Source organism: Phocoena phocoena, chromosome 3 (assembly GCF_963924675.1).
Source record: "Phocoena phocoena chromosome 3, mPhoPho1.1, whole genome shotgun sequence".
NCBI classification, from domain to species: domain Eukaryota; kingdom Metazoa; phylum Chordata; class Mammalia; order Artiodactyla; family Phocoenidae; genus Phocoena; species Phocoena phocoena.
In genome coordinates this window covers 101,814,653-101,936,548 of record NC_089221.1, presented here as the reverse complement: position 1 = coordinate 101,936,548, position 121,896 = coordinate 101,814,653, and the positions used below count along the sequence as shown (strand labels likewise).

Sequence of the window (121,896 nt, the reverse complement as noted above, 5' to 3'; positions counted from 1 at the left end):
AATCCAAGAAGCTATAACAACTGTAAATATATACGCACCCAACATAGGAGCACCTCAATACATAAGGCAAATGCTAACAGCCATAAAAGGGGAAACTGACAGTAACACAATCATAGTAGAGGACTTTAACACCCCACTTTCACCAATGGACATATCAACCAATATGAAAATAAAAAAGGAAACATAAGAATTAAATGATACATTAAACAAGATGGACTTAATTGATATTTATAGGATATTCCATCCATAAACAACAGAATACACTTTCTTCTCAAGTGCTCATGGAACATTCTCCAGGATAGATCATATCTTGATTCACAAATCAAGCCTTGGTAAATTTAAGAAAATTGAAATTATATCAAGTAGCTTTTACAACCACAACACTATGAGACTAGATATCAATTACTGTAAAAACTACAAACACATGAAGGCTAAATAATACACTACTAAATAACCAAGAGATCACTGAGGAAATCAAAGAGGAAATCGAAAAATACCTAGAAACAATTACAAAGAAAACACGAAGACCCAAAACCTATGGAATGCAACAAAAGCAGTTCTAAAAGGGAAGTTTATAGCAATACAATACTACCAGAATAAACAAGAAATATCTCAAATAAACAACCTAACCTTACACCTAAAGCCATTAGAGAAAGAAGAACAGAAAATACCCAATGTTAGCAGAAGGAAAGAAATCATAAAGGTCAGATCAGAAATAAATGAAAAAGAAATGAAGGAAACAATAGCAAAGATCAATAAAACTAAAAGCTGGTTATTTGAGAAGATAAACAAAATTGATAAACCATTAGCCAGACTCATCAAGAAAAAAAGGGAGAAAACTCAAATCAATAGAATTAGAAATGAAAAAGGAGAAGTAAAAACTGACACTGCAGAAATACGAAAGATCTTGAGAGATTACTACAAGCAACTCTATGCCAATAAAATGGACAATCTGGAAGAAATGGACAAATTCTTAGAAAAGCACAACCTTCTGAGACTGAACCAGGAAGAAATAGAAAATATAAACAGACCAATCACAAGAACTGAAAATGAGACTGTGATTAAAAATCTTCCAAAAACAAAAGCCCAGGACCAGATGGCTTCACAGGCAAATTCTTTCAGACATTTAGAGAAGAGCTAACACCTATCCTTCTCAAAATCTTCCAAATTATAGCAGAGGGAGGAATACTCTCAAACTCATACTATGAGGCCACCATCACCCTGATACCACAACCAAAGATGTCACAAAAAAGGAAACTACAGGCCAATATCACTGATGACCATAGATGCAAAAATCCTCAACAAAATACTACCAAACAGAATCCAACAGCACATTAAAAGGATCATACACCATGATCACGTGGGGTGTCTCCCAGGAATGCAAGGATTCTTCAATACATGCAAATCAATCAATGTGATACACCATATTAACAAACTGAAGGAGAAAAACCATATGATCATCTCAATAGATGCAGAAAAAGCTTTTGACAAAATTCAACACCCATTTATGATAAAAACCCTCCAGAAAGTAGGCATAGAGGGAACTTACCTCAACATAATAAAGGACATATATGACAAACCCACAACCAACATCATTCTCAATGGTGAAAAACAAACCATTTCTTTAAAATCAGGAACAAGGTAAGGTTGTCCACTCTCACCACTATTATTCAACATAGTTTTGGAAGTTTTAGCCACAGCAATAAGAGCAGAAAAAGAAATAAAAGGAATCCAAATCGGAAAAGAAGAATTAAAGCTGTCACTGTTTGCAGATGACATGATACTATACATAGAGAGAATCTTAAAGACGCTACCAGAAAACTACTAGAGCTAATCAATGCATCTGGTAAAGTAGCAGGATACAAAATTAATGCACAGAAATGTCTTGCATTCCTATACACTAATGATGAAAAACCTGAAAAAGAAATTAAGGGAACACTCCTATTTACCATTGCAACAAAAAGAATAAAATACCTACCTAAGGAGACAAAAGACCTGTATGCAGAAAACTATAAAACACTGATGAAAGTAATTAAAGATGATACAAACAGATGGAGAGATATCCCATGTTCTTGGATTGGAAGAATCAACATTGTGAAAATGAGTACACCACCCACAGCAATCTACAGATTCAGTACACTCCCTATCAAACTATCAATGGCATTTTTCACAGAACTAGAACAAAAAATTTTACAATTTGTATGGAAACACAAATGACCCTGAATAGCCAAAGCAATCTTGAGAAAGAAAACGGAGCTGGAGGACTCAGGCTCCTGGACTTCAGACTCTACTACAAAGCTACAGTAATCAAGACAGTATGGTACTGGCACTAAAACAGAAATATAGATCAATGGAACAGGATAGAAAGCTGATATAAACCCATGTACCTATGGTCACCTTATCTTTGATAAAGGAGGCAAGAATATAGAATGGAGAAAAGACAGCCTCTTCAATAAGTGGTGCTGGGAAACCTGGACAGCTACATGTAAAAGAATGAAATTAGAACACTCTCTAACACCACACACAAAAATAAAATCAAAATAGATTAAAGACCTAAATGTAAGATGAGACACTATAAAAGTCTCAGAGGAAAACAGGCAGAACTCTCTATGACATACATCACTGCAAGATCCTTTCTGACCCAACTCCTAGAGAAATGGAAATAAAAACAAACAAATGGGCCCCAATGAAACTTAAAAGCTTTTGCACAGCAAAGGAAACCATAAACAAGACCAAAAGACAACCCTCAGAATGGGAGAAAATATTTGCAAATGAAGCAACTGACAAAAGATTAATCTCCAAGATATACAAGCAGCTCATGCAGCTCAATATCAAAAAAACAAACAACCCAATCCAAAAATGGGCAGACGACCTAAATAGACATTTCTCCAGAGAAGATATACAGATTGCCAACAAACACATGAAAGGATGCTCAGCATCACTAATCATTAGAGAAATGCAAATCAAAACTACAATGAGGTATCACCTCACACGGGTCAGAATGGCCATCATCAAAATATCTACAAACAATAAATGCTGGAGAGGGTGTGGAGAAAAGGGAACCCTCTTGCACTGTTGGTGGGAATGTAAATTGATACAGCCACTATGCAGAACAGTATGGAGCTTCCTTATAAAACTAAAAATACAACTACCATATGACCCAGCAATCCCACTACTGGGCATATATCCTGAGAAAACCATAATTCAAAAAGAGTCATGTACCACAATGTTCATTGCACCTCTATTTACAATAGCCAGGACATGGAAGCAACCTAAGTGTCCATCAACAGATGAATGGATAAAGAAGATGTGGCACATATATACAATGGAATATTACTCAGCCATAAAAAGAAACGAAATTGAGCTATTTGTAATGAGGTGGATAGACCTAGAGTCTGTCATACAGAGTGAAGTAAGTCAGAAAGAGAAAGACAAATACCGTATGCTAACACACATATATGAAATTTAAGAAAAAAAAATGTCATGAAGAACCTAGGGGTAAGACAGGAATAAAGACACAGACCTACTAGAGAATGGACTTGAGGATATGGGGAGGGGGAAGGGTAAGCTGTGACAAAGCGAGAGAGAGGCATGGACATATATACACTACCAAACGTAAGGTATATAGCTAGTGGGAAGCAGCCGCATAGCACAGGGAGATCAGCTCGGTGCTTTGTGACTTCCTGGATGGGTGGAATAGGGAGGGGGGGAGGGAGGGAGACGCAAGAGGGAAGAGATATGGGAACATATGTATATGTATAACTGATTCACTTTGTTATAAAGCAGAAACTAACACACCACTGTAAAGCAATTATATTCCAATAAAGATGTAAAAAAAAAAAAGAATGAAATCTTGTCAAGTGAGACAACATGGATGGACCTCGAGGGCATTATGAAATAAGTCAGACAGAGAAAGACAAATACCATATAATCTCACTTATATGTGGAATCTAAAGCAAACAAACAAACAAAAACCAAGCTCACAGATACAGAAAACAGATTAGCGGTTGCTGGACATGGGGGCAAAATGGGTTAGGAAAGTCAAAAGGTACAAACTTCCAGTTACAAAATAAATGTTATGCAGACGTATAATTGTTAACAATATAGTTAATAATACTGTATTGCAAATGTGAAAGTTGCTTAGAGAATAGATCTTAAAAGTTCTCATCGGAAGAAAAAAAAGTTTTGTAACTATATATGGTGACTGATGGTGATAATCATTTCACAATATATACAAATGTAGAATCATTATATTGTAGATGTGAAACTAATACAATCTTATATGTCAATTATACCTCAATAAAAAAAATTTTTTTAAATGAAAAATAGAACTGCCATATGACCCAGCAATCCCACATCTGGGTATATATCTGAATAAAAATTTTTAAAAACCCATTAATTTGAAAAGATACATGCATTCCTATGTTCATTGTAGCATTAATACAATAGTCAAGATATGGAAGCAACCTATGTGTCTATCAATAGATTAATGAATAAAGATATCATATATGTATATATATGTGTGTATATATATGTATACATATACATACATACGATGCAATACTCAGCCATAAAAAGGAATGAAATCTTGACATTTGTGACAACATGTATGACCCTGGTGGGCATTATGCTAAGTGAAAATAAAGTAAGACAGAGAAAGACACTGTATGATATCACTTATATGTGGAATCTAAAAAAGAAAACAAATGAACAAATATAACAATACAATAAAAGACTCACAGGTACAGAGAACAAACTCATGGTTACCAGAGGGGATGGGGATGCGGAGATGAAAAAAAAAAGGTAACTATGTGAGGTAATAAATGCCAATTAGTTTGATTGTGGTGATCATTTCACAATGTATATTTATATGAAACCATCACATTTACCTTTAATGTATATAATTTTTGTCAATTAGACCTCAGTAAAGCTGGACAAACATTTTTTTTTAGTTTGACAGAGCTTCCAATCAGCTTTCAGTTCCCACTGCTAATGTTGAGAAGATATCCAAGGAGTAACAAATAGCTGAGCAAAGCATCTAACATGGGAGAGAAATAAAAATAGAAAAATAATTTTGAGATAACAGAAACAAGGAGTAAAAAACTTTAAAAAAGTAAACTATCACTAATATCCTCAGAGAGATACAGGAAGACATTGCATCTATGAAACAAGAATAGAAAGCTACTTAATAATAGGATCAGAAAATAAGAGTACATTCAGAGAGTAGAACAAAGTTCAGAGAGTAGGACAAAATAACAGATGCAAAATAAGAAAGAACAATAACATCATCAGTCGAGGACATCCAATATTCAAATAATGAGTCTTCCAGAATGAGAAGAGAGAATATAGAAGGGAGGAAATCATGAGTGAAATAACTCAAGAAAACGTCCAGAACTGAATATCGTGTTTGCAGACTGAAAGCACCCACACACGATGAAAACAGATATATACTATAGCAAATCCGTATGAGATTTAGAACACTGGAGATAAAAGAGATCCTATATTCTGGAAAGGGGTGATGGTGAGGGGACAATTCATATACAAAAGATCAGAAAACAGAATGGCTTTGGAATTCTGAACAGCAACACTGGAAGGTACAAGACAATGGAGCAATGTCTTCAAAATTCTAGAGAAAATGATTTCAAACATATAATGAGTTAATTTTCCTTAATCCTTGATAATTTAAGTCTTGAGTATAGTCTCTATGCATCATTTTCAGGAACCTACTCTGTATATCTACCAAAATGAAAGAATAAATCAAGAAGGAGGAAACTGTGGGGTATACAGAACAGCAAATACAACCCTGGGGAGAAGCAAAGGGAATCTTCAGGATTGTCTGTGCAACAGGCATAAAAAAGTAACCAGTCCAGACTGGAGCAAACTGACTCAAGAGGCAGACATTCTGAGGGCTACTTTCACAATGCTTTCTGCCATATCTTCTTTTCAACCTAAGAAACTACTGGAGAATATACTATTCCAACACAAGAGAATAAACCAAGAAGGAGGAAGGCATGAAACCCAGGATATAGGGAATGGATCCCAGGAGAAATGTAAGGTCAATTCCACAGCTGAGAGCAAGGCAAATCCAGAGACACAACAGACCCAGAGCACCAGTTCAGAGAAAGCAGAAGTCCTCAGTAGAGAGAGTCCTAAGGAAAGCAATTGGAATTGTTAAATTACCTGATCTGAGTGATCTTGTGGGAAATGTACTAAGAGACTGTAGGAAGACATGGAAAAAATTAGCAAGATTAAAATAAAAAAAGCACCAACCAAATGAAAAAAATCAAGGCATGTTCTACCTCAGGGAAAAAAAATAGGAAAGTCATTGAAAAAAAGGAATCTCTGAGAAACTGTTACAACCAAGAGGAGCAGAAGGAGACATGACAACTAAATGTAATGTGGTCTTTTGGATGGAATCCTGGAAGAGAAAAAGGACATTAGGCAAAAACAAAGGAAATCTGAATTAACTATGGACTCCAGCTAATAATAATGTAACCGTATTGGTTCATTAATTATATAACAAATGTACTATACTAATATGTTAATAATAAGGGAAACCAGGTATGGAGTGTATGGTAACTCTGTATGTACTACCTTCACAATTTTTCTGTAAATTTAATATTGTTCTAAAAATAAAGTTTATTTTTTCAAAAAGGAAGAAAATCACGATTAAATATATTATCACTCTCAGCAGTGAACAATATTTGTAAAGGCATAAAAATGCAAATATTGATTACTGATTTAACCAAAAATTTTGACTGCATTGGAAGTGGGAGATGAGTGTATGAAGCAGACGGATGGCAGACTAAGAGAAATAAACTCTCATTTCCCATAAAAAAGATAAGTGGATGATGTCTAAAATTGGTGATTCAAATCATAGCAGGATATGTATTTTACTTAGAAATGTGAAGTATTTAAATGGCAGAAGAAACAGCTAAGAGTAGAAAGAGGTTATCTTTGAGGAAAAGGACTGGAGAAATTGCAGTTTGTGGGGCAGAGAAACACTGTATTTTGTTAATTAGCCTTTCCAATGCCAGTTTAGTTTTCAGACTATGTCCATGTAGTGATTTGATGAGATAAACATTAATCTAAAAATCAGAAGATTAAAGTCGAGTTTTATCTGCTGATATGCAAAAAGCTTTCAATACTTTAGCAAATCAAAAAGTAAATTAAAGGAATCCACAGAAATTAGCTTCATCGCACTACAAAGAGCTCTACGCAGTTGTCATATTGATATTCTTTTAAAAAAGTGGCAGTACACTAAATATTAATGTCATTTCTGAAACTTAGGTTTCCTCCTTTGACCATTTTCTTCATTCTTACTTCCTCATTACCAGAAAAACGATTCTTTCACCTCACATCTACATTCCCCAATTTGTGCCTGTCACCTCATTTGCCTTCATCTCTTTTTAGTCATTTAAATTATTTCAAAATCCCTTCCCCCTTGACTTTTCTCACACACAACAACAATCCCTAATCTTGAATGAATCCAACCATCTGTTTTAAGTCCTGCTTTTTCATGGCTGAAAAAAATTGATACTTTGGTTGGCTTCATTTTATTTATTTTAAAATATTTATTTATTTGGCTGTGCTGGGTCTTAGTTGTGGCACACGGGATCTTCATTGCCGCATGTGGGATCTTTTTTAGTTGTGGCATGTGGGATCTAGTTCCCTGATCAGGGATTGAACCCGGGCCCCTGCATTGGGAGTGTGGTGTCTTAACCACTGGACCACCACAGAAGTCCCTTGGTTGGCTTCATTCTATTATTTAAAATATTTAATTTTGGCGGCACCAGGTCTTAGTTACAGCACATGGGATCTTTAGTTGTGGCATGCAGACTTCTTAGTTGTGGCATGCAGACTTCTTAGTTGTGGTATGTGGACTCTTAGTTGCAGCATGCGGGATCTAGTTCCCCAACCAGGGATCCAACCTGGACCCCCTGCATTGGGGGCGCAGAGTCTTACCCCCTGGACCACCAGGGAAGTTCCTTGGCTTCATTTTAAATTCCTGATTTCCACACTTATTTGAAAGTCAGTACTCATCCATAGCCCTCTTACCCTTCTCGATTTGTTTTCTAACATCTACCATTTTCCTTTGTGTTTTCTAAACATCTTTGGCCCCCAATCTCTTCTCTGGCTTTTCTGATGATATCATTCCCTGATGATGGCTTAATTTCCAATTTCACTAAGAAAATAAAAGCATTCAGGCATTGTTTCCAAATATATCTTTCTTTCCCTTCCTTTTTGTTCGGAGGAAGAAACATCCATACTTTTTTCCTGAGGCTCCTTCCATCTACTTGACTTCTTCACTTCCATTCTTCCCTTAGATGTTGTATGTGGAATTTTGTCCTCAGTAGGCTGATCACATTCTATTTGTTCTCTGAGAAGGCATTCATTAACAATCATGGTTTTAAGGGATCAAGCAAGTTCACATTTCTAAGTTGATGGTGCAATACCTAGCCCTGCCTATGTTTTCATACATTTTCATCTTGAATGTCCAAAGGTACATCAAAAACAACATGGGGGGAGGCTGGGATTAGCAGATGCAAACTATTACATACGTACGGAACTGATAAACAACAAGGTCCTACTGTATAGCACAAGGAACTATATTCCTGTGATATATCCTGTGATATATCCTGTGATAAACCATAATGGAAAAGAATACAAAAGACTATATATAACTCAATCACTTTGCTGTACAGCAGAAACTAACACAACATTGTAAATCAACTATACTTCGATTAAAACTACAACATGCCTGTATAACTTTCTGCAAATCTGTACCTCCTATATTATCTCAGTTAATCAAAGCAGCAGTATCCTAAGTCATCAAAGCCAGAAATCGGGGCATTATCCTAGACAACTTTCTTGTTCTTTCCTGATACCCAATCCATTGCTTCAGTGCCTGACACAGTTGAGACTGAACAAATATCTCCTGAATGAGTGAAGGAATGAGTGACGCTTGTCCATTCTTATTTCCATCTCCCTAAAGTATCTTTTCCTACTTCCACTGCAGTGTCAGGCCCTCACCATCAGTTGGCTGTATGATTGCTGTTCCATCAATTGCTGTCATGATCTTTTTATTCTCCATGTTTTTTCTTCATTGATTACTACTTCCCCTAGTCTGCAGCATATTCAAGGTTCTTATATGTGTTTGTTGTGTGGAAACAAACTTCTTTCCCTAAGCAATTGCTACATTTCTATCTCACCCTTCTTTCCTTTGTCCCCAAGCTTCTTTAAAGGTCTCTAGGTTTCTGACAAGGCTCATTCAACTAGAGTATCTTTGTAGTGGGGGGTAGTTCTAAACTTTTGCTGGCTGAATAAAAACAGATTTTGACTGCAAGCATTCTTCCCCTCCACCTCCGATCCTCAGCCTCAGGGCTCTAAGAGCAGGTCTCAGGGGCAGACTGTTCTTAGAAGGAACCCTTCTGGTAAGCCCAACTAGACCCCAGTCAAATATACACCCATCGCTTTGAAGAAGCCATAAAGACTGGTAAAATAATCAAAATGCAGGTACTTTGTACAGACTAAGTATTCAGTAAACACTTACTGGATGCATAACAGCTAATATTTATTAAGCACGTGTTATTGCTGAGAAATTCACGTCAATTAGCTTAATCACCTGAGGAGCACCTGAACAGTACTATTATTACTTTCCATTTTACAAATAAGGAAACTAAGTTTTAGAGAAAAATAACTTGCTCAAAGTCAATGATGTAGATTCTTCAGCCAGGGTTCAAACTGTCAGGCAGATGCATAACTATTTTTAATCACCCCATTATGCTCTCTTGGCTGTACCATACTAGGTTTTACAAGAAGTAACAAGGGCAGAGTCATTCCTCAAGAAGCATACAGACTCCTCAAAGCAGAAAGACAGCTATAATGCAAGGTAGACATTGGTAAGCCCAATCGGAAAGGTGCGAAGTACTAGAGTCCAGCTGAGAAACCCAGAGGTTCCTTGCTTCCTTCTAGTTAGGAGACTAAAAAGGATATATGGAAGATGTGGACTTTAAAGACTGGATAGGATTTAACCAATTGCTGGTAAAGGGGAAAAAGATAACTCAGACAAGGTAACATCAACAGCATTGAGCCAGAAAAGGACAGAGCATGCTCACAAGACAGGGGCATCATCTGATTAGAGCCAAGGGTGGGTGAAGGCAAGGGGGTAGGATCAAGACAGGAAAAGTGGTTTGAAACCAGATTCTGGATAATTTGGACTTTATCACGATCACAAGATCTTGTGGAGAGGAAAAGTAGAAATGAAAAGGGAATAGATTTCAGAAACATAATCAACTCAAGTTGGTCTTGGCAAAAAAATGACACCTAAGCAATGTAACTGAAAACATAAGCATTTTGCTTTGTCCCAGTTACAAGAGGCTGAGAAACATTTTTAACTGAAATTTAGAAACTAAGGTTGGTTAAAAAGCCTCCTGTCATGCATGCACATGCACGTTTATGTACATACATAAATCCACACACACTTATACACACATATAGTGGGAAGAGTTGAAATAAAGATCTAGGAAATAAATACAGGTTAAAATCAAGATAACTTGAGACTTGACTATGGAAGCAATAAGGTAGCAATTTATTGTTCAGTTTTGTTAAATTTTGTCTGATTTTAGTTTATTAAACAGTTACATATATATAAATTTAAAATAGAACTTTTTTTTTTCTCAAAGTAGTCCCTTAAGGCAGTTTATCCCATTAACTGGTCTTAAAAAAAGTTTTCTGAAAAAAAAAAAAAAAAAGTTTTCTGTTTATTAACATGGGGGCAGCTTCACCTTAATTGTCCTTAATTACAAAGTTTCCATTTGACCCAGTTAATTAAGAAAAAATACTTTTAAAATATTCAGTTTTTTGAGAATTAAAAAAAGACTATGTGACAAGAAAAAGGAAGATGAGGATTTTTAATTTCTTCATGTGCATTAAAAGATTAGAGCAAGCCATAACTTTCCTGTTTTGTATAATCTTCTATTCTTAGCCACTTCTGAAGTAACAGTTTGAAGAAATAAATTCTCTGTATACCAAAGGACTTCCTAGAATTCTATGTTAATGATTAGAAGAGGAATCTCAAAAAGTTTATCATACATTTTCAAGGAAGAATGTTCACAGACGATTAACAGATTTAAGAGGAAAAATCAGATCATAATGACTTAAGCTCTGAATTTGCTTATCTGTAAAATAAGGAAGTGGTACTATAGTCTCTGTGTTTCCATCAGGCAATAAAGTGCTACCACTTGTTCACAGTAGATACTGAGTGATCACTGCTTGCAGAGCACTGTGCTATAAAGTCTTGCACCTGAATTGTACTTGCTTTTTTTTTTTTGTACTTGCTTTTGAGAGTAACACCTACTAGTCCCTTTTATTCAGTTTTGAGTTCTTCACAGGATTTGGGATGGTAAATAATAAACAGCTGTTGGATTCACTCCCCATTTCCAGTTCCACGCATTGTCTACATCTGCACTGTCCAAAATTATAGCCAGTAGCCACACGTGACAACTGATCACTTAAAATGTGGCTAGTCCGAACACATATATGATGAAAGTATAAAATACACACTGGATATTGAAGACTTAGTACAAAAAAGACTGTAGAAGATCACAGTAATTTTTAATATATTGGATTACATGTTAAAATATTTTGGAGCTACTGGGTTAAAAATTAAAATTAATTTTACCTGTTTCTTTTACTCTAAAATCTGGCTATAGAAAAATTTTATATTATGTATGTGGCTCACGTTATATTTCTATTGGTCTAAACTCTAAGGACCACATCCACAGATCGCCATGACGTCTCTTCATGGCCTTGATTACAAAGGCAGAGTAAGCAACAATTTTAATACTACTCTTTTAATTCCCCTCTTCTTGCTGTTTCTGTGTCTGGCCAACCATTTACCTTCATTATTACTTGAAACTATATCCTTCACTATGAGGATTAGAAATGAAACTTATTTGATTCTGGATTTTGGATAAGTGATGGTGATTCTATTCTTTTTCTCAATACTTTGAAAGAGACTCCATCACAAAGAGAGAGATAGTGTAACATATACATTTCCTGCTAGTGGATATGGAAATGCAACCAAAGATCTCAAGCTAGTGACTGCACTTCCTTTTTCGCATGTTATCTTCTCGCCTACCAGCGACCTTTGACCTTCCTTCCTTTAAAACAGGATGACTTTTGCTCATCCTATATAGTTCTGACTCTTGTTAATCACATGACTATCCATGCAGGGAGCCATAACAAGAAAGTGAAGTAGACATTTAGCTTTATAACTAGTCACATGCTTTAGGGAAAAAAAAAGAGTCTTTATAATTCCCTTAGACATCAAGAAATATTTTTTTTTTTTTTTTTTGCAGTACGCGGGCCTATCACCGCTGTGGCCTCTCCCGTTGCGGAGCACAGGCTCCGGATGCGCAGGCTCAGCGGCTCCGGACGCGCAGGCTCCGCGGCATGTGGGATCCTCCCGGACCGGGGCACGAACCCGTGTCTCCTGCATCGGCAGGCGGACTCTCAACCACTGCGTCACCAGGGAAGCCCAAGAAATATTTTTTAAAGGGATATAATCATCTTCCTTCTTTACTCATCTGATTTCCTTCCTTTAAAGAAACCTGATTTATTAAGAGGTTTATTTATTTTATATTTAAAAACCACTTATGAAACAATTTGTACAAGGAATTTGTAAAACTTTGCTATATCTGAATAATAAAATAAAAAGGCTTAAAGAATAGCAACAATGAAACCAGGGTATTTTGACACTAGTATAAATATATATATGTATAAAACAAGATGGATAGTTGAACATACCTCATCAAAAAATACAAAAAAACTTACTTTACATTTTAGAAATCATATTTTTACACACATTTATTTTGCTTTAGCCTTGTTTTACTTTATTAATAGAAGGTGGTTTTGATTAGGATTTGATTCTCTAATAGAATATTTATACTGAAGTTTGATATTTTAAACAACATATTTTAAAGTAGAAAGGCACTTCAGGAATCAGTTTTATATTCTTGTTTTATAGATGTGTCACACAGCTACTGAGTGATAAGAGACTGAACACAAGTATGTTGACTCCAAGTTCAGCTTGTTCCACTGTACTATGCTGCCTTAGTCCTTCTTTAACTTTTATCCGGTTAAAGAAAAAAAATTAAAATTCAGACCTTTATAACTAAAAGATTATGTTATCAGCACTATTAATGCTCTTGTTGTTCTATTTATTTAGAATGAAAGTATTCTAGTAAGATGAATAAGAGATGTGAAGGTTGATGGGTGGAGATAGGTGTAGTGTTGAAGAAAGTAAATCCTGTTAAAATGTACATAGGTATCAGAAGTTCATAAAATTTACTTGAAATTTCCAACAGCCTCTTTATCTTTTAGTAAAGCTTGTTAAGGGGAATGAAATCTGGAATGGATTCAGGTCTGTTACTCTCTTCAGCTTGATCAAGTCTGAAAATATTTATTATTTTATTTGGAGGTACTGACTGTTATTACACATGTACCACAGCAGAATGGACGATTTGGGCTTGAATAACTAAATTATCCTATGTGTAAACGTAACCTATGTACCTAATACTAGCTCATGTTCCCGGTAAGCCTATATTTTGCTCAGTATTAACAGGACAACAAGATAGGATCTGATACATATTAATAGGAACTACTCATTTCTTAAACATATCTAAGTTACCTCCAACAGAAGTAACAACAGAAGACTATACTATTTCTGCTTCAATTTCTCCTTCTTCCCAAGACAGCAAACATTATTTTGCATCACCCAGGATTCTTTTTTTCCTGTTCAATTCATCAAGTCTTTATTATTCCCTATTATGTATCAAGCATTCTTCTGGGTACCAGGATCATAAATATGAACAACACCTACAGTAGGCCTAAAATTTCAACTAAAATAAGTGGAAGCAAACATATCCTGAGGATACTCTGATATATTAATTGTATCCAGTGCACTGCTAGAAAGGACTCAGTTACACATACAACATCCTACTCTTCTGGAAGGGAGATACAGTTGTTAAGCCTGAGAAGAGGGGCATCTTTAAGAATACTTTTTAAAAAATGGAAATAACTCTGATCCCAGTTACAACTAAACTTTCATCAACATTAAGGGTTATATAATTGCCATCTAAACAGGATACAGAAATAGGTGAGATGGCTGCCAAAGACAAATTTCACTTTACTTCAAATTTCCTTTGCACTATCCTTGATTATTCATCAAATCACAGGGTATTTTAGCATGGCACTATTCTTTGTCAATGATGACCACAGATGATCTACTTTTAGTTTAAAACGAAAAACAAAGGAAAGGCAAGGAATAAATTAAATATATGCAAAGTCTTGGACTTTGAAGATAATAGAAAATGAGCAAAATCCACAGGACCTGTAACAGAAACATCTACTTTTTCCTAATTCTTAAGTTGGGCACTTATAATAGGAATGGATAAAAACAAACACACACAATTATTTACTCCCTTACTCAAGACAAGAGCACTCCCCAAAGTTGAACCAAGAGATAAAAAAACTTAATTAACCTTCACGGAGTCATTTAATAATGAAAGAGTTCAGTTTTTTGTGAATTAAAAAAATTAGTGATCATAGCATCACCTATATACATCTAAAAGAAAAAGTTTCTTCCTATTAAAATGCTTTTAAAAGATCCCTAATATGTTTACATACCCAAATAATCTGTTACTAATACTTCACAAGGAATATCATTTTATTACTGTAATCACAAAATCATCATTTCTGTACAGGAATGTATAAGTGAACATTAATCAATGCACTGATAATTCACTTCATAAAGAGGGCGAACACACTACAGAACATATTGTAAAGAAAAAAATATTGTAAAATTTTCTGGCCTTGCAGTGCACTTTTTAGTGCAAGTATTTAAGACACAATAGTGTTCAATTCAGCAAAGTATTGCAGAACGTCATGCCACAGTCCACTTAATTCAAAGAGGGTCAGGACATGCAGCTTGTAATAAAATGTCAGAATATATATTTATAAAAAACCACATGTAATTCATAAAATATAGAGTGGTTTATTTAGATGGTTTTAGATGATTTCACTATGGAATTCTGCATAACTGGAACAAGCATCCAAGATCTTCTTAACAGGAATAACCTTCTTGCTAGGCAATGGCTTTGGCCTCAGGTAGAAATGCCTCCCAGTATTTTATCAGCTGTGGATGATAATAAAAAATAAAAGACATTCTCATAATCTTTTTGTCGTTTATATAATATATCCTGTGAAGCATTTAAAAAAAAATCTATACAAATAGCTAACAATGATTAACATTTACTAAAGTCTGGTTCTTAAAGGGATCATCTAAATTCCCTTATTATTAAGTCTGTCAATATAATTCATATATAAATTATTTTAAAATATTAATTACTCCTGGGTAATTTTAGTTTTTGATGTAAGAAAAAAAATTTTTTAATACCGAAAAACTTAAGATTTCTTTATGAATTGTATATATAGAAACAGTTTGTTAGTATAAGTTAAATAAGATTACCTTAAATAATAAAACTGCAATGAGCTTTTCCAATATAAAGTGATAACATCTCCTAATTCAGAGGATATTCACATTTTATGTTACTGCTAGCCAAAAACAATGAGAAAAGGAGGAAGAAAAGAAAATATCCAAGCAAATATAAAAGAGACTGGAAGGAATTAGCTGCCAGTCTTTCCTGGATAGTCCAGAGTCCAGAGAACAGAATAGAACAGAATAGACTGACATATAAACTAACTAAGTTTAAGTTTAAAACAATTCCTTTAAAAACAAGCTTATATAACCTATTTTTTTTTTACAGATAGTTGCTTTATTTATTCATTTAAAAAATTTTTTTAAAATTTATTTTTGGATGAGTTGGGTCTTTGCTCTGTGTGTGGGCCGTCTCCAGTTGCAGCGAGTGGGGCCACTCTGTTGCGGTGCGTGGGCCTCTCATTGCCGTGGTTTCTCTTGTTGCGGAGCACGGGCCCTAGGTGCACAGGGTTCAGCAGCTGTGGCTCGTGGGCCCCAAACTGCAGGTTCAGCAGCTGTGCTGCACAGGCCCAGTTGCTCCCGCAGCATGTGGGATCTTCCCGGACCAGGGCTTGAACCCATGCCCCCTGCACTGGCAGGCGGATTCTTAACCACTGCATCACCAGGGAAGCCCCTGATTTCTTTTTATATTTAAAGAATCTGACTTTATGAACTAAGTATTTAAAATAAAAAACAAATATAATTTGAAGATATAATATTATCACCTAATTTAAAAATTTAATCTATTGATATTATATAGTTTAAAAAGAATTGGAGGAAGATATCCTTCTATTCAAGATAATAAATAATTTGATCTATTACTCAAATTTATATTAAAATACACAGGAACAAACCTCTGATATTATCTTGTTACAGACTTTTCTTTAATATAACATTAAAATCCATGGTTTTCTCTATTTAAGGAGACAAATGCCACTTGTGGTACACAATCAACACCAAACCCACACAAACTAAAGGAAAAATCAAGACAACATTTTTTTAAAAACCTTTAAAATTTAGTTTTTAGTTTAAGCTCTAGCTGGTATGGAAGAGAAGAACTTACTACAAGAATGTACTCAAACAGCTATGATCAATAGGGAAGTAAAACTGGGAAGACTGAGAAAAAGGGAAAAGTGGTCCAGAGTGTTTCTCATATTCTAAAACTGGGTAAAGTATATCTTTCCTAGAAGTTAGCAGTAGGGGTAAAAAGGACCCAAGAATTTCCAATTACTTTTACTACCATTCTTCCTTTGCTGTCTTTGGTTTTCTCTACTCCATTTATTACTTCTCAAGTAAAGCTCATTTCATTGATTATCATCTTTAAAATAAAAAAGCATTATCAACAACAAATTCTAGAAGTTTTTAAGTTATAAAAAATTACCTTACCTGTTGTTGTGTTTGTACTAATGATTCTAAGTACTTGATAATAACAGTTTTAAAATCTTTCACTCGTTGTTTCTGTTAAAGTACAATACATGGGGAAAAAAAGGTCCATTAGTACAAAACCAAACTTGATTTTACCATGATATTGTGGCAAAATGTGACCAAGTTGTTAAGAAAAGTGTGAAATTATTATACTTGCCTCAAATCTTCCCACTTCTTTTCGAATTGTTTTAGAGATCTGTTCAAAATCTCTTTCTCCTTGTTGCACTTTTGCCTCCCACTGACAAAAACAAAAAAAAAGGTACAAATTTTTTAACCTTGTCTGGGAAAAATTTATAGAACTAGCTGTCATGACCACTCATTTGATTTATAATGCAGTGCCTAAAAATCCTGAAAGCTCAATACTGGCAAAGTCCAGTTTGGCATCATTCAAACTTGTATGTAACTTTCCAGTAGTGGAAATGCACATCAGCTTAATTTCCATTAATATTTTACTGTCAGACTTACGATTAGGATATTCTAGTGCTTAATGAACTACAGTCTCCACACCTTAATATAGATGAAAAGATTTTGAGTATAAAATTCACCATCAAATAATTTAGCAGTGCTAGAGTGTAATTTTCTCATTTCTTTATATACCTTTAAATTATTTCAAAATATATCAATAATACTGGCTAATTTCAAGAATACATGTTCATCACAATTTATATGCCCATGGAAATAATTAATTAGAAAAATTATATGACAAACATTTAAAAAACATTTTTGTAATGGTGAAATATACAGATTAAAAAAAAATTGTGCAATTATGGTCTACTGAACACCTATCGGTAAACATTAAATTCACTACAGAAACAATGAACGTTGTGATTAGTGACCAATGGAACAGCTAAAATAAAATAAATGAAGACTTAAGCAATGAAATGATATTTTCCCACTATGTAACCAAAACACTGGTACATACTCTTCAAAGAGCAGGTACATTTACTTTAAGTAATATAAAGGTTGTCCTACCTCTTCAATTTCCTTATTGAAGCATGGCAAAAAAAGTGTATAAATTATAATAAACTTATACAAATTTACTAAAATACCATATATAATACATATATATGGGGGATAATGTCGCCTGGACAGCTACATGTGGGACAAGTCTATCTCTAAAACCAATTTTAGACACAAAATAAGTAATTATCTGAAATCAAATTAACCATCTCAAAAGAAATGTGTGATCATTAATTCAAAGTTAATTTAAATCTTTTCCTTGTATGTTTCTTTATCCATTCCATAATTATGTGAAAGTAACAAAGGGATCTGGAGATTTTAATGATGATCAAAATGTTAAAGTAATTATAAAACAGTTCATAAGTTATGAAAAATAGCTAAGTGTTGAATGGTTCAGAAAAAAATTTATGAAAAATTATGCATATATGAATGAGTCATGGAAACTTTGGGTAAAGAGATAAATAAAGCATTTTGTATTAATCACCTCTCTTATTTCATTTTTAGCTTGCTGTATTTTATCTGGTTTGTTAGCAACCATCATTTTTGCTTCAGTTTCACGTTTTTTGAGCAAAGTAACTTGAGCGTCTTCCCATTTCTGCCAGCACTTCATTCGATGGTCAAATACACCCTATAAGTGAATGACATAATATTACTACTGGGAATTAACACTGAAATACTTTCAAAATACTAGAAGTGCTATAGTACTAAAAACAATAAAACCAAGTACTTACATACTACTCTAATATAATGAGATATTGAAAATAAACACACCAATATCAAAGAAAATAGAGGTCCATATTCATTTGCTTAAAAACAAAAACCTGGTAATTGGATGAAATATAAGAGCTCAGAATAAAAAACCAAAAAACAAAACTACATATAAAATCCATTTCACTAGCCTTTAGGGTTTTTTTCTTTTTCTTAGTTCCCATACCAGGGGGATCAAACCCATGCCCCCTGCACTGAGAGTGCAGAGTCTTAACCAATGGACCACCAGGGAAGTCCCATCTTTAGGGTTTAAAATGTGGCTTATAATAAGATTTCTAACAGAGTTTTATGCTTTGAAGAAAGATTTAATAGGAAAATGCTGGTGTCATATTTACAACTGAAAGTTTTCCTACTAAAATATCAAAAGCAGATTTAAGTGTTGGAAATATGCCAAAAAATTAAAAATAGGAAATGTGAAAAGCCATAAGATAACAGAAAGTAAAGTAAAGATGTGGTGGAAGAGATTACCAACAGCAAATAAATGAAAAGGCAAAACAATGTAAAGAGATAACAAAATGCCGGGGGAGGAGGGAGAGATAGTCCTATACAAGGTAAAAAACGCAAATGGATATATGTATCTAGTATGCAGAATTAAATGAATAGACAAAAAGACCATAACAGAACAATTCACCCAACTCCATGACTTCTTTCAAGGGGTTTGGTAGAGCAAAAGCAAGTGAATGGAGGAAAGAAATGAAATATGAATGTAAGACAGTAATTAGAAATTTCATTAAAAAAAACTGATGGACAGACTGGAATACAACAATAATCCCTTTTCTAGCTTGATGTTGGGGATATATTCACTTTTTTTAGTATTTATTAATTGAACAAATGAAGCAAGCATTAATAACATGGGTGAAACAGAGTTATTTTCATTTATTCCAAATAGAGAGCTTTTGGATCAAGAAACAGTAAATTAATACATGCTGTTATAGGAACCTGATGAAGAAGAAAGCACGTAGATAGTGTATTTTCAAGACGTAGGCTTTGGAACAAATCAAATTTGGATTCAAATACTAGTTTTGTCACTGTATGATCTTGGGGAAATTCATTTAATTTCTAAAACCCACAGTTCTTCCAAATATACAAGAGTGAAATGAGATCTAGATTTATGGACTAGGAATAAAATTAAAAGTATATAGCACGCGTGGTGACTTAACCTAGTGGATGTTTAATAATTAGTAAGTACTATTATGGATTACTTCTAGATAACATACACATATAAACGTAGTTGATTAACTCTTAGATTTCTACCAGAAGTGCAAATAATAATAACTTAATAGAAAAAAAACATAATTGGACTGTATTTTACAGCATACAGCATATTTTGAAAATGTGGGCAAGAATATTAAAAACTCCAAATCCAGAGTTCTTAAAGACCGTACACATTTTAATTAGCCAGGACGAGACATCCCAGGCAAACTGGTAAGTTAAACGCACTCTATAGGCATTTAAATGCATTTTACTAGATTTGTCATCTCATATAATTTCTCTTCTCTCAGTAGTCTTACTGTTCTCTGTTTGCTTTTTTTATGTTTAAAAGACTACATTCTCCTTAAAACATTTCTCATTATGAATTGATTTTGCTTCAGCCAAATTAATTTGGGCCAAAATCACAAAAGTAATACATCTAACACAAATACATTCAAAAAGTCACTATCACTTACAACAAATAAACAATCCCTGTGCCTCACCCCCTACACATACACAAATTTTAAAAGTAATTTAAGACTCTAGGCCTAGTTTTCCTTTAAAGGAACATGGCCATATCAGCTCTTCATTTATAAATTCCTCTGTTCAATAACAATTTGATTATTTAGAATATGTACCAATACAGTGCAACAGCGAACCAAAATGCCCTTTAATTTCAATATTTGCTTAAGTTCTTAGTATATATCAACTGGCCTTTTCAGTGATACACCAACTTAAACTAATTTGGTCTCTGCCCGGTTTATTATCTCATAATATTCCAAAAATCACATGTTCACTGTGGTACAGACATAGGAGCTATGGTAAAGGCAAAGCTACTAAAGTCAGGTTATTTTAGATAAAAAAATTAATCTTAACTCCATAAGAATTAACTTTTTCTTCATTTGGTTTCCTACCCTTGTAACACCAGAATATAAAAGAAAAAAAGAATCAGAACCATACCTGATCTTCTAAAAATGCTATCTTTTTTTTCTTTCCCATTGGGGTATAGCTGTTTTACAATGTTGTGCTAGTTTCTACTGTACAGCGAAGTGGAGTTCCCTGAGCTATACAGCAGGTTCTCATTATTTATCTATTTTATACATATTAGTGTATATATGTCAATCCCCAAATATCAAATCATAACTTAATGTATGCCTCTGCATGTCAAGATACTAATCCACTCTGGTACAACCAGCTTCTTCTACAAGAGGGATACATTTACACTGATGATTCACTTTAGACATCCCCCACCCCCTGCCAATTTATGGTACGCAATTGTATGCAAGCTCATCTAGGTTAGACAAAGTTGCAGTTGTGGAGTTTTCCTGGCCAATCAGGAAATTTGAGGCTGCAATTTTAATTTAATTAATACCATATTCTAATTCAGTGAATCTGAAAGTATGCTGCCTAGATTCCTGGAGTCCTGAAAGGATGCTGATTACTTACAGCCAAACGATGAAGATGTTAAACTCCTTGGGGAATCCATCTACGGGTTTTTTAAAAAATTATTTTATGTATTTTATAGATCTGCATTCTCTGTAAGAATTCCTTATGAAGATTCTAGTGCTAAAAACATTCAAAGCTATTACCCTCAATCCCTGACCCTACTCTAGTGGCTCACAGAAGGCCAATACATGAAAATGCATCTAACGAGTTTACCACTTAATACCCGTGAGCTAACTAACTGTATTATCCAAAATATAGAGTCCCAGATGTCAGAGCCTATACAAAAGAGGGAAACAGGAGTTCCCTGGCTACAAGGCCAGGCCTGGGCAGTATTCTGAGTGGATGAACTTCATCACTTTCTTTAAGGCCCCAGTTTCTCATGTTCTCAGTACCCCTACTTTGGCCCTAAATTCTAATTCCCAAAGTACTCCTAGTTTCAAAATTACCATCATTTTAAAAAGTACTCTTAATACGGATAAAAGAAAGAGCTAAGTATTAAATAGTATTAAACAGGTATTAGAAATCAGTAAGACAAAAAATAAAACTGGGCATAAACATAAACAATTCGTAGATGTGCAAATGGCTTATCATTTGTAAACATGCTTAATTTCACAATAACTAAAGAAATTAAAACTTACACACACACAAAAAAAACCACACTGGGTGGGAGAAGAAGCAACACATATATTGGTGTGAGAGTATAAAGAGATATAACCTCTTCAGACAGTAATATGGCAATGTTTATTGAAATTTAAACTTCATATATCCTTTGGCCAAGTAATTCTACTTCTAGGAATTTTATGCCCAAAGAATTATTATCAAAATACTTAATATTTAATATTGGACTCATCAAATAATTCAAGGTCCATCTATATACTAAATGATGGAATATGATACAACCATTTAAAAGAATGCAACACATATTTACATAAGTTGATAAAGAGACCTTTTTAAAATAGAGTGGGTAAAAAAAAGCAGGCAAAGAATCATGATATAATATGTGCCTTTTTGAAGAAGGAAGGAAGAGATGAAGGGAGGGAGAAGGGGGCTGAGAAAAAGAAACAGAAAGAAAGAAGGAAAGAAAAACAAAGAGAAAATTAGCTTCATAAATGTGCACAGCTAATTCTGTAAAGACATCTAACAGAATTTCACCAAGGGAAGAGAAACTAGAGGTTTTAGTAAAAAGAAATTTTCCCTTTTAGGGCTGTTAGAATTATTCTGTGCATGAATTACTCTTTCAAATACAAATGAATTAGTTTAAAATAAAAAACAAACAAAAAATAAAGACCACAAAAAATGCCTTGTCATCTTACTCCATAATTTCTCAACTCCTTTATGAAGTTGACCTGGGCTAGGTTTCAGTAGAAAATCAATCTGAAAGAGCTTAATTCATCTTAAGGTATAACTTGACCATAGCTCTTTAACTCTTCTTTTAGTCAATGAATCACTAATTCAGTATTTCCCAAAGTGTGTTGCATATATGTAAAAATATATTAAGTGGAAAAGAATTCCTGTTCATATGAATTTGGAAGCCTCTGGATTAAATAAAGTTAAATGTCTTTTTTTACTGCTAGACAGTCCTGAGCTTTTTAAATGCACTCTGAATCTGCAAGACAGGGATACTGCATACATTATCTCCAAAACTCAGCTGACTGTGGCACATCTTTCGGTGTCAAGTGTTATGTAGAAAACATTCCGGGAAACACTGATATAACTGTAATTTCATGGAATGTAAAAAAAAACAGTAAGAAGGCAGAGGCAGTATGAGAAAAGCTGTTTTTGAGGGATGAGCATCCAACACACAGGGAGGCCAACCCTGTCAGGGAGTCTTGTCCCAGGTTAGCTCTTCTCAGCAGGTACTACTTCTCACAGAGAGTGCCTAGTGTCCCTTTCTGAACCCACAGGTTTTTTGCAGGTGTTATACTTTTTAATAATAGCTCTCATGCTAGTGGGAGCTCTGGAATGAGGTGAGAGCAGGTGAGAAACAGGAACCATTATCTGTAAACTGAATTTCTGTATATCACAAGTTGCCTATATAAAATGAACTGATAACTATCTATATTAATATATTTAAATAGGTGAAAAGAAAAATTAACCACCAGGAATATAAAGAGTAACATCTAACAACATAAATGTCCATCAACAGAGGAATAGATAAAGATGTGGAATATTACTCAGCCATAAAATAATGCTATTTGCAGCAACATGGATGGACCTAGAGATCGTCATTCTGAGTGAAGTAAGCCAGACACAGAAAGACAAATATCATATGATATTGCTTATACGTGGAATCTAAAAACAAAGGGTACAAATGAACTTATTTACAAAACAGCAGTAGAGTCATGGATGTAGCAAACAAACTTACGGTTACCAGGGGATAAGGGAGTGGAGGGATAATCTGGGAGACTGGGACTGACATATACACACTACTATATATAAAATAGATAAGTAGTAAGACCTGCTGTATAGTACAGGGAACTCTACTCAATACTCTGTAATGGCCTATATGGGAAAAGAGTCTAAAAAAGAAAAGAGTGGATATAAGTATATGTATAACGGATTCACTTTGCTGTTCACCTGAAACTAACACAACACTGTATATCAACTACACTCCAATAAAAACTGAAAGAGTAACACCTAAGAATAAATACAAACAAAATTGGTAATGTAGACAAACCTAAACCTAAGAAAGTACCACTCTGAAATGCTAAGAACCCTCTAGTAATAACTGTCATCATTAGCCTGAGAACAGAATCGTCTATAATATGCAACGCATCAATGTTCTGATTATAAATACTAACTTAACTTTCTAGATGTTTGAATCCAATGTAAACTTCCAGTTCCCCCCGACTCCATGAGAACTAATGTTCCTAACAGTAATTCAAAGACACCGTAAGATCTTAAAAAGTATATTCCAAAACATGTAACACAAGTCAGTTCAGTTTCATTATCTGAATATTGGAGTTATCTATAAAATACTAATTTTCATTAGTTAATGGGATTACTTTCTTAACTCTTCAGAAACTTAAGACTGTTCATCCTTAAACATTACCACTAGGTAACACAATTTTTTATCTAATCTAGTCCCATCTTGTCTATAATTAGATGGTGACATATACACAGAATGTTTGCTTATAGTCCAAATTCATGCCAAAGCCACCGTTAAACATATTCATGCAATAATCAGTTTTGGTTTTTTCCTGCTTCTTATTATAACTTTACTAATGATAACAGATCCACTGGGTAGTTTCAGCTTATGCTAGAAGGAGTAAACAAATGCTATCAGTTGGCTGCAAACTTCTATATATAAGTAAGTGTGTAATGGTTTTATTTTATTTGGCATCCTTAGATCTCTTAAAAACATCAATTCTGTCTATTGTACTGTCTAAGTCATAGGGGAAGAGAATATTAAGCTATGAATAACCATCTTGAAGCCATTTTATATAGTATGTAATTTACACACTTAAATGCATGCCTAATAGGATACCATATTCTTGTTATAAGCAAAACACTGAAGTATGGAGAATTCAAGGAAGATTACAAAATAAGGCTTACTTTCACTGCAGCAATAAGACGAATGTAGTCACTAAGTAGTTCTGAAAACATATAAAAGTCAGCAAAAGCTTGTTCTTGATGTAACTGGTCTATCTTCTCCTCAACCTCTGCAAGCTGAGACAAAGCTCTAGACAGTGCAGTATGATCTTCAGAATTACCTAACATGGCAGCACTTTTAGCAAAGGCAGCTGTGTTGGCTGAAAGTTCTGAAATAAAAAAGTATGCACTTTTAGTGTTCACTAGTGAAATTTTTTAATATTGATTTTTTTAATGTCGTTCTAAATTTTATCTATTCACAAACTGCTCAAATATTTTAAAATAATTAACATGCAACAATCAGTCACTAAAATGCCTTGGGCAGATAAATGTTAACTGCTCAGAGCTCTACTGAAAATTTAAAAGAACCACTGCCTATATTCCCAGGGGATGAACTATGTTTAATAATATAATAATCTCCCTTCCCTTTCTCCCCTAAAGTCCTCACTGTTTCTCTGTCTAGTCCTAAAAAAGACAAAAAATATATTTTTCATATGGAAAGCACTGGGAACACTCACAATTGATTCATACTACATTATTTGGCCTTTAAACAATGTCTATAATTTTTGATAAGAATATTTAGCTCACAGGAGGAAAGCAAAGTAAAATTGTACATGCAATTCACATAAATCTTACTCTTTTCTTCTTTGTGTGCAACAACAATGCGTAGTGAAATATTAAGAATTTTTGAAAAGATTTTTCAATGTGATTATTTCAGATACATCAAATAAAGAAAAACAGATGTCAAGGACTAACTATTATATTGCTTGGATTGCTCTGTTGCTCTGCATTATGTAAAGTTCTCTTAAAGAACCATAAAATGTTCCCTAAGAGAAAGAATACAAAAAGCAAAAACTGTTATAAGTTACTTTCAATAATAAATGTACCAGTAGATTTTCTGTAATTATTTTTTGCAATGTATTGCTGGGAATGGCACATACTAAATTATTTATTGTTTTAGAAAGATGATTGTAAAAGCCATGTATTCTTCAAAAATAAAACCAAAAACCTCACCATGGAATCAAAAAATTACAACTAAAATTTTCTATGAATTTTTAACACCCCCTCCAGGTTTTTAAATATGGTATTTGAAGAAAATACTCCAGAGTTTTCTATGAAATATAGGTACAAAACTAACATTTTAAAGAAAAATTTCATCATTCATTATTGAATTTCATTCCTTAATTATATAAGAGTTACTAATAAGACATCTTCATTCATTCATTAAACATGTTTAACGAAGAGTTAATCAGTTTTAATCCAAAATTCAAAATATACCTTTTACAAGTTCAAGATTTTTCTCCTTCTAAACTAGAAATTACATAAAATGGAACAGAAAACATTAAATAACAAAGTTGAAACAGAAAACATCCTCTTTAAAATATTCATAACTTTAAAATGTTCATTTTTTAATAAAATTTAAATAAAATATCTGAATTAACTTACAGCGTTAAACATATAAATAACAAGACAAACAAACCTTTTCTATGACAGACCAAGGCTTCAACACTGGCATGAAGTTTCCTAAGTTGCTGATCCAGATTTTCAAATTGCTGCTGCTTTTCTTCGAACCACTAAGAAAAAAATGAAAAATGGAGCTAATTTAGCCAGAACAAACCACTGTAAATTAGGTTACCAATAAATAGCAAGCTACATTCCTTGTTTTAAAGCAACAAATTAACCATGTATAACCATGGTGGTCAACTGATGTGCTGAGAACTAAACTCAATAAGCAAATTAATATCCTATTTTCTACTTGTACAGCTTTAAAATGCAATTGTTGGGCTCATTAATTCATCTCATTATTCAAGTCAAAAAATCAGCTCTTACGGCATCCGATTCATTCATCTTGATTGTCATTTTGTTGACAGCGTCGGCAGCCTTGTTCACCATCCTCAATATTCCTGCTCCACTCAGAGCCTGTGTATTAACTGCTCTAGGCAGCTGGAATTGAATGACAAATAAGGGCAAACAAACCGGTTAAAAGCCTGGAGGTTTAACTGGCCACAGAAGGGACTGCCCCCACACACAGCCCCGAAAAAGAAAAAAAAGAAAAAAAGGAGGTTGTATTTTCTTCACTCTCATATATTTCAATAGTGAGATGTAATTTCTCAAATACACTACTTCTCAAAGGAAAACTTAAAAAATAGACTTTCCATTTGTTTTTCTTCTGCACGTTTACATTTAGATGGAACAACACTCTGTTTGTCAAAATATATTAAGAAATTGCCAAGCACTTTAACACTGGCCACCTGTTTGCTAGCAGAAATAAACTGTTTATAAGAAAAAAAGAAAGTCTTGAGAAAAGTCTCCTTATGTTTAGTTAGAACTGTGTGATTTTGAATTTTTTAACAATTCTGGGGTTCAAGTAAATTTAAAAACAAATCTCAAGCGGTAACAATTAGAGGATAAAATGTGCCAAATATAAAGAGCAGCATGGTTATAATTATAGCTCTTTCAAATCATAAATTTGCACTTCAAAACCTTAATAAGACGATTAGAATGTAGACACACAAACACACATTATTCAACTATCTCTAAAATGAGGTCTGAATAAACTTATTTCAACACAATGCCTAAGCAACAACTTAGGGAATTCAGAATTAGACTATTTATAAGCCATTCTTTTAAATCTGGTTTTAATTTTTCAAGAAAGGGAATGATCATCCTACAATTATCGACGCAAAGAAGATATTTTGTTAGTAATTTAAAGTAATTAAAGCTAATTAAAGCATTAAGCAAAAAAAAAATCTTTGCTTTATTCCATCTATTCATTAACTGTTTACTGAACACCTATTCTTATACAAATTATTACACTGATAATCATAAATGAGAACATTTACATATAAAAATTTAAAGTAGAAATAATACCTCTGAACTTTCCAAGAACTGCCTTAAATCAGGATCCTGTAGTAAAGTCGGATGCTTTACTGTTCTTTGAAGATACCTAGATTTAAGAATAAAATGCTCCTTTATTTATCAGTACCATCTTATTTTAAATCTTATTTCAACAAAATAAAAATTAAAAAAAAAAAAGATGTCCTCTGTTTGCCTCCTGTCATATCAGTTTGCCTTCACTCTAATTATGTAGAATCTTATAGCAATTTAATGATTAAAAAGCTTTTCGTTCATCTTTTGAAAATTCATAATTATGTAAAAAGAGACATGGTGGGGGTGGGGGTAGGAATGGGGAGAGGTTAAATAACTTACCAAACTTTTCACTGCGAAGTATTAGAGTTATAAAAGGGTATATAGGTAAATTTATCAAATAATGCTATCTTTCGGTGGGTCATTATATTTCCAGTTATTACTATACATATTCTAGTAATATATATATTACTATATAGTCCAGTTAAACTTTTTTTTTTTAATTGTCATCATTACCAAAATGGAGAACAGCCTACCAATTTCTTTTTCCTTGGCAGCAGATTTTAATTATCAAGTAAGTTTTGGTCCTTATTTGACAAGGACTAAATTTTCTTCAATATTGTTATTTTTAAGGTTCTGCTATTTTTGATAAATGTCTTCCTTATATGACACCACATAAAATAAAAAGTAAAGAGAAACATCATTATTAAATCACTATTAGCCTAACTTTAGTAATTTTGCTTTACTAGAAAAGGTATAGCCCTGACATTCATAATAAATTACCAATCTTTCTTAAAAAAATGGTTCACTATTTGATGATCATTGATTACTTAACTAATCCCATTTTTTAAAAATTGCTCTTTCCCCAGATTAGTAACATGCAATAATATTTCAATTATAATATTTTGCCTAACAGTTAATATACCTTTATTTCTGCAGCATAAATGTAGTCAGTGATGACTTCTATCTCTTTATAAGATTATAAAGAATGCCTAAAATAGTTTCTAAAAACAGTGATAATCTTTTCTAAAGTCAAACACTATATATAATGGTTAAAGTGACTAATCGCTGCTTAAATGTTAACTTCTGTTTTTGTATATTTAAATAAAATACACACCATATTAAACTTCACTTTAAGTCAACAGCCCACACAAGAAGTCATTATAACAGAAACAGAGCATTTAATAGATATGTACAATGCAATCTACACTGTGGTTTTAAAAAGTATTTGAGGCTTACTTTATAAAGGTATAAAAGAGATGCAGCAGGAACACTAATCCTGTAAGTATAAGAAATGTTGGTATTTTCCCACTGGAATTTTACTTACAATTTTAACACTGAAGTTCTCCAGTGCTACTCTAGGTGAGTTATTTAGTTACTTAGACTGTGCACTGCTTAAAGCAGTCTGTGTAAGTTGTTCATCTGAGTGCACACAACAGCTGATAAATAGCAAGCACTCAGATGTTTGTAAAATGAACAAGCAGGAAGACAAAACATCTAGTACCCAAACCTTTAAGAAATATTCTAATATTTCTACCTAAATGGAAATACCTAATACTATTTATATTCTAAAATAGCTTTTTAAAGTGAGTTCTGCAGAATACTAGTCTCATACAATATTCCATGAAAACGACTGGTTCTACAATCAAGAAAGTTTGAAATATATTACATACATATTCCTTTCTTTAAGACCTATAATGAACAGCAGCATATTAAATGCTGTGAGAAGTACTGCAGGAAAAAAACCTGGTTTAACTTTGCTACACCCTACATTTATAAACCTCAACTAACAACAGATTTCCTTTTTTCACCCTACCGCATACTAGCAATCTGAGGAATCCATTTTGGAAAATGATATTCTAGAAAAAGAGATGGTAAAACTTTTCTTCTTAAGGGTTACATGAAAATAAAGAGCAATTAACCATTAAAAAAAGGTATTTGTAAATAGTCATCAATTCAGAATTAAGGTCAGAGAGGGTTGTAGATATATAAAGGAAGGATACAGAACAAAAAGGAAAAGAATGTGAGAAAAGTACATGAAAAGAGGTATGGAGAGAAGCAGAGACACTGAGGAAGACAGAAGTGGAAGATGCAATGGAACTGATGAAAAATAAGTATAAGATTCAACAAGAGGTAGTCAGTAGTTGTTCTTGAGAATTGTGCTAAGGAAAAGTTATTGGTACATTTAGAATCACTTAGGGCTTTCAAATTCCTACTTACTTACCAAAACAAAATAAAGCAGGTTATACAAAATGCTTGAGAGGAACAGAGTTAAAGATATTTCTCTCGCTTAAGACTCAGACATGTGTGCTAAGAATGAGAGAATAGACAGGTAGAAAGAGCCTGGGTCTTTGATGACATTCATTTGTTCATTCAACATTTATTGAGCATTTACTACACATCAGTTACCGTTCTGAGTACTCAGAATGTACCAGTGAACAAAGAGAACAGGATTCCTTCTCTAGTAGAGTTTTAATTTATTTATTTTTTAAGTGATTTATTTACTATTTATTTAATTTATTTTTGGCTGCATCGGGTCTTAGTTGCGGCACGCAGGTTCTTTGTTGAGGCATGCAGGATCCTTCCTTGCGGCACGTGGGCTTCTCTCTAGTTGTGGCGCGCAGGCTGCAGGGCACGTGGGCTCGGTAGTTGTGGCTTGTGGGTTCCAGAGCGTGTGGGCTCTGTAGTTTGTGGCATGTGGGCTCTCTCTAGTTGAGGCACATGAGCTCAGTAGTTGTGGCACGTGGGCTTAGTTGCCCTGTGGCGTGTGGGACCTCAGTTCCCTGACCAGGGATTGAACCCACATCCCCTGCATTATAAGGCGGATTCTTTACCACTGGACCCCCAGGGAAGTCCCTGGAGCTTTAATTTTAGTTAACAGAAGATAGACAATAAATCATAAACATAAAAATTATGTAGTATGTGATAAGGTGGCAAATGCTGTGGAAAAATGAAAGGACAAGTGGAGAAAGGACAAGTAAATGGGATCAAGGGTGTAAGGTGTGGTTGATGGCGATGTAAACAGAATAGGTCAGAATGAAACCAATAATCAAAATAGGCTTCACTGGCAAGGTGACATCTGAATGTTTGAATCTGAAAGAGGTAAGGGAATTAGGTACACAGATACCTGGGAACAAAAGCTTTCTAGGCAGTGAGGACAGGGTAGGGGGTAGAACCCTCAGGTGGGAAGATGCCTGGGATCTTTGAGGAGCAGCAAAAAGGTGAGTGTGGCCTAGAGCAAAGTGATCAAGGAGGGTAGGAGATCAAGTAGGTAACAGAGTGAGCAGTGCAAGTCATGTAAGAATTTATAGGTCATTATAAGGACTCTGGCTTTTATTGACTGAAACTGGGTGGGTGGACGAATAGGAGTGGGAAGATGATCTGACTCATGTTTTAAAAGGATGACCCTGGCTGCTATATTAGAAAAAAGAGTAGAGGTACAAGGATGGAAACAAGGAGACCAATGAGGAGTCTACCACAGTTAATTCAGACATTTGGACTAGTAGTGGATGGGTGAAAAAATGGTTGTCCAGATATCAGAAGGAAGCAATAGGATTTCCTGATGGATTTGATAATACTAAACATCTGCCTACCTCCAAACTTCCTGATATGAACGAACGGATCAATCAACCGACACTAACTGTTTAGGCTTTGCCAGTTGGGTTTTCAGGTGCTTGTTATGATACACTTACACTTTAGAGAAAAGGAACAATGAATTTAAGTTAAATAACTTGTTCAAGGCCTCACAGATAGTGTGTAGTGTGTAATGGAGTGCAGGCTTCAACAGAGAAAGGATTCTAAAACCCTACACACTGTATAATGCTACTTTACATTTTTTAGTTTATATTTACAGAAGTGTATCCTTACTATAAAATAAATTCAATATGCTTGTAGGTAAGATATGAAGCACTCTTAAGAAAATCAAGTGAGCGATCTTCGGGATACTTAGAAGTAATTTCTGCTTACTTTACTGAGTGTGGCACAGGGAAATTACTTGGGTTCTTAACCACTCCCTTTCTCTTCCCATATTTCAATACCAGATGTTTATCCTTTTGTTCAAGATAGTTATCTGGATTCTCTAAGTTGTACAAACAAATAAATATGTAAATGAATACCAGAGTGTAAACAAAGAAATACTTCCTTGACCCGCCAGATCCAACTAGGTTATATATCCACAAATATGCCTATTCTGTTTAAACTTTAAGAAATGCCACAGAAAAATCACTTGAGAAAAATCATTCCAGCTCCTTTGCTTCTGTATCTTTACACCTATATTTTCTTTAGTTATCTTTTCTAATGCAAAATGAACTCACAGTACACTGTTTCCTTTCCCCCCCCCCCCCCCGCCACTACTGCAAATTCCACTAAGGTAGTATTTAACAAGTAACATTTATCAGTAAGAAACTATCTTCACATATGCACTAGGTCAAGCTTCAATATTTCCTTAAAACTCTCCTCAGTGTTACACAGTGAAAGAAGATATGGTTTAAGTACTATGCAATGCATTCAAGTTAAAAGAAAGGTGAATGTAGAATCAAATTATATGCCCTTGGTACAATAAATCTTCATTAACTTCCTTATCAAGAATGCCATCCAAAATATTTCAAATTTACTCACAGAAAAATAGGACTGGAAAGGCTTCTCAAAAGGTCATGGTTATACTTTCAGGAAGGACTAAGCAAAATCAAGGCAGCACATTATCTACCTTTACTCTTAAAAACACTCATTCTATGACCTCTTTCACAAGAGAATCAATTTTAATGCCTAAATTAAACTTCCTTCAATGCAATTTAAACCCTTTTCCTGAGTGACTGCTGAGTCTCATAGACGTAATCTCATCTTTTAAGTCTCTAGGATTTTAAGATGCACACCAGCTTTTCTTATTGCAAATTGTTCAAACCTGACTTTACTGTGGTATTTTCTTAAAATTGAAACAATTTATTACTAAAACCCAGAAATTCACTGACTCAAAAAGAGTTTTACAAAATAATTTGTACCCTATAGATATACATACTATTTCCTAAAATCTTTCCTATCTATGCCAACCACTAATTTTAAGACAAGAGAGAAAATAAGACAGAGAACAAATAAGCACATTCAATTAAAATAACAAACAAAAACTATGAAATTAGAAAATGTATTAAGTGCAGGTAATTACCAACTTATGTACTACAAATTGGGCTTTAAGATAGTTTTGAACTTGTTTTCTCACATTTTCAGCATAGCAAGGAAGAAATGTTAAGATTCTGGGAGTGGGATTCCTCCCATCCATTTCCCGTTTAGTCGGCCACAATGAACACAAGTCTTCAAAGCCATAGGAAATGTGTCAGGTCAAGAAGTCTAAAGCAAGGCACAGCATATATATCTATCAGCCTTTAACTATACAGTCAACTCGAGCAATGACTAATACTTCTGTACACTCAAGTCAAAATCAATTATAAAGAATTGAAGGAGGGAGCACAAACCTTATTTTTCATTGTATTTAATAACATTTCAGTATCACCAAGTAATAATTCAAAGGAAATAATTCAGATGAAAATAGGTATTACTTTGTTAGACTATAATGAGAATAAAAATGGAACAAGTATACAGTACTGTGTTTCTGAATGAATCAATTTTCTTAATAAAAGCTTATAGCACTTAATAAGAGTAATCAAGTGGTACTTTGAGAATTTTAATACTTAAAATATACTTGTGCCATTTAATGGAATTAGACTTATACTACTGAAGTATTAGAGTAATAAAACACAGCTGATTAGAATTACCTTTCAAGAGCTGCTCTTCGTTTTTCTACAAATTCTGTGGATGATGAATCTTCTTTACCCACTTTGACCTTGGTCATGCCTTTGAAAAAATTGAAAGACTCATGATTTTCTATTACTGAGAAACATTCTTTTATAATCATTTCTGCATAATTTAAAATATATTTTGAACTTGACAAAAAAGCTAAAATTATAACTAGTATCATAGTTTTGAGAAATTAACATCTGTACTTGGCAAGCACTTATAAGGTAAGTTTTAAAAGAGTACAGCTAAAGCAGAGGTTGAGCTGTGTCTGTAGTTTTCTAACCTATAACCGTTTGGACTCTTTATCTGACATACATTAAACTCTTGGTAAGTTAAAATGTGTTTGCATTTCAATATGCATAATGGAGTTCAAATTAGTAAATTTAAGCACATTTGATATTTTCATCTCATATGAGCAATAATTAACGTTCTTTACTTTGGGGACTAGAAAAATAAAAATAAGTGTAATCCATTAATATGCTAAGTATTTCCTCTGTTGCAGATTCTAAGAACATGTTTATTTATCATAGCTGGTTTTATAACAGTTTGAAATAATGAGCTCTTTCATAGAGACATTTAGAACTCTTCAAATTTAGAGAATAAAAATCATGCTAATCATTTCTGTATTAGCAATTTCAATTTTAACACTACTATCAGATTGCAGATTTTTCTTCTTTCCCTGTTCTTTTCACCCTCAAAATTCGATTCTGTAGAAATGAAGTAATGACATATGTACAACATGGATGAACCTTAAAAATATTATGCTACGTTGACAGAAGCTTGTCACGAAGGACCATGTCTTATATGATTCCCTGTTTTTTGAAATGTCCAGAATTGGAAAATCTATAGAGAAAGAAAGTAAATTAGTGATTGCCTAGGACTGGGGGTGGATGAGGAAATTAGAGGACGATGGCTAAGGGGTAATAGAAATATTCTAAAACTGACTGTGGTGAGGTATGCACAAGTCTGAATATATGAAAAGCTAATAATGAATTATACAATTTAAATGGATGAATTGTATGGCATGTGAATTATATCTCAATAGAGCCATTTAAAAATAGATCATGTAAAACCATGTAATTCTTATTCAGGTTGGTACACCTGGTGAAAAACGATATATCACCTATGAATGTTTTAACATAATTCCTCTGAAATACAATAGTTTGAAAAGGAAAACTCATTCAAACACTTAAAATTACCTACCTTGAGTGGACTACTAGGTGTGGGATGTTATTTCACATATTCTGTTTTTGTGAAAAAAAACCTTACCACCATATAATTTTTTGCTTTTTTAAATTCTGTGATCTGCTCATGCTACTTCCTAGAGGTAAGTAACCATTATGCGCCACTGCGGTAAATAAAAACTAACTGTAAGCAGTTACTCCTTAATACTTTTCAATTTCTTTGTTGCTCTTTTTTAAAAGCTTCACAAAAATAGTGCTTTTTAGTCAACTAAGGTTCTATAAAAGCAGTAACAGTTATATGCTAATGAAAAGACCCCTCTTCCTTCAGTGGCAGTTACAGCTTCCCAGGAAAGAGAAGTTACTATTCTTATTACACCACTGTGTTTGTTACTTGAAAACCACTGGGTACATAATTAAAAGGGCCTCTCATATTTAAAATTTTTCTTAGACAATATATTCATTTTTATTTTTAAAAATTGATGGACAATATGAAATTTTTTTAATGACTGCTTCTCTACTTGATTTTCTGCCAGGAACTTCACAGAACAACTTGTTACCCGCCTTCAAAAACTGAAGTTCAGACTTTATGCACACGTTTAGAGGAAACTGTTTAACTTGGCGTCATCTTTTATTTAACTACAATTATTTTTCCTGCTAATTTCTTTATTTATATCTTTTTTTAAAACTGCATTTTATATGGTTGCCTCAAATTCTTTCAATCTCCTTTTAATTCAATAATTTGTGGAAGGTTGAAGATTATTAGGGCAAAATATTAGTTTGAAACACAACAAATTTGGGCATAAAAATTTAGTTAAAAAAAATTTTTTTTCTGGCTCAATGTTTAAGGACTAAACTAGTGCATCTAGCCATCAAAATGAGAAAAACTATTTTTTGTTTTTTTCTCTTTTGATATATAAAAATAGCTGTACAACTTAAAGAAAAAGGATATTAATAACAAATAATTTATGATAAATGAAACTCAAGCTCACTACATAGATAATGGGAGGCCAAAAGATACCACTGCAAGTTTAGAGGACAGAGAAATAACATTATTAACTAGACTAGCAGTTCTCAGAGTATGGGTAGCATATTCGTAAGGTTTCTGAGACCCTCTGGGCTGATGGGGGATGTATACAAAAATTGACCTTCATAATACTAAGCTGCTATTTGTGTCTTTTTTGCTCCCATTCTTTCATGAGAACTCAGTGGAGTTTTCCAAAAGTTATATGATGTGTTGTATCACAACAGGTAGAGTGTAGAAACAGATACGAAAATACAGCTATTTTCTATTAAACCACAATTTAAAGAGACTTTGCAAAAATGTAAAAAACAAAAGCAAGCCACTCTTAATAAATTTTTTTGTCTTATAAAAACTATTTTTCACAAAATTTTTTAATTTGTTAACAGGTAATGAGTTTATTATTATTTATTTATTTATTTATTTGCAGTACACGGGCCTCTCACTGTTATGGCCTCTCCCGTTGCAGAGCACAGGCTCCGGACACACAGGCTCAGTGGCCGTGGCTCACGGGCCCAGCTGCTCCGTGGCATGTGGGATCTTCCTGGACCGGGGCACGAACCCGTGTCCCCTGCATCGGCAGGTGGACTCTCAACCACTGTGCCACAAGGGAAGCCCTGAGTTTATTATTTTTAAATGCATTAATAAATACAATTTTAAAATTCTCATATAATAGGGACTTCCCTGGTGGTGCAGTGGTTAAGAGTCCACCTGCCAATGCAGGGGACACGGGTTCAAGCCCTGGTCTGGGAAGATCCCACATGCCGCGGAGCAGCTAAGCCTGTGCGCCACAACTACTGAGGCTGCGCTCTAGAGCCCACAAGCCACAACTACTGAGCCCACATGTCACAACTACTAAAGCCCGAGTGCCTAGAGCCTGTGCTCTACAACTAGAAGCCACCACAATGAGAAGCCAACGCACTGCAATGAAGAGTAACCCCTGCTCGCTGCAATTAGAGAAAGCCCACGCACAGCAACAGAGACCCAAAGCTGTCAGAAATAAATGAATTAAATAAATTTATAAAAAAAAAATTAAAAGAGAAAGAATATAATAAATACATTTAAATATATCAGGTTTCAAAAAATCATAAAAGATATGGATAAAACTGCTTTTCAAATCAAATGTTTAAAAAAGTAAAAACAATAACTTAAAGATAAGTAAAATTCATTTTGAATACTTTCCAGAATAATAATCATGTATATAAAAAATAGAGATAAATAAAAACCTATGACTGAAAAGCTTGGAAAATATACTACAAAATTTTAAGACACGACAGATGTTTTTTAATGGTGGGAAAATGGAGGTTCTCCTCCTCTTTTGTAATATTCTGCATATTCTTAACTAAGTAAGCCTTTATTACCTGTAAAAGTACAAATGTTTTTAAATGTTAAATTGAAGTATGTAATAAACTGAGTTTAAATAGCTCCTGTGTGAGCAAGGCTAGATCAAATCTTTTTGTACAATGTATAGCTAAGCACAAGACACCTCCAAACCCTTAGAAAAATGTTAATATACTAATAATATTGAATATTCTCTAAGTGTTACTCAATAATAAGATACTCTAATGACTCTAAAAGGGTTTTTAGTTGCTTTCACCTTGTCAAATATTTAACATCATATTATACAAATCGAATCCTCAAGTGTTAGAAAATAAAAATTAGCTATACACTCTTCAGTTGATGAATGACTATCTAAAACAGAATACTTAAATTCAGTATTTCTAGATATTGAGATGTCATGATAGTGAATGATCATGGAATATACACATCTATACAGTTAAAACTGAACTAGTAAGAGTAACAACAATAAATTTTTAAAAATTCATACTTACCTACTATACTTTTTTCTGGAGCTGGTGGCACAATATAACCGACATGTAAATACTTGCTTGCTAACTTGCTATGCAAACCGAGAAAGTCACTAAATCTTCTTTTAACTGAAAATTCACTCTTACTGAACATGGAAAGAGAAGTCTACAAGTGAAGAAGAGGTATTTCAAACTTTGAATACCAAACAATTTTTTATAAGTTAATGTAATACATAATTGTGAACATGCATATATACATATCACACACACTGATCTACTCTGAAAAAAATGCAGAGTAGCTAACGAATGTGATGTAAAGATTTCTAACAACTGAAAAACACCCAAATCATAGAATTTTTTTTTTTTTACAGAAACTTAAGAGGACAGAAAATGTTTGCTTTATTCTACCCTTATCTCATTGACTCTACCTGTATTTATGCTAATGATTCTTAAATCTTTACCTCTGGCCCAGATCTCCTCTGAGCTTCAGTCCAATAACATAGCCCAAGGGAAACCTCCACTTAAATCTCACTGCCACCTCAATTTCACCATATTTTTCCCTGCTCCAACATAAGTTCCATGAGTGAAGGGCATTTCTTTGTGTTGTTTACTACTATACTGTAGTCCTTGGAAAATAGCCTGACCCCAAGGTATTTAATAAATAAGTATCTGTTCAATGAATTAACAAATCTAACTCCATACTGTGTTCCTCCCCTTGTGTTGCCTCTTCTCCAGGATCACTCCAACAACCACAAAGTTCCTCTAGACAAAAACTCAGGGGCTTCCCTGGTGGCACAGTGGTTGGGAGTCCGCCTGCCGATGCAGGGGACACGGGTTCGTGCCCCGGTCCAGGAAGATCCCACATGCCGCGGAGCGGCTGGGCCCGTGAGCCATGGCCGCTGAGCCTGCGCGTCCGGAGCCTGTGCTCCGCAATGGGAGAGGCCACAACCGTGAGAGGCCCGCGTACTGCGGGGAAAAAAAAACCAAAAAAAACCTCAGGCATGGGAGGGAGGCTCAAGAGGGAGGGAATATGGGGATATATGTATACTTACAGCTGATTCACTTTGTTGTACAACAGAAACTAACACAACATTGTAAAGCAATTATACTCCAATAAAGATTAAAAAAAAAACACACACACTTAGGCATCCCCCCCTTCCTCACTCCTTACATCCAAGCTGTACTGATTCTACCTCCTATACATCACAAGAAGCCATTTATTTCACTCATCCCTAGAACTAATTCCTTAGTATTAAGAATCGCTTCTCACAGCTAGGACTGTTTCAGATCCTCTCTCTTTAAGATTTGAAGGCCTACAATCCCTTTAAGGATTGCAACCGCCTCTTTAACTCGAAATCTTGACCTTTACTTTGATCCTCCCAATCCATACTGAGTCAGAGAGAGCTTTCTAGAACAAAGATCAATTGTACCACATTCTTGTTTGAACCTCTTCAATGGCTCTCCATTATATATACTAAGGATGAAGGCTGAATTCCTAATGTGGCTGTTCATAATATAGGAAGGCTTACTGCCAAACAATTTAATCTGGCATCACTTCCTGCAGATCCTAGAAAGAACAATGCTTTCTTGATTTCTGGCTCTTACACAAGCAAATCCCTTTGTCCCTCTCCCACCCAAATCACTTCTCCTACCTTTGCCTAGATTAGATCCCTTCCCACATACTCTCCCGGAATACTTTACCTACCAAACCACTCAGAACTCGTTGTAGCTATTTATATGCAACTTTTACTGGATGATAACCTTTGTAAAGACAGTGATCACTTACACCTTAATCACTGTAGTATCCTCATACTACACATGGTGAGGGCTCAATAGTTTTTTAAAGGAGCAAAAGACTTACCTTTGTTGTTACTCTATAAGCCATGTAAGCATTCATGCCATCACCTACAAGAAAAGTCAAACTATTAAAAATCATAAGCTTAACCACATGCGCACACACAAGGTAACTATATGAGGTAATACATTAACTTGATTGTAGTAATCATTTTATAACATATATTAAGTCATCACACTGTACATCCTAAATACACACAATTTTTATTTGTCAATTAGACCTCAATAAAGCTGGGAAAAAAACAAAACAAGCTGCCACGAGTTTAAAAATAAAAGCACCATTTTAATATTGTAACAATGCATTTAGTTAAGAAAAATAGCACATTAACAACCAAGCTAATTATCAAAAAGAAGCAAGTACAAAACATAATAAATATTAACTTACCAACTTTCTCTGGATCTGATACACCAATTTCTATATCAAAAACATCTCCATTTGCTTCTTCTTCAATCTAGAAAAATTTTTTTTGTTATTAAAGATTCCAGTTTATATTACTGTCATAATACTAATAACTATAATTTTTACCATCTATCTTTTATTAGGGTCACTGTCACTTCAATTTGAAAAGTCACTCAGCACTCCATTTATGAAAAACAATAAAAGCTTTCACATTTCCTGACTATGTAAAAGATACACACACACAAAGACAACAGGAAAAGCATCACTGGGAGAAGGAACAGAAAATCTTGTTTTCCTCCAACTCCTCAGATATAGAGAAAACGTTGTAGTCTTCTGTAGGAATATTGTGGAATGTTTTTGTTCTATATACTCAATCTTCAGATTCAGATTATGAAAATAATTAATTCCTTGATTTTTTTTAATATTAGTATTTTTCAAGGTTGTATCTCTCCTCTTTAAAAACCAGGAGGTAGCCATTACTTTTGCCAGTAGAATCCTACACACTTGCAGGAATTATAAGCAACTTGAGCACCATGATTTCACCAATTACCTAGTAAACACATGTTCTTGAAGCCAATGAAAGCACTATAAAGCTCACTGAAAAAAGAAGTAGGAAAAATGATAAACCTACGGGACTACAGAGAAGCACTTTTTATCCATTGTAAATAAGCAATCCTTATTAACAGCAGTTCTGAGGGAAAGTTTTGTTACTTTCAAGAAGAAAACACAGAAACTTAAATCTTGCAAATTTTAAAAGCAATATTAATAGTCTAAAGCTACCAAAAATAAAGGGATGTTTTTCTAATGATAATTTTTTTCCAAGTTGCCCTCCTGTACAGATTTTTTAAAAGACTTATTTGAACTGTAACACACATAAAGTATATAAATCCTAGGTAAAGAGCTCAATGATTTTTACAAAGTAAATACATCTTCGTAACCAGAATGTAGATTAAGAAAAAACACCATCATTACACCTTAGAAGGTCCTCATGCTTCCTCTCCACTCACAACACATCTCTTACTCTGCTGACATAACCATTAACATTTATTATACTTTTATCAAATAAAATTACTCAAGATACCACTTTATTGTGATTAAGTTTTCAAAGCACTTTCAGACATTACCTTATTTGACCAAGAGAGGAACACTGAGAGGCACACATTACCATCATGAGATCACAAATGACAAACTGCTTGACTTGAGAAGGAAAAGTGATGTGCCCAAGTTACTGGATGAAAAAGGGGTGGGATAAAATTAGAAGCCAAATCACCTGACCTCTTTAGTTCAGTGTTCTTTTCCAAACATTTCTAAAAGGCTTTGATTACAAATGACTAACAGTAAAGAAATGTTGGGTGGGGGACAAAAAATGTATTATTTACATATTAACTTAGAATATAAACATTTTTCCATACCTCCTCCCTGGATCTGTCAAAGATCACAGGAGCAGACATACTCTTTGATTCAATTCTGGGAGCAATGAGTGTCGTGGGGGTCACAGGTGTGACTGCAGGAGAAGGTTCTGAGGAGAGTATAGGTTCCCTTTCTGGACTGTCCAGAGAAACTTCTTCTGTAGCTTCTAGATAAAAATTAAACAAGTTAGTTGAGGACACTGGTAACAAACTCCCAAGAGTCTACAGAGCAGTCAATAAATTATGAAAAATATTTTTATATGATCCACAATATCAAAATATTTTAAAATAACTGTTATAAATAATTTATGAATCCTTCCTTAATTGTTTATCAAAACTTTAAAACCAACAGTGACTTTGTTGATTTTAGGAAGAATCCCAGTAAGTCAGCATAACTGTCTATACTAGTGGTAGAGATAAAGCCAGTAGGAAAGCAATGACGTGGATAATCCCACATTCATTTGTGTTTGGATCTGTAATATATCTAATACTTGTGGTAACTTACCTTCCAATATCTTGTATTCAGGCTAACATTTCTATTCTTTTATACATATGAACACAAATTTCATGGCAGAAAACTGCCCAGAACTATCCCAACTGGGATTAAAACTTCGTTATGCAAAGTCCACAATGTTAGTAATCTAAAGCAATTAACCACTAAAGATTACTGGATATTAGCTGAATACACAAATATGACGCAAAACAAACAGGTGCTTAGGTTTTCATTTAAAGTGTTCGTTCATTTGAAAAATCTAAAATTAAATATATTTAAAAACAAATCAAATCGATAAACTGAATGTCTACAAGCTATGTAACATGTGCTAAATGCAATGGAGAACCATAAAGAAATGTAAAATATCATACCTGCCCTCAGGGAGTTTATAATCTAGTTGGGAAAACAAGACATAAGCATGTGGAATGTTAAATAATAATAAAAGAAAAATAACAGCCAAGAGAAAAAGAAAATTACAAGACATTTAATTGCTGTATGAACTAAAGAATAAACGCTATAATTTGAGTTAAGTGGGACAGAATAATTTAGGCTGGGGAAAATGAGGAATATTTTATGAAACTGAATTGAGAAGATCTGAATGAGTTTAGAGAAAAAATGAGGGAAGCATTCCACGAAAATGAAATACAGTTGACCCTTGAACAATGTGGGAGTTAGGGCTGCCGACCCTCCACACAGTCAAAAATCTGAGTATAACGTATAGTTGGGCCCTCCATATATGTGGCTCCTCTGTATTCGAGGTTCCACATCTTTGGATTCAATCAACCTCAGATCAAGTTGTACTGTAGTATCTGCTAATTTAAAAAAATGCACATTAGTGGACCCGAGCAGTTCAAACTCATACTGTTCAGGAGTCAACCATAACAGCATAAGCTAAAAGCAAAGCCAGAAAAGTGAAAATTACAATCAGTGGCCAAAATGATAATCTGTTGGTTTATAGAATGCTACCAGGAAAAGGCAGGCAGGAGTATAAAGGAAACAGGATCAGATCAGCCGTTTCTAACCTGAGTTTCCTACATTCCTTGAGGTGTGGGAAGGTAGTAATGATAGTGAGTCATTTTAATACCTCAAAAAGTATATCACTAGTAACATGTTATTTACCTGAAGTGGTATCTTACCTCTTGGATTAGGAGGTACAAACTACTATGCATAAAATAAATAAGCTACAAGGGTATATTGTACAGCACAAGGAATACAGCCAATATTTTATAACTATAAATGGAGTATAAACTTTAAAAATTGTGAATCACTATGTTGTAACCTGAAACTTACACAATATTGTACATCAACTATACCTCAATAAAAAAAATAAGTAAAAATTTTTTAAAAAAGAAAATAAAATGGACAGAAATTTAGGTTCAGCAGACCAATGTACAATTTGCTTTAAATTCTTCCCATGAAAAATTATTATTTTAGTAAAAGTGATCTAACATACTACAAATTAACAAAAATTAATTAAAACCAGACCTAAAGATTCCATAAAATGCCCCATATGTAAGTACAAAGATTAGCATTTCCTTGGAAGAGATACTTTGCAGGTAAGTATAAACTGATTATGTCAATGTCAGCTAAGTAATATTTCACTCATACCACAGACACCAGAGAATTTTTTAAACAAAAGAATACTCATTAAACTTAGATTTGGTATCATTTGCTGAAAAGTGTAAGTGAAATAAGCTAAATCCCCTGGCAGAAACAATTCTAAAAGTCTAGGACAATTTCAATATTGGCAATTTGCTCACCCTCCCTTATTCTTTTAGGACAGTTTCCTAGTATGTTAGTGCAGGATGTAAGTAATGGTGGAAAAGGGCTCTGTAGTCACCCATATTTGGTGAACACTCTGTAAGTAAGCTAGTAACAGTAACAAAAGTCACACTTGAACTTTTTCTAATACCACTTCTGACATAATAGTATTTGAAATGCTACCCAAAATACATGAGCATACGTACCAATTACAATCTAATCTTCTTATGGTTTTAAAACCAAATGGCTAAATCACTAGAGCAATACCTACAGTTTCTCCTCTGATACATGTCTTAGAACACCTAATGATGTCATTATGAAATGCAGCTGAGTTTAAGATAAAAGATAAAGCATAAAAAAGTGTCTGTAGGTAACAAAAGAAACAAATAACTATTTTTACTGCTTAGTCCATGTCTCTCCTTAAAAACAAAGACAAACAAAACAAACACTGACATTGACCATATTTGTATCATTATATTTAGTATAGGCTGCACTAGGTAGACTAAAACACAAAGATTTTTCTAATCAAGCTTAGTGGGCAAATATCACTGTATAATCCGTATGTGGCAAACTGTTTGATCAGCTGGGCACACTGTAAACAAGAAAACCCTCTTTCCTTACACAGACACACACACAGAGTTCTGTTTTTAGAGTTTCAGCACACTCATTAACAGAATTCTGAGACTTATAGGTGAAAGATCCTTTAATAAAATGGATAATCTAAGTGTTCTATGTATGACCCTCTACTATTAGAGGAATAGGCACAATTTTAGATTAGCACCTACTTAGCAGAGAAAGAACTTGTGTCATCTTTCAGATTAAAACATAAATGCCATGAAAAAACTTTTAAGGACTGCCTGGAAAAAAGTCCATGAAAGGAAAGAAAAAGGAATATTACAACTTTGGTTAACTGTCATTATACTCTAAGTTGTAAGGCAGCTACAAAAAAAGGGGGGTGGGGGTAGGAAAATGATTGGAATTTGGTATCACATTTTTAACTTTCTGATGTGAATTCATAAAATACATGAATTTATCTGCAGTGAAAACTTTTCATATATCAAGCAGGAAATTATATGGACCTCTGTGATGGAGGATTGTATCTTTAAACATATTTGTAGGGGACTTCCCTGGTGGTGCAGTGCTTAAGAATCTGCCTGCCAGGACTTCCCTGGTGGCACAGTGTTTAAAAATCCACCTGCCAATTCAGGGGACACGGGTTCGATCGCTGGTCCAGGAAGATCCCACATGCTGCGGAGCAACTAAGCCTGCTCACCACAACTACTGAGCCTGTGTGCTGCAACTACTGAAGCCCGTGCACTCTAGGGCCCGTGTGCCGCAACTACTGAAGCCCGTGCGCCTAGAGCCCATGCTCCACAAGAAGAGAAGCCACAGCACCACAACAAGGAGTAGCCCCCGCTCACCACAACTAGAGAAAGCCCTCGTGCGGCAATGAAGGCCCAACACAGCCAAAAAAAAAATACAGGATGGTTTGAATATTCAACCACTATAAAACCTGAGGATGTATTATTAGGTTTTAACTCATGAAAGCCAGTTTACGTAAATTAAGCCCTTAAATACACAAAGATTTACTATTTTAATTATTCGTGTCACTAATTCTAAGGAAGATATTGCTTTTTAATATCCAAACATTAATTTGTACCTAAATTTTAATCTTAAAACAGATAACTGTTTTAAAGAGTCCAATTTTTTAAAAGGTAGAATGGACTACACCAAATCCTGCCCCCACATCAAAAATAAATTCCTGAAATATCAATTTACTCACCTAAAATTCAATCAAAATGGAACATGTGGTAAATACTGAAGCATTTTATTAAAACAGATTTCAAATATATGTAGACTATAAATTAAGTGATTGGTTTAAATTATTTTTTTATTTAAAAAATTTTTATTTATTTATTTTTGGCTGCATTGGGTCTTCATTGCTGCACACAGGCTTTCTCTAGTTGTGGAGAGCGGGGGCTACTCTCTCTTGCGGTGCACGGGCTTCTCATTGCGGTGGCTTCTCTTTTTGGAGAGCATGGGCTCTAGGCATGCAGGTTTCAGTAGTTGTGGCTTGCGAGCTCTACAGCGCAGGCTCAGTAGTTGTGGTGCACGGGCTTAGATGCTCCACAGCATATGGGATCCTCCCGGACCAGGGATCGAACCCATGCCCCCGCACTGGCAGGCGGATTCTTAACCACTGCGCTACCAGGGAAGTCCCTAAATTAAGTGATTTTTAAGTCCAGAGTTTAATTTTGCTTTGTGACAACTTGTAAGTAATAAGAAAATATAATCACTTGCTATTTCTCAAAGTATGAATGCCACAACCATTAGTTTGAGTCCAAGTACTGGTCAAAATAATATTATCAGTGTGACTTATTTTCACATGCTTAAAACCAGAAAGGATCACATTTGTGCTTCTTTCAACAGTCTTTATTTTTCACAAAGCAAATTAACTGAAATTTCCTATCCTCCTCAGTTGGTAACAAGAAGAGCTACCATTAATACTTTACAGAAAATGTCAGTTCTGCTTTAGAGAATATTTTCTAACAGAATATATGCTATAATTGACAATTTTTTTTTAAAATAAAGGTACTTATAATTACCTGCAAAAAGATCTTCTCTGTCATCATCCAGCACAACTTCTGCAGGTTTTGGACCATTGGAGTTCGTACTAATATCTTCTGTAATAAGACTAGCTGGATCTGGAGATGATGGACTTGACTGTCAAAAAAACAATAATTGACAATGGATTGCCATGTTTGTTATATCTCTATACACTACAGAAATAGAATATTCTCTTGATAAGAAAAGAAGATGAACCGCTATTTATAGTTCCTCCTTTGAGGGTAAGAATGAATCAAAAACATACTTTTATTCACTTTCTCTTTTCTTAACAAGAAGTCACTTAAGATTTAAAAATAAAATCTTCTCTAGTCACCCAGTTAGATACACTAATTTGCCATGTTGACTTATAATTAACAAAAACAAATTTTAATGATTTACATAGTATATAATATTATGACATAATAATAAATATCATATCTTGAAAACATGTTGCATGAGCAAGAAGTTCCAACTACTACTTTACTGTAAGAGGAAGCTTTAACAGTAGTTGAATTGAGACTACAATTATTCTAAAATTTCTATAGTTTCAAGCTAAAAATATGCTCTCTCCCAAATATTTACATTTCAACTAAGCTAAGGGACTATTTTTGTACTTTTTAAAGTACAAAGGTCAGCAAAATGGAATGAAGATTGTAAAGCTTTAGTTTTATCACAGTTTTCTTATAGTAATAGTTAAAACCAATACTATTTTTTAAAAAAAAATAACAAAAAGGAAGTTGAATACGTCAAAAGTGCACAGCTAGATATTTTTACAAACCCAACATCCCTGTGTAATCAGCACCCAGATCAAGAAAGAGAACATTATCGTCAACTCTAGAAGCTCCACTCATGCTCCCTCCCATTCTTTACCCTCTCTCCACCCAGGCTTCTACCAACATGGATTTGTTTTTCCTGTTTTCACTCTTCATGGAACTGGAATCATACAAAATATATTGCTGTGTATTTGGTTTTTTATCTTAATGTTATATATACGAGATTCTTCTATATTATTGTATGTAATAATAGGACACTCATTTTCGTTTCTGTAAATATTTCACTGTGTAAATACATCACAATTGATCCATTCTACTGTTGATGGGCATTTGGGTTTTCAAATTTCATTATCAGTTTTATACCACTACCAACAGCACTGTATAAACTTTCTAGTACATATATCTTTTAGCAAACAGTGAACAAATGTCTGTTTGTTATGTACCTAGGAGTGAAATACCTGGATCATAGGGTAGGTGAATGTTCTTTAGAAGATATCACTAAACATTCTTCTAAAGTGGTTATTTAATTTATACTCCCACCGGTAATATATGAAAATTTCAGTTGCTCCATACCCTTGTTAACACTTTACTATATTCCATCTTTTTCGTTTTAGCTATTATGGAGGGTATAGAGTGTATCTTTTGTGGTTTGAATTTGCATTTCCCAGATGAATAATGATGCTGAGCAATTTTTCATATGATTAACGGACATTTGGATATCTTCTTTTGGGAAGGGTCTCTTCAAATATTTTCCCTATTTTTTTCTATTGTTCCTATTGATTTGTAATTCTTTACATGTTCTAGATACAAGTTCTTTGTGAGATATGTATCACAAATATTTTTCTCCCAGTCCATACTTAATGCCTTTCCACTTACTTAATGGTAGGTATTGATGAATAGAAGTTCGTAATTTTAGTAAGGGTAAATTATCAACTTTAAGATTAGTAAATTTTTTGTAGGATGAACAATTTTTCTTTTTTAAACACTGTCCAGGGAACACTGAGACATGTCTCTTCTTCTTTTTTTTTTATATTTACTTATTTATTTGGTTGCACCAGGTCTTAGTTGCAGCATGCCTGTGGGATCTAGTTCCCTGACCAGGGATCAAATCTGGGGCCCCTGCACTGCGAGTGTGGAGTCTTATCCAATGCGCCGCCAGGGAAGTCCCCAAGGATGAATAATCTTTTAAGGCCACTCCTAATTCATAAGATTTTCTGATCAGCTTTTTGAGTAAACTATCCTCTACAGCATGAGGACATTTCTTAAGAGCTTTCAAAAACAGTTTAAATTCCTTATGGGAAAATTTTAAAAAGCTGTTTTTTTTCTCTCAGGAGCTCATGCATATAGACCAAACTCTCACAATGGTATGCCTCTATTTACCTTAGCATTTTTTCTTGAAGAAATTTGGAAATAAATAAGCTTTTATTATAAGCTTCGTCTAGAAGATGTTCCTGACAACCTCAATCTCATCTCTAGCTGAGTCTGGTTAGGTGAGTGATATATATGCTTCCACAGCATATCTATTTCTTTTGCCATAATTTCTCTTACCACACTATATTATAATTATTATCTGTTTATAGACTACAAATTCTATAAGGAAAGAAGAATGTCTTATTTTGCTTATTACTTTTTATCAGGTTCCTGGCCACAAACACTCAATGACTATCTGTTAACTGAATTCTAAGAAAATAATTACAAATATCTGTAAGAATTGGTCACAAGTTTGTCAACCAGATTGTCTACAATACTGAAAGGTTTGAAATACCCTAAAGCACAGCTACATAAAAATGTAGCAGAGTGGCTCCAACACCCATTCATGATAAAAGCTCTAAGTAAACTAGGAATACAGGGGAACCTCCTCAATTTGAGAAATAGCTACAAAAAACCTAGAGCTAACATCACACTTAATGAGAAACTCAGAGCTATCTCACTAAGATCAGGAACAAGGCAAGGATCTCCCCGTCACTACTGCTTTTCAACATCATATCGCAAGTCCAAGCTAATGCAGTAAGACAAAACAAGGAAATAAAAGGTATATAGATTGGGAAGAAATAAAACTGTGTTCACAGATGACATGATCCTCTAAGTAGAAAATCCAGAAGAACTGACAAAAAAGGCTCCCAGAACTAATAAGCAATTATAGCAAAGCTGTAGGATACAGGTTAACATACAAAAGTTAATCACTTCTATATACCAGCAACAAACAATTTGAAATTAAAAAAAAAAATTTACATCAGCACCCAAAACAACTAAATACTTAGGAATAAATCTAACAAAATATGTATCAATACAATATCCATATGAGAAAAACTAAAAACCTCTAATGAACAAAATTAAAGAACTAAATAAATGAAGAGATATTCTATATTCATGAATAGGAAGATTCAATATTGTCAAGATGTCAGTTCTTCCTGACTTGATCCACAGATTCAATGCAATACCAATCAAAATCCTGACAAGTTATTTTGTGACTATCGATAAAATGATGCTAAAGTTTACACGGAGAATCAAAAAACCCAGAAGAGACATTACTGAAGGAGAAGAACAAAATGGGAGGACTGAAGCTACCTGACTTCAAGACTTACCATAGGCTACAATAATCAACACAGTGTGGTACTGGTGAAAGAACAGATTAATGGGACAGAATAGAGAGCCCAGATATAGATCCACATAATATGGCCAGTTGATTTTTTGACAAATGAGCAAAGGCAATACAATGGAGAAAAATTAGTCTCTTCAACAAATAGTGTTGGAACAACTGGAAATCTACATGTGAAAAAAGAATCTAGACACAGACCTTACACCCTTCACAAAAATCAACTCAGAATGGATCACAGACCTAAACGTAAAGCACAAAAGTATAAAGTTTCTAGAAGATAACATAGGAGAAAATCCAGATGACCTTGGGTTTCATAATGAGTTTTTAGATACAACAGAGGCACAATCCATGAAAGAAAGACTTGATAAGACAGACTCCACTAAAATTAAAATGAAAACTTCTGCTCTGCAAAAGATAGTGTCAAGAAATGGAAAAACAAGCTGTAGACTGGGAGAAAATATCTGCAAAACACACAGCTGATAAAGCACTGTGATCCAAAATATACAAAGAACTCTTAAAATTAAACAATTAGAAAATGAACAACTCGGTTTAAAAACAGGACAAAAACCTTCAAGATACTTCACCAAAGATAAACGCATGGCAAATAAGCATATGAAAACGTGCCCCACATCATATATCATTAGAGAAATACAAATTAAAACAACAATGAGACACCGTTATACCTCATAGTGGTACATTCTATATACCTATTAAAGTAGTCAAAATTTGGAACACTGACAACACCAAATGCTGATGAGGATGTGGGGCAACAGGAACTCTCGTTCACTGCTGGTGGGAATGCAAAATGGTACAGCCACTATGGAAGACAATTTGGCAGTACTTTTATAAGATGAGCATACTCTAATCATACGTTCCAGCAACCGTGAACTTTAGTACTCATCCAGAGGAGCTGAAAACTTATGCCCATACAAAAACATGCACATAATGTTTACAACAGCTTTATTCATAATTGCAAAAACTTGGAAGCAATGAAGATGTTCTTCAGTAGGTGAATGGGTAAATAAACTACAGTACATCCAGACAACGGAATATTATTCAAACTAAAAGGAAATGAGCTTTCTAACCATGAAAAAATACAGAAGAAACTTAAATATTACTAAGCGAAAGAAGCCAGTCTGGAAAAGCCACATATTGTATAATTACAACTATATGACACTGTGGAAAAGGCAAAACTATGGAGATAGTAAAAAGATCAGTGGGTTGGGGAAAGGAAGGGATGAACAGGCAGAGCAGAGAGGATTTTTAGGACAGTGAAACTACTCTGTATGATATTGTAACAGTGAACACATATCATTATACATTCGTCCAAACCCAGAGAATGTACAATACTAAGTGAACCTTAATGTAAACTATGGATCTTGGGTGATTATGATGTGTCAAAGTGGTTTCACCAATTGTAGCAAAAGTACCACTATGGTGGAGGATGTTGATAATGAAGGAAAATGCATGTGTAGGGGCATTATATAGGAAATCTCTATACCTTCCATTCAATTTTGCTGTGAACTTAAAACTGCTCTAAAAAGTAGTCTATTTTTCAAACAATGTAGTAGCAGAGTGGCATTTACTGACACAGAAAGATGCTTTTAATATGCCATTATATACGAGAAATAGTTACACATGTGACCCGGTTTCATGACACTACTCATTAAAAATAAATGTTTTCAGCAGTTGGCCCTCTGTTTCTGGGGTTCCAACAGATTCAACCAACTGAAGATTGAAAATATTAAAAAAGTAAATTCCAGAAAGTTCCAAAAAGCAAAACTGGAATTTGCCACACACCAGCAACCACTTACACAGCATTTACCTTGTACTTACAACTATTTACAAACATTTACATTGACATAGGCATTATAAATAATCTAGAAATGATTTTAAATATATGGGAGAGATTGTATATAGATTATATGCAAATACTATGGCATTTTATATAAGAGACATCCATAAAAGGGATTTTTGGTATCTGTGGGATGTCCTGGAACCAATCCCCTGTGAATACTGAGGGAGAACTGTACTTGTTTTGAATAAGATACAGGCATTAAGGACCTACATATAATATACCTGTACCCTCAACTTCATTTTGAACAAAGATTCTATTTTTGAATACCAAAATTTCCTGGAGATCAAAGCTCTGGATTGTAGTTCTGCCTGCACACTAACTTGTCTATGGTTACATAAATTTCCTTGAGTACCATTTTTTTTGTCTATTTAATGAGAAGTATATCAGAATTGCTATAACTATCTTTTTTTTTTACCTACACATTTTACTATTTCACAATTTCTAAATCTAAAATCACCTAATTCGATTTCTTTTTGCATTTCTTAACCTAGCTTGATAATAATTTTGAAAAAACAAAACACCAAAATTTGTAAAAACTAAACGCAACTTTAAAAATAGTCAGTCTCAACTCACTGCTATAATTTAATGCCTGTGTAATGAACCTGTGACCAAATCTCAAGAGAAAAGACAATCAACAGATCCCAACCCCAAAACAGCTCACATGTTCGAAGTATTAATCAAACTTTTAAAAGCTTTTCTAACTATGCTCCATGAGATAAAGGTAAATACATATGAAGTGAATGAAAAGAAAGATGTTCACAGCAAAGAAATAGAAACTACCAAAAAAAAAAAAGGAAAATTTCAGAACAGAAAAAAATTATCTAAAGTAAAAAGTTCAGTCTCCCTGGTGGCGCAGTGGTTGAGAGTCCGCCTGCCCATGCAGGGGACACGGGTTTGTGCCCCGGTCTGGGAGGATCCCACATGCCGTGGAGTGGCTGGGCCCGTGAGCCATGGCCGCTGAGCCTGTGTGTCCGGAGCCTGTGCTCCGCAATGGGAGGGGCCACAGCGGTGAGAGGTCCGCATACCACACACACACACACACACACACACAAAAAAAGTTCGCATAATGGGTTCAATAAAAGACTGAAGATGACAGTAAAAAGTGTCAGTGAACTTGAAAATAAATTCATATAAAGTATCCAATCTGAATAACAGTGAAACAAAAGTTGAATAAAATGAACAAGGGGGACTTCCCTGGTGGTCCAGTGGTTAAGAATCCGCCTTCCAATGCAGGGACACAGGTTCAATCCCTGGTTGGGGAACTAAGACCCCACATGCTGCAGGGCAACTAAGCCCATGTGCTCTAGAGCCTGCGTGCCAAAAGTAGAGAGCCCTTGTGCCGCAACTACTGAGCCCGCGCACCACAACAAAATATCCTGCATGCCGCAATTAAGACCCAATGCAGCCAAATAAATAAAAAAGTAAATATTAAGAAAAAAATGAACAAGGCCTTAGGAGTCTGTAAGATAATATCAAAAAGTCTAACACTCATGTCACCAAAGTTCCTGGACTGATGAAAAATTTTTGCACAAATATTTACAGAAGAAATGGTTGAAAATTCCTGAAGTTGAAGGATATAAATTTATAGGAGCAAACCTCAAAGAGGATAAAACCAGAGAAAACTATGTTTACACACATCATCACACAGCTAAAAATAAAAGTATTAGAGAAACAAATGAAAGTAGTGAGAGAAAAAACCCATTTTTACAGGGGGACACCAATTAAAATGACCATAGATTTCTCATCAGAAATCACAAAGACTAAGAAAACAGTCTAAGAATACTTTCAAAGTGATGGAAGAAAGAACTGTCTACCCACAAATCTATAAACAGCAAAAATACCCTTCAGGAATAAAGGTAAAACAGTTTTCAGATGAAGCACAAATAATTCATCATCAATAAACCAGGTCTAAAAAAAACAGTAAAGGAAATTCTTTACGCTTAAGAAAAATGATCCAAGAGGAAACAATGAATGAAGGAAAAGCAACAGAAATGCTAAATATCTGAATAACAAAAAGAAACTACGTTTTCCCTCTTCAATTCTCTAAAATAGATATGTCTATTCAAAGTAAAAATTGTAATGCAGTCCATAGTTATAATACATGTAGACTATTAACAACCTATAACGTATTCTTATCATAACTGAATGTTTATACTACTCTAATATCTTGGGTATTCATTTTTGTCTGACATCAAAGTCAGAGAATGAAAAACTGGCATGTTGATGTAACAAAAAGGACTCTTTTATATCATAGTGCCTGAGAGTGGAGAACAACATGGGAATGGTGTGGACGGGTGAGCAACTCCAGTAATGGCTGTGGTGGCAGCAGTCACCCCACTGTGGGGAGACTATGAGGCATGCACTTTCTATTGGTGCCCATCCATCAGCAGCATAGAGTGCCCTGCTCCACTGCTCACAGAGCAGTCATGGAGCAGTCACTCACTAAAGGCTCTCAGGACTCACTTATCTCTGCCCCTGCCTCTCCATGTCTCCTTCAGTTTCCTAGTGAGTTCAGGAAGAGTTGTTCTCCACTGGATGGAAAGGAGTGAGAGAGTGGTCCATCAAACAAGAAAGTGATGGTGGAAGGGTACAGTAACAGCTTCTGGGTGATCAGAATTATAGTTGTCCGAGACAGGCAATGAGTAGACATCAGTGTTTTTAATAAATATATATTCTTTTCTTCCCCATATCATCATTTAGTAGTTTTCTAGAGATTATTTTTATTAAAAGTTTCAAGGTTGCTAATATCTCTTCAAAAAAAAAACAAAAACAAAAACAAAAAAACAAACCAAAACAATTAGTGCTTTGGATTGCAACGAAGACTAAAGAAGCCCACCTAAGCCTCTTTCTCCCACTGATTAACACTAAAAGCTCTGGATAGAATACAGAAACAATGATCTAAAAGTAAAAAATAGGCAGGGCTTCCCTGGTGGCGCGGTGGTTGAGAGTCCGCCTGCCAATGCAGGGCACATGGGTTCGTGCCCTGGTCTGGGAAGATCCCATATGCCGTGGAGTGGCTGGGCCCATGAGCCATGGCCGCTGAGCCTGTGTGTCCGGAGCCTGTGCTCTGCAACGGGAGAGGCCACAACAGTGAGATGCCCGCGTACCACAAAAAAAAAAAAAAAAAAGCATGTAGAACAATTCTTTGCTCAAAAAGACAAAAAGTTTTGGGAAGATGGAATTATGAAGTTGCCTGGAAAATGGCAGAAGGTAGTGGCACAAAAGGGTGAATACATTGCTCAATAAAGTTCTTGGTGAAAATGAAAAGTGTGTCTTTTATTTTTACTTAAAAACCAAAGGCACTTTTTGGCTAACCCAATACTTGCTATGCTTTGAGTAAGAAAGTCCTTTACCATGTCAACTTCCAGCAACCATAAAACAAGTTAATCTGTTACCTTACCAGGAGGGTAAAGTTTACCCTTTACAGTTCTTGAAAGAAAAAAGTAGTGACCTTGAAGATAAATCATTAGGAAATCTCCAATCTGAGTAATAGAGAGGAAAAAAGAAATGAAGAAAATGAACAGAACCCCAAGGATCTGTGAAACAGTATAAAAAGGTCTAACATTCATGTTACTGAAGTCCTAGAAAAAGAGCAATGCAAAACAATATTTAAAGAAATGATGCCTAAAAACTCTCCAAATTTGGTGCAAGACATTAATTTACAGATCCAAGAAAATGAAAACTCCAAACAGGACAACTTCAGAGAAAACTAGATGCAGCCTCATTATTAAAAATGGCTGCAATGTGGGACTTCCCTGGTGGTCCTGTGGTTAGGAATCCACCTTTCAATGCAGGGGACATGGGTTCAATTTCTGGTCAGAAAACTAAGATCCCACATGCTGTGGGGCAACTAAACCTGGGCACTCTAGACCCCGCATGCCACAACTAGAGAGCCTTTGTGCCCACGTGCCACAACTAGAGAGTCCATGTGCTACAACTACTGAGCCCAGGCTCTGGAGCCCATGCACCACAACTAGAGAGCCAGCGTGCCACAACAACTGAGCCTGTGCTCTGGAGCCTGCGTACCACAACTACAGAGCCCACGTGCTACAATTACTGAGCCCACACGCTCTGGAGCTCACACACTGCATCTAGAGAGAAGCTCGCATGCCACAACAAAGAGCCCACATGACACAACTAAGACCCTAGGCAGGCAAATAAATACATCAATAAAAATGTTTAAAAAAAAAAAAGAACCAAAGAAATGGTAACTGTGGAAATAAAATAGACCATTTTTCTTTTCTTAAAAGTTATTTAAAATGTGTATAACTATGAGAGCAAAAATTATAACAATGGCAAAGTTTTCAATGAATGGAAATGTAATACACATGAGAAATACAACATGAAAGAAGGAAGATAAATGGACCTATATGGTTGTAAGGCTCTGAATTTTGTTTGTCAAAGTACAATATTAACTCTAATTGGACTGTAAATGTTTAGATACATATTTCCCTCTGTTTTCAGAGGAAAAAACAGAAGATAAAAACAGTAATCAAATAAAATGCTAGATCTAATGCAATCACACCAATAATCACATTAAATGTAAATATTCTAAACACACTAATTAAAAGACAGAAGTGACCATACTGTGTACAAAAATAACAATGCACAACAATATGTTGCCTATAAAACCCTACTTTAAAGACATGGGTAAGTTAAAAGTAAAAGAATGGAAAAAACATGTCATGCTACCAAAGAAGAGCTGTAGTGTTACATTAACATCAGATAAAATAAACTTAAGAATAAGGAGTATTATCAGCAATTAAGAGGGGTATCATGTGATAAAAGGATCAATTTACCAAGAAATTATAATAATACTAAATTACAGTAATTGATACTATAAATAGATAATAAGGGAAGATAGAGAAGACCTGGAAAATACTATCAATCAACTTGACTTAACATTTAGAGAACACTTCAACAATAACATTAGACTATATACATGTTTTTCAAGTGTACACAGACTGTTCACCATAACAGATCACATTCTGGGCCATCAGACAAACCTTAACAAATGTAAAAGAACTGGAGTCATAAAACATTCTCTGACACTAATAAAATAAAGCTGTATCAGCAACAGAAAACTATCTGGAAAATCCTCAAATTTTGGAAATTAGCACACTTCTAAATAACCTATAAGTCAAACAGGAAATCACAAGGGAAACTTTTGACTAGAAAATAGTTTAAATTGAATAAAAACAAAAACACAGTATCAAAATTTGTGGGATGCAGCTAAAGCGGTGCTTACAGCAAAATACATAGCTAAATACTAGCACTCAAAAAAAAAAGTCTTAAACCAATGATCAAAGCTTGACAAAACAGAAGAGCAAACTAAACAGACAGCAAGCAGAAAGAAATTAATGAAACTAAAAAACAAAACAAAAAATAAACAAGAAACCAAGAGACCAAAACCTGATTCTTTGGAAAGATTCCAATAAAATGACAAACCTTTAGCACGATTAAAATGAATGAATAAATAAGCAAACAAAGAGATGACATAAATTACCAATATAAGCAATGAAAAAGGAGGGGCATTACCCAGACTACACAGATACGGTAATAGGATAATGGACTATTATGAAAAACCTATGCCCATGAATTTCACAGCTTACACTGAACAGACAAATTCCTTGAAAGTCACATACCACCAAAGTTCAACAAGAAGAAATACTTCTGTATCTATCAGATACACTGAATTTGAAGTTAAAAATCATCCAGCAAACAAAACATGTTCAGATGATTTTACTAGCAAGTTCTGTCAACACTTAAGGCAGACATATGACTAATTCCACACAACCTCTTCAAGAATATAGAAGAGGAGGAAACACTCTCCAACTCATTTAATGAGGTAAGCATTTCTGATACCAAAATCAGACATAACGAGTAAAAGAAAATGACACACAAGTATCTCTCACAAACACAGACACAATAACAGAAAAACGCTAGCAAACTGGATGTAGCAATACATAAAAAGTATAAACACATTATGACTGTGTGGGGTTTATGCCAGGAATTCAAGGTTTAGTCAACATTTGAAAATCAATCAATATAATCCAGTTTATCAATAAACTAAAGAGAATTATATGAACATCTTATTAGATGCAGAAAACTCATTTACCAACATCAACATCATTCAGAGATACAAAAGTCAGAAAACTAGAAATAGAAGGAAACTTCATTAACCCAATAAAGGTCATCTACCAAAAAAAAATCATATTTAAGGGAGAAAAAAATGAATATTTTCCTCCTATTAGCACGAAAGGGGAAAAGATACCCACTCTCACCATTTCTGTTCAGTATTACAATATTGGTTCTAACTAGTTCATTAAGACAAGAGAAAAAAAGACATACAGATTGGAAAGAAATAAAACTCTAATCAGAGACATGACTGTTTACATAGAAAATCCCAAAGGTTCTAGAAAAAAACCTACTAGAACTAGAATGTTTAGCAACAGTTGCAGAAAACAGGGTAAATATGCCACCAATGAGCAAATGTAAAAGATATAAAGGCACCAAAAAACCATAAAATAGGTAAAACTAATAAAAATATGTACTAGATCTGTATGCTGAGAACTATGAACACTGATGAAAAAGATCAAGACAGACCTAAAAGAAAAAAAAAAAGAGAGAAATAGTATACTTATGGCTTAAAGGCTCAATATTGTTAATATGTTAATTCTCCCCCAAACTAATTAATGGATTCATTACAATCTCAATTAAAATCTCAGCAGGAATTTTTGATAGAAATCAATAGATTCTAAAATTATATGGATAGGCAAAAGAACTAGAATAGACAAAACTATTTTGAAAAGAACAAAGTCACTGGATTCACACTACCTGATTTCAAGACTCAGTTAATCAAGGTAATCAAGACAGCATAGAACTGGCAAAAAGATAGTCAAAAGATCAATGAAACAGAGTCCAGAAATATATATGCTCTACTGATTTTTGACAAAGATGCAAAGACAACCCAATGAAGAACTTTTAAAGTCTAGCTTCTCCAACTTAATATAAAACATCTGAAATTCACTGATGTTTGTTGCATGTACTGAAAAATACTATCAACTAACAATATTTATAGAACATTCCACCCAATATCAGACTAAATACATTCTTTTCAAGTGCACACATAATATTTACCACAGAAGACCATATTGAGCCATAAAACAAACTGTAAAATGATTATCTTTCAGTAAATGGTGGTTGAACAACAAGATATTTATATTCAAAAACATGAATCTTGGGCTTCCCTGGTGGCACAGTGATTGAGAGTCTGCCTGCCAATGCGGGGGACACGGGTTCATGCCCCGGTCCAGGAAGAACCCACATGCTGTAAAGCGGCTAGATCCGTGAGCCATGGCCGCTGAGCCTGCGTGTCCAGAGCCTGTGCTCCGCAACGGGAAAGGACACAACAGTGAGAGGCCCACGTACCGCAAAAAAAAAAAAAAAAAAAATGAACCTCAACTCATAAGAAAATAAACTCAAAATCAATCTGAAGTCCAAATATAAAAGCAAAAACTTATAGAAAAAACATAAGCAAAACCTTTGTGACCTTGTGTTAATGTTAGCCCAGGATTTCATATGTAACATATGAAGTACTATCAATTAAAAAAGGATAAAACAAGGCACAGACTGGGAAAAAATATCTTCAAAACACACATCTGGCAAAGGACGTGTATTCAGAATACATGAAGAATTCTCAAAACTCAATAAGGAAACCCATTTTAAAATGGCTAAAAGATACAAAAGAACACTTCACCAAAGAAGACAATTTTCAGATAGTGAACACGTATGTGAAAAGATGCACACCATCATTAACCATTAAGGAATGTATATTAAAACCACAATTAGATAACACTACATACCTTTTAGACTGGCTAAAAATCACTGGTATGCTGGTATATGTTTAGCAATCGGGTCTTTGGGAGAGAAGACCCTGAATTTTAGCTTTTGCTTATTTCTGTGGCATAAACATACCCTCTGTTGCTGATTTCTCCCGACTGAATGTGGAGCTAGGAAGATATGTTACTTTCCACCATACGGATACAACAGACATAATACAGAAACTAGTAAAACACAGTAATTAGGAAGCGACAAGTTTTATATATTTATTACCTTTGTTTTTTTAATATAATTTATTTATGTTTATATAATTTAATTTTTAACAATGGCTGTTTACTAAACAGTTTACAAAAGTCCTGAAAATTTAAACATTAGTTCTTTTAAGCCAGTATAAGCCAGCCCCAAGCGTGCCACTGCCTGAAATAAAACTGACACTAACAACTGCTGACAAGGATGTGGAACAACTGAATTCTCCATCATGAAAGAAAACAGTCTGGCAGTTATCTTTTTCTTCTTTCCCTTTCTTTCTTAGAATGTTTTACAATTTTTTTATATTTCAGAGATAAAATGAATGAAAACCTGACCAGAGACTAAAACAGGCAAATCCAGAGGCACTTAGTTTCCTTCAGACTAGCCTTCAGGATTCAAGCACTCAATAATACATACAAAGTGTGACTCTTTGAATAGGAATAAAGTGTCAATATATATATTTTTAAAGAAATTTATTTATTTATATTATTTTTGGCTGCAATGGGTCTTTGTTGTCGCAGGCAGGCTTTCTCTAGTTATGGTGAGTGGGGGCTACCCTTCGTTGCAGTGCGTGGGCTTCCCATTGCGGTGGCTTCTCTTGTTGCAGAGCACAGGCTCTAGGCGTGCAGCTCCAGCAGTTGTGGCATGCCAGCTCAGCAGTTGTGTCTTGCAGGCTCTAGAGTGCAGGCTCAGTAGTTGTGGTGTGTGGGCTTAGTTGCTCCGTGGCATGTGGCATCTTCCTGGACCAGGGCTCGAACCTGTGTCCCCTGCATTGGTAGGCGGATTCTTAACCACTGCGCCACCAGGAAAGTCCCTAAAACTTCAATATTAAAATAACTTTTATGATGGGAGGAAATACCATAACATACTTTTGTCTTGAAACATCATGCTTTCACTTTAATGAAACCATATATTATCAATTCTCAGACTTGGAGAACACTGTCCTAATGGACATGGTCTTGGGTTATATTACTAGTTATTATTATAACTTGAATTATATCATTACTAGAGCCATTAACTTGCAAGACTAAAAGTAATTAACTTCATCTCCCTATGCTTTATCTCCCTTGAACCTTTCTGGCTAAAAGTTTGGCAGTCTCTTAGAAAGTTAAACATGTATTTACCACACAACCAGCAATGCTACTTCTAAGTATTTTCCCAAAGGAAATGAAAATCGTTCATACAAAAATCTGTACATAGGGCTTCCCTGGTGGCGCAGTGGTTGAGAGTCCGCCTACTGATGTAGGGGACACGGGTTCGTGCCCCGGTCCGGGAAGATCCCACATGCCGCAGAGCGGCTGGGCCCGTGAGCCATGGCTGCTGAGCCTGCACGTCTGGAGCCTGTGCTCCGCAACGGGAGAGGCCACAACAGTGAGAGGCCCACGTATCACAAAAAAAAAAAAAAAAAAAAAAATCTGTACATAAGATGTTTATGTCGTTTCTAGTCATTAATGCCCAAAACTGTAAACAACATAAACATTCTTCAACAACAAACAACTGTGATACACAATACAATGGAATACTAAATTCAGCAACAAAAAGGAATGAATTACTGATACATGCAACAACATCAATAAATATTAGATACTTTAGGTTAAGTTAAAGAAGCTACATTCAGGAAATTTCATACTGTTTTATTTATAAAAAATATAATTCCATTTATATGAGTCCATTTATATGAAATTCTGGAAAAGACAAAACTATAGGCAAAAAACAGATCAGTGGGTGCCAGAGGCTGGGAGTGGGAGGCGTTAACTACATGAAAGAATTTTTAGGAGGTGATGCAAGTGTCCTATATCTTGATTGAGGTGGTAGTGAACTTTACTGAGGTAAATTTTATCACAACTAAAAACTATCATCACAGGAAAAAAACACCAGAGTTCAATTTTATAGGAAAGTGGGCGTTTGAAAAGTAACATTAAGGACAAATCTAGGGAGTTTCCTGGCAGTCCAGTGGTTAGGACTCTGATCTTTCACTGCTGAGGGCCTGGGTTCAATCCCCAGTCAGGAAACTAAGACCCCACAAGCCGTGCAGCATGGCAAAAAAAAAAAAATTATTCTTTTTAAGAAAAAACTGAGCACCTCTGCCTCAAGCAACTACATAGAATAACATTTTTTACAGGTACTAAAAATAGTTCATTCCAAAACCTTTATATTTAATGGCTTCCAGGGAAAGTAGTCAATTAGAGTTATACCTCGTCATAAATCTCTTTCTAGTATTTTCCATGCTGTTGCCTTTAAATACCTGGTCACGAAATGTCTTTCCTCTTAAACATAGGTAATTCATGATGAAATTTTCAAAAAAATTAAAACATTTCAAGTTGGATGCCAACCCAAAGAAAACAGAATTAGGAAAACAAGATATATGCTGTCACTACCTGTTGTGTTAGAACAATAGATACTAACTTCAGTTCTTTATCAAAAGACTCTTTAGTCTTACTCTACTTGCTCTCTTGATAATGTCACCCACTTTTCAGGGTTTCAAAGATCATCTCTATGCAATTAAGTCATTCCAGTTTTCTATACTATTTCTGTACCATGTGCATATTTCAATCACACATATATCACCTGGTATTGCAGATGCTTGTGCACACAGGTGTGTTTATTATGTTGACTCCTGTTGGTTCATATACTCCGTAAGGGCAAGGACTAGATTTCTACTAAACTAGTTTGGTTTAGTGTCACCATTCAATAAATTGTATTGAATCTGTATCTCTAGCCACCCAGTATTTCTAGCTGTCTGATAGTATCTGCATTGGTGTAACTTATTCCCAAATGAAATAAACTTATAATTCCTTCCCCTAGACATTGTAAGTCTTAAGATGTCTATCTTTTAATCTGCTATTGCATCAACTTCTTTCTCTCCTTTATTATTTGCACTTTTCTTCTTGAGGCTTTTAACCTCAGATTTAAAATAACCTCTGGCTCATCAACCTACCAATGATACCTCGCACTCAAATTTATCCCTCAGACCACTAGCACATTAAGCTTCCTAGGTGATCATGTTACTGCCCTGAAAATCTTCCAGAGCTCTCAAGTGCCTACAAAACAAATTTCAAAGCTGTTCACAATCTCACCACATTAACCTGTAACATCCTATATTCAGCCACTCAGAATTATTTATGGTTCCCTAAAATATAGACTGAACCTTAAGTGACACGTGCCATTCTCCCACACTGGAATTTCATTCCACCCTTCGAAGTCTCTCTTAAATATTACCATCTCAATGGATTTTCCTAGCCAACAGAAACACTTACTGTTCATCTACTATGTGTCAGGAATGTTGATAGGAGTTAGAATCGCTCCCATTTCACTGGTACTTTCAGTGTTTTCAGATCATATAGTCACAGTCTGTCTGTATCAGAGCTTTCTGTATATCTTTCTTCTCCACTGGAGATTTTCTGTCCTCAAAGATTTGCATTATCTTGCTAATATCTGCACTCCTGTTATCATCTAAAAAGTATGGTAGAGAGTAAATACTCAAGTATTCACTGAAGTCAACGAAGTACAGTACCTTCTGAGCAATTATGGCATAGGGTTACATGGTGGGAAAGGAATTCTAAGACCTGTGAACCTCCCATCTGGAAATTTCATTTGAAATGCACTATAAACCATCATGTGACAGTGTTGGGGAAACTGTGGTTCTCAACTTAACTTCAGCTGACCTTAAGATTTGAGGTTAGTACAAGAACCAGGTGTAAACATCTACAGTCAACCAATTTTCAGAAAGGATGCCAAGACCATGCAATGGAGAAACAGTCTTTTCATCAAATGGTGCTGTGACAACTGGATTGCCACATGCAAAACAATGAAGTTGGACTTTACCTCATACCATATACAAAAGTTAACTCAAAACGAATCAAACCCCTAAATGTAAGAGCCAAAACTATAAAACTCTTAGAAGAAAATAGATATTCATGGAATTCACGGAAAAGACTCTGACAAGTACAGGTTTCTGGTAACTGACTATACTGCTGAACTGAATGAATAAGCATTTTCAGAACTCTAATGGAAAACTGATGAATTCATAAAAGTGTTAACAAAAGATCAAGATGAAAAAAAAATTAATTACATGGGACTGAGTGAACTGATGAGGATGATTATAATTTTTGTGACTTTCTTTTTGAATAAAAAAAAAGTGACATAAATTTATGTAAAAAGAACAATGTAAAACAATGCCACTCCTCACATATTTTCTCTTGTTTTGGAAAATATATTTTCTGTTAAAAATGTGATTTATGCTGACACGTAATAGGTTGATTATTGTTAATATGAATGAATTAATAAATTTTAAAAAAACAGATATAAATCTTCATGACCTTGGATTGGGTAGGGGATTCTTATATATGATGTTGAAAGCATGACCAACAAAATAAAAAACAGATAAACTAGGCTTCATCAAATTTTTAAAAAATTTGTGCTTCAGAGAACACTGTCAAGAACACGAAAAGACAATCTACAGAGTGGGAGAAAAATTTTTGCAAATCATGTATCTGGTAAAGAACTTGTATCTACGATATACAAAAAAATTCTTATAAATAAAAAGACAGGGCTTCTCTGGTGGCGCAGTGGTTAAGAATCCGCCTGCCTATTCAGGGGACACCGGTTCGAGCCCTGGTCTGGGAAGATCCCACATGCCACAGAGCAACTAAGCCCTTGCGCCACAACTACTGAGCCCACACGCCACAACTACTGAAGCCCGTGCACCTAGAGCCCATGCTCCGCAACAAGAGAAGCCACCGCAATGAGAAGCCTGTGTCCCGCAACGAAGAGTAGCTCCCGCTCGCTGCAACTAGAGAAAGCCTGCACACAGCAACGAAGACCCAATGCAGCCAAAAGTAAAATAAATAAATAAATTTATAAAAATAAAAAATAAAAAGATAACCCAACTGAAAAATGAGCAAAGGCTCTGAACAGACATTTCTCCAAAGATGTACAAACGGCCAATAAGCATATGCAAAGATGTCTTCAAGAAAATATAATCAAAACCACACTTAGAAACCATTTCACATGCATTATGATGGATAGAATAAAAAAGTCGAATAATAACAAGTGTTGGTGAGGATGTGGAAAAACTGGTTCCCTCATACATGGCTGGTGGGAATGTAAAATGGTGTGGCCATTTTGGGAAACCACTCCAGCAATTCTTCAAATGATTAAATGTACAGTCACCATATAACCCAGCAATTCTACTTGTACACAAATGTTTATTGCAGCATTATTTATAATAGTCAAAATGGGGAAACAATGCAAATGTCCAATGAACGACAAAATGGATAAACAAAATGTGGTATAGCCATACAATGGATTATTATTCAGGCATAAAAAAGAATTAAGTATAGACTTTGAAAACATTATGCCAAGTGAAAGAAGTCAGTCACAAAAGACCACATGTTACATGATTTCATTCATATAAAGTCTAGAATAGGGACGTCTATAGAGACAGAAAGTGAATTAGTAGTTGCCTAAGGTTGGGAGCAAAGGAGTTTAGGGAATGGGGACGGGGGTGAGAGGGTACGAGGTTTCTTTCTGAGGTGATGAAAATGTTGTAGTATCTGTGAATATACTAAAACCCATAAAATTGTACATACTAAATGCGTGAGTTATATGGTACGTGAATTATAACTCAATAAAGCTGTTTAAAAAAAGAACAGGTGAAACTAACACAACACTGTAAATCAACTATAATCCAATAAAGAAAAAAAAAAGAACAGGCATATAATATAAATTTCCTGACCTTTTTAAGGTGTTGTCTTACTACTTCATGCTGCCTTAGGGCAAGCACCTTTTAAGCTTAGGACTATATCATAAAAAAAAAAAAAAAAGGCAGTAAAAGTGGTATTCCTAAACAATGTAAAGCCTCTCAGGTACAAAAGAAGAACAAGCTTTTGCCAGATATTTTCCCTTTTCAGTCCCTTCCCTGCCCCCATGCCAGCCCTTCTCCACTCTGTTTCATAGTCACAACAGAAACATACACTAGGGGTTTTAAATATGCTTTAGCTACTGAACATAGCTTTATGTGACTGTTCTTAATTTTGAAAGGAAAGTTTAATATTGGGATAAAAACATACTCATAGCATACATATACACTAAGTTGTATAGTCATTACAAGCTTAACAATTATGACATGGAAGCTGTGTATAATTTGATTTTCACTTATATGGATTTCAACTGATTTTTTTCCTTCAAATGCCCTCAAATGAAAAAGTTTCTACATGCGTAATATTTTTAAAACTCTGACTTAATTTTTTTTTAAATAGAAAGACATTAATTTTTATGCCTTTCTTACAATTTAGGGCTTAGGTAAGAACTATTCAAAGCAGATGACCTGTATCAGAATCACCTGGGGCTTTGCAACTCATTGTTGTCCTTGGGACTAGAAGCAATGTCATGAGGAGTTTGTTAAAAATGCAGAATTTGGCTTATCCCAGACCTACAGAATCAGAATTTGCTTTAACAAGATCTCTAGGTAACTTATATATAATGTTTGAAAAATAATGATCTAGAACACTTATAAAACATGCAGATTTTGGTGAGGCAAAGGCATCTGCATTTTAAACAAGAATCCTATGGTTTCCCCTACACACTGAAGTTTGAGAAGCACTATTCAAAAGAAAAGGGGCATACTGAAAAAACATTCCTTTAGAGCAGCTTTGGTATACTAATAAATGCTGCTATATATCCTTCCCCAAATAGTTTGAAAAGCAAAAAAAAATTTCTGAATTTTTAAGTCTCACAGTTATACTACCTTAAAATTAATACACTGAATGAGTCTCATGAAATAAGGGGTTTAGATGATCAAAACCAACTTTTTAAAACGTTTTCATAATGCAGTAACCAAAATAAATTTATTCATACTCAAAATTCTGTAGACTTCTACTGAAAAGTCAAATACCTTACTAAAAAGTCCCATCCAAATGGGAAATATAAGTTATAGTTCCTTTTACTCAACTTTAAAAGACTTCAATTAAACAGAATGCTTAGTGTTCACAATATTCTAGTTTAAACTATGTTAATTAAGTTTATTCTGATCCTTGCTGGTGGAAAACCTTTGTAGCTCTCACAAGGAATACAGGTCTTAGGATCATGCATAGACACTAACTTTCAATACGTGTTAAGGTAGCTGTAGGGTATACATAAAGGACTACAAGGATATTCGCCCCAAAATGTAATTTGCTGTGCAAGATAATTTTTACTAATTCTTAGGGGATGCTGGTTTTGACAATTAATTCAGCAAACATTTGCTAAATACAATCAATGGTCAAGATTTTATGAGGAAACAAAAATGATCAAGGCACTATCCCTAGGCCCAAGAAACATATAATCCTGAGGACAGGTGGGGTTTGGGCAGGAACCTGCATATACAATTAGCAGAATGTGGTCAGTACCTAAAACGGGTGCCGGAAGTTCCAGTTTCAGCTAAGTGAATGTCAAATAATGGATATTTTACAGTAATTTCCAATTGATTTGCTGCAGAGTTCAACAAGCTAGGAAAGCTTACTAAAAAGCAGTTTATAAAGAAGTACAGCCCAAGATAAACAATTCTCTGGGAAATTTGCTTATATTTTAATACACATACACACACTTAAAGTTGGGCTATGAGGTGTGTGTGCGCTCATCAAAGGCAAAGCAATTCAAATATGAACTGGATACAGGAGGCCCAATACAGTTAAGTTCACAGAGGGCGTTTCCTTTGACAAAAACAGGAAGACTTAGCTTCAGAGATCGCTGATCATGCGAGAAAAGAGGAAAAAGGAGTGAGGATCTGTTTTTATTTCTCCCCTGGTAACTTAAAAAAAAAAAAAAAAACCTCCCCCACCGCCCAGCAGTTTCCTGAACTATTCCCTCCCTTCAACTTTATATTTTATCAACACTATGTTCCTTAAAAAGCTTAAGAACTAAAGAAGACAAGCAAGACCGGTCAAATGCATTTACCTATTTAACAGTCCAAAACAAGTACCTCCCTCAAGGGGAACTAGCAGTCCATAAAGGGCCAGGACCGGGAAAAGTGCATCCACACGCTCCCTCCAGCGCCTCGGCCACTGAGCACTCTCTTCACTGCTCTCCCCTTTCGGAGGCACACCCTTCCTTGGGAAGGGAAAAGCAAGCACCTCTTAAAAGGGGCTGCGGAGGTCGCCCGGCAGCGCCGTGAGGTTTGCGGGGACCCAGGGCAAAACCTTCTCTGCACTGGAAGAAGAGGTGCAAGTGACACTGACGAGGGCCAGATGAACGGGGAAAGGGCACTGCGATGCTCTGTCCGGTCCCGGCCCCTCAGGGGTTCAGGTCGGCCCCCCGGCCCGCAGTTTGCTCTCTTAAGCAGGCCTAGCCGCCCAGGCCAACTCCAGCCCAATGACAGGTCCCCGAGGCGGGGTCCGCGTCACAGGTGTCGCCCCAACCAGGTCCTTGCAAATCCCGGGGGGTGGGGAGGGACAAGTCGGGGCACGGCAAAGGCACCGAAAGGTGAGACGCGCGGCAGCGACGGAGAGCAGCACCCACGGTGACGCGGTCTCACCTCTAAGGTGGAGACAGTGCTGGTGAACAGGTCCTCTCCGTCCTCCAGTTCCTCAAAGTCGGTGGGTTTCCCGACCCCCAGCGGAGGAGGTTCCCTCTCGGCCGCCATCTTCGCTCGCCCAGACTACTGCGCGAGCGGGACCTCGCGGACCTGTCACGTGAGCACGCACGGCTAGGCTGGCGCGCGGGCCGCTGTGCTCCCCCTCCTCCCCGGCCCGCCGCGCGCGGCCCCGCCCCCGGCCTCGAGACTGCGCCCGCCCGGCGCGCGCCGCGTTCATCCCCGCCCATTTGCCTCTCCTTCCACCTCCACGTCTGGGTCGCGGCCACCTTTTCACCGCCCACTTGCTGTACTGACTTTTGTGGAAGAATCTTGGACTTTTATTGCCACGTCCCTTTCTTAGCAGGACTAGGCCAAACGATTTCTGTTGTCGTTACCAGTTTTAAAATGTCCTTTAGGAAGTGGGAGAGCTTGGGGACCAGTCTTTGGGCTTGGATTATGCACAGACTGAGGGCAAGATTGAGGATTGGCGGAAGAGACGTGTCTCTTAGATCCCTAGGCTGTCCCATAGAACTTTCTGACATGATGGAAATGTTCTATATCAGTAGCGTCAAGTAGAGTAGCCGGTGGCCAAGCACTTGAAATGAGACTAGTGTGACTGAGAACTGAGTTTTAAATTGTACTTAATTAATTTAAATCTAAATAGTCCGCATGTGGATAGAGGCTACCTATTGGACAATGCAGCTCCAAATAACAAAACCCACCCTGAATAACTTGTTGTCTGAGGTTTACTCCAATTTCATCACAAGGCAGCACACAATATTTTTCCTCAATAAAGTAAGAGTCAGAAAGGCTGGAAAAATGACAATTAGGAAAATTAGTGGATGGTTAGAGCATCATACGCAACTCCCTTTGCCAATTAATAGATCTTCATTGTCGGAGGGTCTCTTGAAGACCTTCAGCTTCAATTACCTCACCTCACCGCATAGGATTATTGTCAGGATCAAATGAGAAAAAATGTGAAGTTATTCTGAAAGCTAAAGATTGCTATGCCAATGCAAGGTTTGTTCATGGAAAAATAAAAAGGCATTGCAGGTAGCAACCTGAAGTTACAATTTTGCTGGAGAAGAAATCTTCACAGGGATTCTTTACAAATTAAGTATATAGAAGCCCTCAGCCCTCACTGACCTGGGAGTTAGAAGGCCTGGGTTCTACTGGCTATGTGCCAGACTTACTTAGCATCACTGTAATTATTATTTTTTTAAGGGTATTGGAGCAGAAGATTTTCTAGTCACTAGGATTTCTTCCACCCCTAAATTTCTGAATTTCTATGATTATTGTCAAGAAGTATCAACCCAAACCAGAACAAATTTAAGTAAGTATACCAAGTCATTGCTTGGTATCAAATGTTGCCTGGGTGAGTTGGATGCATGGGCCAATTGTCACTGTCATGCTCCCATCACCATTGCCACTGCCGTCAGCTTGTCTGGAATCAGATGTTGAGGCACATTCCCTGGCCTGCATTCCACCACCTATGGACAGTCTGTGGCCTGTCACTGATCAGAAACTTTAATCTCTTTTGAAAGCTCACATTGTGGCTTGAGGTGATTCTTCTCTGTATCCTTTTTGCCTGTGCCTCTGTTTATTGCTTACTACTTTCTGTCTTATGCTATGGTCATTTATATTCCCAGCATGTCTTTTTTATTGGACATTTGAATTAGTTGAAATATAGGTCCAGCTGCTTGTAACACAGAACCACATTCCAAGTGGCTTTAGAAAAATGCAGTGTAATTATCCCTCATGTGGGAAGATGAAGGCTCCATGAACTCATCCAGGGATTGCAGGCTCCTTCTGTGGTCCTCTTCTCCCTAGGGTGTAATCTCTTCCTCATGGTCCACGTTGGCTAACCACCACAAACCACATTCCAGCAGGCACAAAAGGAGTAAAGGGAAATGCAATGACATCCCCTTTACTTTAAGGGCATAGTCCAGAAATTGCATGCACCACTTCTCTCCACATCCCTTTGATCAGGTCCTTACTTACATGGCCATCCTAGATACAGGAGACTAGAAAATGCCATCATTATGCCACCCCCAAAAAACTAGGGGTTCCCTTACTCTGGAAGAAATGAAGACTATTGTAGGAAACCAGCAGTCTCTGTTATAAAGCATCTATTCACTCTTTTTATGGTAGCATATCTGAATTTCCTTCTGGGTAACCATTCTTTCCTACTCTAGCCTGGAAGTCTCCTCCAGCTCAGGAATGGAGTGTATGACCTAGGCTTAAGCCAAACCTAGCATTGACTCCCTTGGCCCTAGTGATTGGTGGGAGGTCAGTTTCAGCCTCATTTCCCCAAACTCTTAGCAGCTTTGATTGTCTTTCTTTCCCTATTCAACCTAAATTCTACCAGGACTTTAAGAATTGTCTTGCTCTTTTTCTTGCCTCATTTTCTTCCTCGGTCCTTTGCTTTTCTGTTATATCTTTTCTGAAATCCCAAATTCAGTCATCAGCTTCTCTAATCTTATATCCATATTGCTAAGAGCATTTGAAAAGTAAACCCCAACCTCAACTGGAGAGCCTGTAAGTCCGTGATTTCTAACAGCAACTCCCCACTGCCTAGATACCACCATTTGTTTCTTTTCCAAATCCTTCAACTATTCTTACCAGTAAAGGTTCTCTTTTATCATGAAGTATCCCATCACCTTTTCTCCTCATTTTCATCAAATGACTTAGCCTGCTCATTCAATGACAAAATAAAATCTGCCAGTTGAATCCTTCAGCCTTCAAGTAGGATGGAAATTCTCTTCTCTCTGTGCTCCCATCACTTACTGTGTATGTTTCTATAACACCTATTATATTGTACTGTGATCATGGCCACTTTTCTATCACCCCTGATAGCCTGCAGGATCGTTGCATTCCAGGGCTATTTCTTATTTGACTTTGGATCCTGGGTAGCCCTCAGCTAGTGATCTATAACTGTAAAACAAATTATAGCAAACTTAGCAGCTTAAAAACACAAATATTTATTTTCTCATGATTTCGGTGGGTCAGAAATCCAGGTGCAACTTAGCTGAGTGCCTCTGACTCAGAGTCTCTCACAAGGCTGCAGTAAAGGTATCTAGCAGAACTGCAGTCAGTTCAAGCAAGACTCACCTGGGAGAGGATCTGCTTCCGTGCTCACTCACGTGACTGGTGGCAGGTCTTAGGTCCTTGCTGGCTGTTGCCTGGAGATTGAGTTCCTTGGCACACAGCCCTCTCCAGAAGGCTTTTCATACAACATGCCACTTGCTTCCCCTAGAGTAAGAACTCTAAGAAAGACAGAGTAAGCCAAGAAAGGACAGAGAGGGTGAAGAAGACAGAAGCCAGAGTCCTTCCGTAACCTAATCTCAGAAGTGGCATCTCATCACTTTTGCTGTATTCTGTTCATTAGAAGCTCACACTCAAGGAGAGGAATAAAACGGGGGGTGCGGCTAATAGGAGGCAGGGATCTTGGGGGCCATTTTAGAGGTTGCCACAAACCACAATAGTATTTATTGCTCAATAAAATAGTATGCGATTAACACCTTCAATGAATAGATGAGTGAATATGAAACTCAAAAGAGAGGGCTAAGTGGAAGATACAGATTTGGTAGTTTAAGCCACTAGTACATGATAGGGCCCAGGTAGTCTGGGAAGCACAACGCTTAGGATCATTAAAAAAGCAGGTAAAGGAAGAGGTGCCATAAAGAAAACTAAAAAGCAACAAAGAGATAGGAAGCGATGTAGGAGAGAGAGCAAAAGGAAGCAAAAGAACAAAGAAGAGAGTGTTTAGCAGTATCCACTGCCTTGGGTATGTTAATAAGATGGTAACTGAAAAGGTGAATGATTAATGAGTACAAAAAAAGAATACAACAAGTTGTGATGGTTAATTTTATGTGTTGCCTTGGCTGGACCATGGTGCCCAGATATTTGGTCAAGTATTATACTGGATGTTTCTGTGAAAGTGTTTTTGGGATGAGATCAACGTGTAGATCAGTGGCATTTTAGTAACACAGATTACCCACCATAGTGTGGGTGGGCCTCATACAATCAGTTGAAGGCCTTAATAGAACAAAGACTGACCTCCCCACAAGCAGGAAGGAATTTTAGCAGACTACTGCCTTTGGACTTGAACTGCAACCCTTTGCTAAGTCTCCAGCCTGCTGGCCTACCTCATCAGATTTTGGACTCACTAAGCCTCTACAGTTGCATGAGCCAATTCCTTAAAATAAATCTCTCTCCATATATGTAACACACCCTGTTGGTTCTGTCTCTATGGCAGATCCAGACAAATACACACGTATAGACTATTCTTTTAAAATATATAAATGGAAGCAACGCAGAATAGGTCAGTAACTTGCTGAAGACACAGGTTTATTTTTTTGCATGTTTTAATTAGATTTAAACGTTTATATATTAGGGAAAGAGGTGAACAGAGAACAGTAGGTTGAGAATATAATATAGAGAAATAATCAGAATGGATGAGGTCTGAAAGCAGGCAGGAATGGGATAAAGAGCAAGCAGAGGAATGTGCCTTAAAAAAGAGAAGGTATACGTCTTCCTTTGTGAATAGAGAAAGGGCCATTTAGAGCCTGTTCTAGCTATTGTGAATAACAAACCATTCCCAAACTTAGTCATTGAAAATGACAACCATTTCTTATGTCTCATGAGTCTGCAGGTCGGCAGGGTAGTTCTGCTGGACCGGATTTGGCAAATCTTTCTGTAGGGTTTGTTCATGTATCTGTGGTTAGCTGAGGGGTTGACTGGGGGCTGACTAGACAAGGCTGGTTTGGGGTAGGACAGTTTCGCCCTGCTCCATGTGCTTTCCTTCTCCTAGACTGGGCTTCCTTTCAAGTCTATGGCAGGGTTCCAAAAAAGAAGGTAGACACATACAAGTACGTTTTCAAGCTTTCACAAAAGAAAGTCACATAACCAAGCCCAGGATCAGAATGGGAAGGGGCTGTAAAGTTGTAGGGCAAAGGGTGTATAAAAAGGAAGCCATTAATGTGGGCCATTAGTGCAGTCAGTTTACCACAGGGGGATGCATTTACAGACTTGTTTATAAATATAGGCGCAGGAAACGCAGAAGTCCACACTCAAGATATCTATATATTTATATATACATATAGGTACATAGATATTTATACATATATTTAAATTCATAGTTTATTTATTTATTTATTGGGGCAGGAAAGGTTAATTTCTAAGAGAAAAGAAGTCAGTACCAGCACAGGTGGCAATTCGAAGTATTTTCAGTAGATCTTTTGAAGATTTAGCGAGGACATTCACCAGGGACATGTAAGGAACTGGCAGACGGTACTGGAAGCCTATTGAGAGAGAAGCCATATGTTTCTGGCAGCAATAATCCCAACACTTGTGTGATTTTCTCCTGTAGTGTGGAATTGGAGGTGTAGGAGTGCAAGAGGATGATAGGATTGATTCAAGGCTAGATATTTTGAGGATGAGCTTGGTGGAGGGAAAAGGCAGCTAAGAATTTTGGGGCCCCCTCAACAGGGAGGAGTGACCAAAAATAGATGCTTTCCAATGACAAGGAGGGATAGCAGGTGGCGTGTATTCCAAAGAAGACATTTTTTTCCGAGGGGATTAAAAAGTGATAGTATTAAAGTGATATTTAGAACCCAGCATGAGCTATATTTTTGGTGAAAAGTGACATATTAGTCAAGGCAAGGAGGTTGAAGGAACTTTCTGGGCAGAAATTCACAATGTAAGAACATTTGGATGGGAATTGGGCATCTAGGAGGCATAGTGAGAGTGAAGACAGCAGTCAGGCATAGATGGAAGGATGCGTGTGAGGTGAGGGGAACAAGTCGAGAAGACCCTGGAGAGACCTTGTCCTTGAACATAGCTTCTGGTGAGTGGTGTGACATACAGGGTAGCAGCTATGATAAAATAAGATTCATTATGATCTTCTTTGCAATTATATTGGGAGAGTAATCATTTGGTTGCTTAACTTTAACAATAGTTAAGTGAAGATATTTAAGCTTCTTTTTGAAAGATAATGAAAGACTTCACATTTGATGAAGGAAGGAAGGAAGGAAGGAAGGAAGGAAGGAAGGAAGGAAGGAAGTCAAGCATAGTGTTTTCTTTCTCACAGGTCATACATGCCAACAAACTACCATTACTCTGAAAGTATCAGTGATTCCCTAAACAGTGACATTGCTACTAGCTGTAAAATGATTATATAGTTACGACCCCTATGTCTCAGTCCTTGAATGTCACAGAGTCCTATGGAATAAAATATCCTTTCAAAATTGTTTCTTCACTTCTATTTCTTTTCAAAAATAATTAATTAATTTTTAATTTAAGTATAGTTGATTTACAATGTTTCATGTGCCCAGCAAAGTTATACGTATATACATATATATGTACTCTTTTTCAGATTCTGTTCCATTATAGGTTATTACAAGATATTGAATATAGTTCCCTATGCTATACAGTTGGTCCTTGTTGTTTATCTATTTTGTATATAGTAGTGTATATATGTTAATCCCAAATTCCAAATTTATCCCTCCCCTCCTTTCCCCTTTGGTAACGATAAATTTTTCTATGTCTGTGAGTCTATTTCTAGTTTGTAAATAAGTTCATTTGTATCATTATTTTAGATTTCACATATAAGTGATATCATGATATTTGTCTTTCTCTGTCTGACTTACTTTACTTAGTATGATAATCTCTAGGTCCATCCTCTTCACCTATATTTCTTCTTTTTTTTCAGTTCTATTTCTTGAACACCCTAAAGGGAGACACCCAAATCATAACACTCCAAACAAACAAAAAGCCTTTATCCTTTTCCCTCCCTCCCTTTTCTCATACTGTAAACGACCCTCTCTCACCCCAAAATGCCCCTGAAAAAACCCTCACCCTATGTTTCTGGGCTGTGTTTTCCTGCTATACACCTGCCACCCACTTCCCTGGCTCCAAGTGTCCACAGGTGCACTACCACAGTCATGGCCAGCTTCATGGCCATGAGAGCTATGTAGCCAACACGGCACCTTGCACTCAGAAGCACCTCATGTTTAGTTTAATGCTTTGCTGTCACTGGTCTTGAAATTCTCAACAAGTTCATTTTGCACTGGGCCCTGCAGATTATATAGCTGTTCCTGGCACCAGTCTGCCAGTTATGACAGCGCCAGAGGACAGCAGGAGGATTGGGTGTCCCAGGTCCCCCAGGGCAGGGGAAAACTCTCAAGTCAAGAGAATTGCCTGAGTGGCTTTGGTGGCTTCACCCAGGCCTCTCAGCTCTCTACTGCTGGGAGGAGCAGTAGTGAATGTTGTAGACACTTACATATTAATAATTTTTGTCCCATCATACGTTCTTCTGAGGATAAGAAGTCAAGTTCAGACATAAGTTATGTCATGTAGGTATATATGGTTAACTTTACAAGAACTAGAGCATATAAAGAAAGGCTTAAAGCAACTTTTCAGTACAATAAAACATTGGCAACAAAATAAGGAGGATAATATTTGATATTTCTAAGAGATGCATTTATGAATACAGACTTCGAGGGACAGAGTTATTTACCTGGTTGAGCTGAAATGGGGACGGAAACTATTAAACGTGGAGAAAAGATCTAAGGAAATAGGATATAGCATTGGGGGTCAGGTAAAGAAACTGGGCCAAAACCAAAACGAAATAAAACAAAACTAAAAAAGAGTTACTGCAACCTCTTTTTTTAATTTTTCCAATTCTAGTCATGAACCTTGTCTCCTACATCAGATATTTTCTTGTGCCAATGAAAGATTATATCTTTTTGTCTTTCATCGTCCTTCACGTGGTACCTTACACATTGTACTCCTCAATCAATATTTGTTGTTTAATTGAAAACAAATCTACAAAAGAAACAAAGCCAATTCTTTTAGATCAAAGGAAGCAGACTTTCAGCCTGCAGCCTTGACACAGATGGGTTTTATTTGGCCCACACCGTTTTTTATATTTTAATCAACTGGTAAGATTTAAAATTCAGGAGATTTCACATAAAAATCCAGATTTCTGGCTTCTCTTTAAAAAATCTGGCTACATATGGTCGAGACCTCTATAGGCATAAGCTATCCTGTTCTTCACAGTCCCCAGTTCACCCTGCTGTCCTCCGAACATGGATGAATCCCCCCACCCCTCTGTGGCAGAGACTGTGAGTTGATCCCCTAAATTCAAATCCAACCATACCCCATTCTTCCTTAATAATAAGCTTCAGGTTTCAGCAGGCATCATGGTAACTCAGAATAAAGAGAACTTTTCCTCCTCTTACAGCCAAGGGTGGCCATATAACTAAGTTCTGGCCATCCTATATAATGTAAACAGTTGTAATATATACAACTTCTTTAAAAAAAAAAAATGTGCCCTTTCCCCCACTTCCTCCTTCTGCAGGCTGGAATTTAAATGTAATTGCTGGCATTCCAACAGCCATTTGGGACCATAAAGTAAACTTGGGACTGGTAGAGCAATCAATTAGAGGGGGCCTGAGTCCCTGGCTCTGAGAATCTGCTGTATCAACTCAGGGCGGCCTACCTCCAGGCTTTTATATCAGACAGAAACACACTTCTACTTGGTTTAAGCCATCATTGTTTGGGAATTTCTGTCACATACAGCCAAACCTAATCCCAAATAATACAACTACAGATCATCTCTGGTAAGCAGGATTTTTCTTCTTTATCATGACTACTATTATTAAAAAGTAAACGCTATGAAAAATCATAGTCTTTGGAAAGAAGGATGTGTGCAGTAGATCCCATAATTTGGGAGGGATACTTGTACATTTCATGAATACAAATTGGTTGAGGCTCCTCTGTCTTTGCTAATATTGTGTGGTGGTGAAGCACGCAGGCTTTGGAGTTTCTGAATATCTCTATGCTTTGAGTCTCTCATCTATAAGAGGAGGATAATAAAAATAGGAACTTCCTTAATGGTTTTTTGGAAAGATTAGATGAGATAATGTACACAGCCAAACAGAAAAGTCTCATTCCTTAAATTCTAGGCAGATGAGACAGAATGATGGCCTGGAGATGGCAAAGGATATGGAGACACACATTTCACTTCCTGCGCACACTGCTCTTTTCACATTAAGAAGTATTAAAGACGGTGGGAGTGATAGTGAAAAGTTTTCATCAGACCACAGAAGAGCTCAGTGTGTTGTTATTTCAAGACAGTATACGATCTATATAAAGTTCAGACTAATGAGGAAATCTCAAATATTATTGTTTTTAATATCACACTTAAATCATCCCTAAAAGCAGTGAATCTGATGACATTTGAATGGGAATTATATTTTCTTGATCAAAGCACCATGATTAGACAAGTAAATCCTCAAAAGAGCTCTGAGTTTACCAAGAAACTTAATTCCTGCTGTTGGAGTGAGCTCCTGGTCAGAAAAGTTCTCATGAACTAGAAAAATGTACGTACAAAAAGTAGATATTTCTCCTTCAATCAATAGAGCAATTTCCATATATTTCCATAATATCTCTGTATTTTTGGAAACCAGTGTGCCAGTAAACTAGAATCAGAAGAAATTCCATCCATTTGGTAGTTTTTATGAAATAAAAAAAATTTTCCTTAAGCCAATATCTAACCCTTTTCTAAAATACTCTCCAGTGAAGCCTGAAACTTTAAAAATATCTTTAGTTGAAAGTAAACATAGGGCTTAGAAGAAATAAAGGAGGTGGTGCCGTTTTAAGGAAGTAATTGAAAAGTGGTTTTATCTCGGCAGAGTATAAGTGGAAAATATTTGCATAGATGGAAAAAAAATATTATACATAGAGTCAGTGTGTTTTACACAGAGTTAGATTGAGACATTTTTGTTCATTACTCAGTGTCCACAGTGAAAATATCTTATTCTTCAGTGTGTTTTATATGAAAGTTGTCATTTTACCAGTGAAAGAGCAGTCTTTACATATCATTTCCTTGTCCTCTATGTTTAAAGGAATATTCTATTTAAATAAAAAACCTAAATCTTCTCTATATTTGTGATATAATGATTCATGAATAAGTTATATAAAATTGCCCTGAAAAGGATCTGAGAAACCATATTTTAACTGGTAGAGATTATACTAATAATTTTTTTTCCAACAATATTTTAAACTCCCTGAAAATGCGATTGTGGGGACATTTTTAAAAATTATAGTTGTCAGTTTCTTTTTGTGAGAATTCCCTAGGATAATCTCTTGGTATGGGGCCAAGACCCTCCAGGTAAATACCATTTATAATGAGGCTTTCTATCTTTGAGGCCAGATTCTCAAAGTATTTGAAGCCATAGACTTTAGATATAAAATAGGCTGATGGTATGGGATTAAATACAGCTGTTTAAGTACCAAAGTTCTATCTAAATTTTAGTGTGTGATTGACTTTTGGATATATGTTTTCAAAGGCTTGGAGAGTCTCTTTTGCCTGGCAGCCCCTTCCCTGAATGCCTGGCTTCCCTTGATGTGATGGGCAGTCCTGTCCCTGTTTCCTGCCTCTGTCAATAAGAGGACTACAGCCAGCCAGCCCAGTGAGAGGGAGGGAACAATGACCATCTCTTGGGATAGCATAATGCAACAGAGCACACACCCAGTTCATGTTGCCAGTGTCACAGTTACTTGCTAATTTAAATTGACCTTGTTTGTTGGGGCAAAGTCAGACTCAATTCCCCTGAAGACTTGTTGGCTGTCTGAATGTCTCCACCCACCTACCTCCTCCACTTGCCTAAGTGGCTAGAGAAACTAACTCTTGGCTAAAGATCACTAAAGATCATTTTCTTTCTCCCTCATTTGGTCATGAGAGCATGGTGAGATAACAATCTGTTTATACTTTTTCCACACTCTGTGGGACTATGTCCTTGTGTAAAAGTTGACTTATGGAAAGCAGTTATTCTCAAGTTCCACTGAGTACCAGAATCCCCTGGAGGGCTTAACAAAACACAGATTTCTGGGCTTTACCCTCAGTATTTCTGATTCAAAGAATCTGAGGTGGGGACAAGAATTTGCTTTTCTAAACAGTTGTCCATAATATTGGTGCTATTGTTGGAGTATCAGACTTTGAGAACCACTGATCTAGAGGATAAAAGCCTTTGGATCTGCCTCTGGAACTAGAAAGTTAGTTCTTTAACCAACTGATATGTAGTTTTATGTCTATCAGATCTTTCGGTATTTAAGTGTGTTGTCATAATATACATCTTAGGGATTCTTATTGTGTTAATCAAATAAGTGCTCTTTGATGATGTTCAAAACCTAAGGCTGTGGATAGAGACCTGAGTTTATGTGCAGGGGGGGCAAACAGCCTCCATCATGATTTGCCTCCTTTTTCACTTGATTCTCATTTGGTTCTTCAGCCAGTGTGATCTAAAATTTCTACAGTCACTTTCCAGTTTAAATAACAAAGGCCAGGGACTTCCCTGGTGGCGCAGTGGTTAAGAATTCGCCTGCCAATGCAGGGGACATGGGAACCCTGGTCCAGGAAGATCCCACATGCCGTGGAGCAGCTAAGCCTGTGGGCCACAACTACTGAGCCTGAGCTCTAGAGCCCACGAGCCACAACTACTTAGCCCGAGTGCTGCAACTACTGAAGCCCGTGCACCTATAGCCCATGCTCTGCAACAAGAGAGGCCACCGTGATGAGAAGCCCGCACACCACAACGAAGAGTAGCCCCTGCTCAATGCGACTAGAGAAAGTCCACGCACAGCAACAAAGACCCAACGCAGATAAAAACAAAGAAATTAATTAATTAATTAATCAAAATAAAGAAATAAAGTTAAAATGATACTTTAGTCATTTTTAAAAACATGTTTTTAGACTTGCCTGAAAGTAATTTAAGGAGTGCCTCTTTAAGAAGGGCATTAAGAAGCTCCATGGGGCCAGCTGTCTGTGGGCCTAACATGGATGGAAGATGCAAAGAATATTAGGTTGGAGAGGCTGCTGTGGAGTCTCCTGAGAGCCGTGTGGCTGACAGGGTCTTGGTGCGTCAGCCAGGTGTCAGGCTTGTGCCTCTGAGGTGGGAGAGCTGAGTTCAGGACATTGGTTGAACAGAGACCTCCCAGTCCACGTAATATCAAACAGCGCAAGCTCTCCCAGAGAGCTCAGTCTCAACGATAAGACTCAGCTCCACTCAACAACCAGCAAGCTACAGTGCTGGACACCCTATGCCAAACAACCAGCAAGACAAGAACACAACCCCACCCATTACCAGAGAGGCTGCCTACAATCATAATAAGGTCACAGACACCCCAAAACACACCACCAGATGTGGTCCTGCCCACCAGAAAGACAAGACCCAGCCTGATCCACCAGAACACAGGCACCAGTCCCCTCCACCAGGAAGCCTACACAACCCACTGAACCAATCTTAGCCACTGGGGGCAGACAACAAAAAAAACGGGAACAACGAACCTGCAGCCTGTGAAAAGGAGACCCCAAATACAGGAAGTTAAGCAAAATGAAAAGACAGAGAAACACATAACAGTTGAAGGAGCAAGGTAAAAACCCACCAGACCTAAAAAATGAATAGGAAATACGCAGTCTACCTGAAAAAGAATTCAGAGTAATGATAGTAAAGATGATCCAAAGTCTTGGAAATAGAATGGAGAACACACAAGAATCGTTTAACAAGGACCTAGAAGAACTAAAGAGCAAACAAACAATGAGGAACAATGCGATAAATAAAATTAAGAATACTCGAGAAGGAATCAAAAGCAGAATAACTGAGGCAGAAAAACAGATAAGTAACCTGGAAGATAAAATAGTGGAAATAACTACCACAGAGTAGAATAAAAAAAAAGAATGAAAAGAATTGAGGACAATCTTAGAGACCTCTGGGACAACATTAAACGCACCAACATTCGAATTATAGGGGTCCCAGAAGAAGAATAGAAAAAGAAAGGGACTGAGAAAATATTTGAAGAGATTATAGTTGAAAACTTCCCTAATATGGGAAAGGAAATAGTCAATCAAGTCCAGGAAGCACAGAGAGTCCCATACAGGATAAATCCAAGGAGAAACATGCCAAGATACATATTAATCAAACTATCAAAAATTAAATACAAAGAAAATATATTAAAAGCAGCAAGAGAAAAACAACAAATAACATACAAGGGAATCACAATAAAGTTAACAGCTGATCTTTCAGCAGAAACTCTGCAAGCCAGAAGGGAGTGGTGGGACATAATTAAAGTGATGAAAGATAATATCCAGCATATTAAAGTGATGAAAGATTATATATTAAATATCCATCATATTAAAGTGATGAAAGATAATATCCACCATATTAAAAAATTGAAGGATAAAAATCATATGATCATCTCAATAGGTGCAGAAAAAGCTTTCAACAAAATTCAACACGCATTTCTGATAAAAACCCTCCAGAAAGTACGCATAGAGGGAATTTACCTCAACATAATAAAGGCCATATATGACAAACCCACAGCCAACATCATTCTCAATGGTGAAAAACTGAAACCATTTCCTCTAAGATCAGGAACAAGACAAGGTTGTCCATTCTCATCCTATTATTCAACATAGGTTTGGAAGTTTTAGCCAAAGCAATCAGAGCAGCAAAAGAAATAAAAGGAATCCAAATCGGAAAAGAAGAAGTAAAGCTGTCACTGTTTGCAGATGACATGACACTATACATAGAGAATCCTAAAGAATCTACCAGAAAACTACAAGAGCTAATCAATGAATTTGGTAAAGTAGCAGGATACAAAATTAATGCACAGATATCTCTTGCATTCCTATACACTAATGATGAAAAATCTGAAAGAAATTAAGGAAACACTCCCATTTACGATTGCTACAAAAAGAATAAAATACCTAGGAATAAACCTATCTAAGGAGACAGAAGACCTGTATGCAGAAAAGTATAAGACACTGATGAAAGAAATTAAAGTTGATACAAACAGATGGAGAGATATACCATGTTCTTGGATTGGAAGACTCAACATTGTGAAAATGACTACACCAACCAAAGCAATCTGCAGATTAAATGCAATCTCTATCAAACTATCAATGGCATTTTTCACAGAACTAGAACAAAAAATTGCACAGTTTGTATGGAAACACAAAAAACCCCGAATAGCCAAAGCAATCTTGAGAAAGAAAAACAGAGCTGGAGGAATCAGGCTCTCGGACTTCAGACTTTACTACAAAGCTACAGTAATCAAGACAGTATGGTACTGGCACTAAAACAGGAATATAGATCAATGGAACAGGCGAGAAAGCCCAGAGATAAACCCACATGCCTATGGTCACCTTATTTTTGATAAAGGAGGCAAGAACATACAATGGAGAAAAGACAGCCTCTTCAATAAGTGGTGCTGGGAAAACTGGACAGCTACATGTAAAAGAATGAAATTAGAACACTCCCTAACACCATACACAAAAATAAACTCAAAATGGATTAAAGACCTAAATGTAAGGCCAGACACTATCAAACTGTTAGAGTAAAATATAGGCAGAACACTCTATGAAATAAATCACAGAAAGATCCTTTTTGACCTACCTCCTAGAGAAATGGAAATAAAAACAAAAATAAACAAATGGAATCTAATGAAACTTAAAAGCTTTTGCACAGCAAAGGAAACCATAAGCAAGATGAAAAGACAACCCTCAGAATGGGAGAAAATATTTGCAAATGAAGCAACTGACAAAGGATTAATATCCAAAATTTACAAGCAGCTCATTCAGCTCAATATCAAAAAAATAAACAACCCAATCTAAAAATGGGCAGAAGACCTAAATAGACATTTCTCCAAAGAAGATATACAGATTGCCAACAAACATGTGAAAGGATGCTCAACATCACTAATCATTAGAGAAATGCAAATCAAAACTACAATGAGGTATCACCTCACATCAGTCAGAATGCCATCATCAAAAAATCTACAATCAATTTTGGAGAGGGTGTGGAGGAAAGGGAACCCTCTTGTTGAGGAAAGGGAACGTAAGTTGATACAGCCACTGTGGAGAACAGTATGGAGGTTCCTTAAAAAACTAAAAATAGAACCTACCATATGACCCAGCAATTCCATTACTGGGCATATACCCTGAGAAAACCATAATTCAAAAAGAGACATGTACCACAATGTTCATTGCAGCTCTATTTATAATAGCCAGGACATGGAAGCGACCTAAGTGTCCATCGACAGATGAATGGGTAAAGAAGATGTGGCATATATATACAATGGAATATTACTCAGCCATAAAGAGAAACAAAATTGAGTTATTTGTAGTGAGGTGGATGGACCTAGAGTCTGTCATACAGAGTGAAGTCAGAAAGAGAAAAACAAATACCGTTTGTTAACATATATATATATATATATATATATATATATATATATATGGAATCTAAAAAAAACCCAAATGGCTCTGAAGAACCTAGGGGCAGGACAGGAATAAAGATGCAGATGTAGAGAATGGACTTGAGGACACGGGGAGGGGGAAGAGTGAGCTGGGACGAAGTGAGAGAGTGGTATGGACTAATATATACTACCAATTGTAAATATTGGTAGTGGGAAGCAGCCACATAGCACAGGGAGATCAGCTCGGTGCATTTAGAGGGGAGGGGTAGGGAGCCTGGGAGAGAGATACAAGAGGGAGGAGATATAGGGATATATGTATATGTATAGCTTATTCACTTTGTTATAAAGCAGAAACTAACACACCGTTGTAAAGCAATCATACTCCAATAAAGGTGTTAAAAAAAAAGAAAATGAAAAAACAAACAAATATGTTTTTAAGATGATGCATTTAGAGAATGCCTGGAAGGATCTATATTGACTTAATAATAATTAAAATAATAATAACCACTAAAATTTTTATTGAGTGCTTACTCATGCTAAATATTTCATATGTTATATCAAGTAAATGCTAAATATTTTATATGTTATATCATTTCATCTTCACAAAATTCCTATGAAGACTGCTATTTGCATTGAAAATGTTTTTATTGATGTTGAATCACATTCGGAACCAGATTTTAATAAAAAAAATTTAATATATTAAATCACAGGGTAAGGAAGGTTTACATTTCACATAAGCTGGATACCCAGAACCATAACTCTAAACAAATAGCCTCTTGTTTCCTGATCTTGCTTTTCTACTGCTGCATTTTCACTCCTGCTTCAAACGTCTTTTCTATTCCTTTCCCCCATAGTTGAAATTCTGCTCCTGGTCAAATTCAAATGACACCTCCTCCATGTTTTCTGTTCTCACTTCATCTTCTTTTTAACAGTCATATATAATGAAGAGGTGAATGTGTTTGGATATGGAATAGCAGGTGTTCATTCTGATTTTTGCCACATATTGGCTATGGAACTTTGAGCAATTAGTATCTCTGTTTCTGTGCTTGAAAAATGGGACTAATAACATACTAGTATACTGACCTGTTTTTATCTTATGAATTTATGAATCAGTAACTAACTGAATGTCCTCTGTGTTGTCTTCTAGAAAGCTCAGAGATTAACTGGCTGGCCCTCTCTAGGAAATGTACCGGATCTCATGGCATTTCACCTCTGTACTACTTCCTTATAACATTTTCCTCTAGACTTACCTGAAAATAATAACTTAAAAAAATTAATCTACAGGGCTTCCCTGGTGGTGCAGTCGTTGAGAATCTGCCTGCTAATGCAGGGGACACGGGTTCAAGCCCTGGTCTGGGAGGATCCCACATGCCGCGGAGCAACTAGGCCTGTGAGCCACAACTTCTGAGCCTGCGCGTCTGGAGCCTGTGCTCCACTACAAGAGAGGCCGCGATAGTGAGAGGCCCGTGCACCGCGATGAAGAGTGGCCCCCTGCTTGCCACAACTAGAGAAAGCCCTTGCACAGAAACGAAGACCCAACACAGCAAAAATAAATTAATTAACTCCTACCCCAACATCTTCCTTAAAAAACCCATTAATTGGGCTTCCCTGGTGGCGCAGTGGTTGAGAGTCCGCCTGCCGATGCAGGGGACACGGGTTCGTGCCCCGGTCTGGGAAGATCCCACATGCCGCGGAGCGGCTGGGCCCGTGAGCCATGGCCGCTGAGCCTGCGCGTCCGGAGCCTGTCCTCCGCAACGGGAGAGGCCACGACAGTGAGAGGCCCGCGTAAAGCATAAAAAAAAAAAAAAAAAAAAAAAAAAAACCCATTAATTTACAAACATAATTCAACTCTGTGCATACATATTAGAAAATACAAAGCCCCTACCTCCAGCCCCACTCATCCACTGAAGAATAATCACTTCTAATATACACATTTTCTCATTCATATCTATCTATCACCTACCTATCAATCTACCAATTTAAAATGGTGTTCTACTATTCGTATTGTTGTGTAACCTGATTTTTTTTCATTTGGGAATATATTGTGAACATTTTCCCATGTCAATAGTTTTCTAGAACTGAATATTTATCACCTGTGGAGTTTTCCACTCTAAGGCTCCACCATGATTACTTAAAATCTGAGCAGGTGGAAGTGGATGGAACTCAGCACAGAGGGGAAGGTCTGATTTTAGGTAGGGGGAGAAATGTTCCTTCCACTTTAACAGGAAGAAATGGTATATGCAGATAAAGGTAGACTGTAAATATATATTATATATAAATATATAATATATGTATATAGACACATATATGTGTGTATATATATATATTTTTTCCCCCCTTAGACCATAAGGTAAGATAAGAAGAAGCATGGGGTTGGTGACCTGAAAGCAGAAAGCAGTCAAATCTCCACTGCCAGAGTTAAGTTCAAAGGAAAAAATGGCAGCAGCTTGAATGGAACTTTGTGAATAAACGTAATCAGTTGCCTGGGAATCATTGTTTAAAAATAGAAAAGTGTGTCTTACTCAAACCTGGAAGTTAAACTGGATTTAAAGTAAGCAGTTATTTAGGACAGTTACAGTGAGTGAAGCATCTGATGGTGTGTAGGACTTTTATTGCTGTATTCATGTATAGTATTTAAAAATATTACTTCATACTTTCAATGAATTTTTGTTAAAGTCTTACTGAGTGGAAAGGTATGCTATGCATTTTTACTCAGGTAAGCACTAGCATGAGAAGTACCAGTTCTCTTTCCTACTTCTAACTTTATCCTAGCTGTTTGCTCTAAGTACTCTGTGTTAAAGAGAAAAACCACAGGCATCAAATGGCGTCACTGGTGCCAAACCATGATACCAAACCTATTTAATACCTAACCTATTAGAGTTTTGAATTTCACCAGAAAGCTAATCTTAATCAACCAGTCTGGAATTTTCTGGTCAGCACCTATAAGGTAATCTGCTCTGTGGGTCCTCTTTATCCCCTAGAGGAAGAAGAGGCAATATGCACAATAAAACCCGGTCCACCATATTCTTCCCCCCCAAAAAAAATATGTCCTGGCCCAAAATAATCCTTTCTTTTCTTTTGCTAATAACTTCTTTGCCCCACACTCCTTTTGCCTTTATAATAACCTTCCATTTTGTATAACTCCTTGGAGCACCCTTCTGGTTGCTAGATGGGATGCTACCTGCTTCATAAATAGTTGAATAAAGTCAATTAGATCTTCAAATGTACTCAGTTGAATTTTGTTTTTTTAACACCTGTCATTTGCAGATTGCTCTGTTCCTCTGCAGTAAACAAGGGTGATTAGACACTAGATTTTTCCTTGCTAATACGGAATGAAAAATTGCTCTAGCTTTTACTGAAGTTTTGAAGCCCTGAGTACTATGGCTGGGCTATTCTTGGCTATCAGTCCTGTTGTCAGGTCCCCTTAATTACTGCTGGAGAGATGGCAGAAGGATTGCTTGGTGTCCTTATGCTCAGGTCTCCAGGGCTCATGTTTGTCCCTTACTTTTCCACAAAGGGGAAACTCACCTCGAACATCTGCTAGCCAGGTTTCTGTGTCATTCTTTTCAGCCATTTCCTGGGAACTGGGCCCTGACCTACCTCTTTCACGGGGTGTATTTTTCCACTGACTTCCCCAGCTCTCTATGACCTTCCAGCACCCCGACTGCAACCCCTGAAGGTGTGCCTCTTATTTGATCCTAGATCAGACCCTTTGCTCCTACCCTTCCATTAGCTTCCCAATTACCTGCCTACCTTGAGGTCTCTACAGCCACTCCCAAACCACTGCAGGACATTTTGCTAAAAGAATTATGAGTCTGTGCCTAACTTGCTGGCAAAAATACCCATTAGGAAATAATCCCTGGAGCATAAGTCTAGAAACTCAAAAGTACAAAGAACAAAAACATGATACACATTAGATCAGTGAAGTTCACACAACAAACAGAAGCCCTACGATCAATTTTTCACCAGGGAATCTATTCAGAAGTATTGAGAATAGTGCAGTGATGTATGAAAAACTATGTCCTTGAGTTGATTCAGAGATGAAGATGAACATGTTTACATTTATGCAAAATGCAGTCTGTTCAAGTTAACCTTTAAATGACCAAAAAAAATATTTCTGGCTGAGTGACTGAAGTCTACAACAATAAAAATGTACTCACCTTCTGCTTCTATAACAGCCTGTGTTCTTCTGTTATAGAAGAAAGGTGAATTCTTTCTGTAGATAACATCTACCTTACTTGCTTATTTGACTTTACAATTACTAGCTCACAAGCGTAAACATGTGAGATAAGCAGTCACATGGTTAAAAGACCTGAACAATATAATCCTCTAATGCCATTAGGTTTGTTAAATGTTACAATAAAAAAATCAAAATCAACTACCAGATATTGACACAAAAGGTCAATGTTTCTATGTGTGTATATGCCAGTCCTTAACTAAATGAGTTTATTTCCTTACAAAAGGTTTATTTTTGACATGTAGAACTGTGGAAAGTATCATGGTAAGCATGATACTGGGATACTCAGCTTAATGAGATAAAGGCTTGTCCAGGGAGGTTTGGGGAGAAGAAATGATGGGAGGGGGGATGGAGAGAGTAGTCAGCAAAAGCCTTAAGGGTGACAGAAGGAGAAATGATAGTCATAAACTCACATTAGCAGTAAAGGCTACTAGATAAGTAGGCAAAAGGAGGTTAATATATATTCATCTGAGTCACAAGACTCAGGGGTTTACAACTAAGTGAGAATGAGAGTTTTGAAAGAGCCCAAAGTTCAAGTTGCAAGACCAAAGAATGTCACTACTTCATTAAATTCAGTAACCAAGTAGATGTTGGAAGTATAACTATGACTGATAAGATTATTCAAGCAAAGTTTTATAATGATTATGTTGATGGTATAATTTTGGAGTAAAAAAGGGAAGTACAAATTTCACTTAGTAGCCATTATCCCATACCATTCCTAGTGAGAAAGAGGAGTGGGCAAAAGACAAATGGACAATTTAGCCATCAGTATATGTACTGTGTGGTTCTGAGTGGACCTCTTATAGGGAATGAATGAAGAAAGGGTAGCAAATTCTTCCTAGATGTTCTCAGGTAAGGAACAATTTCTACCTACCACCCATTACTTACTGTGTGCCATTCACAGATGAAGTTGGGAATTTGACCCTATGTCATGTTTTTCCTGTTCCTCCAGATTGTGGAGAGGAGGTTGGAACTGTGCACCCTGATTATCTTAATGCAAGGCAACTTTCTCTCCCTGTCTCTTTTCTCATTCTTTTCTATGGTCAGGGTCAGGGAGAAGTATCCTATATGTGAATAGCTTGTAATTTTCTTCATACTCCAGGTCCTTACCCTTGTCAAATTAAATCTGATCTCTTAAAATGGCAAGGTCGGGCTTCCCTAGTGGCGCAGTGGTTGAGGGTCAACCTGCCGATGCAGGGAACACGGGTTTGTGCCCCGGTCCGGGAAGATCCCACATGCCGCGGAGCGGCTGGGCCCATGAGCCATGGCCGCTGAGCCTGCGCGTCCAGAGCCTGTGTTCCGCAACGGGAGAGGCCATGACAGTGAGAGGCCCGCATACAGCAAAAAAAAAAAAAAAAAAAAAAAAATGGCAAGGTCAGTCAGTCTGTACCACCAAAGTTGTTCTGGAAGGGGATGCATCCCAGATATTTGCCAATCTCGACATTGAGACAGGCTAGGACCTGGGACCTGGGACCCTTTACTGGAGTACTTGCACCTGGACTAATATCTCCTCAAGCAACAGAATACAAAGAAACTGCAAGGGACTAAAAATAACTGCACGCATGCTCAGTCAGTGCAATTATGAACAATGAGATACAAAAAGGCCACAAACCAACTGCCATTCCTGAGGTACCTGGAGGGTACTGCACATGATCCTGCATACAGCACCACCAAGGGGGTGGACAGACCCCCTAAGCCACCCCCCCAACCTCACCCCATGTAAGGAACCAGCCGCCCTCCTCAGAGAGCGAGCAAGAGCACCTGTTTCTTATTTTTGCTCCCTTGTACTGTAGCAATAAAGTCCCGATAAAGACTTGCTTGAATTTTTCTTCTGGCCTCTTATCAATTTCTATTGATTAAAGAGTCCAAGGACCCAAGTTGGCAACAGCATAGCAGCGACATTTCCATTGGTCAGAACTTGTTACACGGCCCCAGTTACACGCACAGAGGCTTTGAAATGGGGTCCTTGGCTGAAATGAAGTCTCTGACTCTTTCCTCTCAGACTCTGGCAGCATCCTGTGTAATCTCTCCTTAAAATTCCATTAGGTTCTTGGCTGAAGTGGTCCTCACACAAATTTTATGTGGCCCATAGATTGTTGGTCAGGACAATATAGAAATCTTTTCAGTTAGTTGTCAATATTTAAAAATATGGAGATTTCAACATTTAAAAAGTCTACATTTTGGGTTTCTCTTAAAAAAAGTCAGATTCTCTGGCAAAGCCAGGCCTATATTTATGCATGGTAACAAATGACTATAGCTGGATCCTGTGTAATTTCCAGTCTGCTTCAATCCCCTTTAGCAATCCCAGTTAGTCGATCCAGCTAGTTTCGCTGTTTTGGATTATTTGCTTTGGCACTGCTGGCATTTGTGTTTCTGGAGCAGAAAGCCAAATTATGGTGTGGCGTGGCTGGAGGTGGAGGAGAGCTTCTTGCTTTGCCCAATGTATTAGTTTGTCAGCACTACTGTAACAAAGTACCACAAACTGGATGATTTAAACAACAAACATTTAATGTTCAGTTCTAGAGGCTAGAAGTTTCATATCAAGGTGTTGGCAGTGTTGGTTCTTTCTGAGGGCTATGAGGGAAAGTTCTGTTGCAGGCCTCTCTCCCTGGCTTGTAGATGGCCATCTTCATGTTCACATGGCATTTTCTCTGTATGTGTATCTCTGTGTCCAAATTTCCTCTTTTTATAAGGACATCAGTCATATTGAATTACGGCCTGCCTACCTTAATGAGCTCACTTTAACTTGAATACCTCTGTAAGGATCCTGTCTCCACACAAGGCCACATTCTGAGGAGATGGGAGTTAGGACTTCAACATATGGATTTGGATGGCACACAGTTCAACTCGTAATACCCTATTTACTCACTTGGTTTCATGTGCATTTCATGATTACATAGAGAAAAAAAAACCCTCAAAATAATCTCAACTAGAAAATGGATCATCCTATACCACTGTGTTGAAAACAAAATCCTGGTATATTTTACAGGAGAGTTGAGATGCAATATTGAAATTAATTTCTTTGCAAGGAATGCCACATTTTTGGTTTTCACTGTGCAGCTAATATGGTCTATTCTGAGGCCCAGAACAATCTCTCCATTGCACGGGGAAAGGCTTTTTCATATGGGAAGGGGCAGTGCAAAGGATGCTGTGTGGATGAAGAAGGTCGCCTGTCACATCAGTAAACAAAAGATGTTGGGGCCGTCATGCCGGCAGCCACTGCAGCCATCCCCAGCTGTGCACCCTGAGGGATTCAGGATGGAGAAAAGCAGGACACTGGCCCCTGATAGTTAAGGTGCCTATTAAAGGAATGATTTCAATGAGCCCAGACTCTTGCATCTCCCCATAGATAGAAAAGCACTAAATTCATTAACTCGAGATGTCTGGTTTTCTTTTAACGAACAGTAATCTTTTGATGTTCCAACTACCTGGTTTCTGTTGCAAAAACTCCTTTATATCCTGGTTCCTCCCTTACCTCTTTGGAGCAGTCCCTCAGAGCTAGCTGAGAGGCTGCCTTCCAGGCTTCAGTCCTCAGAAAGTCTGCCAAATAAAACGTAATTCTCAACTTTTATGTTGTGCATTTTTTTTTAGTTGACACTGTGTTCCTTGACAAAAGAAAGAAGCAAACTTATTACTATAGCTCTGCTCAATCTTGCATGAACTTTTCTTCTTTCCCAGGCAGAAAAATATGTTCCTTTTCATGTAATCGTCTACCCACACCTCCTATCCCCAAAGCAGTTGTGAAGCTACCACACATATCCAGTGGGCTGTCAAGTCTTTCAGTAACAGGACTTCCCCCACAGAGCAAGCTATAAAATGTCGCCAAAGTTCAGTTGTGGTAAATTGAACTGTTTACTGACGTTAAGTGGAAGCGTTCCTTAACTGCCGTTCTCATTTTTTCAACTTCTCTCACCAAAGCATTCACTGACTTCTCTGAGGGGGCATGGGGGCCTTTCTGGGTGGAGACATGGGCCTGGGACAGCTAGGACAGGCCACAGTGGCTTGAATGAAAGAGCTCGCAGCAGCCGGGCATGATGGCACAAACCAAGGCACACCCTTCCTCTCTTGCATCCCTTCGCTAATAAAACACAGTGAAAGGAGGTACAGTAACACCGAGCTCTCAAAACTCTGCTGATAATATGCTTGGGAGCTCAAAGAGCCAAACCCCGGTGGACTGATTTAGATACAAAGGGCTATTGAATCGTTATTAGGAGTGGGAAAAAAGGCCCAGTGTTTGAGTGTTCATGAAGGCAAGTTGTCAGTTTAACTGTTGTGTGTTTCCTATTAGCCCATGGTTTGACTCGCTTCAAACAGATCAGTTGTTTGGAGACACATAAGCATAGTCCCAAATAAAAGACTATTTAAAAATCTTTAAAGTCAAATCAGAGGGTTATGAAGATAGACAAACAACCCGAACGAAAATATTACAAAACATTCTGCTTACTTAGAAAGATCAAAATTCAAACTTCTTGGAGGTGTTGAGACAATTCAAGAACACTTGGTGCCACAGAAGTCACATGATTCATTTCCTTCCTCATGATATGAGAATATGAGAGGCTGACACCTTCTTCCATTAGCGTTGGTTGAAAAAGAGGATCTGGGAAGTACTCTCTGGCTGCAGAGGTGCTGAGTAGCTGAATGTAACTAGAATTCTGGAACTCTGCACAAATGAGATAGTCTGTGATTTGGTCTTAGAACAATGATAGGAAATAACCCATCATCTCTTCTCCAGAGAAGAGTTTTCCTTAGAAAACCATGTGACTATATGTCCATGCCACTCTCTCACTTTGTCACAGCTTACCCTTCCCCCTCCCCATATCCTCAAGTCCATTCTCTAGTAGGTCTGTGTCTTTATTCCCATCTTACCCCTAGGTTCTTCTGAACCATTTTTTTTTAGATTCCATATATATGTGTTAGCATATGGTATTTGTTTTTCTCTTTCTGACTTACTTCACTCTGTATGACAGACTCTAGGTCCATCCACCTCACTACAAATAACTCAATTTCATTTATTTTTATGGCTGAGTAATATTCCATTGTATATATGTGCCACATCTTCTTTATCCATTCATCTGTTGATGGACACTTAGGTTGCTTCCATGTCCTGGCTATTGTAAATACGTAAAATAGATAGTGAGTGGGAAGCAGCCGCATAGCACAGGGAGATCAGCTCGGGGTGTTTTGTGACCACCTAGAGGGGTGGGATAGGGAGGGTTGGAGGGATACAAGAGGGAAGAGATATGGGAACATATGTATATGTATAACTGATTCACTCTGTTATAAAGCAGAAAGTAACACACCATTATAAAGCAATTATACTCCAATAAAGATGTTAAAAAAAACAAAAAACAAAAAACATGTGACTACATCCTCCTTTAACCCAAGCCTCTGCTGCCTGGTAATTCCCTAACCTTCTGTTCTTCTGGAATCACCCTTTTCTTTCATAACCAAAGAACACTCCCAAGCTCCCATCCCATTCGCTGCAGTCTGGAGACGCCTTAATAAATCCTCCTGAAGAGAGGAATGCCCAGGTCAATTCTGCATCCACTCCCACTGCTGTCTGTTCCTACAGACTACTGGTTCCTTACATTACTCTTAGCTCGTTGTTCTCCTACCTCTATGTTTCAAATATAGGACTATTAGACTTCTGCTGAAGGCTGGGAGACAACAGAGGATAATTGCAGTTCAGGGTATTAGACATTCTTGTCCTAAAACTTCTCAGCTGTCTTCAACATATAACAATCTCTTCTCAAATAACTTTCTTTCCAGCCTCTGCCTGCCATCATATTGCTTGGGTCCCTCTCTCTTTTAGGTTATCCCGAACTCCCCTCCTTCAGCTGCCACTAAGGCAACAATACCCAAGTCTCTTGATATAGTGTCTATGACAGTAGGCTTAGCTTGTCTGCTAGGTTATGAGAAAAGTTGCTTTGAGTGTATCTTGTTCTAGCTCTCAAACCCTGGCCAAAATCTCTTATTGATATGCAACTTCATCTAGCTGAGAAAATATTTCCCCAAACTTGCTCTAAGGAGCAAATTGCAAATTATGTTTATACTACAATTTTTCTTTAGGGGGCAGGAGTATTTTTATCTCGGGGAAAATTTGGAATTAAATATGGAAGTGATGAAGTAGATAATCCATATTGTTAATATATATATATGTATATACATATATATATTTTGTGGTATGCGGGCCTTTCACTGTTGCGGCCTCTCCCGTCGCGGAGCACAGGCTCCGGAGCGCAGGCTCAGCGGCCGTGGCTCACAGGGCTAGCCGCTCCGCGGCATGTGGGATCTTCCCAGACCAGGGCACAAAACCGTGTCCCCTGCATCGGCAGGCGGACTCCCAACCACTGCATCACCAGGGAAGCCCTTGTTAATATATTTTTGTTAAGGAATAATCTATATTTAGATACTTAAAACATTTTAGATAATTTGGCCTGTTAGAAGGGCCCTATCATTCCAATTTAAAGTGAGTAATTGAATAACAGTTTTACATTTGTGATGTTAAGTTAAAATTTAAGTTTAGAAAGAGTACAATTAGAACATTTAAGAGAATTTAAGATTCATCTTACTTATAAATGTAACTTATTTGATTCTTTTATAAGAATCACTTAAGGAGCGTGGGGTTTCTTTATGGGGTGATGCAAATGTTCTAAGGTTGACTGTGATGATGATTGCACAGCTCTGTGAATACCCTGAGTTATACACTTTAAATTGCATACCTTAATTGTACTCTTTAAATGGGTGAACTGTGTGGTATGACTCATATCTAATAAAGCTGTGAAGAAAAGAATCACTTGACTTCTTGAGAAGGTTTGTTTGTGAGTCCATTGTAATACTGAAAAATAAAATATAATACGTTTATAAATTCAGTGTCAGAATATTTTTTTCCCGTTTCTGTGTCAGAATATTTAAAAGCATTAGATTAACTAAGTTATAAAAGCTTCCTTAAAACTGATTGTTAAAATTTGCCAAATAGAATAATAGGATTTATAAATTATAATTAAAGTTTAAGGCAAAAGTAGGTTTTTAAAATTTAATGTTAATAAATTGAATAATAATAAAAAACAGAATATCTTATGCATGCTTAGAACTTCCCTATGGAGTGAAGAGGATGAAATTTATAGGATCCTTTAGTCATTACAACCTAAATTAGCAGTACTGAGATCTCTGTATGATGGAGTATCAAAAATTCCAGCAAAATTGGGGTTGAAAATCTAGTAATTCTGAAATTAGAGTCAACAACTTGAACTGGTACCAACTCAGGCCGGTTATATTTCACAGAATCGAAGCTGACAAAATGCTAACTTTATCTGTTTTCTTCACTGTAAAACAGAAAGAAAATGACCTACCTCCTACGACTGCTGTGATGATTAAGTAAGGCAGTACATGTAAATGGCTTTGTTATTGGCACAGAGAAGGTGCTGCATAAATATTATCTATTATTATTAGCCGGTCAATGTCAGAACATCCTAGGTATATGCACAGCGTGGACAACAGATGTCTTCCTTATTTTTTGGGGGCATTTAGTGTCCATTCTCCCTTCCCAAGTCTTGATTTCCTTTTTGAGAAGTTACCCATTTCCCAATGTGCAGTACCCTTGGTGGAACTATATAGGTGCTTGTCCTCATGGGCAGGCAAGTAATCCAAGCTAGACTGACTGGATCCCCAACCTTTACCTCTGGGGAATGTGATTCTTAAGTGAGGTGGTGCAAGAAAGGAAAATGTGGTGCTTTCCTGGTGGTGCAGTGGTTGAGAGTCTGCCAGCCGATGCAGGGAACACGGGTTCGTGCTTCCCGGTACAGGAAGATCCCACATGCCGCCGAGCAGCTTTGCCCGTGAGCCATGGCCGCTGAGCCTGCGCGTCCGGAGCCTGTGCTCTGCAACGGGAGAGGCCACAACAGGGAGAGGCCAATGTACCGCAAAAAAAAAAAAAGAAAGGAAAATGTTTTCTCATCCAAGGTATGCGTAGTACTAGTCCACAGTCACGCATTTTGTGGTGAGCCTGGGTCCATAGGTGGTCAGCAGGGCCAACGGTCAGACAGCTGAGCAGGACGCGGCACAGAGGACAGCGAGGACAAGCTGGGACCCGCCAGGCGCCTCTGCATGTCTGTTACTGTATCTGACAACCTCCCAAGAGGTTCTTCTTTGCTCAGCTTTAACTTGGAACAATACAGAGAAGGGGATTCTGAGAAAGAAAGCTCCTAAATAAATCAAGTTGACAACTACATATTCCAGTATAGTTTTTAAGAAAATAAATGGAGATGATATACATGAACATGTCAGTACAGGACCCGGCCCACAGTTAGTGTTTACTAAAATCTCATTTATTTATCACTGTGTTTGTAAATCAAGTGACATGCGCTAATAGTATTGAGACTTGAAGTCATTGTTTATGATCATTTTAAACATGTGAATAGCTGACACACATTTTTTTAGAGTGAATAGCATTGCTGGTCCCCTGTACTTCCTCCTATGAACATAGTTGGAAACTGTTTATATGGATAAGCTAACTTAATTTGGTTAAATATCAAAAACAATAAATACAAGTTGTGCATTTCTTGTATTTAGATTTATTTTCACTAGCCTTGTAATTGTATCTTTAGTTTTACAAATAAGGATGGTCTTTTTCTCATTTTCCTATCAAACTTGTGGTTTGTATTTGTTAGAGCAAGACCTTTTCCTTCTGCTATGCTTTCTTCATCCTGATTTCCTTCTTTCAGCTTTCCAGCATAGACTTCATTATTTATTAAATTACGCCAATTTACTGTCCGTGTTCTTCTTGCCTGTACTTTTCTTACAAAAGAGGTAGCTAATTAGCTCTTAGATAAGACTCTCAGTAAGCATAATTTTATCAGAAGTGTTCTAGCAGGAAACAGAAGGCACCCCCAGCTGGGATTTTGAAGATAATTTACTGAAGGGGCCATTTACAGAGGTGAAGATAGGGCAACGGGAACCAACAAGAAATGCTGAAGCACTCAGGGACCAGCCACAATTCAAAGTAATTACTGCCCTAGGCTTGAAGGGAACAGGGGAGGAAATGGCTTGGTAGGTGCTGGAACCAAGCAAGAGGAGCCGCCCAACAGGAGCTGTAGCTGTAAAGGGACGAAGCCTCCTCCAGAACTTTCTACTGAAGCAGGGCAGGAGTGAAGGAAGAAAAGTCCACCTTTTTCTCCTGCTCACTGATCTCCTGCCAATGCCCCCTCATTGGCTAAGCCCCATTAGCAGCGAGAGGACAATGGGGTGTAGGTGATGCAGTCTACAGAGGGCAGCTCTGCTGGGGGGCAGAGGACTCACTCATGTGCAATTGTGTATGTGTGAGCACTAAGCGGGTTCTGTGGGCACCCCTGAGACAGTGTCCGAGAAGCCCCAGAATAGGGAGCAAGAGATACTTGGAACAGACTGAGGTGAGGTGCTGTTCCTAACAGGCTGAACGGGAAGCTGGTGGAACTGTCACTGGTCACCACAGCTGCGCCAGGATTAGGAGGTGGGGCTAAGAGGCTGAGCAGTGGTGCACAGGAGGTGTCTGGTACAATTCTGTAACAGCACTGAGCATAAGCTCTGGTCTTTCTTCCCAACTAGACTATGGTAGATGGTGTGAGTGGAAGGGTCACGTCTGCTTTACTTATCAGTGTATATACCCCATTTGTCTTTTCATGATTTCTTGCATTGAGTGAAAACCACAAGTAATCTCAAAAAAACAGTTTTCTCTATTAGGATAGTTTTAACCTTCGCCTCATAAAACCATTACAGTAGAACAGAAGTTAATTAGCAGAACACATAAATTCATTGTACTTCATCTTCAGTTATTAAAGAGTTAACCTCAGCAGTAGACAGGAAGAAAGAAAGCAGCAATGGATAGTATTTCTCTACAGGGGGATAATACGCTGAAAAATTGGTTATCTTTTTTATAATTTTTAGACACACCAGTTCTGTTTCAGGTATTAATTAATCCAATAAATTTTTATGGAACAGCTTTTAGGTGTTTTGTTTGTCATTGTTGTTATTATTATTATTTTGAAGCAGCTTTTAGGTTGGAGGTAATGTACTAGCTATTTGGGGAATAAAAGAATAAAAAGAACCAGACATATTTGTGTTTTGTTTGGCAGAAAAAAAAGTCTTATTGTTTTAATTTGTTATCTTTAATTACTAGTGGGTTAAAATTTTCCCATATACATGTATTTTGTATGAGTTGTGTATTTATGTCACTTGCTCATATTCTCCATGTTTGTTTGTAAAGTCTCTTTATATATTAAGAATACAAATCCCCTGTCTGTCATATTTCTTTTTGCAAACTTTTAATTCTGGTTTGTTTCAGTTTAATTTTGATATAGCATAGGGAGTTTAATTTTTACAAAAGGTTTTTCTCCTTTTTTTTCCTTTTTTATTGTAGTATAATTGATTTACAATGTTGTGTCAGTTTCTACTGTACAACAAAATGATTCAGTTAAACATATATATGTATATATACATATATACATTTTTTCAATGTATTCTTTTCCATTATGGTTTATCATAGGATATTGAAGAAATACAAATGGTCAATAGGCACGTGAAAAGATGCTCAACATCGCTAATTATTAGAGAAAGGCAAATCAAAACTACAATGAGGTACTACCTCACACTGATCAGAATGGCCATCATTAAAAACTCTACAAATAACAAATGCTGGAGAGGATGTGGTGAAAAGGGAACACTTCTACACTATTGGTGGGAATGTAAGTTGGTACAGCCCCTGTGGAAAGCAGTATGGAGGTTCTTCAGAAAACTAAAAATAGAATTGCCATATGATCTAGCAATCCCACTCCTGGGCATATATCCAGAAAAAACTCTCATTCAAAAAGATACATGCACCCCTATGTTCATACCAGCGCAATTCACAATAGCCACAACATGGAAGCAAATTAAGTGTCCATCAACAGATGAATGGATAAAGAAGATGTGGTACATATATACAATGGAATACTACTCAGCTACAAAAAAGAACAAAATAATGTCATTTTCAGCAACATGGATGCAACTAGAGATTATCATACTAAGTGAAGTAATTCAGAAAGAGAAAGACAAATACCATATCATATCACTTACATGTGGAATCTAAAGTATGACATAAATGAAACTATCTACAAAAAAGAAACAGACTCACATAGATAACAGACTTGTGGTTGCTAAGGGGGAGGGGGTTGGGGGAGGGGTGGGGTGGGAGGTTAGGGTTCCCAGATGATGAAAACTATTATATAGAGAATGGATAAACAATAAGGCCTCACTGTATAGCACAGAGAACTATATTCAGTATCCGATGATAAACCAGACTTGGTTCTTGACTGAAGCTGTGTATAGTTTTGTAAGAGAATTAGCTAGCAGGACCTCATGAATGACCAGTAAAGGGTGATAAATGAGAGGGATCCCAGTCTTGCAAACATCCCTGCTTGGGCACCAGACATGTAACTGAATCATCTTGCATGTTCCAGCCCCAGCTACCATCTGACTGCAGATTCCAAACAAGATCATCAGGAGAACCGCCTGACTGAGCCCAGTCAAACCAAAGAACCATGATTAAGCTGTTAAATTTTGGGGTGGTTTGTTAGAGAGTGTTAGGAAATGGAAACATCCAGGTGCAACAGCAGTTGTCTTCTGGATGAGGGGTCCTCCTGGGTATCCCCAGGGGCCCAGGGCCCTGCATCTGAGTATCTGCTACTCTGGAATGGGGGGAAATACCTCAAAGTATTTTGAAGAATGCTGGTCTCCAGCCACTTACTCTGGTGGTTATCTAGTAGCTAACGCTTCTCCTTTAATTTTATATTCTTTGCCTATGGGGTTAGTGTGATTGAGATCCACACCCACTCTTCTGAGTAGTCCCTCTTTGGTACATATTTCAGGATGGACATACTTTGAATTGTATACTGTCTGCTCTCCTTTTTACAGGGAATCATAAATATTTCGCTGCTAGCAATTAATTTTGTTTTCCAGTTTTCCTAAAGATATACTACTACTTCTTGTGTATACAATTCTGTTCTTATTCTGTTCTTTTCCAAGATATTCTTTTGGAGAAGGAAATCGTTTCTTGCAGTTAATCTGCCTTCTTGATACGGTTCTGTTTATCCTTTTTTATTTCCCCCTAAGTTTTGTGATCTAATTCATTGATTTTCTGCCATATTCAACTTGATTTTTTAAATTAATTAAAATATTTTGGCTGTGTTGGGTCTTTGCTGCTGCATGCGGGCTTTCTCTAGTTGCAGCGACCGGGGGCTACTCTCTGTTGCCGTGTGTGGGCTTCTCACTGTGGTGGTTTCTCCTGTTGTGGAGCATAGGCTGTAGGCACAAAGGCTTCGGTAGTGTGGCTTGCCGTCTCTAGAGTGCAGGCTCAGTAGTTGTGGTGCACGGGCTTAGTTGCTCCATGGCATGTTAGAGTTTCTTCCCAGACCAGGGCTCATACCTGTGTCTCCTGCATTGGCAGGTGGGTTCTTAACCACTGTGCCACCGGGGAAGTCCCTTAACTTGCTTTTAACTGCCTATATTCGTAGACGATCACCAATGGTTAAAAGACTGGACTCTGAGTTAGACTACTTTGAATTGAATTCAGGATGAACCACTTACTAGTGTATGTCTCAGCCAAGATATTTAACTTCCTTCAAACCCTTTTACAGCCTGAGGAGAAAATGGAGAAAGTAGCAATGCCTAACTTACAGAGTTGTTGAAAGCATTAAGTGAGAGCACACATGTAGAGTTCTGAGTGCATTGGCTAGCACATGGGAGGCACTTGATAAATGGTTGATGCTATTACAGGAGACTTTAAAATCAGCACTGATAACTAATTTCTCCCTTTTTATTTATCAAGTCAGAGCACATTCAAAAATGAAAACCTCCCTCTAAATCATATCACCCAGAGAAAATTACTGTTAACACTTTGGTGTTATTCATATTCATGTGTAACAAAACATTATTATAGTTTCCATACTGCTATGTGGCTCACTTTTTCATTTCGTGTTCTATCATGAACATTTTTACAGATAAATATTATTCCACACAATTATGTTTACTGGCTACCTACTATTCTAAATAATAAACAGCATAATTATTTTTAATGATTACCTCTATAGACGCACAATAATTCCTTCCTAACAGGTTCTCTGATTTTGGACATTTAGGCTATCTCCAATTTTCTTGTTTTGTAGACTATTGTGAACTCAGTAGTTCACTTAATAAACATGTTTGTACCCATGTTTGACTTTTTTCAGGATAAATTTTGAGAAACTGGGTTGTTCTGTAAAAGAGTATCAAAAAGTAATGTTAATTATTTTAAAATAGTTACCTAATGTTAAAATGCCTCTCATATGAGGTGTATCTCACTAGTAACGGCATGTAATCTCCGGAGGACAGGAATTTTGGTCTGTATTGTTCACAATTGTATCCTAGGTCTATAGAGCAGTGTGAACAAAAACACCCTGCTTTTCAGTGAAGGAAACAAAATAATATTGCGAATACATATTAGTATGAACCAAGAGCAGTGAGATGATTTTGAAGACCTCTGCTAACAATACAGAAATTTATTGAGAAAAAAAGGAACAAGTGTTGTTTGTTTTTAAGATATTGTTTTACAATATCTTAACTACTTCAGAAAAGGACATCTGGACAAAATGAGGATTTTTATAAAAATGGAGAAAAGGGAATGGCTGTTGGGTAGGCAGTCAACAATGTCTGCTGCACAAGTAAAATCATAGTTCTCTTAAATTTTGAATTATAATAAACATGCTATTTACAATTAAGTTTTAGTTATATTCTTGATTGCTCTATTAATCTGTAGGAGGAAAATTCTTTTTGAAAGAATTAAGATGTTGTAGTCTCCTTAAACACACACACACATACACACACACACACACACACACACACACACTTCTGGCCCATGAGATTTGAGGAGAAGCTTGCTAGGTGTGTAAGGGGTGGATTCTGGGAAACTTTTTCTTGATCTTAAAAAGAGACTCAGGGAAGAAAAAGGTCTTTTCTTTTCTTTTCTCTTTCCTCTTCTTTTCTGTCTCTGAATACTGTATTCATTTCTAGAATGATCCGTGGAGGGACTTAGTGTAAGGATGAGGCTGATGTGCTGAGAAGGCAAAACAGAAAGATGGAAAGAATAAGGGTCCTTGGAAATGTATTTGGGCTGCTAACTTTACCAATCCTGAGCTCATCCTATCTCATGACTTCCTATCACATGAGAATAAGTTTTCCAATTTTCCTATTGTTCAGACCATTAAGACAAGGCCTTCTGTTCCCAGAAGTGGAAAGTGTTCTAATTAATTCCAAATAGTTTGGAGTAAGTCATGTGTGGTACAATTACAGCCATTTGATAATTCTTAGAGCATGAGTTTTAATGACAATAGATGTATACAGCTATATATTTAGCAGATATGGTTTACAGTTGGTTAAAACGTTTATAAAACACTTATAATATGGTAGGCATTAGCCTCAGCTTTGGGAACGCAAAGGAAAGTAAAACAGGGCCCTTTCCCTCTGGGAGAAAAACACGATTGTTGCCCAGTATTTTTTATTTTTAGCATATGTCTCCAGGAATGAAAAAATGAGCTTTGCTTAATACTTGTTAATGCAGTTTATTTCTTTTTTAAAGATATTTAATGTGATCATAAAGAAATTATGCTATTTTAAAACCCTAGAAAGAGAACTAAGAACATATGTGAAAGGCTCAAAGACAAATTCTTATTTATGAAAATTGCTATGTATATATATATATATATATGGATTTTCTGAAGTTCTGTACAAGAATGTTACCTTTGAAAAGACCAAAGGAAGCATATTATTTTGGATTCATAGCACATCCCACTCAAGAGGTAAATTTGTATATTAATGTCCAAATAAATTTTTTAGCACATATTTTATGAGAAAGGTGAAATATTATACTATTTTTGACAGCTAATCAATAAGGTAGGCATTTAGTTTTACTACTTTCTGGGTTATTAGGCTGCTGAGTGAAAGCAATATAGCTAGTTAAAAGAGGTATCCATTTAATAAAAGGCATGTAGAATATTAATTGGTTGTTAAGATATATACCATGCTCCTAGTTGCCTTCTCTGATTTCCTTAGCTTGACATTTAAAAAATTATGTTCTAAGGCACCTTTCTCCTTCCCTTATTGATCTTCCTTTATATCTGCCACTGACCAAGATTTAAACACGACACATAAATCATACATATAAAGTTACAAGGCTAAAAGAGTAATAGAACAAGTAATAAGATAAACCTGCTAGACTCTGGTTAAAAACCTCTTTGTGTGAGGGAGTTGCTTTCCAGTGACTGATGTTGTATTGTGAGCCCAGTCCATGAATTCATACCCTCTTGAATTAGACCATAAGGCATGCTATGGAAGGAACTGAGTTTTTTATTGCTCTTAGAGTTCATTGCATCATTTCCATGACTCCCACCTAGAGAGCAGTGTTGGCACCTCCAGGTCACCATACCAACTAACTTAACCAATAATATTTTTGAAGGTGTTTCAGGGCCTTACTCTTCAATCCTGCTCTGATCATGTCACAAATGCCTCTTAGTGGAAGATTCTTGCCTTTCAGGCTGTTTCTGATCCTTCAGAGGTAATGTCAGGACTCACTGCAGTCTTTAAAATAAAACTATGATCCCTTCTACAGATATGGAAGTTTTGCCCAACTGTTCTGAGATAGGTTAGTGGACCCCACCGGTATCTGTTGTGCATATACAATGTACAGACCAAGTGATTTGTGAAAGGTGCTCTGGGGGATAAAAAGAGAAGCAGGAGACCCAGTCCCCGCTTTCACTGGGTGAAAGCTGAATAGCTTCCACGTGCCATTCTAGGTTCGTTCCACACTCTTCTCCAACATGCTGTCTGTCCCAAGAAGCTGACTGGTAGGGCTTCCGTCAGTGAGTTCCTGTGGTTCCTGGTTCCTGGTTGGGGTTAGCCAATGGGTTGTCCTGACAAGAAATTAGAGGAAGGGAGGAGAAGAGGTCAGGGTATGACCCTGGTGACCTCCCTGTGAAGTCACCTTAGGCTGGCTGTAACAGAAAGTCTCAGCTCCTCCCAAAGAGGCTCCCTGTTTATAACTCTCTCTCCTTCTGGTAACCATTTCTCCCTGTGAGCCTATGGTGTGACAGCACCCTTTAGCTAGCCCAGGTTTCTAGGCTATCTCTTGTGGTTCCTCTATATGGTGCCCAGACCCATGTAACAAGTTCATTGTGAATTATCCCAGCGTGTGTGTGTGCCATCAGTGTAGTATTGGGGTCCTGACTGTTATAGTGGGCTTGTGAGACATACAGACAGAGATTCATAAAGAGATAAAAGGTGCAGGTGAACCAATATAATAGGATTCTATAAAAAGGAGCAATTCATGCTACCATTGGGTGATGGAGTTTTCCTTGAGGAGGGGCGTTTGTAAAATGTGCAGGGGAAAATGAAGCACTGATCTCTGTTTCTCATGATCATGTTTGAGCACGGGTCTCCATCTACTGTACGCATTTTGAAAAAAGAGTGGAAGACAAGGCAAGATGTTAAAGAAAGTTGTCAGTAGCAGCCAAGTACATTTATCAAGTGCCTAATTTAATGTGAGAAATCTGGTGATAAGCATTCTTTTTTACATTAACAAACTCTTATCTTCACTATTCCTCGTATTACCTGAAAGATGTTAAAAAGCATCTTTTTGCTCCTTCACTATTTTCTATAAATTTGTTCCTTGTTCCTAAGGGGTAGAGAATGGAAATAAGTTATAGCCCACAGGTTGTGAATTTATCATCTATACCTCTAATACTCATTTGCTCAGTTAGAAAATCTGTCTGTGACTGTCCGATAGACAATCATAATTACAGCTCTATTAAAAATGTTCATCAGAATGCTTACATAATTCATTTAGTCAGCAAATATTTACAGAGGGCCTATTACGTGCCAGCCACTCTTCTGGGCTGTAGGCAGAGAACAGTGAACAAACAAACAAAATCCCTGTCCTCACGAAGCTCACATTTAAGTGGGGCAAGACTGACAGTAAACCAAACATAAAGTAAAATATATAGAATGTTAGTGCCATAGAGAAAAATATTGCAGAGGAGAAGGACAGTAAGTGCTGAAGGCTAGATTGTGATTTTGTACTAAGGGGAGGCAGCTTTGTAATGTGACTCAGCTAGGCTGAATTTTCCCCTTCCCTGTATGTTTCTTGTGTAATATTCAGAGGGAAGACGTGAAACAGCTACCATACTGTTTTTTATGCTTGAAAGGTCTGTACAGGTGTTATTGTAGCTCACGTGTGTTGCAGCTTATCTGGGGGCTCACTTCATTAATAAGGGGCAGTGGCCAGGACTGCATTCTGCTTCAGCTTCTCTGTCTCCTGGGCCAGGTGTGTGTTTAGTTCTGTGATGAAGGGGACCAGTTTCTCATGTAGGACACCCACATCAACAGGTTGGAGGCAGTGAGAACTGATATGGGTTGCAATGCATCCTGTTGGATTCCAGTTGGTCCTTGCTCTCCAGTTTTATATCTATTTTTCCTTCCCACTCTCTGATCTGTGGACATCAAGCCCCAACACCAGATGTAAAAAAAACAATCTTAGAGAGACTCCTTAACAAGCTCCCACAATTGTATAAAGTCAAATCCCTATAAGAAATCAATCTCTCTCTCTCCCCCCTCCTACATGTGTCTATCTATCTATCATCTATCTATCTAGTTTCAAGTGATTATGCTCATTTAATTGAACCCTGTCTGAAACAGATGGCCTAACTGAAAAGCTGGTATCTTAGCAAAGATCTAAAAGAGGTGAGAGAGCAAGCTGTGCATACTGGTATTTGGCATAAGAGCATTTCCATGCAGAGAGAGGAGCAAAGCAAAGGCCCTAAAGCAGGAGCAGCTGTGACTGGTGTGACTGAGAAACAGCAAGGAAGCCAGCGAGGCAGGATCACAATAAGGGTAGGGAGAGGAGCTGGGATGAGTTCAGAGAGGTAAAGGGGAGGGAGAGGGGCAACACTTGGTTGTGTAGAGCCTTGTAGGCCACTGAATGCATTAGCTTTTACTTTGAGGGAGATGGGGAGCTATTGGAGGTTTTTGGAGCAGAAGAGTGACCTGATTTGCCTGAAATTTTAGCAGGATGCCTCTGGCAGCTGTGGGGAGAATTAACTGTAAGGGAGAAAGAGTGGGAAGCAGCGAGACCAGTTAAGAGGCTATTGCAGGATTCTGGCAAGAGATAATGATGATTTGGAACAGGGTGAGCATTAGTGGTGATGAGAAACATTGGATTTTGGATATTATTTGCAGGTGGAGTCAACGGGATTTGTTGGTGATTTTTTTTTTTTTTTGCGGTACGCGGGCCTCTCACTGTTGTGGCCCCTCCCGTTGCGTAGCACAGGCTCCGGACGCGCAGGCTCAGCGGCCATGGCTCACGGGCCTAGCTGCTCCGCGGCATGTGGGATCTTCCCGGACCGGGTCACGAACCCGTGTCCCCTGCATCGGCAGGCGGACTCTCAACCACTGCGCCACCAGGGAAGCCCTTGTTGGTGATTTTTTTAATGAAGAATGTAAGGTAAAGAGAAGAATTAAGGATAATTCTAGGGTTTTGGGCCTGAGCACCTAGGTAAATAGGAAGATGGGGGAATGGTCAGGGAAGAGGGTTTGCGGGAGAAAATTGAGGATTTGGTTTTAGATATGATAATTTTGAAACATCTATTTCACATTCAAGTGGATGGTCTAGAGTTCAGATGAGGAGAGATCCAGGCTGGAGAAATAAATCTGTGACGTGTTATAGTGGAATTTAAACCATGGGGCAGACTGAGATTACCTAGGGAGCTGGTGACCTTGATAAGGATTATTTCAGTGGAGTAGTGGGGATCAAAGCTTAGTTCCATGTATATAAGAGAAAATAGGAGCCAAGGAATTGAACACAGAAAACTTAGGGAACCCTCCTACATTGCTGGTGGCAGTGTTAACTGGTACAGTGTTAACTGGTGCAGCCACTATGGAAAACAGTATGGAGGTTCCTTAAAAAATGAAAAATAGAACTACCATATGATCCAGCAATCCCACTCCTGGGCATATACCCAGAAAAGATGAAAATTCAAAAAGATACATTCACTCCAGTGTTCACAACAGCACTATTTATAATAGCCAAGACATGGAAGCAACTTAAGTGTCCATCAACAGATGAATGGATAAAGAAAATGTAGTATGTATATACAATGGAATATTACTCAGCCATAAAAAGAATGAGATATTGACATTTGCAGCAACATGGATGGACCTAGAGATTACCATACTAAATGAAGTAAGTCAGAAACAGAAAGATGAATATCATATGATACCACCTATATGTGGAATCTAAAAAATAATACAAATGAACTTATTTATTTATAAAACAGAAACAGACATAGAAAACAAACTTATGGTTACCAAACAGGAAATGAGGGGAGGGATGAATTAGAAATTTGGCATTAGCAGATACATATTACCATATACAAAATAGATGACAAGGACCTACTGTATAGTCCAGGGAACTCTATTCAATATCTTGTAATAACCTATATGGGAAAAGAATCTGAAAAAGAATGTATATATATTTATGTATATATATTTATGTATTTAGGTATATGTATAGCTGAATCACTTTGCTGTACACCTGAAAGTAACACAGTATTGTAAATCAGCTATACTTCAATTAAAAAAAAAATGAAGTCTACCTTCTCTAGGAAAGCTTCCCTTAGAGACGAATTCAGGTAAACTCTCTTCCCCTACACATTCTTTCTCAGACCATCATTGTGGCAGGTAACCCACAGTGCCTTGGGTTGTGAATATTTGGACACACTTTTTTATCTCCTTGTCCTTCAGAGATAAGACTGCTGTTACTCACCATTGTACATCCCATAATCAGCACACACTGCTTTGCTTCAAGTATTGAATATATGTGTGGTAAAATAGGAAAAAAAAGATAGCAAACCTTGACAATGCTCTTGAGGAGTTTTCCTTTCATTAATATTGATTTATAACCACAGTCAATGTATACTTAAAACACCACAAATCATTTGTATCTTATAGACATTTTCATTAAAGAATCAAGGATGACATTTTATTTAATTTTTGTTTATATGTATGCCTTTCCTACTAGCCAACCAGCTCCCAGAGAGAAGAACCTGTTTTTCTTATCTTTCTTTTCTTGCCAAGCACAATGCATGAAATAGAGGTTTACTGAATAATAACCATCTTTCATTAAGTGTTTCTCTGAGTTTTATCTATTTCTATGCAGTTCTTGGGAATATTTAAGAGTTCAACTGGGAATGGTATTCATATGATCACAGCAGTTATAGAACACATCAGTATTTAGAGATTAGGTGAAAAGCTTGTCCATTTGAAAAATAAATGTTGCCAGTTACAGATGGATAGTACCTCTTTTTAAAGAATTTTATGATTTTTTTAGATCAGAATAGGGAGCAGAAGAATAGTCAGAGATGAATTCAAAAATTAAAGGAGGAATTTTAGTTTGTATATTCTTTATGAAAGTAAAATTTTAGAATGTCTTAATTATATATTTAAACTTTTTATCTTGATGTAGGATAGGAAAATGTGCATAATATTACTTGCACTTCTGACATCGTATTACTTAATCCAAGATTTAAAGTTTTAAGAAGCATAAATAGCTGAATTGTGTTATTAGAACTCTGAGGAACCTAGCAGAAAGAGTAATTATTAGAGAAGAGATCCAAATAACACTAAGTAAACACAAAAATTAGAATGAGGGAAACATTAAGACATTATAGAGCCAAAGAAACAGAAATCATGTTGCCATAATCAATGTAGATATACCTAACATGGAAAATATTTGTTATGAATACTGCAATGCCATGTACTGGGGATGCTATGGACTGAACTATGTCCCTCCAGAATTTGTATGTTGAAACCCTAAACCTCAATGTGACTGTATTTGGAGATGGGAGCCTTTTAGAGGTAATTAAGGTTAAATGAGGTCAGAAGTGTGCATTCCTTACCTGATGGGATTCTTATTCTCATAAAAGGAGGAAGAGATACCAGAGAGCTCTCTCTCTACCATGTGAGCACACAGTGAGAAGATGGCTGTCCCCAAGTCAGGAAAGGAGTCTTCACCAGAAACCAAACCCTGCTGGAATGTTGATCTTGGACTTCTGGCCTCCAGAACTGTGAGAAAATAAGTTTCTGTTGTTTAAGTCACCTAGCCTACAGCATTTTCTATGGTAGCCCAAGCTGACTAAGACAGAGGACAATACTTAAAAATGGAAAAGATACAGTACTATTTTTATTAATACATTAAAAAGCCCCAGAGCCCTTATAATGGAATGCATACATAATGCCAGGTACATTTAATTTCATTTAATCTTCAAAATAATTCTTTGAGATAGGGATTGTGATTCCCTTTTAGTGCAGCTAGTAAGTGGAGGAGTCAAGCTTCATACTTCCTTCATTTGATATCAAAAGACAGATTTTTAGCCATCCATTTTATTCATTTTCCAAAAAGTACTAGAGTCCTTACTATGTGGCAAGAATTAAAGTGGATATAAACATGATTTTGGACCTGTTTCCTGCCCTTGAGGGACTTACAGTTTTGAGGTGCTAGGGTCTGTGCCAGGATGCTATATCTGACATCCTGAAAGCCTAGGTCAGATATGGAGAGGAAAACATCCAGTGGTAAGATCTGACGTGAAAGATGAGAATAGGAATCTGAAGCATTCTCATGAATTCTAGAGCAGTGGTTCTCAAAATATACTGTTCAGGGATTTCCCTGGCAGTCCTGTGGTTAAGACTCTGTGCTTCCACTGCAGGGGGCACAGGTCTGACCCCTGGTCAGGGAACTAAGATCCCACATGCTGCAGAGTGTGACACACACACACACACACACACACTGTTCATATCAATCACCTGGGAATCCTGTTAAAATATAGTTTCTGATTCAGTAGGTATTGGGTAGGGCCTGAAAGTCTGCATATGTGACAAGCTGCCAGTCAGTACAGAAGGTGCTGGGGACCACATTGGGAGTATCAAGAGACAGATGCAATCCTTGTTGCAGCCTAGAAAGAAGCCAGCCATTGGTCTTATATGAACACACATATTTGAGCTCACTAATGGGTTAGGAAACAGGGTCCCTTTGGTAAGAAAACATGTGTTCTTTTACTTAATTATTCCTTATTGAACACCACATTTTAATTAAATCAGGTTATATGGTTCTACATAACCCCAAGTGATCAATTTGACAGAATTTTAAGTTTCACAATTAATGTGTTTTTTTTTTATTAGAGGTGCAGGTTTTGACTTCTTCATTTGAAATCACTGTGACATCCCTATGTAGAGGGTATAGAAAGAAATTAAAGAAATTCCCCAAACAAAAGCATTATATACATAATGAAGTGTTTTTCTATGTTCTGAATAGTTGGCTATGTGATTAACTTTATTTCAGTTATGGAGACTGAAGCTTGCTACCTTTTTCCTCCTTCCTTCCTTCCTTCCCATAACCCCAACAGTTAGTATCAGCAATTTTCAACTTTTTCACCAATGTTGCTTTATCTATCCCCCCAACTTTTGGTTACTTTTGTTAGATTATTTATGCACACTACTATATTTAAAATAGATAACCAACAAGGATGTACTGTATAGCACAGGGAACTCTGCTCAATATTCTGTATTAACTTAAATGAGAAAAGAATTTGAAAAAGAATAGATATATGTATATGTATAACTGAACCACTTTACTGTACAAACACAACATCGTAAATCAACTATAGTCCAATAAAAAATAAAAATTTAAAAAAGCAAAACAAAAAAATTAAAAAATAAAAACAAATCCCAGATACCATAGCATTTCAATTGTAAATACTTTAACATGTAACTGTAAGAAGTAAGGGCATACATATACTCACCCACAATGTCATTGTCCCACTGAATGTGCCTAACAACGATTCTTTAATATCACCTAATACCCAGTCCTTGAAATTTTCACAGCTGTGGAAAAAGTCTTTTTATAATTGATATGTTGGAATCATTATCATTTAGTTGTTAACATCTCCCTAATCTCTCTTTTTTTTAAACATCTTTATTGGAGTATAATTGCTTTACAATGGTATGTTAGTTTCTGCTTTATAACAAAGTGAATCAGTTATACATATACATATGTTCCCATATCTCTTCCCTCTTGCATCTCCCTCTCTCCCACCCTCCCTATCCCACCCCTCTAGGTGGTCACAAAGGACCGAGCTGATCTCCTTGTGCTATGCAGCTGCTTCCCACTAGCTATCTGTTTTACGTTTGGTAGTGTATATATGCCCATGCCACTCTCTCACTTTGTCACAGCTTACCCTTTCCCCTCCCCATATCCTCAAGTCCATTCTCTAGTAGGTCTGTGTCTTTATTCCTGTCTTGCCCCTAGGTTCTTCATGACCTTTTTTTTTCTTAGATTCCATATATATGTGTTAGCATACGGTATTTGTTTTTCTCTTTCTGACTTACTTCACTCTGTATGACAGTTTCTAGGTCCATCCACCTCACTACAAATAACTTAATATCATTTATTTTTATGGCTGAGTAATATTCCATTGTATATATGTGCCACATCTTCTTTATCCATTCATCTGTTGATGGACACCTAGGTTGCTTTCATGTCCTGGTTATTGTAAATAGAGCTGCAATGAACATTTTGGTACATGACTCTTTTTGAATTATGGTTTTTTCAAGGTATATGCCCAGTAGTGGGATTGCTGGGTCATATGGTAGTTCTATTTTTAGTTTTTTAAGGAACCTCCATACTGTTTTCCATAGTGGCTGTATCAATTTACATTCCCACCAACAGTGCAAGAGTGTTCCCTTTTCTCCACACCCTCTCCAGCATTTATTGTTTCTAGATTTTTTGATGATGGCCATTCTGACTGGTGTGAGATGATATCTCATCTCTTTTAATCTGTAACTCTATCCCTACACCATTTATTGACTGAAGAAATCAAATCTTGTTCTTTAGATTGTCCCACATTCTGGAATTGACTGATTGTTTCCTTGTTGTGTTGTTTAATTTGTTCCTCTATCCATTCCTCACCTCTCCCTAATTTCCTATAAATTAGTAGTTAGACCTAGATATTTGATTAGATTCTGGAATGGTTTTACAGGGGAGGCGGCAAGAATACTTTAGAGGATTGCTTCGCATTTGTGGTAGCTGACCACAAAGATGGCCCCCATTGACCCCTACTTTCTCATACTAATGTCCTTGTGTAGTCAGTTCTCTCCCACACTGAATAGAAGAACTGACTTGTGAGCCAATGGGACACAGCAGAAGTGATGCTATGTGACATAAAAGATTTTGTAGAGTCTTCTTCTCTTCCTTTTGGATGACTCAATCAATGTGGGAGCAGCCAGATGTTAAGGCAGATGCACACACTCCAGTGGCCCTAACAGCCAACAGCCATGTGAGTGAGGCATCATGGAAGTGGACCCTCCAACCCCAGGCAGGCACTCAGATGACTGTTACCTTAGCTAATGTCTTGACTACAACCTCAAGATTCCTTGTGCTAGAACTTCCCAGCTAAACCACTGCTGAATTCTCGATCAGAGAGACTGTGTGAGATGATAAATGTTTACTGTTGTTTTAAGCCACTAAGCTTTGCAGTAATATGTTATACAGTAATAGAAGAAAAAAAATCACCAATGTGTCACAGTTTGCTTGACATACCTTTAATGACACTAAGATTGATCAATGGTTTCAGGTGTTGTCAACCTGACCTATCCATTATAAGTTCTCCATGAATATTTCACCTAATGGTGTTAATGGTCATTGATGTTCACTGACTAGATTTATTATTTTATTGAGGGTTGCATAAAATTTCTTCCATATTTATTAGTTGAGATTCTTAAAAACTTGGAAGTTTTATGCAGGCTAAATTAAGAGACATTTAAATTTTTAAAATATTTATGTTGTTTTTATATCTCCTTCATAGTTGGCCTAAATGAATTAGAAATTAGTGCCTTCAAACTAGAACATTTAAAATTAAAATTACAAGGGGGTAAGGTGAGGGGAGATTTATGAAATGATGCTAAATAATCTGTTCTGTTTTTCAAGGATGCAACTGGCTGCTTTGATGTTCAGTGGTGAATGAGATGTGAGATTCAGAGAAAATAGTGCTGGGTTGTAGTTGCCAGTGAGTGCTGATGTTTACTGGATGAATAGGTCTAATATGACTACCAGCACTTTCTGTTCCATTCAGCTTTAAAGAGTCTCCTGGGCTAAGTGTTTTGCAAAGCAGCAAACATTACTGCCTATGTAGTTCTTATTGTAATCACTTTAATACGATTTTATGTAATCACTTCTGGGCTATAAAATGGTGCATTTCCCAAAGCTATAAGGTCATCTAAAATTATGGCTAAAAATATATACAATAACTTTCCACAACTCCAGAAATTATTCCCAGCAAGCTCTAGTTATGAGAATGGATTTCCCCCGCTCTTTAAAAGCATCACCTGCCACATATTATATTTTCTAAATAAGCAAATCTATTACAATATTTTATTTCTTAGGATTGGGAAGAGTTAAATGCCAGTATTTTGCTTTAAATGGTTTTCAACCATTTCCTCTGGGAAAACTTTTCTATATAGTAAGATTTTATTTCACATTTTGTGAAAACACACTTTTTGGGGAAAGGAGACTGAGTTCTCACATTTTAAATGTTCATGTTAGAAGTGTATATCCTTAACTCATATTAGCTTTGACCAGTTACCGCTGTCAACTTGCTTTTAGGGTTTGCCCTCCATTCAGTTAAGTTCTATTTCCCAAACATTTATTGAATATTTTCTAGAGGCAAAGCTTTATGCTCATAAGATATGAGTTGGTAGAGTTACAAATGTGAAAGAGTGAAGATATAGTAACCAGTGCATTCAAAATGGCCAATTAGTTTCATTTTATGACAAACTTGGATTGGTTATTTAGGGCTTCCAGGAGTGCTATATGGAAAAGAAATCTAGGGCCACATTAAAGGTCAGCAGACAGAACTGCCACCATCAAAGTGATATCTTCCATGGTCTAGATAGTGGAAATTGGTGGTAAAATTGCAAATTTTAATATAAAAATTACGAGAAAATTTAGGAGAAAGGATCATTATTTCTCAACTGTTTCACAGAAGAAATAACTATGAATTAGCCTTGGAAAAGGAGAATTTAGATCCAAAGAATGAAGAGGGAAGGGACATTCCAGGCAGTAGGAATCTGGAAGATCACGGAATAGAGATAAGCAATCCAGAAGAGCAGATTTGTGAGGCTGGAGCAAAGTTTGCCTGGACAGATGTGGGAGACAAGGTTGGAAAGAACATAAACTGACTTACAGAGGACTGAAATCATTATCTCATTAGGTATCCAAATGGCTGGGCTTGATATTTTATATACTTGTATATCAGACCATAAATGCTTATGAGCCTAAATGATTCTATGTTTAAAAAAATGTAAACAATATTGAAAATGTCTCTTACTAACATGTTATGCCAGTACTATCATAGTGAACACAATGCTGCCCAATGTACGTTCCCACCCTATCTAGGGCCTCTCCCCTCTGCTCAGCCTTATTTTATTGGAAGGACCATTTCCCCTGTTCCATTATATCCTGGGAGATAACCTCAGGATGGAGCCAAAACACAGAGGAGGACAGAATTAACATTTGGAGATGAACTGAGCATACAGAACATTGTATAACCCCTTGGAGCAAGTTATCCCTGAAGCTAGACAGTCCCTGAGCCTGCAAACAAATGAACCAACAAATTCCTTTTCTGAATTAAGTTTGAGTTGGATTTTCCATCATATGCAATGGAAAGAGTCCTAACTTATAGAATGATTTTAAATCATCACAGTTGTAAGTTCTTTTTGGGTTACAATGAAAGTTCTTCCTGTGACTTAAATGTGTCCTTATTAACTTGCTGCTGAAGCTATTTTGATGGGCAGCCTCTAGGGAAACAAAGACCAGTCACTCTGTCACCCAGTGAATTTTACATCTTTGTATAATGATAGTTTTCCCCAACTGTTCTTGGAATGGGGTGTTTCCGTTGACTTTCTTTTTTCCTTTTTTTTTTTTACATCTTTATTGGAGTATAATAGCTTTACAATGGTGTGTTAGTTTCTGCTTTATAACAAAGTGAATCAGTTATACATATACATATGTTCCCATATCTCTTCCCTCTTGCGTCTCATCTCCACCTGAAAAACTTAACTCTTCTTATCTGGTACTATAATGATCAGTAAAGAGTGTTATTTAAACTGATTAAAATAGCTTTATTGTAAAACCTAATCACTAGATATAATTATCTCCAGGATAACTATTTTCACTGTCACTAATTTAAAAGGGCATTTACGGCCACATTGAAAAAAAGATACTTAAACATAGAAAATTAAATCTATAAACCATCTTCAAACAGGTTAAAAAAAAGGCCTGGGCATCCATAAAAATGTTCAATAGCCTACTAAAGAGTCTTTAGTTGCTCTCTTATGCACTATTAACTGTTAAAATAGTCATCATTTTAAAGAAATTATATGTTTAGATTTAAACATTATTTTGTTCACAAAGATGCAGTTTGGGAGGGGGTCTGTATTAGTTTTCTATGTCTGGCATAACAAGTTATCACACATTTGATGGCTTAAAACAACACAAATTTACTATCTCACAGTTCTGGAGGTTAGATGCAACACAGTTCTCAGTAGGGTAAGATCAAGTGTTGCAGGGTTGTATTCCCTTCTGGAATCCCTAAGAGGGAATCCGTTTCTTTGCCTTTTCCAGCTTCTAGTGACCGCCTCCCTTCCTTGGCTCAAGACCCTTCCTCCATCTTCAAAGCCAGCAACAGCAGGTCAAGTCATTCTCCCAGTGAATCACTCTGACCTTCTCTGCTGCTTCTCTCTTTCAAGGATCCTCATGATTACATTGGACCCACCTAAAAAACTCCAGGATGAATCTCTCTAGTTTAAGGTCAGCTGATTAGAAATCTGAATTCCATCTGCAACCTTAATTCCTCTTTGCCACGTAAGATAACATACTCATAAGTTCTGAAGATTAGGAAGTAAATACTTCTCCATCATTCTGCTTACTACAGGCTCAATGGAGATGATGGCCCTTCTCTGCTCCACACAGCATTAGCTGGGTCAGATGGACTGGGTCTGGAGGGTCCACTTCATGACAGCTCACTCATGTGGCCGGCAGGTTGGTGCTGAGTGTCAACTGGGAGCTCAGCTCCTCTCCATGTGGGCTTCCTTATGGAGCTGCATTGGCTTCCTCACAACATGGTGGCTGGCTTATAAGGACTATGATTCCAAAGGACAAGAAATGGAAGCTGCTTTCTCTTAAGACACAGTCTCATTTCCATCATATTCAATTGATCAGCATGGTCAGAGTGCCCATCTAGATTCAAGGGGAAGGGGCATAGACCCCCAACTCTCAATGGCAGGAATATAAAAAAATGTGATCACCTTTTAGTCTCCATATTCCTCACTGGGAAAACAGGGATAATCTTTACTTACAGTATTGTTGTGAGAGTAAGAAATGAGCCATGTAATTTGGGTAATAACATTCCTATTACATGTATAACAATAAAGGGAAGGGAAAACTCTCAATGTCTGTTGAATATTTGGATATGTATGAATAGATAAATGCTGTGGTTAATATTTGTGGGTGTGAAAAAAATGTAAAAAGACTACTTTGCAAAACTGGTGAAGGTTACAGTCCTTCTCCACAGAAAAATGTATGCATGCACTTATGTACACTCTTTGGACGACCATTTCAAGGGATTTCCAGACGAGCTAAAGAGCCTTAGCACTAAAACACAGAGTTAACAGTAGATGAAAACACTGCGGGGCAGCTGTGCATGTGCTGTGGGGCATAATTTGGGTTTATTTCCTTTTTAGATCTGGGGCCAGAGAAAGTTTTCATATCTGCTTCCAAGATAGCCTGCTTTGCTTTTTTTTTGTTAAATCAGAGATATGGGGAAAAGATGTTCCACTAGAAGTATTAAATGTGCTTCGTCTGTTGTTTAATTTTCTCTCCTCATATAAAGGAAATGCTATTACATAGCAATCATCTTTAAGAAAGGAAGGGGCTGAATATTTCTATTTTTCTTAAAGCTCTAATCTTTCATTGTACTTTTTAATTTCATTTCCATTCTGGCTTAGTGTAAATATGGATAATTGCACTTTTATGCAATTAATCATTAATTGTTTCAATAGCATTTTAAAATTTTAAATAAAAGCTTTATTTTTCCCTAATGATCAAAGTCATAGATACTCCTGAGAATTTAAACAATACAGAGATAAAATAAAAGGGGAAAAGTCTTTAAAATGTGGAAGGATAACCACTACTAATGGTCTGGAAGATGTCCTTCCAGACTTATTACCATGTTTATATACACATAAAACAAAAATAGGACCAGGATTGTGGATACTATGCAGCTGTTTTCTTTTTTCCCCAAATATATTAGGCACAGCTTTCTATGCTAGTGCTTGTTGATCTAGCTCTGTTTTCTTTCTTTTTCTTTTTTTATTGAGGTATAGTTGATGTATAATATTTCATAAGTTTCAGGTGTACAACATAGTTATTCACAATTTTTAAAGGTTACACTCCATTTATAGTTATAATAAGACATTGCCTATATTCCCTGTGCTGTACAATATATACTTGAGGCTTATTTATGTTATTTTTAGTAGTTTGTGCCTCTTAATCCCCTATTCCTGTCTTGCCTCTCCCTCCTTCTTTCTCCCCACTGGTAACCACTAGTTTGTTCTCTATATCTGTAAATGTGTTTCTTTTTTGTTATATTCACTAGCTTGTTTTATTTTTTAGATTCCACATATAAGTGATATCATGTAGTACTTGTATCTGACTTATCTCATTAAGCATAATACCCTCCAAGTCTACCCATATTGTTGCAAATGACAAAATTTCATTCTGTTTTTATGGCTGAGTAGTATTCTATCGGCTATATATACTGCATCTTCTTTATCCATTCATCTGCTAAGGGACGCTTAGGTTGCTTCCATATCTTGGCTGTTGTAAACAATGCTGCCATAAACGTTGGGGTGCATGTATCTTTTCAAATTAATGTCTTCATTTTCTTCAGATATATATACAGGAGTGGAATTATTGGATAATGTTGTAGTTCAATTTTTAGTATTTTGAGGAACCTCCATTCCACAGTGGCTGAATCAATTTATATGCCCACCAACAGTGTACAAGGGTTCCCTTTTGTCCACATTCTTGCCAACATTTTTATTTGTGATACCTCATTGTGGTTTTTTTTGTGCGGTACGTGGGTCTATACTGTTGTGGCCTCTCCCGTTGCGGAGCACAGGCTCCGGACGCGCAGGCTCAGCGGCCATGGCTGACGGGCCTAGCCGCTCCGCAGCATGTGGGATCTTCCCGGACCGGGGCACGAACCCGTGTCCCCTGCATCGGCAGGCAGACTCTCAACCACTGTGCCACGAGGGAAGCCCTCATTGTGGTTTTGATTTGCATTTCTCTGATGATTTACAATGTTGAGCATCTTTACTTGTGCCTGTTGGTCATCTGCATGTCTTCTTTGGAAAAATGTCCATTCAGGTCTTCTGCCCATCCTTTAATTGGGTTGTTTGTTTCTTTGATGTTGGGTTGTATGAGCTGTTTATACATTTTGGATATTAACCCCTTGTTGGTCATATCATTTGTAAATATTTTTCCCATTCAGTTATATCTCATTCTTTTTGGTGGTCGAAAACTTTTCTGTTATGCGAATGTATCAGAATATATTTTACCAAAAAATAAAACCCTTAATTAGAAGACTTGGGCAGGAGGGGACCTATAATATATCACTGAATACATGGGTAAAGGAGATTATTTTATGTCTCTTCTTCCCCCCCCCCCCAATTTATCCTCATACTAGTTTCACTGGAAGACTCCAGTAGGATACGTTCCTTGATGATTGCCCCTTGTCAAGCATTTGTTTTTACGCTGCCACAGTCTGCAGGTGCTTTCTGCTGCAGAAAGAGCTCTGAGACTCCAGAGACCTGGGATTGAATCTAAATCCACAGCTCAATGTATAACTCTGGGCAATTTCCTTACTTCTCTGGACTTCACTTTCCAGAAGTGAATGCAAAAAGAGGTAAGTGCAAAAGAGGTAAGTGGATTACATGGTCTCTGAGGCTCCTGGCCATCTCTAGTTGAGTTTCTTGAGTCTACCATGTGCTAAGCACTGCACGGGGGACTTTCCAGGTTGTCTTTATGCTAATTTCAAAAGGTAGATAATAGAATCCCCATTTTTCACACAGAGTTGAGGGAGATAGAATGTAAGAACCCAAAAGGCAAAAGGGAGCCTGGCATTATTGGAACAGGACTGAGCAAGGAAAAGAATTGGAGATCCCAAGCTCTTAGAAGCAGCTTTACCTAAACTGAAACCCTGAAGCTCACAAGTACTTGACAGTTTATAGTCCAGTTTCACAAATATTCTCTCACTTCTGCTTCCCCAAATTCTGTGGGTAGGTAAAAGTGATATTTTTATTCTCATTTTAAAAGTGATAAAACAGAGAAGTTAAGTGGCTTGTGCAAGGTCATATAGAGAGGAAGTGGTCTTAGAATTAATTTCTGGTGAGCAAATCACAAAACCAGGCTTTCCGACCTAATTATGGTGATCATTTTCAAAATTCATATTGCAATACGTAAATTGACTGCGCTAATTCCTCAGTTACTATAGAGAAAAGGACGCTGAAACTTATAACTGAGAAGCATACATTGGTAAGAAAGTATTTTTAGAAATCAATATACAAAATTTACCTAGACTACTCCATTTTATATTCTTAAAATTCAGTTACAATTTTATTTTATAACCATTGTTTTAATTACTGCATCTTTTCATCTTTAAATAATATTACATTTAGGATATTGGCAATAAGTATTCTTTAAAATGAGTAACGGACTCTGTTCAGCAGGAGAAGAGTTTCAAGGGAATAAGAAGAAAGAAATATTTACCAATATGGTGAATATCTAGTTTTAGTTCAGTTTGTAAATAGATGACAGGCCCGTTAAGTCCATGAAGGGACCATATTGCTTCATGTGTTTTTTGGGGTTTTTTTGCAGTACGCGGGCCTCTCACTGCTGTGGCCTCTCCCGTTGCAGAGCATGGGCTCCGGACGTGCAGGTCCAGCGGCCATGGCTCACAGGTCTAGCCGCTCTGCGGCATGTGGGATCCTCCTGGACCAGGGCATGAACCTGTATCCCCTGTATCGGCAGGCAGACTCTCAACCACTGCGCTACCAGGGGAGCCCCATGTGTTTTTAAGGTAAGTACAAATCACATTATTTAAACAAACTCCCTAATCAAGTAGAACTTAATGTTTCTATTGCAGGAGCTTTAATAGCTGCTTTTCATCCTAATTTCATTTACATTGTTGCATTTTAAAAGAAAGCTTCCCACATATAAAGCATGTAGGAATTTCCCATCTAAGAGGACTGTGAAATGGGAATGTGCTTACTTCTTGCCCCGAAGTCTCCCTTCTGGGCATTATAGCTCAAGTCCTGCTTAGAAAACAGGCAAGAGACCTCTGAAGTCTCTTAGGACACATTCCATCTCTATGTATAAACACTGTGCCTACTTGGGATTGGTTTTATGATCTCACTTTTTAAACCTCTACTTTTATCCCAGCCAGTTCTGGTTTCAATTATGTAGTTGGCTCGGCTCTCTTAATGAGCTTCCATCACGACTCCCTCTTAGGAATAGCCTTGCTCTCCTTTTCTTCCTTCCCCTTCCCCAATCACCAGTCAGTTTAGAGACTCTTTCCTTGCCATGGGCTTCGCACTATTTTCTCTAATCTTACTAAGTACTTTTCTCATTTCCAAGTAGGTTTTTTCCTACCTCTATGCTCTTCCATCAGAATTTTTTTTGTCTCCTCAAACAAAGGGAGAATTTGTTGTTTGCCCAAGTAATTCTTTTTTTTTTTAATTTCAGCTTTATTGAGATAGCTGATCATATGGTAGCTATTCTTAATTTTTTGAGGAAACTCCATACTGTTTTCCACAGTGGCTGCACCAATTTACGTTCCCACCAACAGTGCCCAAGGGTTCCCTTTTCTCCACACCCTCCCCAGCACTCCTTATCTCTTGTTTTTTTGATTCTAACAGGTGTGAGGTGATATTTCATTGTGGCTATGAGTTGCATTTCCCTGATGATTAGTGATGTTGAGCACCGTTTCATGTACTTGTTGGCCATTTGTATGTCTTCTTTTGAAAAATGTCTATTCAAGCCCTCGGCCCATTTTTAATTAGATTTTTTATTGAGTGGCATGAGTTCTTTATAATTTTTGGATATTAACCCCTTATCAGATGGATGGTTTGCAAATATTTACTCCCATTCCATAGGTGCCTTTTCATTCTGTTTCTTTTGTTGTTCAGAAGTTTTCTGTTTGAATTGGTCCAAGTTGTCGATTTTGTTGCTTGTGTACTAAGACCAATGTCAAGGAACTTTCCCCACATGTTTTCTTGTAGGAGTTTATAGTTTTAGGTCTAATGCTTAAGTACTTAATCTACTTTGAGTTAATTTCTGTGAGTGGGGTAAGACTGGGTTCCAGTTTCATTCTCTTACATGTGGTTATACAGTCTTCCTAACACTATTTATTGAAGAAACTATCCTTTCCGCATTGACTCTTATTGGCTCCCTTATCAAATATTAGTTAACCACGTATGCATGGGTTTATTCCTGGGCTCTGGATTCTCTTCCATTGGTCTATGTTTCTATGCCAGTACCATACTGTTTTCTTTTCTTTTTTTTAACATCTTTATTGGAGTATAATTGCTTTACAATGGTGTGTTTCTGCTTTATAACAAAGTGAATCAGCTATACATATACATATATCCCCATATCTCCTCCCTCTTGCATCTCCCTCCTGCCCTTCCTATCCCTCTAGGTGGTCACAAAGCACCGAGCTGATCTCCCTGTGCTATGCGGCTACTTCCACTAGCTATCTATTTCACATTTGGTAGTGTATATATGCCCATGTCACTCTCTCACTTCGTCCCAGCTTACACTTCCCACTCCCCATGTCCTCAAGTTCATTCTCTACATCTGTGTCCTTATTCCTGTCCTGTCCCTAGGTTCTTCAGAAGCACTTTTTCTTTTTTTTAGATTCCATATATATGTGTTAGCATATGGTATTTGTTTTTCTCCTTCTGACTTACTTCACTCTGTATGACAGACTCTAGGTCCATCCACCTCACTACAAATAACTGAATTTCGTTTCTTTATATGGCTGAGTAATATTCCATTGTATATATGTGCCACATCTTCTTTATCCATTCATCTGTTGATGGACACTTAGGTTGCTTCCATGTCCTGGCTATTGTAAATAGAGGTGCAATGAACATTGTGGTACATGACTCTTTTTGAATTATGGTTTTCTCAGGATATATGCCCAGTAGTGGGA

The 121,896-nt window shown here is 36.8% G+C and overlaps 1 protein-coding gene across 1 annotated transcript; it reads right to left on the bottom strand.

The window, feature by feature from the left end:
- Positions 1–14,714: 14,714 nt before the first annotated feature.
- On the bottom strand, positions 14,715–68,099 carry SNX2 (sorting nexin 2). Its single transcript, XM_065875612.1, has 15 exons — positions 67,945–68,099; positions 46,111–46,228; positions 41,254–41,417; positions 39,827–39,893; positions 39,449–39,492; positions 37,612–37,753; positions 33,556–33,634; positions 27,794–27,869; positions 26,753–26,866; positions 26,403–26,496; positions 24,887–25,092; positions 18,411–18,554; positions 17,124–17,204; positions 16,928–16,999; positions 14,715–15,199 (listed from the first exon to the last, which is right to left on the bottom strand). Exons 1-15 carry the CDS (start codon positions 68,050–68,052, stop codon positions 15,149–15,151), a joined length of 1,560 nt encoding a protein of 519 aa, XP_065731684.1. The 5' UTR covers positions 68,053–68,099; the 3' UTR covers positions 14,715–15,148.
- Positions 68,100–121,896: the final 53,797 nt, after the last annotated feature.

Bases quoted from the DNA above. Each gene is read 5' to 3' on its own strand.
- SNX2 (XM_065875612.1), bottom strand. From the start codon at position 68,052: ATGGCGGCCGAGAGGGAACCTCCTCCGCTGGGGGTCGGGAAACCCACC. The intron at 46,229-67,944 runs GTGAGACCGCGT...TTTTTTTGACAG, and splicing joins GCACTGTCTCCACCTTAGAG to TCAAGTCCATCATCTCCAGA. The intron at 17,000-17,123 runs GCAAGTATAATA...GTACTTTAACAG, and splicing joins AAGAAGTGGGAAGATTTGAG to AAACAACGAGTGAAAGATTT.